Source organism: Podarcis gaigeae (genome assembly GCF_964106915.1).
Source record: "Podarcis gaigeae genome assembly, chromosome: 6".
In the NCBI taxonomy this organism is placed as follows: domain Eukaryota; kingdom Metazoa; phylum Chordata; class Lepidosauria; order Squamata; family Lacertidae; genus Podarcis; species Podarcis gaigeae.
This window is the reverse complement of record NC_139682.1, coordinates 2,109,583-2,251,165: the sequence shown is the minus strand read 5'-3', so window position 1 is coordinate 2,251,165 and position 141,583 is coordinate 2,109,583. Positions and strand designations below refer to the sequence as shown.

Sequence of the window (141,583 nt, the reverse complement as noted above, 5' to 3'; positions counted from 1 at the left end):
TGTGGACCAATCAGACTGCTGCATTCTGGACCCTATTGTTCTAGGACCAAAGGCCAGGCGGAACAGCTCTGTCTTGTGGAAAGATGTCAAGCCCCACAGGGCCCTGGTCTCTTGTGACAGAGCGTTCCACCAGATCGGGGCCAGTACTGAAAAGGCCCTGGCCCTAGTTGAGACCAATCTAACCTCCTTGTGACCTGGGACCTTCAAAGTGTTGTCATTTGTGGACCTTAAGGTCCTCCGCGGGGCATACCGGGAGAGGCGGTCCCGTGGGTACAAGGGTCCTAGGCCGCATAGGGCTTTAAAGGTTAAAACCAGCTCTTTAAACCTGATCCTGTACTCCACCGGGAGCCAGTGCAGCTGGTATAGCACCGGGTGAATGTGATCCTGCAGCAAGGACCCCATAAGGAGTCTCGCCGCGGCATTCTGCACCCGCTGGAGTTTCTGGGTCAGCTTCAAGGGCAGCCCCGCGTAGAGCGAGTTACAATAATCAAGCCTGGAAGTGACCGTCGCGTGGATCACAGTGGTCAGTTAGCTCTCTCCTCCTTTGTGAATTTGTCCAGTTCTCATTGGAAGCTGTCCACCTTAGTCACCACCACTGCCTCCTGTGGCAGGGAGTTCCATAGTTTAACGGTGCGCTGCATGAAGAAGTAAAATAACTAGCAAAGAGCTGGGGAGTCTGTATTATCTTTTGCCTATTTTCTTTTCCCCTTCCTTCTCCCCAGTTCCCTGAGCTTCCTCCTCTGACGACATCGACTCTCGGGGCCTTGATTCCTTCGGTGAGTCCACGCAGTTAATGCTGTGCTGCCTGGATCTGAGCTCTGCTTCAGCTTAGCTTTACCTGCACAAGTGAACTTTTGAATTGAAATATACTGGGAGTCGAGAGTGGATTTCCTGCTCTTTATTCAGCTCATAGTGGTGAGGAGGAATGGAAGTTCCCCCAGAATGTTTGCTTTATATACATTATTTACACAATGGGCACCACGTGATTGGCTAATTCCAGGATTCTCTTGTAGGCCAATCAGGTTGTGGATTCACTTCCACCTGGAGTTGGATTGGGTGGCTCCTGTGGACCAATCAGACTGCTGCATTCTGAATCCTATTGTTTTAGGACCAATCAGACGGCTGCATTTTGGATCCTATTCAACTCAGTACATAACATGAATCCAAGCCGCCTCAGGTGGAGAAAGCTGTGAAAAGCGTGTGCTACAATAATTCCATTGGCACCCAGTTAAAAACAACAAGATTCTCCATTGCCTGGTTCCTGCATAAAACATAACTAATAACTGCAAGAGCAAAAGGACTGTTTGCTACTAAGATGCCATTGCAAAAATACCTGTACAGGTATCATAAATTCAAAGAAAACGACAAAGCAAACGCACCCATTAGACCTTTAGCCCTACATAAATTCTTTCACTTCAGTCTCAAGAGATTTTAAGGGATATCTACAGCAGGCTTCCCCAACCCGGTGCCCTCCTGGCACAGGTGGGCTATAAACACAACAAGCAAGTAATAAAGCGAACGTGGTTTGCAGGTGTTCCAGATGTTCCCAGAGCCGCGCTCCCTCCTTCTGAAGGTGTCGGTCCCTGATGTTCCAACAGTGAAGCTGCAGAAAGACAAGGGCCTGATCCACCTCATGGCCAGCGCTGAAATCCTGGCGTCGAAGCCAAATGACGCTCACCAATCTCTCTGCACCCTGGAAATTGTGAGTATCGAGAAATAGGCTTCCTTTTTTAAAAAAATCTTTTTTATTGTGTTTTACAATACAAATTTAAATTCAAACAATAAACATCATCATCATTTAGGATTCCCTGAATGCTTTGATTCCCCTTCGCCCTTCCTTGGTAACTATTTTCAATCTTTTCCCAGTGCTTCCCTTATTATCCCTGTTTTTCTTGAATAATCCAATTTTACCTTATTTTTTGGTACATTATAAATGTTACTCAAGTCCTGCCAAAGTTTTTAGTTCTTTACAGTGTCAGTTTCCCCCATTCCTTCTTAAAAGTTCTTCTCTTCCTGGTTTCTGATTTTCCCGGTCAATTTTGCCATTTTGGCATAGTCCATCATCTTCATCAGCCATTCATCTCTGATTGGGACATAATCTTCTTTCCATCTCTGGGCCAGTAGTTGTTTTTCTTCCAAATAATATTTATTAAGTTTTCCAATTTAATAATCCAATAGAAACCACATTAAAACATTCCAATTTGGTTTGGTTTGGCTTGCACTTTCTACTTGCACTTTCAACGTGCTTTCGAACTGCTAGGTTGGCAGGAGCTGGGACCGATTAAAGCACAATAAAACATCAAACATTAAAAACTTCACTAAACAGGGCTGCCTTCAGATGTCTTCTAAAAGTCAGACAGTTTACCTCCTTGACATCTGCTGGGAGGGCGTTCCAACAGGGCGGGCGCCACCACCGAAAAGGCCCTCGGCCTGGTTGCTTGTAACCTCACATCTCACAGGGAGGGATCCGCCAGAAGGCCCTCAGTGCTGGACCTCAAGCTGAACGATGGGGTGGAGTTGCTCCTTCAGGTACACTTGCTTGTCATACATGCTTGTCCCCATGTAGTCCTTACATCAGCTCCACCCCTAGGACCACAATGAACTTCTAAAATATTGTCCAAATTTATATAGAGATACACATTCTGTGTTTCAGGTTCCGGCCGAGGAACTTAGCAGTGCTAGAAACACTATAATTATGGCCATTTGCCAAGTATTTATCTGACGCTGGCAGTGTGATATGGACGGAATTGAAGATGTGATGGAGCCACCACCGGTGTGGCCCTGCAATGGGAAAGTCAAGTCAGGGAGTGGCTCTGGAGTCATGGTTAGGGGACCCAGACTTTTCTAGGGCTTACGGGGAATCAGGAAGGGCTTGGTTAAGAAACGAACCATTTCCCAATTTTTCACCGCAGGACACAACTTTGCTGGCCTCCTTTTCTGTTGAGGACAACAAACTGAAAATCAGTGTTGCTCTTGAGAAGTAAGTGTGGCATTTCTTAACTTACAGGCACTTATATTTTAAGTGCAATATTGGGATTATTTTATTACACGTTTTAATTAGGGATGTTTATATTTCAACATTTGTGGAATTGGTTTTTAAACTTGTAAACTGCTTAGAAGCCTGTTTTGTTTTTAAATGGTTTTTATTAATAAAAACAACACTTGAAGATCTCTCTCCTCATTCCTTCCCTGAACTGTGCTTCCTCCCTCCAGAGGGGATGTGGGAAAGGCCATTTGCATCTGATATCTATTTCCCTCCCTGGAGCCAACTAAGGTTGACTGAATCCTCAATGACTGCTCTCAATTTTCTTCTTTTTCTGCAGGTCACATCTCTCAGTGGCTTCCTCGTCCATTGGGAAATTTGATGTAAGAACATATTATTTCTATTTATTTATTCAGAACATTTGTACCCCACTCTGCAGCCAAAAAAGGCTCCCAGAGTGGCTTATGTACAATCAAAACAAGATGGTCCCTACTCAGAGGCTTAAAATCTAAAAAAGAGAGAGAAATGAACACGACACACAAGGAGAAAGGGACAAGGAGGGAAGAGGAAAAATAAAAGCTCAGGCACCAATTTCTAAGCTGTGGTTCCTGATGGGGCTGACTTGTCACTGCAGAGCTGATGGAAAGAACTCTGTTTCCCAGCTCTCCCACATCTCGAAACCACTTATTATTTTAAAATTCCTAAGCAGTATGCAAATATACAACATGAATAAATAAAATAGTATCAGAAAAATGGAAGCACTACATAAAAACAGTATAATCAGTACAGTGGACTCTCGGGTAGAGAATGTGATCCATGCGGGAGGCATGTTTGCAACCCGCAGCGTTCGCAACCCACAGTGCCGTGTCTGTGCATGCGCGGGTTGCGATTCGGTGCTTCTGCACATGCGCAAAGTGCAATTTAGCACTTCTGCACATGCGCAACGGCCGAAACCCGGAAGTAACCTGTTCTAGTACTTCGGGGTTCCGGTGGGTCTGTAACCCGAAAAAACACAACCTGAAGTGTCTTGTAACCGGAGATATGACTGTATATATATTATTGTATTGATGCTATTGCTACAGGTTTCTTGTAGTCTTTGAAGAGAACAATAAACTTATCAACTGAACTGAAATCACTTCTTTTGTTGACGCAGGTCTCCCTCATGGAGGGGTTGGTCAGCAAGATCTTTGATGTTGCGTTCCTTCCCGCTATGAATGGTAAGGACGTTCTACAAAAACCGTGATTTGATATTCCATCAACTTCCTTTCGCGCTGCGTGAAAATTCAGAGCGGAACTCATTGCGTGCCAAGCCATGGGCAGTTCAGACTGTAGTCTTTTGCTCAGAGAGCTGAAATGAGATGGGAGTGGAGTGCAGGGATGTTGCAGGTAGCCTTGATTTTGGATCCCAGGATAAAAATTGCTTTGCTGCAGGGATGGAGAAGAGCCACAGCTCAGGGAAATAAAATAAATAGAGCGGTGATTGGTTGCAAAATAAAAAATAAAAATGATGGGAAAATGTAGGTTGTTTCATAGAAGAAGGTCGAACGTTAAAGGGTCCAGCTTAGCAGCGGGTGTAATAGCAATCTGGACAGTATTTTGACAGAGAACAGCAGTGATCATTCGTAAATGTGCAAAGGTCTTCCACTCCCAAGTGGAACACTTATTCCAAGAAATGTTGACAATCTTGTTCTTTTTTATAAATAGGGTAAGGTTACCAGATGTCTCCATTTCCCGGGGACAGTCCCCGGATTTACAAATCAGTCCCCATACAAAATCCTATTGTTCCTTCCATTTTCTCCCATTGTTTTGGATATATTGTAATACTCCAATAATTTGGCAAGCCACTCTGTTTTTGTCGGTAATATACCACTTTTCCAATTTTTGGAAAAGGATCTCAAAAGAGAAGATAGACAACGACTGGAAGGTGTTGAAAGGATATTTGCAAAAAAATCAGAACTCCTATTAGAATAAACAAGTTCTGTTATAAATACTGAAATACTAAATAAGATGGATAACAATGTGTAACCGAAAAAGAAGTAGAAAGTTGGTTTAAAAGTGTGTGAAAGTAATAGAAGTGGAAAGAAATTGCAATTGAGTAGATTGGGAGTCTAGCACAAGGGTGGGGTGAGGGGTGAGGGATGGTGGTGGGACAAGGAAGTATGTGTGGGATTGAGTGTGGGTATGTATGAATATTTTTAAGGATTGTATGAAATGTATGTTTGCTTGTATATTTGTAATATGTATGCATTAATGTTGAATTATTTTAATATTTTTTTTTTTAAAAAAACAACCTATCATTCCTACTAAAGTTGAAAAGTGTCCCCGGATTCATTGAAAAAAAATCTGGTAACCTTAAAATAGGGGCAGGTGTGAACCAGAAAGAATGCAAAATAGAGAAATTTGTTCTTGGAAGGCCCAGCTCATATTTGCTACATTTTGGAGACTCTGGTTTCTTCTTCAGGAGAAGTCTGAAACTCCCAATTTCTGCAGAAGCCGCCTGCACAAATCTTGCTGCTCATCTGAGACCAGGGACAGGCAGCTCCATTCCTACAACCTGCTTTAGGGATCCCACAGAATTCAAAAGCTTTAGATCACTCCTGAAAAAGAAGGCTCTCCCATCCCAAAAGGTGCTGCCCTATTGATCTTCCCAAATCTTGTTACGTTTCCCTTTTGTGGGATGTGAAACACAAGAGCAGTCAAGCACAACATTCCTAGAGTTTACACATGGGGAGGAATGTTTGTCCAGCCAGCAGGTCAACTTCCTGTTTCCTTCTGGGCTGGGACAGACTTCCTCTGCATGTGACTAGAGGTGGGCGTGGCCTCACCTGTGCAGGTAACGGCAAAAGCACAGGGCAGGGCAGCCATCTCTCTCCTTTTGACTACATGCATCGAAGAAGCAACATCTGCTTAGCCAAAGATGCTCTCTTGGCCTCCAGCCAAGAGAGGACAAAGGGACTGTCTCCTTATGAGATAGTTTCCAGGTGTATGTTACTTTTCTAAGCTAAGTCTGCCTTCTGGGATCCAATTGTGAACAGAATGTGAGTGAGTAAACTCTTTTTATACTTTTATAGAAGACTGTGTCGTGTCTTATCTTTTATGAGGGAATAAGGGGAAAAACCAGAACAGTTATTATAGAGGCTTTAGCGAGCCCGAGCAAACACATCTGCTGCAAGTTTAAAAAGGGGAATGTTACTCTGCTAAATTGTGACCTTGTTTACACAAGTTGGAAAAGCTATAATCAAACAATATATCCTCTCCTGCATCCATGAACATTCCCACACCTTTGGGATCCCTCGTTCCTTCTCTCCCGGAGGGAATAATCAAATCTGCCTCTTTCTGCAGGTGATATTTTGTGGCAGATATCAGAACAAAACAATATTTATCAAAAAATATCTATACTGCCAACATTGTGGGGAAATACCATGGATGCAAACAGCAGAAAATCAGCAGTAAAATTGCATTTGTGAAGCAAGTACAAAATAAATAAGATGAGACAACCTTATCGCATACAGTTTCCCCTTCATACTAGAAAACTAATATTTTTCTCCTTTCTGGCTGCAGGTGTGTTAGGTAATGGAGTTCCTCTCCCCAAGTTGCTGAATATAGACTTTGATAACGCTGACATTGATGTCATTGAAGTAAGTGCACCAACTCTGATCATTCCTGGCGGTTTTCTGTCACAAGGCTTAGTTGTCATGACAGGCTTAAGCTCATTCCCAAAGAAGCATTTGTCGCCTGAAGACTTTTAAATTGACTTACTAGCAGAAAGTGCCTGGAGTTCTTTGAAAATTCTTAGAAACCAAAAAGTACAGTTTGGAAATCAGTGGTTAAAATCAGTGGGGCTCTGAAAGATTCAGTCCACCATCTTGCTCCAAAATGGCACCCAATCGTATCAAGACATGGAGAAAATCTTCCTCCTTGATCTCAGGAACCATCACACAAATTTCAGTTATGGTTTCTTAAATTTGGTTAAATTTGGGGTTTGGTAAAGTTCAGCCCGCCATCTTGATTCAAAGCGGCATCCAGTTATATCCAAACACAGACACAAATTTGTTCCTTGATGTCAGGAACCGTCATGCAGAATTTGGTCACAATATCTTGAAATATTACTATATCCTGGATTAGGTCGGCCTTTGGCCTGGTCTGGGCTCTTTTTGTGTTCTTATGGGAAGAAGTTTTTAATGTGTGACACTTTAATGTATTTTTAATCTTTGTTGGAAGTCGCCCAGAGTGGCTGGTGAAACCCAGCCAGATAGGCGGAGTACAAATAATAAATTATATTATTATTATTATTATTATTATTATTATTATTATTATTAATCCACTAACAAGGGCATTAGACCAGAGCTGAGGGGGTCCCAGAAATGAGAACTGAAGCTCTCGGTTTCACCCTTTTTTGCAGGATCTGCTTGTGTTGTCTGCGTGAGTCGAAGAGGAGGCCAGAAGGTACTCAGTGGAGCGCAAGGGCAGTCGGAGAAAAGGCCAGCTAGTTCCAGACCAATTTGCCCCACAACATCGTCTTTCAGACTGTACAATGCATTTGAATCAGGCCGGGCTCCTTCCAGGAAAACACAGACTGGGTTTTGAGTGCAAGAGGATTCCAGCAAGACCCTGTCACTTACAAGATCGTGGCATTTCCTCCATTCCCTTCAGCTTTGCCATTTCCGAGAGAGTGCACACACATAAACACACAAACTGCATTTCCTGCATTGTTTCAATAAAACGTTTCTCCTTTCCACTGCATTTGGAGTGACCCTGAGTCTCTTTAGAGTCATTGCAAAAACAACAACAAATTTTATTTATACCCCGCCCTCCCCAGCCAAAACCGGGCTCAGGGTGGCTAACACCAAATATAAAATAAATTGATTGAAATACAACTTAAAAACAAGATTAAAATGCAACATTAAAACGTTAAAATGCAGCCTCATTTCAGCAGAAACTCAAAAACTTTTTGGGGATGAAAACGTCAAGTCTTCACCAAGGCCAACCATCCAGACTGGTCCTACATGGGCCAGAAAAAGCCAGGGAAGTCCCCAAATAGGAGTTCCATCAGAGGAGGAGAAAGGGAAAAAGAGAGGGGGGAAGGGATCAAGTTGATTCCAAGCCAAAGGCCAGGCGGAACAACAACCAAGCAAACATCTGGCAGCGATGAAATGAGGGCAAATGGATTGTTACTGGGAGGGCCTGTTGAGAGCAAAGAGAAGGATCTGTGCCAATAATGCAGCTCTTTTGTTCTTCTAAAACTTGCTTCTTTTAGTGATAGAATCATAGACTGGAGTTGGAAGGGACCTGAGGTTTATCTAGTCCAACCCCCTGCCGTGCCATGACTAGATGGGCCATTGACTTGATCCAACAGGCTCTTTTTGCCTTCTGTAGCACAGTGGCAGAGCCCCTCCTTTGCGTGCAGATGGTCCCACATTCAGTCCCCTGCATCTCCGGTTAGAAAGATCAGACAGCGCGTGATGATGGGGGAATATCTTTCCCTCTGTCTACAACCCTGGAGAGCCATTGCAAGTCAGAGTAATGAGCTAGAGGGGCAAACGGTCAGGAATAGCATCTTTCCAAGTTCCTATCTCACCACCTCACTCTCGTATCTGGCTCAGGTGCTGGGTGCCACATGGACAAAGCATTGAGAAGGGAGGAAGGGGGACCAGAGAGCTCAGCTGAGCGCCTCGGTGTTCAGAAGCATACAAGAATGTTTTAGGTCCCTGGATAGGCTGTGAGCTTAGATCAGCCTTCGTCTACCTTGCGATGGGCTCCAACTCCCACCTGCCCCAACATGAGCACATCAGGATCGAGTTTGGATTGGCAGGTTCAGGGGGGGGGCATGGGGGCAGGAATGGTGGGAACTTGAGTCCTAGCTCCTGCCCTAAATCACAAAATCAGAGGCTCTCATGTGTAAGTAAGAAGGATCTTTATTCAGGCAAGTAATTTTACAGGCAGGGAGACAATATACAGCCTTGTTGTACTTCTTTCCCAATTTTGAACCAATCAGTTGTCCCATATCCAGTTCTAACTGTAGCTTCTTGTCCCACATAGAGATTTCTCAAGAGACAGATGAGGTGATCAGGCATGGACCAGAGCACGCCAGGCCCTCCTATCTTCCACTGCCTCCTGCAGTTTGGTCAAACTCATGCTGGTAGCTTCAGTGGCGTAGCGTGGGGGGTGCAGGGGGGGCCGGCCGCACTGGGCGCAACATCTGGGAGTTAGGGTTAGGGGGCGCAAATCCACGGGTTAGGGGGCACAAATTACTTGCCTTGCCCCGGGTGCTGACAACCCACGCTACGCCACTGGGTAGCTTTGAGAACCCTGTCCCACCATCTCGTCCTCTGTCGTCCCCTTCTCCTTGTGCCCTCCATCTTTCCCAACATCAGGGTCTTTTCCAGGGAGTCTTCTCTTCTCATGAGGCGGCCAAAGTCTTGGAGCCTCAGCTTCAGGATCTGTCCTTCCAGTGAGCACTTAGGGCTGGTTTCCTTAAGAATGGAGAGGTTGGATCTTCTTGCAGTCCATGGGACTCTCCAGAGTCTCCTCCAGCACCAGAATTCAAAAGCATCCATTCTTTGGCGATCAGTGGAGTGCCTGGCGTGCTCTGGTCCAGGAGGTCACGAAGAGTCGGACACGACTAAACAACAACAACAAAAGCTTTATAGGCTCAGGGACACCTAGAGAGCACCAGGTTGCAAAGACTGGCTGAGATTGAGTCTGGATTTTTTACTTTTATTTTGAAGAGGCGGGTATATTTCAAATGACCAGTAGTTAATATTTCAGCTTTTCTCTGTAGCCTTGGGTTTACTTGTATGATGACCAACCATGAGGGCATCTCCTTGAGCAACTTATTCCTTGACCAACAGGAGGAAAACAGGTTGAAGAGACGTATCATACAAAACTGGCATTCCCGCTACCAGCCACAAGAGGGCAGTCCCACCCTCTAATAATTCCCTCTGCCATGCTGAGTGGTTTAAAAATAAAATAAAAATCTGTGCGTTAAATTTGAGGTTTTTAAAGGCAAATATTTGAAATGATGCTTGTGCCTTCTGGGAACTGTGATAAGAGCGCCATATTTAATAGGTTAAATTAATTTAATTGTCTGCCGGTGCAAAGTTGGGTTATGACTCTATTAAGCTGGGTAGTTTGCTTAAGGTTACAATTAATTCAGGCAAAAGCTTTGACTCTGTTTAAAGGTCTGGTCTGTGGAGGGTGAAGCAAACAGAGGGAAAGTCCAGTGGATCTTATTACAGGAAGTGGTGGACGTGAAAAAGGCAAATTCCATGCTAGGGATCGTCAGGAAATAGACTGAAAATAAAAGTGCCAATAGCATAATGAGGTTGTACAAATTTATGGTGCAGCCACTTTGGAGAACTGTGTTCAGTTCTGGTAGCCTCACCTCAAGAAGGACATTGCAGAGTTGGAAAAGGTTCGGATAAGGGTCACCGAAATGGTCAAGCGGTGGAGTGAGACCCTCTGTGGAGAAAGGGGGCATCATTTGGGATTTTTTTAGTTTGGAGAAAATGTGAGTCCAAGGCGACAGAATAGAAGTACATTGTACATTTCATGGAGAAAATGGAAAGAGAAAAGTTTTTTTCTCTCTCTCTCATACCACTAAAACTTGTGGACACCCAGCGAAGTCGAATGTCAGAAAGTTAAGACAGATAAAGGAAAGTAGTTCTTTGCAGAATGCTTCAAACTATGGAACTCACAGCTGCAGGAGGCAGAAATGTTTAGGGAAGCTTTTGATGTTTAATAGGTTATTGGATTTTAGTGTTGTGTTGGAAGCCGCCCAGAGTGGCTGGGGAAACCCAGCCAGATGGGTGGGGTATAAATAAATATTATTATTATTATTATTATTATTATTATTATTATTATTTGTTGTTGTTGTTGTTGTTGTTGTTGTTGTTTAGTCGTTTACTCATGTCTGCCTCTTCATGACCCCCTGGACCAGAGCACGCCAGGCCCTTCTGTCTTCTACTGCCTCCCGCAGTTTGGTCAAACTCATGCTGGTAGCTTCAAGAACACTGTCCCACCATCTCGTCCTCTGTCGCCCCCTTCTCCTTGTGCCCTCCACCTTTTCCAGCATCAGGGTCTCATCATCATCATCATCATCATTATCATCATTATTATTAAATGGCCACCAACCTGGATGGAAGTACTTTTTCACACAGTGCATAGTTGACCTACGGAACTCACTGCCACAGGAGGGATTGGTGGCCACCAACCTTTAAACCCTTTAAACGGGGTTGAGACAGACTCATGGCAGAGGAGAGGGCTATTGATGGTTGCTCGCCAAGATGATTCTCCTCTGTCTCCACAGCTGGTGGCAGAAATGCTTCTGAATCCCAGTTTCCGGAAGCCACAGGAAGGGAGCGGGCTCTTGTGTTCAGATCCTGCTTCCAGGTTTCCCATTGAGGCATCTGGCTGCCCACACCATGGATCAGAGAAGCCAATCCTGACTTCTGTTTTGAATTCCAGGTGCCCCTTTCTTGGTCTGGTGCTCTGGCGCAAATCCTCATGTCCAGAGTGCTGGACCAAAAGACTTTCACCCTGCAGGTAGCACACTCCCAAGGTAGAGAATTTCATAGAGAATACTATCTGCTAAGCAAATCAGTCTCTTAAGCTTAAGCTCAGAAATAGTATTCTCTATGAAATTGAATGTCATACATATCAAGGCTTTGAGATTAGACCACTGAAGAAGCCTGGAAAATTACCGTATTTTTTGCTCTATAAGGCACACTTTTCCCCTCCTAAAAAGTAAGGGGGAATGTGTGTGCGTCTTATGGAGCGAATGCAGGCGGGAGGCTCTGCTCAGCGCTCCCTTTAAAGAGCCGTGTGGAGTGTGTGTGCGGCTCTTGGGGCCTTTTCCCCAAGGAGGGAAAAACACACACTCTGTGCACTCTTTAAAGGGAGTGCAGCTCTTGGGGGAGTCTTCATCCCGCTGCCCTGAAGAGGCTTTGCGCGGCTATCCCAGAAGCCAGATCCCTCTTGCTGTTCCGGCTTCTGGGATTCAGAATATTTTTTTTCTTGTTTTCCTCCTCCAAAAACTAGGCGCATCTTATGGTCTGGTGCGTCTTATAGAGCGAAAAATACAGTACCTTGGGAGTGTGCTACCTGCAAGCCCCAGTAAAAGGGCCCCATTGGGGGCGAACAGCGGCCTTACTGGGACTGCCAGGGCGAAACTGGTGCATAACGCCGGCACCCTGTCTACAACTTCATCAACATCCATCTCCAACTTCACTAGCATCTCTCGGTATTGTGAACAACACCAACCTTACCTTTTGTTGGTATCTTCCTGAACTTACCTAAAAAGATAAAGAAAACAAAAGAGTTAAGCACTTGAAAAATACATTGAAATCAGACATTATAAGTTCATCGTAGGCTGGGTAGTTTGCAAGCCTCTGTGGCTTTGCATAAGTTTGTGTATTTTTCTCAGAAGATTGATAAAGAATGAGTAATTATTGTGTCTATCTTTAAGGAGTTGGCAGCCAATAGCACCATTTCAGGTTCCCAGGAATTACACTTCAGATGCAGCATGAAAGCCTTTTTGGCAATCTCAGAGTCGCTCTTCTCTCTCAAGTTGCATCGCTGAGATTAATGGGAAGAAGTAAGATTGCGAATGCCGGGCAAATATTGTTCGTGACGTTCCAAGAAGACAGAAAGGGCAAATGATCAGGAAATGGCCCTAAATTCAGGCTCTCTTCAGTTTTGTCCCTCCAGAAGAAGAAAAAAGACTTTCTAGTCCCTCTGGTACTTGAGAGACCACTTGAGGAAGGTGAAGTTGTGCTTTTAGGTGAGCACAGGATCATGTCTGTTTTATTTGGCTGTACATCATGTTCCCTTTCTCTCTGTCATAGTATCCGAGTGTCTTCCCAGGATTCAGGAAATTCCTGCTTCGGGCTTTTGTTTTTGACTCCACAATCTTCCTCTAGACTAGAGCATGGGTAGGCAACCTAAGGCCAGATCCAGCCCAATCCAATCACCTTCTAAATCTGGCCCAAGGATGGTCCGGGAATCAGTGTGTTTTTACATGAGTAGAATGTGTACTTTTATTTAAAATGCATCTCTGGGTTATTTATGGGGCATAGGAATTCGTTCATTTTGGTTTTTTCCAAAATATAGTCCGCCCCCCCCCCAAGGTCTGCAGGACAGTGGACTGGACCCCTGCTGAAAATGTTTGCTGACCCCTGATTTAGAGGTTGCAACTGATTCCCATCATTCTGTTGTGCTCTGGTGTGGTCCAGAAGCAGAGAGAGGAAGACTCTCTGGGACCACAGGAAACGGGGAGGGAGTTCTTTGCACTGGCAAAAACACACTGGGAGCAATTTTGCCCCTGCTCTAGATCCCAGAAAAGATAACTCGCCACCCCATAAGCAGATGCTACTTGCCTTTAAAAATAAAATGACACATTGAATTCAAAGATATGGTTCCTGCATTGAGCTGCGATTCCTACATTTCAGAGGGCTGGACCAGAGTCTTTTCCAGGGAGTCTTCTCTTCTCATGAGGAGGCCAAAGTCTTGGAGCCTCAGTTTCAGGATCTGTCCTTCAAGTGAGCATTCAGGGCTGATTTTCTTCAGAATGGATCGGTTTGATGTTCTTGCAGTCCATGGGACTCTCAAGAGTCTCCTCCAGCACCACAATTCAAAAACATCAATTCTTCGGCGATCAGCCCTCTTGGTCCAGCTCTCACTTCCATACATCACTACTGGGAAAACCATAGCTTTAACTATATGGACCTTTGTTGGCAAGGTGAAGTTTCTGCTTTTTAAGATGCTGTCTAGGTTTGCCATTGCTTTTCTCCCAAGAAGCAGGCATCTTTTAATTTTGTGGTTGCTGTCACCATCTGCAGTGATCATGGAGCCCAAGAAAGTAAAATCTCTCACTGCCTCCATTTCTTCCCCTTCTATTTGCCAGGAGGTGATGGGACCAGTGGCCATGATCTTTGTTTTTTTGATGTTGAGCTTCAGACCATATTTTGCCCTCATTAAAAGGTTCTTTAATTTCTCCTCACTTTCTGCCATCAAGGTTGTGTCATCTGCATATCTGAGGTTGTGACTAAACAACAACAACAACAAAGTTATGTAAGATCTCCAGGAAGCAGAAGTCCAGGTGCTGAAGGAGGCATCCCAGAGCGGTTTCAAGTGCCTCCTGTTTGCTTCTGAGTGTCGAAATCCATCCTTTGTGCAGGGTCTTGATACCATCTCCAAATGCTGCCAATCCAGAACCCTCTTTTCCCCCTTATACCAGCCCTGGGCTTGGCTATATAAGGGCTCTTGTGCCAGAGCAGCAGCGGCAGCAGATAAGGCAGCCCCGGAGACCTGTTTGCAAATGTCAAGGCGTCCCAGGTAAGAGACACAAAACTCCTAACACTTTTGCTGCAGCATTTTCCGCTTCTGCCCCAAGCAAGGCATGGCGGGGTTGGCTTGGCTTGTTCTGCTTCCAAAGAGCAGCTGGGGGGGGGGCAGTTTGCATAGGAATGGCTAAAGGGGATCAGTTTTGCCTGTGAAATCGCCTCACCCCAGATGTGCCCACTCAGCCACTTTGATCGGCAGAATTGGCACTGCTGCATAACCCCCATTCTGCATTGGTAAGAACTCAATTGTGGAGTGTCTACACTTTGGAACTCCCTGCCACATGAGGTCTTTGTGGTGCCTGCTAAAAACAGTCTTGTTTAGACAAGCCTGCCCAGGTTTTAGTATTTTAACTTTCTGTAGGTTTTAATCATAAAAATAATTTATTTTTTTAAGTACTGCTGTATTTTTTAAAATTGTTTTATATTTTTGTAAACTGCTTTGAGGTTGTTGTTTGTACAGTCAAATGGTGTACAGAGGTTTGGAAATGTATTTTCAATCCTGGAGATCGAATTGGCAAAAACAGCAATCGTCCCGAGAAATTGGAGTAATGGCGGATATGAAATAAAATCAATAGTAGTAAAAAAAGAGAGAGAGATATGGGTGATTCCAAGCAGAGGGGAGATGGGAAGGTGATTCTTGACATGGTGGTGGGTTTTTCAAAAAGGAAGGTCAATTTTCAGCGCTTAGACCTGGGAAACCTGGGTTCAAATTCTCCGCTCGGCCATGAAACTCACCAGGTGATTGGGGGTGGGCAAGTCCCTGCCGTTCTCAGCCTAACATACCTCTCAGGGCTGTTGTTGTGGGGGTTAAGTAAGGAAGGGGGGAAACCAGGGGTGACACCTCGATCCCCTGGGCGGGGGGAAGGTGGGATTCTGCAATGTGGCGTCTCTACGGAAACCAACAAAGGTTCCTTTCATCCCACATAACAAGGAAGTGCCCTTTGGAATGTCTAATATTTTGGAAAGCTCAGTTTGCGTGTGAATGAACACTCCACACCCAAAGGACTCTCTCTTTTCTTTTCTTTTCGCTGGTAAGATTTTTTTATTGAAATTGCCTCACGGTACAATAAAATTGCAACTACAAAAGATGCAAGACAAAGAAAAGAAACAAGAAAAGAAAGGGACAACAGGGATAAAAAGAGGAACGAGAAAAAGAAAGAAAGCAAAAGAAGAGAAACATGAGCCAAAACTTCAAGAGAGGAACTTCCAATTTTCCACCTGCCATTTACCGTATATAAAAGAAGGAGATAAGATAATTTAGAACCTTTGGTCAATGCGAGCATCCAGCGACTCCACTTTCTGTTAAACCATCTTTCCTCCAAGTTAAGGTGTCTCAGATTCATTTCCTTTTCTCACAGAAAGTCCGAGATGGGTCCCCTAATTGTTAATATTATTAATAAACTTTAACCACGTTCTTTCTTTTCATTTTACTTCTCTTAATTCCCACCACCATGACTACAAATGGAATAATACTAGATTTCCCCCCATCCATTTTTGTATTAAAGTCTCTCCGCTGTGATCGCTATCCATCGCCTTCTCCAGGAAACTAAGGGGCTGAAGCAGCCAGTTCCCGCATTGCAGGGGGTTGGAATGGATGACCTTTAAGGTCCCTTCCCATTCTGCAGTTCTGTGAACCTGTGAATTCACGAGTCCTTTTCCCATTTTTCTTTTCCTTCTGATATTGCATCACTCCCAGAGGCCGCTGATCATGAGAGGTCATCATGGAGATCTCCCCCTTTTGCTCATTTGGAAAAAAGGAAAATGTCCCCCCCCCCCTTTAGATACCTTCGGGTCCACTCTTTTGTGCCAGCCATCCTTCTTCTTTCTCTGTGGCTCAGCCTTGGCTCCATCCCTTTCGGCACTCAACCACTTGACTTTACTGTTAGCGAGAATGATAAAGTCACACCTGTTTGCCCCAAAGACCCATCCCACTGGGGGAATCTGAGCAGAAAGATGATAATCAGCCAGTCTAAATGAGCATCTTAAAAAGCAGAGACATCACCTTGCCAACAAAGGTCCATATAGTTCAAGCTATGGTTTTCCCAGTAGTGATGTATGGAAGTGAGAGCTGGACCATAAAGAAGGCTGATCGCTGAAGAATTGATGCTTTTGAATTCTGGTGCTGGAGGAGACTCTTGAGAGTCCCATGGACTGCAAGAAGATCAAACCTCTCCATTCTGAAGGAAATCAGCTCTCAGTGCTCACTGGAAGGACAGATCCTGAAGCTGAGGCTCCAAGACTTCATGAGAAGAGAAGATTCCATGGAAAAGACCCTGATGTTGGGAAAGATGGAGGGCACAAGGACGACAGAGGACGAGATGGTGGGACAGTGTTCTCGAAGCTACCAGCATGAGTTTGACCAAACTGCGGGAGGCAGTGGAAGACAGGAGTGCCTGGCATGCTCTGGTCCATGGGGTCACGAAGAGTCGGACATGACTAAACGACTAAACAACAAAAATGAGCACAGTAACCTTTCTGCGTCGTCTCAGAAGCCTGGCTCCGCAAGGAGACCATGCAGTCACTTGTCCATAGCTATTATGGAGGTAGGGTTGGGGTTTTTTCCTTTTAAGCCCTGCATGTTACAAGCGGCATGTTAAATTGAGCAGGAAATAGCAGCACTTATTTTTCTACCGAATAACTTCATGTTTCCCTCCCAAAGGCAGGCTTCAAAGATTTCAAAGGAGCCAATTTTGTTCCATGGCATGACTGCAAAAGAGATGCCAGCAAACCCCTTTGATTATATCCTGCACTGAAGGCTGCTGCCCGAATCCTGGCCTTCCTCTCTCTTTCAGTAGTCATGGCAATGAGTCCACACGTGTGCGCTGATCAAAGGCAGCATGCGAGAGACATTCTAACATTCAGTTAATGATGCCAGGAACTGCGATGAAGGAGGGTCATCTTCAACAATGATGAAGTTATGTGGTACAGACCAAACTCTGCTGTTCGGCAGGGCAGAAATTATCAGGCTTGCCTCACCTTGTTCTTCGGCTCGTAATTCAGAGAATAAAAGTACGGTGGTACCTCGGGTTAAGAACTTAATTCATTCTGGAGGTCTGTTCTTGACCTGAAACTGTTCTTAATCTGAAGCACCACTTTAGCTAATGGGGCCTCCTGCTGCTGCGGCACTGCCAGAGCACGATTTCTGTTCTCATCCTGAAGGAAAGTTCTTAACTTTGCTCCATCTGGTACACAGGCTGAAACCCTCCCTGCCCGCAGACTGTCTCACCAGAGTGGTACATGCTCTAGTTATCTCTTGCTTGGACTACTACAATGCGCTCTATGTGGGGCTACTTTTGAAGGTGACCCGGAAACTACAACTAATCCAGAATGCAGCAGCTAGACTGGTGACTGGGAGTGTCTGCTGAGACCACATAACACTGATCTTAAAAGACCTACATTGGCTCCCAGTACGTTTCCAGGCACAATTCAAAGTGTTGGTGCTGACCTTTAAAGCCCTAAATGGCCTCAGCCCAGTATACCTGAAGGAGCGTCTCCACCTCCATCATTCTGCCCAGACACTGAGGTCCAGCTCCGAGGGCCTTCTGGCGGTTCCCTCCCTGCGAGAAGCCAAGTTACAGGGAACCAGACAGAGGGCCTTCTCGGTAGTGGCACCCGCCCTGTGGAACGCCCTCCCACCAGATGTCAAAGAGAACAACAACTACCTGACATTCAGAAGACATCTGAAGGCAGCCCTGTTCAGGGAAGCTTTTAATGTTTAACAAACTACTGTATTTTAATACTTTGTTGAAAGCCGCCCAGTGTGGCTGGGGAAACCCAGCCAGATGGACGGGGTATAAATAATATATTATTATTATTATTATTATTATTATTATTATTATTATTATTATTAACCCAAGGTACTATTTCTGGGTTAGCAGAGTCTGTAACCTGAAACGTCTGTAATCTGAAGCGTCTGTAACCCGAGGTACCACTGTATACCATTGCAGAGAGTCTAGTAAATATGCCACCACTTTAACATCTCATCCAAAGAAGTCTTAGAATCATAGAATTATAAAGTTGAAAGGGACCCCTGAGGGCCATCTAGTCCAACGCCCTCCATTGCAAGAATCATAGGTGTCCCGGGGGGGGGGGGCTCGAACTACCAACCTTCCAGAGTAGCGTCCATACAGTAAAAAAACAACACTCTCTACTGCAGGCTTACAATAGAAAAAAGACCCACAAGAAAACCCAGAAGCCACACACCTTGAGCAGAAAATGTGGCTGTTCCTATCACATCTGGTTTGTTCCCTTCCCACCTGAGCGCCCCTCCACCTGCTCCAGCTGCCTTGCCCCTCTCTGTTTCGCAGATGCAAGGAGGATGAAGACCTTGACAGTGGTGAAGACGTGGTGCCTGGTTGCCATCTTCTGCAGGTCCTTGGTTCCGTCGCAAAGTCTTGGGCTGGGTGGTCTTCTTGGTTCAGGCTCAGCAAAGACTGAAAAAGGTGAGTTGGACCTCAAACGGGTGACACGGGGGGCAGCTGAAGAGGCAGCACCAGCCCAGCTCCCACACTTTCCATGGGTTATCTGAAAGCAAAGATGAAATTCCTTGGGACACACATTTCTAAGAAACCTCTGCCCTTAGGGTCTTCAATGCCAAAATTATAGCTCAACTGCTCTATGGTATTCCAGTTTGGCTGCCAGGGTTTACCCAGTTGGTAGAACAAGTCCAGGCAGTTTTCCTCTTCAAGATCTTTACTGTCTCACGCTGTGTACCCTATGCAGTTTTGTGTCTAGAGGGAGGTCAACACAAGGTAGAGACTGTTGCCTGGGCGAGATTTCTTCTATGCTGGTTAAACATCTGCCTTACATCAGATAAAGATGCTCTCCTCAGCGAAGTTTTGTTAGACCCCTTTCTTCCCCCAGGGCCACAACAGTTTAACAAGAAGGTACAGCAACTCAGGCTGTCAGTGGAACTTTTGCGATCGATGTCCCTACCATCTGCCAAGGCTATAATAAAAACTAGGTTCTGAGATATTGTGCACCAGGAACTAACAGCAGCAGCAGAGAAAACATGCTCCCCTCTTAACTTTCAACTTTCTTGGGCACATGAAATTAACCATAATTACCTTGAATTTCTGCTTAACCCTCAAGAAAGAAGGGCATTTTCGCTGGCCAGTTTTAATTCAAATCCATCAAATCCCCTTTGGGGAAGGTTCTCAGGCAGGGTGGAAGGAGAAAGAACTTGACCATGTGAAGATCACCTGGTGGAAACCCTCACACATATGGTTCTTAATTGTAAACTAAATGCTGATCTCTGTCAGCAATTTCTAGATCAACTCTGCACCCCCAAATGGAAACCAGAGTTGGAGGCCATACATTTTCTATTACTGGGGAATGATCAGGAGCTCGCCAAGTTAGTGGCTAAATATCTCTATTTGGTTTTTTGTCATCGAAATACACTGCAGACGCCTGATCTCCCTGGAGACATAGAGATGTGACGATAGACTGCTCTGCCTCCTTTCTTTTAGCAAAGGTATTGTGCCACTGGTACAGGGACGCGGGTGGCGCTGTGGGTTAAACCACTGAGCCTAGGACTTGCTGATCAGAAGGTCGGTGGTTCGAATCCCCGCGACAGGGTGAGCTCCCGTTGCTCCTGCCCACCTAGCAGTTTGAAAGTATGCCAGTGCAAGTAGATAAATAGGTACCACTCTGGCGGGAAGGTAAAGAAGTTCGCCAGAAGCGGCTTAGTCATGCTGGCCACATGACCTAGAAGCTGTACGCCGGCTCCCTCGGCCAGTAAAGGGAGATGAGCGCCGCAGCCCCAGACTGGACCTCATGGTCAGGGGTCCCTTTACCTTTACCTTTATGTAGTTAAACTATGGAACTCACTCCTGCAGGAGGCAGCAACAGTCACCAACCTGGATGACTTTCCAAGAGGTTTGGCAAAATCACGGAGGAGAAAAGGGCTGCCATTAATGGTTGCTAGCCACAATGGCTCTACTCTGTCTCCGAAGTTGGAGGCAGTGATGTTTCTGAATCCCAGTTTCTGGAAACCACAGTAAGAGAGAGAGCTCTTGTGCTTGGATCCTGCTTGTAGGATTCCCATTGGGGCAACTGGCCGGTCACTGCGAGAACAGGACCTTGAGCCATTGGTCTGATCCAGTAGGTTCTTCTTGTAAGCCACTTTGATTGTTGTTTAGTCATTTAGTTGTGTCCGACTCCTCATGACCCCATGGAGCAGAGCATGCCAGGCACCCCTGTCTTCCACTGCCTCCCGCAGTTTGGTCAAACTCATGCTGGTAGCTTCGAGAACACTGTCCCACCATTTCATCCTCTGTCGTCCCCTTCTCCTTGTGCCCTCCATCTTTCCCAACATCAGGGTCTTTCCCAGGGAGTCTTCTCTTCTCATGAGGTGGACAAAGTCTTGGAGCCTCAGCTTCAGGAACTGTTCTTCCACTTAAATAGCATCTGTATTGACAATATATTTGGCCCAGGAGGTCTATCTTACACAGACATTGCTGGTGAAATGAGGCTCCTGCGACCATGTCTCCTGGGATGGTTCTCACTATCCCAGAAAGAGCTGGTGATAGGGTGGGGTTTAGGACCTGGGAGACCAGGGTTCAAATCCCCATGCAGCCATGAATTGCTGGGTGGCCTGGCTCCACTCCCTGCCTCTCAGCCCAACCTACCCCACAGGGTTGTTCTGGGGATTGAAGGATAAGCAGGAGAACAATGTAGGCCACCTTGAGCTCCTTGGGAAGAGAAGGTGGGCTATAAATGTAATATATAAATAACGGGGATCTTCTTGGTGCAGGCAGTGATTCTGGCAAAGGTGGTCTCCTCGGTGGTCTTGGAGGCGGCCTGCTCGGTGCTGTCGGAGGAGGAGCAGTAGATGGAATACTTGGAGCTGTTGGTGGTGGAGGCGACAGCAAAGGCGGCGGCGGCGGCTTGCTTGGAGCTGTGGGTGGTGGTGGAGGAGAAGGTGGAGGTGGTCTCCTTGGTGCTGTTGGAGGTGGCGATGGAGGTGGCCTGCTTGGCGCTGTTGGAGGTGGTGATGGAGGTGGCCTGCTTGGTGCTGTTGGAGGTGGTGATGGAGGTGGCCTGCTTGGCGCTGTTGCTGGAGGAGATGGCCTGCTCGGTGGTGGAGCAGGCCTTCTTGGCAACACCACCGGAGGTCTACTTGGTGGTGGTGGTGAATCTGGAGGTGGCGGTCTGCTCGGTGGTGCTCTGGGCGGCGATCTCCTTGGCAAAAATGGCCTCCTGGGTGGTGATCTTCTTGGTGGAGAGAACGGCCTTCTTGGTGGAAACCTACTTGGTCTGGGAGGTCTCCTCGGCGGTGGAGGATCCAAGGAGCCGTTCCAATGGTGAGTTGGTGTGGGCAAGGGAGCAGCCATTGCAGTTGACAGACCACGTCCCCATCCAGAATGAGGGGCTGTAGGTCCATCACCATCCCTAATTCTGGACCTGGTTGCACTACAGGCCAATTCTGCTGTCATTCTCTTTCCTTCTACCACTAAGAAGGGAATTGATAAGCTGGAAGGGGTGCAGAGGAGGGTGACCAAGGTGACCAAGGGTCTGGAAACCAAGTCTTGTGAGGAATCGTTGAGAGAGTTGGGCATGTTTAGCCTGGAAAAGAGGAGACTGAGAAGAGATATGACAGCCAACTTCAAATACCTAAAGGGCTGCCACATGGAAGTGGGAACAAGCTTGTTTTCTCCTGCTCTGGAGGATAGGACATGAACCAGTAGATTCAAGTTACAAGAAGGGAGATTTCGACTAAACATTAGGAAGACCATCCTGAGGGTAACAGCCATTTGTCAGAGGGATGGATTCCCTCAGAAGATGGTGGGCTCTCCTTCATTTGAAGTTTTTAAGCAGAGATTGGATGGCCATCTGTCATGGATGCTTTAGTTGAGATTCCTGCATTGTAGGGTGTTGGAATAGATGATCATTGGGATCTCTTCCAACTCTACAATTCTATGATTCTAAGAGTATATTATTAGGCAAAATCTATCATCTTGTTGGGGTTGAACCACATCAGTGCCATTAGGAGGAGAGAGTGGGATGGATACATGACTTCGCAATGTGTGCCGACCATTCTGGGGTCTCCATGCATCTTCTCCCTTCTGTTATGTTGCTCAATTTGCAGGTTTAATGCTGTGAACCTTGAGGTTATTGGAGGGTCCTGGAAGGTCATCCGTGGAAATGAGCTACAGCTCAACCTACATGCAACCATCACTACTAATTTGCCAGGGTGAGTCATGAGAGGGAGAGCTGCTTCCTTCACATTCAACTTGTTCTGAAATTAACATGAGCAGGAAAGGGCAAAAGTCCAGTAGCAGAAGACATATTTTGCACTTCTATGCATCCTTCCCCAACCTTCTCTTTTCCTAGATGTTGCCAGACTACATCTCCCATCAGCCCCGGCATCATATATCTGTGCTGATGGGAGTTATAGTGCAAAAGACAGGGAGAGCACCAGGTCAGTTGAAGGCTAGTCCCTAACATCTCCAGTGGAAGGAATTCCAATAAGCCGGAGGGCTAGGAAGGATCTCTGCCTGAGATTTTGCAGAGATGCTTCCATACCAAGTCGAGGTGGCCAAAAAGGATGGGCCGGTTGCCTGGTTTCTTCCAAGGCAGCTCCTTCCCACCACAAAAACCTTAATGAGGATTTGTTGACTTGGTCAGTGTCTCTCCTTGTCCAAATGCCTCTGAGTTCCCCCAGGTTCTCCTTCACTGTCCTGCTCAGCTGCCCTAACCAGCTCTTGTTGTTGTTTAGTCATTTAGTCGTATCCCACTCTTCGTGATGGACTAGAGCACTCCAGGGACTGCCTCCTGCAGTTTGGTCAAACTCATGCTGGTAGCTTCGAGAACACTGTCCCACCATCTCGTCCTCTGTCGTCCCCTTCTCCTTCTGCCCTCCATCTTTCCCAACATCAGGGTCTTTTCCAGGGAGTCTTCTCTTCACATGAGGTGGCCAAAGTCTTGGAGCCTCAGCTTCAGGATCTGTCCTTCCAGTGAGCACGCAGGGCTGATTTCCTTCAGAATGGATCAATTTGATCTTCTTGCAGTCCATGGGACTCTCAAGAGTCACCTCCAGCACCATAACCAGCTCTAGGCAGCCCCAAAGCTCTGCAGTTAAACCAATGTCAACCAGAAGGGCTGAGATTTAGTGCTATGGAATAGAGGTCTTCAAACAATGAGCCAGGTGTTTTCCAAAAGCTGGTTGACAAGAGAGGCAGCTTGCCTGCCACTGCGGTTTTTCTTTTGCGATGGACAACTGCAAGAGAGCATTGAGCATGTTCTGGGTCATGTTCTGAGCACCTCTGCAAGGCCCTTCAGCCTTTGGCCATTCCTCACATGAGCTGATGACACATCCCAGAACACTCTCTGGCCCCTGCAGGTCCCTTCTCAATACTCAAAGCCCAGCACCCTTGTCTGACTTTGTCTCCCAGGGTGCTCAGTTTTCTCAGCGGAACTTCCGTGGTGATGGACATCAGCCCTCACCTGGCGTTAACCCAAGACAAACCAGGAGATCTCAAGCTGGTTCTTAAGAACTGCCAGGATATGGTCGCTGGCTTCAGCATCAAGCTGCCAAGCAGGTGGGCATTAAAGGTTTTGGGGGCTTATCTGGGTGGTTTCCTTATCATTTTGGGAAGTGTAAATAAATAAGACTAAAATTAAATTTTCTCCCAGTTTCTCCTCTATCCTTACCTGTTCTGACTTCACCTCATCACCTCTGCCTCTCTGAGAATTACTGAGGTGTCACTCAGGTGGCACCTCTCATTCCATTAGCGCAAGTATTTCTGCTTCCACAGTAGAACTCCCCACTATGTACATCCTGTGTCCTCCCCAGATCTTCTCCAACGGGTTGGATGAACCCCCAGATCAGATTTAGGGGGAGTGTGGGGACAGAGGAGCAAGGAGGAACGTTCATTTGTGGAAGCAGAAGTCCTTGTGCTAATGGAATCAGTAAACCAGATTGGCCAACCAGGTCTTATTGCTCGCACTCAAAGCTTATCCGCACTTTGCTTTCCTCCACTCTTTCAAGGCAAAGTTTTAAACTTCATGCTCCATGCCCCAGGAACTTTTATGAGGCCTGGAAACGATGCCCTATGAGGAACGGCTAAGGGAGCTGGGCATGTTTAGCCTGGAGAAGAGGAGGTTAAGGGGTGATATGATAGCCATGTTCAAATATATAAAAGGATGTCACATAGAGGAGGGAGAAAGGTTGTTTCCTGCTGCTCCAGAGAAGCGGACACGGAGCAATGGATCCAAACTACAAGAAAGAAGATTCCACCTAAACATTAGGAAGAACTTCCTGACAGTAAGAGCGGTTTGACAGTGGAATTTGCTGCCAAGGAGTGTGGTGGAGTCTCCTTCTTTGGAGGTCTTTATGCAGAGGCTTGACACCCATATGTCAGGAGTGCTCTGATGGGGTTTCCTGCTTGGCAGGGGGTTGGACTCGATGGCCCTTGTGGTCTCTTCCAACTCTAGGATTCTATGATTTTTCTTTTGCTATGAAGTTTTCGCTGCAAAAAATCTATTCTTTAAAGCTCAATTAGAACAAATTTCAATACATGGAAAACCCGAACAGACGTTCATTCCGTTTCAGCTTTTCGTGGGGAAAGCTCAGGGCAGAAACAAAACACACACAAAAAAGAAAACAAAACAATTCTCATCCATGGACCAGATCTCTACCTGGAATGAGTTGAGCAAAGTGTGGATAAGCCCCCAGAGTTCAGTGGGACTAACTTCATTCCGTTTCCATTTTGAATCCTTGCCATTTCCCCCCCCCTTCATTTCTTGTCTTGTTCAGAATTATAGCGCTTGTTCCAATATTCTAACAGTATGCAAGGGGGCAGAGAAATCCTCTCACTGTTAGGAAAAGGGGAAATTGCAGATTTATTGCTGCACCACCCTCCTAGTGGTGCAGCAATTGAACTGTTAGTACATTTGCAGAGCTAGGCAGGGTCCAGTATGGGTTCAAATTGGATGGGGGACCACGTGTTGAGATTCCTGCATTGCAGGGGGTTGGACTAGATGTCCCTCAGGGTCCCTTCCAACTCTACAATTCTACGGTTCTTATTGGCTACCAGACACCTGCATCTTTATAATGTCCACTGCACAACCTACTCCTGGATCAAGGCCAAAGTAGCCCTAAGCAACCATCATAATCGAAAGTCAAATCCCTATAAGGTCACCTTCCCTGGTGATAAGAGCAGGAGACACTTTGTGGCATTGTGGGATCCAGCCCTGAAATCTGACTGGGGTTGTTTTGTCTCTTTCTCTTGTCTCTTATGGCCTAGGACCCTCATACCTACGGGACCACCTCTCCTGGTATGTCCCACGGAGGACCTTACGGTCTTCAAACAAAAACATCTTGGAGGTCCCAGGCCACAGGGAGGTTAGGCTGGCCTCAACCAGAGCCAGGGCTTTTTCGGCTGTGGCCCCAACTTGGTGGAACGCTCTGTCACAAGAGACCAGGGCCCTACAGGACTTGACATTTTTCTGCAGGGCCTGCAAGACGGAGCTCTTCCACCAGGCCTTTGGCCAAGACACAGCCTGACCCCCTTCTTTGGCAATCATCACAGAACTCTAGCCCAATGGTTGCCATGAATTTGATTCTGAATTGATTATAAAATGAATTGATTTTAGAATGTTGTGTTGGGGAGGGTGGGATATAAATAAAATGTATTATTATTATTAATGTTATAATTTCCTCCTTAGCTTGCTTGCAAACCTGTTGAGTGGCGTCATCAATTCTGGCCTCCGTACCCTCCTGCCTTCAGTGGTGAGTAGCCCATTGTCTACATGTATTGGGGCAAAATGCTGACAAATGGAAGAATGGAAACTGGAGAGCAAGTAGTTGGGAAAGATCCATGGCTCAGTGGCAGAGCATCTGACATTATTTCCATGTTAATAATGAGGATGATGATAGGGACCCAAAGGGTCATCTAGTCCAGTGTTCTTCAAACTTGGGTCCCCAGATGTTCTTGGACTACGTCCCATCATCCCTATTGGCAAAGATGACTGGGAACCCAAGGTTGAAGAACTCTGATCTTGTGATATCTCAGAAGTTGGCATTGTTCTTCTTTGCAGATGTGCCCAGTGTTCCAACTCTGGTTCAATGTTGTCAACATGCAACTCCAAGCTCTCAACAGTAAGCTTCCTTTCTAAAACTTCCTCTTGTTTGCAAGCTTGTGGGGAGCTGCTGATGGCATAATCCTGCCCCAACCCAGCTTCCAATGGACTCTCTCGTGGTCCGCCTGCCCTCACTCCTGCCTCTCTCCCCTCCCTGTTCAGAATACGCCTCCTTTGGGCTCCTTGGGAAACTCCAGACAGCTCTCTCCAGCGTGCCAATTTCAACGGGACAGTTTTCTGAAATGGACTTGAAGGTGTGTTCTCCACATGTATTGGCTTTCTTCCACCTCCTGCTCCACCTGGGGTGCTTCCGTGTTCTAAGGACTTCTTCTGCCCAAGCTTCTCTTGGACAAAGCTCTCCTCCCCAGGGACCTCAAGCTTTTACGATTAGCCTTAAATGGAGAGAAATATGGATCACAGCTTCAACTTCCGTAGACACCCAGGGGTGCATTTCTCACAATCTTGGGGTCTTTGCCTGTCTTCCTATCTCTGCCTCCTCTTTTATAAAAGTGACCTCATGTGGGGTGTGGAGATGCACGAGATTCAGCCCAAGAACAGAATGAGTCACACAATTGGCCCAGCTAGTTATATTGTCGACACCAGTGGTTTCCAACCTTTTTGAGTCCACGGCTGCCTTGATCCATTACATTAGGTGGAGATTCCCCACTTCCGCCAAGCCCCTTTTGGTGCCACTTTTTGCATGCGTGTAAGTGGGAGCACGGATGGTGCTGTGGGTTAAACCACAGAGCCTAGGACTTGCCAATCAGAAGGTCGGCGGTTCAAATCCCCGCGACGGGGTGAGCTCCCGTTGCTCGGTCCCTGTTCCTGCAAACCTAGCAGTTCGAAAGCACGTCAAAGTGCAAGTAGATAAATAGGTACCGCTCCGGCGGGAAGGTAAATGGTGTTTCTGTGTGCTACTCTGGTTCACCAGAAGCGGCTTAGTCATGCTGGCCACATGACCTGGAAGCTGTACGCCGGCTCCCTTGGCCAATAAACCCCAGAGTCCGCCACGACTGGACCTAATGGTCATGGGTCCCTTTACCTTTAAGTGGGAGCACCTGTCTTGACAGGAACCCAAGCAATGCCACCGCTTTGCAGGGCCAAGCTGACGCCACCCCCCTTTCCTGAAATTAGTGTGCCCAAGGGGGCTGGAGAGGGCAAAACAAGATTGAGACCAGAAGCAGAAATATTTTGTTATTGTGGGGAAGGAAAAAGAGAAGCACACAGCAGAGGGAACACATGCAGACATGGTTCTTCCGTGATCCAGCAGGCTATTTTTGCATCCTTATGAAGAAAGCAGAACTTTCTTCATGGAGTGATCTCTCCCAGTCCCTGGAGAAGTGTGTCATTTTTTTATCTGATTCTCTTTCTTCCCCTCTCGTAGGACAAGCCTTTTCCGGGAGCCTTCCTCAAGTGGCTACTCGACTGTAAGTTTCCCCTCCTTCCCACCATCCCTACAGGTTGTGATTCTTAAGAATCATGATGTTTCCTTTTGTTGGGTTCTGGCGCCTGTCTGGGCCAAGGGCCAAACCAGACAGGATGGGGGCAACCCCATTTATTCATGGACATATCTGCCTTATTCACATGAGAGGTGAAAGGTCCAGGCTTATTTTTGCAGCAAAAGGTGTACACACAGGTGTGGTGTGCTGAACCCTCTGCTTGGAACCACCTTACCTGGCCGTGCCCAATACCTGCTTCAGGCACTTCCTGTTTCAGATCTGAGCTGGGAGAAAAGGGTTTGCATTAGGGAAGAGAGGAGGGTAATTCTCCACTCACCCATTAAGACTTTTGCATCTGTTTGTGGGTTAAAAAAGAAAAAAAAGGCTTTGGACGTCAACAGGGGAAGGAAACATAGCTGCTCCACATTGCAACTAGCTTGACTGCACTTATTTACCGGTAGTTATTTTATAAAAATGTGTTCACCATTTGATTATAAAACAAAACCTCCAAGCGTTTTACAAAAGAGATAAAACCACAAAATCATCAGTGGGATGAATAAACAAGAATAACTTAAGTTAAAATAGCAACGGACTGCAAACAGATTAAAACTTGCATTGGCTTTCTAAAGATCCGGGTGGTTCATCTAAACAAAAAATGTTTTTAGCATGCCCCAAAAGCGAAGGCGCTGATGACAACAGGCAGGAAGATCCAAAGTGTAGGTGCTGCCCTTAACTTTATAAAGGGAGCACCCAATGTTAAGGATGCTGTTGAGGCTGCAAGGGTGATCACCTATGGACACAACACACCCTTTGATGTCCCAGGAATCAGGCCAGCCCCAGCCATGCGAGGTCAAATGGGTGGGGGCGGAAGGCAAAGGTTGCGCTGCCCAGTTGGGAATCAATAACCAGCTTGCTTCTCTGCAGTTTCCCGTTCTTTTGGTGGACACAAGACTCGCTGACGGGCTTCTGCAAACATCCGGTGAGTAAAGATCCCCAAGACCTTCTGCTCTCCCGAAACTCTCATGGCCTCCATTCCCCGCTGTGGCTTCATGGCTGCATGGTGGTTTCACAAGGAACCATAGATGGTCACTGCCATCCATGCACCTGTGCACGGATTTTCTGTGCAACCTCAGTGAAGGACTTCCCTTTGCTGCAGGGGCTGCCAGCAACCCACTCCCAGTCTTTAAGCCCCCCATGAAAGGTGGCAGTGTGGGCTATCAGCCCCTGAAAACAGCCGGTGTGATAGAACAGGGTCCCATCAGCCTGTCCCACGATGCGATTGGCAGTTCACTCGCTGAACCTGCGACAGGAGGCCCCGCCCCTAACATGGATCTCCATTCTGCAGAAAAAGCTGTTCATTCGCTGCTGGCCAGTGGGGGTGAGAGGGTCGGACTAATAATAATAATAATTTATTATTTGTACCCCGCCCATCTGGCTGGGTTTCCCCAGCCACTCTGGGCAGCTTCCAACAAAGATTAAAAATACATCAAAATATTAAAAACTTCCCTGAACAGGGCTATCTTCAGATGTCTTCTGAATGTCAGGTAGTTGTTTATCTCTTTGACATCTGGTGGGAGGGCGTTCCACAGGGCGGGCGCCACTACCAAGAAGGCCCTCTGCCTGGATCCCTGTAACCTCACTTCTCATAGCGAGGGAACCACCAGAAAGCCCTCGGAGCTGGACCTCAGTGTCCAGGCTGAACGATGGGGGTGGAGACGCTCCTTCAGGGATACAGGACTGAGGCCGTTTAGGGCTTTAAAGGTCAGGACCAACACTTTGAATTGTGCTTGGAAACGTACTGGGAGCCAATGCAGATCTCTCAGGACTGGTGTTATGTGGTCTCGGCGGCCACTCCCAAACACCAGTCTAGCTGCTGCTTTCGGGATTAGTTGTAGTTTCTGGGTCACCTTCAAAGGTAGTCCTACGTAGAGCGCATTGCAGTAGCTCAAGCGGGAGATAACCAGAGCATGCACCACTCTGGCGAGACAGTCCGTGGGCAGGTAGGTCTCAGCCTGCGTACCAGATGGAGCTGGTAGACAGCTGCCCTGGACACAGAATTGACCTGCGCCTCCATGGACAGCTGTGAGTCCAAAATGATTCCCAGGCTGCGCACTTGGTCCTTCAGGGGCACAGTCACCCCATTCAGGACCAGGGAGTCCCCCACACCCGCCCACCTCCTGTCCCTCCAAAGCAATACTAGGGCCTGACAGAGACCAGGGTTCAAATCCCCACTCATCATGAAGTGCATTGGCTGACCTTGGAAATCAGTTGCTGCCTCTCAGCCTAACCTGCCTCACAGGGTTGTTGTGGGCATTAAATGTGGAGGGGGAGGAGAACCACACAGGCCCCCTTGGAGAGAAAAAAGGTGGGATCTAAGTGCCATAAATAAGCAATAAATAAACCCTGGTCTTCGTGGAGGAGTCTCTTGTTAGTTCCTAAAGCTGGACGCATTCCTGATGAATTAACGTTCCTCAGGTTTCAGTCCCCTCCCTGTAATTCAAACCCGCCACTTCACCTGGTGTGCCACTTCACTGAAAGGTGTGCTAATGTTCCCTCTTCTAATTACCTTTTAAAGCATGCAGATGCTCGGCCGCACCTTTGATCTTGTGTTTTCTTTAGGATGAAGCTTGCCAGCAGCTCCTTCGGCTTCTCGGCTCACGACCTGCCTCACAGACCTTTCATTGTCTTCGCAAGGTGCCTCTGGACAAAATCCAGTTTGTGAACAGCACCCTCCTTGGCAGATGGAGCTGAATTGAGGGGTGAATCCTTAACTCATCTCTCCTCATCTTCTCCATGCTGCTGATGGATGATGTTCCTCAACCAATCTAGAGTAGCTCCCAAAATGCCAGGAGACCATATTCTCCCTTGAACTTGCATATACCTTGGCCAGCTTTCCCCAACCTGGTGCTCTCAAGATATTTAGGATATTTACAACTTTCAGTCCCAGCCAGTGCAGGTGTGCTGGGAATTTTAGTCAGAAGGTCCTTAGCTCAGCACCTGCCTTGCAAGCAGCAGGTTCCAGGGTCTACCCCAGACAGCAGCTCTAGGCAGGCTTGGAAGAGACTTCTTCCTGAAATCCTGGAAAGCTACTGAGCTACTTGGCTGGTGGCCTGAGTCTGCATAAGGCAGTTTCCTACGTTCCTATGTAGTCCAAAACATACTGAGGGCACCAGGTGGAGAAAGACTTGGATAGACCAGAGCGATTTGGTCAAACACCCAGAGTGAGAGTACAGGTCCATTCCAAACCCATAAGATTTGGCTAAAGGTCCCAATTTGTCCACAAACCCTCTGTGTGGTCTTGAGCAAGTCCTTGCTCTCGGCCTCAGTTATTCAGTCTGCAGCATGGGGAGAATCAAAGCCTACAGGGCTGGTGTGAGGATGAAGGAGACCAGCTGGTGTTGCTGGCTGGCCTGTACGGTGACCAGACACAAAGCAAACGAAATGTGAACCAGTAGCTCGTGCCCTTAGATATGGGGTCACAAACATCCAGCAAGGCGTCGTTGCTTATTCTGGAGAGTTGCAGAAGACCCTGGCCTCTGAATCAGACCCAAGGGGGTCCAGTGGGTTTCTTCAATAAACATACAGTACCATGGTGATCTTTACTTGGTCAGAACAACAGTTGCTGATGGGAAACCCACAAAAATGGAGTCCGTGACCCTATCAATTACACAGCCTTGCATTAGCTCCACACATGCATCGAAATTGAGTCACGTTCTCTGAGACAAAGCATGCCTACCTTCTCAGAGCCTGATGCCCAATTCAGCAACACAAGGCCAGGTTTTCCCTGCACAAACTTCCATAATACGGTCTCAGCAAGCAGATTCTCCTAACAGCATCTTTTCACAAACTCTTTGTTCTACATCTCTTCACATGTAGGCCCTATCAAGGCATGTACTAGAATTCCCGCTGCAGGGAATTCTAGTCCATCTCTCGTGTATCTCAGTGGGCTGCCAGGGTGCCTTCCCTGGAAGGTGGACAAGTTGGCCATGATATCCTAGACCACTCTCTCTTCATATGTGGGTTTCAACTTTCTCATGGGACAGCTCCCTAGATGTGGACCAGGGAAGCTTTACGTCTGCCCCAGTTATCAGGTGGGTGTCTTACTTGCTGGGGGCAAACAGATTTGAAAGAATATCTACTGCAGCTAATTATTGTTATTAATAGAATTTCTATACTGCCCTTCATCTGAGAATCACGGGGCAGCTTACAATATAAAAACATAGGCTTGTTTTCATTTCCTTGAGGTCTATCAGCACAAACAGAACAGATAAGAGCAAGGATGTGAATAAGGTACCTTTTCAATTATAACATTAGTTCAGTTCTGCAAGGGACACAAATTACTCGCATAAAAATTGCCGGTGTGAGGAGACAACATCTCCTACTTAGACAAAAACCAGAACTTCCCTAGAGAGAAAGAAAACCGTTGCTTTAGGGGCCCGGAACAATTAATTGATTGGAAGGGTTGACAGGTAATCAATTTGTAGCCTGAATGAGGAACAGTAAAACCTAGACCTGTAGAAATGCTTGCTCAGTTGTCCGTTTGATCATGCAAGTATTCAGACGTTTTCTAATTTAAGAATTAAAAATGTGCAATCATTAAAATTCAGCAGTGCATAAAAATCTATTAATTTCGCACTGAACTCATCCATATCTAACCTTAAAAATCCAATTTAAGAAGTCCTCCAGTTAGCTGAATATTGGGTTTTTGGGATGAATACTAAGAAGACAGAATCCCATAGGCTTACCCCCTTCTGCATTGCCTTCATATCTCTCTTTCTCTCTGGGGGGCTCAAATCCTGTCCATGGGGTTCCAAGGAGCCCAGACACTGATCTGCTTAGCTTCAACGTGGTCACCCCATCATGTGCCTTTGGACTATGTGTGCTATTCAGTGTTCCTCATGCTCAGAGTAGAACAACTGAAATCAGTCGCACCCATTGATTTCCATGGACCTACATGACTGTGGCTTACACCCACACACATGCCTACTTGGAAGTTTGAACAACTTAAATGTTCAATAGACTTGGGGCTGATCCGGACTTCCTTCTGCACCGCACTTCCCAGGCACAGATCTGTGTTTTCCAGGTCTGTATCTTCCACCACCACTTTCCCCAGGAAAACTGGCTGCTTACTGCTGAAACAGAACGAACATCAGTCGGATTTTCTGTGGATTGCCATTTGTTCTGATTCAGCAGGTTTTCCAGGATGAAAACTGGAAGACAAAAAAAATATATGCTTGGATACAGACCTGGAACTGAGGGACGTGGGTGGTGCTGTGGGTTAAACCACAGAACCTAGAACTTGCTGATCAGAAGGTCGGTGGTTCGAATCCCTGCGAAGGGATGAGCTCCCGTTGCTCGGTCCCTGCTCCTGCCAACCTAGCAGTTCGAAAGCATGTCAAAGTGCAAGTAGATAAATAGGTACCGCTCTGGCGGGAAGGTAAACGGCGTTTCCATGCGCTGCTCTGGTTCGCCAGAAGCGGCTTAGTCATGCTGGCCACATGACCCGGAAGCTGTATGTCGGCTCCCTCGGCCAGTAAAGCGAGATGAGCGCTGCAACCCCAGAGTCGGCCACGACTGGACCTAATGGTCAGGGGTCCCTTTACCTTACAGACCTAGAAAGCATAGAGCTGTGTCTGGAAAGTGTGGCACAAAAGGAATCTGGATGAGTCCTTGCTCTTGGGGAAATGTGTAGAGGATTGCAGCCTTAACCAACATTAAGGAATGAACAGCGGAAGACTTGCTTTGGACAAAGAACTTCCCAGATCTGATCTTTGGCATAACTAGTTAGGGAGACGAAAGACCTCTTTCTGGTGCCCTGGAGAGCTTCTGCCTACTTTTGCCAAGGTGTTGCCCTCCAGATGTTTTGCATCACAACTCCCGTCAGCCCCTGAAAACACACCTTCATCGTCCTTTTCTTGCAAAGTTAAGTCGTTTTCCTTTTTTTATGTTCCCAAGCTTTTCGATTTGCAGTTGGATCCTGCTGCTGGTTTTATGCTGCCTTTTGTCATTTTTGCTTCTGCTGTTTTATTTTGTCCTTATATTTTTTATTATTTTCAGCTTCCATGAACTGCCTCGAGGATATGATTGATCAGGCTAGAACCTAGAGCAAAACACTTTCCTTGCTTCATGTTTAAAGTTTTAGTGCTCTTATCACTTTCAAAGCTATTTCCTTTGGTCATGTTTCTACTTACGATTCTGTGTTGCCATGAGTCACAAGAGAGCCAATTATTCGTAATAGGTCTTGATTTTCCTTTAAATTAGTTGCAGTACAACTGTAACAGGTGTAGGTTTGTTTTGTAAGGAGCTATATATAAATACTTTATGCTATTAATTTCCTACTATGTGTTCATTAGTAAGAATGTATATAAAAAAAATTCCCCCTAGATCCATCATTTTTCTGGCATTAATTAAATAGTTTGAAATGGAATTTGGAATAAATGCACAATTAATTCCTACTGTTTTGAATGTCATCATGCGATTATCCCCCTTAGTGGGTCATGCAAACCACTGTTCTGAATAATGCCTTTCGTAGGGTAGAGGGCACAAGGGGTCAGAGTCGTCAAAAAAGTTTGGGAAATACTGTCTTAGATGTATATAATAAATAAATAAGCTGGACCTGAGTTGCAATAAGCAGTTTCCTATGTTCTTAATTGTCTCCCCAATTCAAGAAGGCAGTTTCTTGCTCCTTCTACAATTTGAATGAAGTTATGCAATTGCATGTGTCCCACCAGAGGCCTCCTTTGTGAGTCTTCTCTCTCAGCAGCTTGACGCGCCACGACTGTATCCTCGTCACAGTGTAAACCGAGACGCGAGCCAAGGGGCCGATTGAGTTACCCGTTTTTGTGGCTAGACAATAACGGCTGGCGATAATCTGCAAAGGGCGTGAGAAGGACCTGGCACCTCCAAAGGGCAAAAGCATTTCCGTCTTGGGAGCCTGACCACTATCTAATGACTGCAACGCAGGGAAACGGCACTCCCAGAAGGAGGGGGTTTTGTATTTGGGGCCACCCTGTGTTTGCGTAGATTGAAGGAGAAAAGCCAAGGTCATGGTTTAGTGCCTTTAAATATTTGTTGTTCTGAGAAAACCCTCTGCAGCCTTCTATTATGGGGAAAGATGAGTATCTCTAGGGCGACTGCAGGATAAAGAAAAACCAAAAGCAAACAGATTTCATTTCAGTGGAGAAGAAAGGAAGAAAGGTTTTTTGAGTTGAAGAGAGAGGCCAGCTTCAGATGTTCATGATGGAGACCTCAGTGCTCTTGCCACTGATACATATCACTGCACAGAATCACAACATTGTTGAGCTGGAAGGGACATGGAAACATTTCGTGGGGAGGCTGCTGTGGCTCAATGATGGAGTGGTGTTTTTGAGGCTGGAATTCATAGCTGTCAACTTTTCCCTTTTCTTGCGAGGAATCCTATTCGGAATAAGGGAATTTCCCTTTTTAAAAAAGGGAAACGTTGACAGCTATGCTGGATGAAATATACTCGGAGTTGAGAGTGGATTTCATGCTCTTTATTCAGCTCATAGTGGTGAGGAGGAATGGAAGTTCCCCCAGAATGTCTGCTTTATGTACATTATTTACACAATGGGCCCCACGTGATTGGCTACTTCAGGGATTCTCCTGTAGGCCAATCAGGTTGCGGATTCACTTCCACCTGGAGCTGGATTGGGTGGGTCCTGTGGACCATTCAGACTGCTGCATTCTGGATCCTATTGTTCTAGGACCAATCAGACTGCTGTATTCTGAATCCTATTGTTCTAGGACCAATCAAACTGCTGCATTCTGGATCCTATTGTTCTAGGACCAATCAGACTGCTGCATTCTGGATCCTATTGTTCTAGGACCAATCAGACTGCTGTATTCTGAATCGTATTGTTCTAGGACCAATCATACTGCTGCATTCTGAATCCTATTGTTCTAGGCCCAATCAGACTGCTGCATTCTGAATCCTATTGTTTTAGGACATGTCAGACTGCTGCATTCTGGATCCTATTGTTCTAGGACCAATCAGACTGCTGCATTTTGGATCCTATTGTTCTAGGCCCAATCATACTGCTGCATTCTGAATCCTATTGTTCTAGGCCCAATCAGACTGCTGCATTCTGAATCCTATTGTTCTAGGACCCATCAGACTGCTGCATTCTGAATCCTATTGTTTTAGGACATGTCAGACTGCTGCATTCTGGATCCTATTGTTCTAGGACCAATCAGACTGCTGCATTCTGGATCCTATTGTTCTAGGACCCGTCAGACTGCTGCATTCTGGATCCTATTGTTCTAGGACCAATCATACTGCTGCATTCTGAATCCTATTGTTCTAGGCCCAATCAGACTGCTGCATTCTGAATCCTATTGTTCTAGGACATGTCAGACTGCTGCATTCTGGATCCTATTGTTCTAGGACCAATCAGACTGCTGCATTTTGGATCCTATTGTTCTAGGACCAATCAGACTGCTGCATTCTGGATCCTATTGTTCTAGGACCAATCAGACTGCTGCATTTTGGATCCTATTGTTCTAGGACCAATCAGACTCCTGCATTCTGGATCCTATTGTTCTAGGACCCGTCAGACTGCTGCATTCTGGACCCTATTGTTCTAGGACCAATCAGACTGCTGCATTCTGGATCCTATTGTTCTAGGACCCGTCAGACTGCTGCATTCTGGATCCTATTGTTCTAGGACCAATCATACTGCTGCATTCTGAATCATATTGTTCTAGGACCCGTCAGACTGCTGCATTCTGAATCCTATTGTTCTAGGACCAATCAGACTGCTGCATTCTGGATCCTATTGTTCTAGGACCAATCAGACTGCTGCATTTTGGATCCTATTGTTCTAGGACCAATCAGACTGCTGCATTCTGGATCCTATTGTTCTAGGACCAATCAGACTGCTGCATTCTGGATCCTATTGTTCTAGGACCCATCAGACTGCTGCATTCTGAATCCTATTGTTCTAGGCCCAATCAGACTGCTGCATTCTGAATCCTATTGTTCTAGGACCAATCAGACTGCTGCATTCTGGATCCTATTGTTCTAGGACCAATCAGACTGCTGCATTTTGGATCCTATTGTTCTAGGACCAATCAGACTGCTGCATTCTGGATCCTATTGTTCTAGGACCAATCAGACTGCTGCATTCTGAATCCTATTGTTTTAGGACATGTCAGACTGCTGCATTCTGGATCCTATTGTTCTAGGACCAATCAGACTGCTGCATTTTGGATCCTATTGTTCTAGGCCCAATCAGACTGCTGCATTCTGAATCCTATTGTTCTAGGACCAATCATACTGCTGCATTCTGAATCCTATTGTTCTAGGCCCAATCAGACTGCTGCATTCTGAATCCTATTGTTCTAGGACCAATCATACTGCTGCATTCTGAATCCTATTGTTCTAGGCCCAATCAGACTGCTGCATTCTGAATCCTATTGTTCTAGGACATGTCAGACTGCTGCATTCTGGATCCTATTGTTCAAGGACCAATCAGACTGCTGCATTTTGGATCCTATTGTTCTAGGACCAATCAGACTGCTGCATTCTGGATCCTATTGTTCTAGGACCAATCAGACTGCTGCATTCTGAATCCTATTGTTCTAGGACCAATCAGACTGCTGCATTCTGAATCCTATTGTTCTAGGACCAATCAGACTGCTGCATTCTGAATCCTATTGTTCTAGGACCAATCAGACTGCTGCATTCTGGACCCTATTGTTCTAGGACCAATCAGACTGCTGCATTCTGAATCCTATTGTTCTAGGACCAATCAGACTGGTGCATTCTGAATCCTATTGTTCTAGGACCCGTCAGACTGCTGCATTTTGGATCCTATTGTTCTAGGACCAATCAGACTGCTGCATTCTGGATCCTATTGTTCTAGGACCCGTCAGACTGCTGCATTCTGGACCCTATTGTTCTAGGACCAATCAGACTGCTGCATTCTGAATCCTATTGTTCTAGGACCAATCAGACTGCTGCATTCTGGATCCTATTGTTCTAGGACCAGTCAGACTGCTGCATTCTGGATTCTATTGTTCTAGGACCAATCAGACTGCTGCATTCTGGATCCTATTGTTCTAGGACCCGTCAGACTGCTGCATTCTGGATCCTATTGTTCTAGGACCAATCAGACTGCTGCATTCTGGATCCTATTGTTCTAGGAGCAATCAGACTGCTGCATTCTGGATCCTATTGTTCTAGGACCCGTCAGACTGCTGCATTCTGGACCCTATTGTTCTAGGACCAATCAGACTGCTGCATTCTGAATCCTATTGTTCTAGGACCCATCAGACTGCTGCATTCTGGATCCTATTGTTCTAGGACCCATCAGACTGCTGCATTTTGGATCCTATTCAACTCAGTGCATAACACTGGAAGTTCATGTTATTCTAAAGCAGCAATGCTGCAGCGAGCAAAGGCTCTAGCAGCTCAGTCTGCTGCTTGTGGCTGGAAAGCCAAACAGGAAGTATGTGACTGTTGCCATGAAAATGAAGGGGCAGTCCATTCTCCTTATTGAGCACAGGATGTGAGCTCAGGATGTGTCATATGACCTGTACAGGATGTACATGGGTGGAGTTTGGAGTTTCTCTCTGTTTGTTGAAGAGAGCAGACATCTTTTACTGTATGACTGCTAAAGACAGGAATAAAAGCATGTAGTTACATTTTTGTCTGTGTCTGATTCCCCTCCCTGGGGATATGCAGGGAGGAGGAAGGAGGAGAAGCAGTTGGTGTGTTTTTTCTCACAGCCTGAGGAAAATCGCCAGAACGGACCTCGTATGTTTTTCCTGCCAGGAGTCGCCGGAGGGAGGTCTAAGGAATTCAGCCGGTGCCTGAATAGATAGGCACATACCTCTGACCGGGCTAGAATTCCAACAGTTCAATTAGTCCCCAACTTCGGCAGTTGAATCTCAGCATTGTAGAGTTGGCGCTGAGCTTTAGGGGGGCTCCACAGGATGTCATAATGATGACAAGGTGAATTGAGCAGAATGGAAAGCGAGGGGCATCAGATTTTGGCCTCACACAGGATCCTGCTGAAATGTGAAAGACCAAAGACTGCCCCTGTCTATCTCCAGGGTCAGAGGCAGCAGTGCTTCTAAAGAACCATTGCAGAAAACTGTGGGATTGGAGAGTGCTGTCCTGCTAGCAGGAGAGTTTTCCGCGAGCATCTGGGTGGCCACTGGGGGAAGAGGATACTGGTCTAGGTAGGCTGTGGGCCTGATGCAGCAGGCACTTCTTATGTTCTTAGCATGATCCAAGCATGAAGGAGTGTCTCCACCACCATCGTCCAGTCCGAACGCTGAGGTCCAGCTCTGAGGGCCTTCTGGCGGTTCCCTTGCTGTGAGAAGCCAAGTTACAGGGAACCAGGCAGAGGGCCTTCTCGGTGGTGGCACCCGCCCTGTGGAACACCCTCCCAGCATATGTCAAAGAGAACAACAACTACCAGACTTTTAGAAGACATCTGAAGGCAGCCATGTTTAGGGAAGTTTTTAATATTTAATGCTGTATTGTTTTTAACACTCGATTGGGAGCCGCCCAGAGTGGCTGGGGAAACTCAGCCAGATGGGTGGGGTATAAATAAATTATCATTATCATCATCATCACGTTTTGGACACATGATCCAAGATCATGCCCCACAACTCTCTCTGACAGCCCAGGGGTCCTTTTGGGCCACATGCCAAGAGAGACTCTTAGAGTTTGCATCAGCCTTGGTTTAGCAAAACACCCTGGGCAGCCTTTGCCCTGTTGGCATATCAGATTCTTCCTGGTCTCTGCGATTAGTTTCAGTCAACGATTGAGGACAAAAGGCTATGCAATGGGAAGAGCGTTCAAGGGAGGTCGCGGCCAGTGTGCGCAACCATCACGCCACTTTAAAAATGTTCTTCTGCTTGCCAGATATTAACAAAAGAGGGGAAAGGGGAAAAGAAAACCACAAAGAAGGTTATTTGATACTGAGCCAATTGCGTTCTTGGAAGGAAGTGTCAGTGATGTGTTTGACAGCAGGAGATAATTTCTGCTGGGGTGCCAAAAAGGTCTTTTTAACGCTAACATTTCTATCAGGATCAGTTAATGGAACTGTCCGTTGCGGAAATAAGGGCTCCTTGGTCAATACAAGAATGGTTCTACTAGACCGCACACCAAACTTAGTCTAGCCCAACACTCTCACCCCACATGCATCAAGGGAGGCTGCAAGCAGTTGCCAGGGTCTGCAGGGGGAAAATTCACAGATTTTCTGCCCCTGAACATGGAGGTCCCTGAAGTGTATGTGGCTTCTCACAAGGCAAGACACAGCGATCACAGCCAGAACCTTTACTGAACTAAATAATAATAATAATAATAATAATAATAATAATAATAATAATTCTTATTTATATCCTGCCCTCCTCAGCCAAAGCCGGGCTCAGGGCGGCTAACAACAATAAAATAATACATTCTAAAATCATTTCATTATAAAATTAATTCAAATCAAATTAATGGCAACCATTGGGCTAAGGAGGGAGTCAGGCTGTGCCCTGGCCAAAGGCCTGGTGGAACAGCTCTGTCTTGCAGGCCCTGCGGAAAGATGTCAAGTCCTGCAGGGCCCTAGTCTCTGGTGACAGAGCGTTCCACCAGATTGGGGCCACAGCCAAAAAGGCCCTGGCTCTGGTTGAGGCCAGCCTAACCTCCCTGTGGCCTGGGACCTCCAAGATGTTTTTGTTTGAAGACTATAAGTTCCTCTGTGGGGCATACCGGGAGAGGCGGTCCCGTGGGTACAAGGGTCCTAAACCAGCACCTTAAACCTGACCCTGTGCAGTGCAGTTGGTAAAGCACTGGATGAATGTAAGGAGTCTCGCCGTGGCATTCTGCACCCGCTGGAGTTTCTGGGTCAGTCTCAAGGGCAGCCCCACGTACAGCAAGTTACAATAATCCAGTCTGGAGGTGACCGTCGCGTGGATCACAGTGGATCATAACTGGGAAACAGGGGCAAAGCAACTGCTTATATGCATTCCTGAAAGTCTGGGCCACTCCCACTGCCAACGTGATTGGCTGTCTAAACTTCCAAGCTGCGAATCATGACTCAGAGATTAAGGGCCAATGGCAGAGACCCAAATCCTGAAATGTTCTGTGACTGCACATCATGTCTCAAATCAGAACACAGGAGCTCAGAATCCTTGGCCCAGACTCAAGCTCAGGCAAACACAAACCACTGGATACATAACAGTTCCATTCATGGTTCACCAACACATCAATTATCTAAGCTTCTGGCCATGGAAGGACCTTGTGGTGGTGGTAGTAGTAGTAGTAGTAGTAATAATAATAATAATAATAATAATAATAATAATAATAATAATAATAATAATAATTTATACCCTGTCCATCTGGCTGGGTTTCCCCAGCCACTCTGGGCAGCTTTCAACAAAGTATGAAAATACAGTGGTCTGTTAAACATTAAAAGCTTCCCTAAACAGGGCTGCCTTCAGATGTCTTCTAAAAGTCTGGTGGTTTTTCTCTTTGACATCTGGTGGGAGGGCGTTCCACAGGGCGGGTGCCACCAACAAGAAGGCCCTCTGCCTGGTTCCCTGTAACTTGGCTTCTCGCAGGGAGGGAACCGCCAGAAGGCCCTCGGAGCTGGACCTCAGGGTCCAGGCTGAATGATCGGGGTGGAGACGCTCCTTCAGGTATACTGGACCGAGGACGTTTAGGGCCTTAAAGGACAGCACCAACACTTTGAATTGTGCTCAGAAATGTACTTTTTAATGAGATCGCCTCCTAAATTTGTTGGCCCAGAGATAGAAAGAAGATAAAGCCCCTACCAAAGAAGAATGGCAGATCAAGTTGATGGATTATGCCGAAACGGCTATAAAATGACCGGAAGAATCAGAAATAATAATAATAATAATAATAATAATAATAATAATAATAATAATACCTTTATTGTCAATGTACAACCTGTGTACAATGAAACGGTAAGACCAGGAATCAGGAAGAACAAAATTTTAATAAGGAATGGGGAAAATTTATAACTTGTCTTAAATACCATTGTAAACAGTTAAAATCATTAGTAGGAATATCACTTGTAGTTTAATGGTGAATTTTGCACACAATAGAGAGGTAAAAGATTTGGGTTGTCATAAAAGATGCAGGAAGAAGTGATTAACAACAGGACCCACAAAGGGCAGGAGGGAAGTCCAAGAGAAAAAGTTTGGGAACCACTGATCTAAACAAAAGTCCATCCACATTTTTAAAAAACTCAGACCCTTCTCCCTAAGTGTCCAGGGGTGTTTGAATACGAAGGTTTTCCCAGTAGTGATGTATGGAAGTGAGAGCTGGACCATAAAGAAGGCTGATAGCCGAAGAATTGATGCTTTTGAATTATGGTGCTGGAGGAGACTCTTGAGAGTCCCATGGACTGCAAGAAGATCAAACCTCTCCATTCTGAAAGAAATCAGCCCTGAGTGCTCTCTGGAAGGACAGATCCTGAAGCTGAGGCTCCAAGACTTTGGCCAGCTCATGAGAAGAGAAGACTCCCTGGAAAAGACCCTGATGTAGGGAAAGATGGAGGGCACAATGAGAAGGGGACGACAGAGGACAAGATGGGGGGACAGTGCTCTCGAAGCTGCCAGCATGAGTTTGACCAAACTGCGGGAAGCAGTGGAAGACAGGAGTGCCTGGCGTGCTCTGGTCCAGGGGGTCACGAAGAGTCGGACATGACTAAGCAACTAAACAACAACAAATGGACAGGCACATTTTTCTAAATTCCAAGTACATACATCTTTGGCAAATGTAGAAAGAGATTTGAATGGCCGCTTACCTCTGGGTGAATGCATGAAGCATAATGGACCCAGAGGTCAGCTTACTGAATCCAGTTCCATTTGAAGTTGAGGATATATTAACACCCCAATTAACACCCCTTTTCTTCATTAGGAAACCGTTGGCAGAATATCGACAGACCCAACACAGCATGTGAGTACCAGAAAGCGAAGGAGGCACAAATCAGGGGCAGAAGAAATGAAGAAGCCATCCAGACTCACAACTCATTTGATCCCTTGTGGGCAAACTAGGCCAGCTGGGACTCCCAATTCCCAAAGGTACACAAATTTGGGCCACTGGGTACCCAGTTTCTTATTCATGATGTTTTTAAGGAGAGATTTGATGGCCATCTGTTCTGGATAATTTAGCTGAGATTCCTCCATTGCAGCAAATGGGGCTGGAGGGTCTTTTCCAACTCTGCGATCTATGATTCTATGAGATTTCAGCTAAGCCATAACCAGAAGCTTTGTCTTGCCAGAAATCCCCAAGCACAGTCCTGGTTCGGGACTTGCTTTTGAACTTGACACCTGCTTGCCGGGATGATCAATATTTGTTTATTTGGGAGGATTCAACCTATAGACAAATATTTGGTGATTGGTAACAGCGGAATCCATTGCATGGGCCCTCGCTTTTCCTCCTTGGTGGGGTATATAAATGCCACCCGTTTTTCGTGAGACAGACGGAGGAGAAAGTGAGGGAGACGAGACTTTCTACGCAATCTAGGTAGGAAACGTCCGCGTGCACAAAAAGTGGCAGATTGTCACTCAGGAAAATATTCCTCAGTCGTGCTAAGTAGAAGAATTCCACTTGCTTAATTGTGTTACTTTGGTATGGCATTGGAAGGGGGGGGGGAATTCCAGATAATACAAAGATACGGGACACCAGGGGTCATCTAGTCTGACCCGCTCTGGAACAGCAGAAAGCAAGCCTGCCTCTCCTCCTCCTCCTCCCTCTCTCTTCTGTTTCTTATCACACCGACGCCATCCTTTTCAACAGGTCCAAGGACAGAGGATGTTTCCGGTTTTGGCCCTCGCCATCTTCTGCGGCCTCCTGGCCCAGAACACCCAAGGATATGCCAGCCCTCAGGCCGTTGTCAATCTTGGACCAGAAATGCTTCAGCGCTGTAAGTCAAGGGTTTGCGCAAGGGACTCTAGGGGGCTCTTCCCTGACCTTGCCTGGCACTGCTTCCCTTTGCTGCATTGATCCAGACGGCACATGGATGCTCTGCACATTGCAATCCAACACCCGTTTTCTCTCCTCATGAACAAGCCTCAGCCGATAGAAGTCTGCGCCCCTTAACCCTCAGCTTCCAAGCAGGAACTAAGAAGGGCCTGAGCCACTGCCTCCATTCATATTCAGGAATTGGCTGCATTTATTAGGAAAAGGAGGGACGCGGGTGGCGCTGTGGGTTAAACCACAGAGCCTAGGACTTGCTGATCAGAAGGTTGGCGGTTCAAATCCCCGCGACGGGGTGAGCTTCCGTTGCTCGGTCCCTGCTCCTGCTTACCTAGCAGTTTGAAAGCACAAAGTGCAAGTAGATAAATAGGTACCACTCCGGCGGGAAGGTAAACGGCATTTCTGTGCGCTGCTCTGGTTCGCCAGAAGCGGCTTATTCATGCTGGCCACATGACCCGGAAGCTGTACGCTGGCTCCCCTGGCCAACAAAACGAGATGAGCGCCGCAACCCCAGAGTATGGCCACAAATGGACCTAATGGTCAGGGGTCCCTTTACCTTTTCACCGTTATTAGGAAAAGGACTTCCTTCTTTTGTGTTGTATACCTGACTCTTGGCTGTAGACATAATTTTCATTTGAGCAACGATGGTTAAAATGTCCCTTCCCTCTCCTTTTTAAACTGCTTGGTCTACACAAGAGGGCGGCGTTCCCCTCCCTAAAAAGTTTGGGAACTGCCGCTCTGGGTTCTCAAGCCCACAAGCAGAATAGTCCCTCTGACCCATCAATCTCTAACTTGCCCTTTTCACATTGGCTTGCAGTGATTTCCCACCGATTGGACAGCCAGGCTCTGGTCGGCCGTCTCCAGAATTTGCCCCTCCAGAGCATCCTGCAAGGCGGTTCCGGCGGATTGCTGGGCCTGGGAAACCTCCCCGTCCTCGGAGGCCTGGTGGACGGGCTTCTGGGCAACATCTTGGGGTGAGTTGTGGGGTGTGACAGCCGGAATCTGGAGTGCGCCACCAAAAAAAGACAACTTAAAATGTCGCGCCTTCTCTGCAAGGTCCAGAGTTTGGCAACAGGAGAGCAGCCTTTATTGTGGTGGCTCCCCATCTGTGGGATGCTCTGCCCAGAGAAACTTGCCTGGCACCGTCCTTGAGGCACCAGGCAAAAGCATAATTCTTTACCCAGGGCTTCAACCATTAAATAATCTATGGTCTGTTAAAGCTGGGGACACGGGGGACCGGTGTTATGATTTTATTATTATGCCGTCTGTTATTACGCTGTTTATTAGGCTTTATTTCTGTGCTCCATAAAATGTCTTCTAAATGTTGTGCCCTTCCCATTCTGAGCAGGGTGAAGATCAGAAACATAGAGCTTCTCCGACTCGACATCCGTTTGGATGAGGTAGCAAAGCACATTATTGTGACCGTCCCAGCAGATGTGGAGATTGAAATAAATCTGTGAGTGCTTCCCCAGGGTTCTTTAAGGGTGGCTGGGTGGAACAGGACACAGGCGGACCGATAGGGGAGCCTGGGTTTTTCAAAGAAGAAGATCAGTGCATTCCAACACAGAAAGATTTGTGGATTCCGTCCCTTGTTGTTGCTGTTGTTTAGTCATTTAGTCGTTTAGTCGTGTCCGCCTCTTCGTGACCCCCTGGACCAGAACTCACCTGAACTCACTGCCGGCACATCTCAGATGGGCACCATTGCCATTGATTTGTAAATTGGACCAGCTGTGGGGCCCCGGTCCCACCTAAACCACTATGCATAAAGCATATTATATGATTAATATACAATCAATAAAGCATTCGCCATCTATAAAACAGTACTAAATAAATAGCAATTAAAAATAAGCTAAACCGCTATTATGTTTGTAGACATACAAACGTTGTTGTTTAGTCGTTTAGTCATGTCCGACTCTTCGTGACCGCCTGGACCAGAGCACGCCAGGCACTCCTGTCTTCCACTGCCTCCCGCAGTTTGGTCAAACTCATGCTGGTAGCTTCAGGAACACTGTCCAACCATCTCCTCCTCTGTCGTCCCCTTCTCCTTGTGCCCTCCATCTTTCCCAACATCAGGGTCTTTTCCAGGGAGTCTTCTCTTCTCATGAGCTGGCCAAAGTCTTGGAGCCTCAGCTTCAGGATCTGTCCTTCCAGTGAGCACTCAAGGGCTGATAGGTTTGATCTTCTTGCAGTCCATGGGACTCTCCAGAGTCTCCTCCAGCACCAGAATTCAAAAGCATCCATTCTTCGGCAATCAGCCTTCTTTATGGTCTAGCTCTCACTTCTCACTTCCATACATCACTAATTCCATCCCTAAAACCTTGTAAAGCTGCCATGTACCATTGACCCATCTATCTTAGTATTGTCTACACTGACTGGCAGCAGCAATAGTTCTCCAGGTTACAGACAGCGGCTGCCTCCCAGCCCTACCTGGATTGAGCCTTCTGTATGCAGAGCAGGTGTTCCACCATGGAACTACCCTTTGGGTCACAAGCCAAAAGAAGCAAACCAAGTTTGCTCTGGAGGACACAGTTATACCACGTGAAGGTCTCCCAGTTGTGCTGCAAGGGAAACGGTGTGCTTTGTCAAATGTCTAGATTTTAGAGAATCTTCGTAGAGTTGGGAGGGACTCCAAGGGTCATCTAGTCCAACCCCCACAAAGCAGGAATTGCAACAAGAGCATTCCTGACAGATGGCCATCGGAGGTGATGTCTTACCTAAAGTATGTCTTAACGCCCCTTTCCTTCTCCGTTTTTAGGCCACTCAATCTAGGCAGGCTCCTTCACGTGAAGCTGTACCTGGACATCCAGGTTGCAGTTCGAATCCTGACAGACCCAGTGAGCGGCCATGTGAAACTGGTCGTCGGAAATTGCCACAATAACCCTGGCCACCTTAGAATCACCCTCCTCAACAAGTGAGTATGGAGTCATAGAACTGGATAGATGCCAATCCTTTTGGATAAAGAAGGAGACTGGGAGGAAAGGCGGTGGCCTTCAAGATCACAAAAATGTCGAGCTGGAAGGGCCCTCTCGTTCAGCCCCCTGCAACGCAGGAATCGAGGACTCCTCTGTTCCTTTCTGCATCAGTTGCCTTAGATCATGGGTAGGCAAACTAAGGCCTGGTGGCCGGATCCCGCCCAATCGCCTTCTCAATCCACCCTGTGGATGGTCCAGGCATCAGTGTGTTTTTACATGAGTAGAATGTGCCCTTTTATTTAAAATGCATCTCTGGGTTATTTGCGGGGCATAGGAATTCGTTCTTCTTCTTTTTTCCAAAATATAGTCTGGCCCCTCACAAGGTCTGGGGGACAGTGGACTGGCCTCCTGCTGAAGAAGTTTGCTGACCCCTGCCTTAGATAGCCACTCCTCTCTGCCTAACAGTAGAGACGGCACTGTTCTGTCCGCACTGTCCCTCACTTATTGCAGGGCAAATATGACCATGGGGGGGTCCCTGCTGAACTCACACACTGGCTCCTTGGGCAGTGCAGAATCACGACCACACAGGCTCCCTCCTGCAGATGTTTGCAGAGGGCTGTGGGGACTGACCCCCTGATGGGACAGAGGGGTCAGAGCAGCGCACATGTCCCTGCCCTGACACGTTCTCCCTTCGTTCCAGCAAAGCACCTCTTCTCCAGACCGTCAATAACCTCCTGCGAGCAGTGACCGACATTCTGGAGAAGACGGTTCCCCATCTGCTGCAGAAAGAGGTGAGTCGTGTGCGGCTTCCTTCTGGTCCGCTTGCGGGGCACAAAGGCCAGTGGTCCTCCTGGGGTCTGGGTTGCTGAGATGCTCCTGAACTGCGCATGAGAGCAACGCGCATGCAGACACACTCCATTGTGAGCCCCTGAGAATGGCTGCTCTCCCTTGTCAATCACCTGAGTGGTTTTCTCCTCTCCCCCCCCCCTTTTCTTTTTTTGGCAGCTCTGCCCACTTGTCAACATGCTGCTAGAAGATGTGCTGAATTTGCTGCAAGGTGAGAATCTTCCCCAGGGTTCCTCTGCATTTGTCTCCTCTGTCTCCCTTTTCCTTATCCCCAAGCACTTCAGCGGGAAAGTGTTGTGGAAGACAGAGGCCACAGCCACATAATAATAATAATAATAATAATAATAATAATAATAATAATAATAATAATTTATACCCCTCCCATCTGGTCGGGCACCCCCCAGCCACTCTGGGAGGCTGCCAACAAAATATTAAAATACAATAGTCTATTAAACATTAAAAGCTTCCCTAAACAGAGCTGCCTTCAGATGTCTTCTAAAAGTCTGGTGGTAGTTCTTCTCTTTGACATCTTGCAAGAGGGCGCTCCACAGGGCGGGAGCCACCACCGAGAAGGCCCTCTGCCTGCTTCCCTGTAACTTGGCTTCGGTCCAGTATACCTGAAGAAGCGTCTCCACCCCCATCATTCAGCCCGGACACTGAGGTCCAGCGCCGAGGGCCTTCTGGTGGTTCCCTCGCTGCGAGATACAAAGCTACAGAGAACCAGGCAGAGGGCCTTCTCAGTGGTGGGTCCTGCTCTGTGGAACGCTGACCAATCAGACGTCAAGGAAATAAGCAGTCATCTTATCTTTAAAAGACATCTGAAGGCAGCTCTGTTTAGAGAAGCTTTTAATACAGTGGTACCTCGGGTTAAGTACTTAATTCATTCTGGAGGTCCGTTCTTAACCTGAAACTGTTCTTAACCTGAAGCACCACTTTAGCTAATGGGGCTTCCCGCTGCTTCCACACCACTGGAGTATGATTTTTGTTCTCATCCTGAAGCAAAGTTTTTAACCCAAGGTACTATTTCTGGGTTAGCGGAGTCTGTAACCTGAAGCATCTGTAACCCAAGGTACCACTGTATTTAATGCTGTATTGTTTTTTACACTTGATTGGGAGCCGCCCAGAGTGGCTGGGGAAACTCAGCCAGATGGGTTGGGTATAAATAATAAATTATTATTATTATTATTATTATTATTATTATTATTATTATTATTGAACAACAGAGCAGGCAGCAACAAAGAAACTCTGGACTCCACCCACACACTGCAAAATTGGTTCACTTCCACCAGCCTTGCCTGCATTGTATCCCAGCCAGCCTCTCCCCTGGGTTGACAATTTCTCCCTCTGCCCTTCTCCCCCAGGCTCCTCGTCATCCTATGTGCATGGAGACATGATCCAGCTGCGACCCTCGTCCACCTCTCTCCGCAATGGAGTCATGCAAATTGGCTATGAAGTAAATCAGGGATGGTTACTGCCGGGGGCGGGGAGGCCAGGAGCGTCTCGCCAGGAGGGGTTAAGGATGTGGCCCTCGGGACCTTTATGTTTTCCTCCACGTTGCTTTGCTAATCTATATCTTTTGAATCATTAAAAAATGTCATGCAACATGGGGATTTGAGCCCTGGTCTCCTTGGCCCATGTTCAACGGAGGATGTGGGTTATGCTGGCCTCAATCTAACAAGTTGTAGCTGTCACTCAACCACTTTGATTGGCAGAACTGGCACTGTTAGAGGTGCTGCGTAAGACCCTTTCCACATGGGTAAGAACTCAATTTTTTAGAGTAGCTGCACCTACACTTTGGACTCCCTGCCTATTGACGCCAGACAGGCACTTTCACTGTACTTTTTTGGGTGCCTGCTAAAAACATTCTTGGGGACAAGGGTGGCACTGCGGGTTAAACCACAGAGCCTAGGGCTTGACGATCAGAAGGTTGGCGGTTCGAATCCCTGTGATGGGGTGAGCTCCCGTTGCTCGGTCCCTGCTCCTGCCAACCTAGCAGTTCCAAAGCACGTCAAAGTGCAAGTAGATAAATAGGGACCACTCCAGCGGGAAGATAAACGACGTTTCCGTGTGCTGTTCTGGTTCGCCAGAAGCGGCTTAGCACTGCTGGCCACATGACCCGGAAGCTGTACGCCGGCTCCCTCGGCCAATAAAGCGAGATGAGTGCCACAACCCCAGAGTCGGCCACGACTGGACCTAATGGTCAGGGGTCCCTTTACCTTTACCTAAAAACATTCTTGTTTAGACAAACCTGCTCAGAAAGGCAAGCTTAAGTCTACTGTTGATTTAACTGTCCAAAGACCTTAAATTATCATTGTTCATTTTCTTATTGTTTCACTTTTTCTGCAGTCAAACAGTGCGTAATTTTTTAATGAAAAAAATTATTTTTTATTTTTTAATGAAATGAATGCATAAAATAAACCTCTCTGCCCTGACTCCTCTGTTGGAGGAAGTGTGCCTCTCAATGCCCATTGTGCGAATCACAAGTGGGGAGAGTCTGGCTGTTGCACTAAGAACCTAAGAAGTGCTGGCTGCAGGATCAGGCCCAGGATCCTGTTCTCACAGTGGCCAACCAGATGCCTCAAAGGGAAATCCACAAGCAGGATCTGTGCGTAAGAGTAGCGCTCTCCCTGTCCTGAGGTTTCCAACACCTGCTATTCAGTAGCATTCCTGGAAAGCTTGCATTGCTGCAAAAGTTGGGGTCCCCTCCACACCTGCTGGCAACTTATAACCATGTATAGAATGCCCAAATTCATGTGTCAGGGTTAGACCCAAATTAGGCTGGGCTCAGATAGATCCTGTTTGCTCTTCTGGCTTGTCTTTCCTTTCTAGGGCACCATCCGCCTGCCTGGAGGGCAGAACTACATCGTCCCCTCTGGCACTGCCCCCCTTCCCCATGCGCCCCTGGGCGACGCTCCCATGAACATGCTCCTCAGCGACCACCTGCTGAGCGCGATGCTCAGAGCTTTCTTGACTCCAAGGGCTATAAACATCCACAGTCCACAGGAGGTACTGTGCTGAGTTCATTTTAGCATTTCAACCTTTTTAATGCATTACAGTCGTACCTTGGAAGTCAGTGGAATCCGTTCCCGAAGTCCGTTTGACTTCCAAAACGTTTGCTTGGCTTTTTCAGCCAGACAGGTTATAGCGAGTAATTGTGAAATATACTGGGAATCGAGAGTGGATTTCATGCTTTTTGTTCAGTTCATAGTGGTGAGGAGGAATGGATGTTCCCCCAGAATGTCTGCTTTATATACATTATTTACACAATGGGCCCCACGTGATTGGCTAATTCCGGGATCCACCTGTAGGCCAATCAGGTTGCGGATTCACTTCCACCTGGAGCTGGATTGGGTGGCTCCTGTGGACCAATCAGACTACTGCATTCTGGATCCTATTGTTCTAGGACCAATCAGACTGCTGCATTCTGAATCTTATTGTGCTAGGACCAATAAGACTGCTGCCTTTTGGATCCTATTCAACTCAGTACATAACAAATTGGAAAAATGCAAAAGAGCTAGGGGTGAACCAATGGAGGACAAAACTGAATAATATTATAATTTTAGAATACCCTAACTGTGAAGATACATAGAATGAAAGGGCTTAAGGTCAGTGAGAAAGAGGAGGATTGGTTAGAGAAGATATTGAATAATTTGGGTAGGTCTGAACAATTTGGGGCAATTAAAATGTTAAAAGTTAAATAAACCTTGTGGAGGGAGAAGTGTTAAGATATACAGAAGTGTACATATGGTTGATTTGAATATGTTATTATTGAATATGTATATTATTGAAGATGTATACCCAGTGTATCAGCCGCCTGGTGGGTTTCACTGCTTGTGTTTTGGTGGTTGGTAAAAAATAAAAAACAATTTTTAAAAAGTTTGAAAACCAAATCACGGCTTCTGATTGGCTGCAGGAAGCTCTTCCCATCCCCCAAAATAAAAATGAGTCCCCTGGTTCTAATTAATGATGACGTTCAGAGTTCCTCTTTTGCTGCTTTGAGCACTTTGCAGCAGCGAAGCTGTTTCTCACACAGCCCTCTGTGGAAAGATAAGTGGGGTAGTATGCCCCCCCACCCAATGTTTTCCCCACCACAAGTGAAAAACAGTAGAGAGAGAGAGCGAAGGAGTCTGGGTTAACCTTTGCTTTGAGGGAGAAAAACCAAGAATATAAACTCTTTCTTCTTCTTTCTGTTTCTTCAAAGATTACTGCATTCAGTCAACAGATGGCAGCTCTGTCTGGTTTTAAGGTCAGTATTTTTAAAGATCCATCATTTCTAGCCTCCCTATGCCAAATACGTATGTATGCATGTATATGCATATTATTACTTCTACTGTGGCAGGACCTTTGGAACTCCCCGCCTATTGACACCAATCAGGTGTCTTTTGTGGGTTTTTTTGCAATGCCTATCCAGATGGAAAGCGGCAAGGATTTTCATCTGTATGTAGTTTATTTGCATCTTAATTATTTGCAATCTTAATTATTATTTGCATGTTATAAATAGCTGCTTTTAATCATTTCACAGGTCCTTTTACTGCTTTGTTGTTTTCCGCAAACTGCTTTGAGGATATTCTTTGCAACCAAGTGGTATAAAAATGTTATTAATCAATCAATCAATCAATCAATCAATCAATCAATCAATCAAGGCTTGATGCATAGTCGTAATATCTATGGAGCAAAGTGCTAAGTGAGAGTCTCTTCGAAGCCTAATTGTGCTCAGGGGTCTCCTCTTCATGTTTTGGATCTTTGCAGGGCGCAATACGGGCCTTGCAGGTCTCCTACGGGGCTCCTGTCCTCGCCCTGACCGTAGGAAGGATCGAGGTGAAGCAGAATATCGACGTCAAGGTGTTCAGCAGCCGGCATCTCTTCACTGTTCGTGCTGTAAGTAGCTGGGACACCAAAATATAATGATGATGATGATGATGATGATGACAATAATAAATTTTATTTATACCCTGCCCTCCCTGACCAGAGCCGGGCTCAGGGCAGCTAACACCAATAAAATCACAGTAAAAACATAATAGGGGAAGGGGGGCGGAAACGTCTGCAACCCTACCTCCTCCATAGGGCGGAAGTGGCATTGTGAAAAGCCCACCTGGATCAGACCAAAGGGACTGTGTAGCTAAGCATCCTGTCTCTCCCAGAGGCCAGAGAGATGCTCCCATGAAACCCTGAAGCAGAGCATTCCAGGAATTCCCCTTTTCCCCAAGGTTCAGTTCAGAATGCAGCAGCATTTCAAGTTAACAGCAAATCTTCTTTTCAATCACAGACGGTGACTTCGCTTGGGGCCGTTTCTGTGGCCGGAGGGAGCCTGAGACTCACTCTTCACCTTGAAGGGTAAAGAAAAAACACCAATTTATTTGGCACCACAGGAACGTAAAAAGAGCCTGCGCTGGGGAAGGCAGCTCAGATCAGTCGCATTACCGTGCGATATTGGGGATGCCTTGAAATCAGCAGGCCTTCTCTCTCGCACGCAAAGAGCAATATATTGCTGTGTATTGCCGGGTCAAAATCGTTACAGTGGTACCTCTGGTTGCGAACTGGATCCGTTCTGGAGCCCCGTTCACAACATGAGCAGAACGCAACCTGCCTCTGCGCGTGTGTGGGTCGCGATTCACCGCTTCTGCGCATGTGCGCAACGTCATTTTGAGCGTCTGTTCATGCGCGAATAGCGAAACCCAGAAGTAACCTGAAAATGCTCAACCGGAAGCAAAAGCAACACAAGGTATGACTATATTGCATTATGTGATTTCAAAAGTGATTTTGGCCAATGTATTGAAAAACGGAACAGCGCTAAAACAGACCATACAATTTGTGATATTACCATGCCAAAATTGGGGGTGGGAATAGTTGGGGGGAGGCAAGGGATTGGGCTGCAGACCCCAGTTGGGAACCACTGCTCCAAAGCAACATGAGAGGCTAGAAGGGGAATGGGACTTGGGGGGCGGAAATCCACTCTGACTGCTGCAGGAGCCGCCAGAAGGAATTGTTGGGATGCGTCCAAGGGAACGGGGGCAATTGGCAGGCCTCCAGCTGTCTCCAGCCCACCAGCCGGCAGCCGGGCGATAGCCGGTCCTTGGAGCAACATGTAAACTGCGACTCGAGCCTCAGAAACCTCCAGAGGCTGAGCACACAAGCCAGCAGAGAAAATAACTCTTTGCAACAGAAGGGCAGAGAGAGGCTGTGTAAAGCATATTTACAGGCATTCAGCATCAGGACAAAAGGGAAAACATGTCTTCTCCCCTTTGTGTCCAAGCAAAGGGGCATAAGAAAAAGCTATACACAAGACGGAAGTTTCCAGCAAGCTGTGCTGGAGTGTAAACAGGCATGTGACATCTGTTTTGAGGTGGAACGGAACATCAGTATCCTAACCGGAATTTCATCAGATCATAGAATTGTATAGTTGGTTTAAAGACAACATTTCAGGTTGTTGCTCAGATGCAACAAAGCCATTCCTTAGCAAAGAGAAACTTTTAGCCAAAACACATTTTATTATTATTATTTTTTATAGAAAAATAATAATTCCTGTTTTATTGTTTCTTTTCAGGATTGACAATCTCTCCTTGATCAACTCTTCTGTTGGGAACTTTGATGTAAGTAGCATATCCCAAGAATGCAGAGGCTAAGCCTGTAACCCAGGAAAGTCCCCCGTTCAAATCTTACCTCAGCCGCAAGCTTAATAATGTGATTGACTAATTCCGGGGCTGTCCTGTTGGCCAATTGGTTGCGGATTCACTTCCACCTGGAGCTGGATTGGGTGGCTCCTGTGGACCAATCAGACTGCTGCCTTTTGGATCCTATTGTTCTAGGACCAATCAGATTGCTGCATTCTGGATCCTATTGTTCTAGGACCAATCAGACTGCTGCATTCTGAATCTTATTGTTCTAGGACCAATCAGTCTGCTGCAATTTGGATCCTATTCAACTCAGTACATAACACATTCCTTCCTTCATTTGTGTTTCAGGTGCAGCACCTGACGGGCGCAATTTCACACCTGGTGTCTGCCTTCCTTTTACCACATCAGAACCGTAAGGATGAGCGGTGGCAGGTTGGAGGGGTGGGAGGCAATATATACTGCACAGGGTCCAGTGATCATCTTCTCTGCCTTGCTGCTGGGGCCCGGCCACCCGGGGGGGTCAATCACTGGACTGCTGCATGATGTCCACAGCCATGGAAAACATGAAGTCACTTTGATTCCTATGCACAAAGACAGCTGTGCACATCAGTCCAACGCTGTTAGGTGAAAAGTCTCCTAAACAGGGCAGGGAAATGCAGCTGTTTTCTAGAAGGGCTTTCGGAATTGCATTGTATGAACTTGCCTGATCCAACACTTCTGGACTCAAGTGCAGGTTGGAACCCGCTCTTTACTGCCAAATTAGAGCAAACATCAGTCAGTTTTTCTGTGCATTGATGTTTGTTCCGATTCAGTGCTAAAGAGTGGGTTTTGCCAGGAAAGTGGATGGGCGAAGGCAACACCGCTCAGAAAAGTGCTTGGCCTCCTGCTTTCTAGGCAAGGGACTAGCAGAAGTGAGGAGAAGCCCTTAGTTAGTCTCCAGATTCGGCACTAACTGAATGTTGCGCTGCAATTCCTGGCTCAAAATGTGCTTGAAATGCATCCAGAAATACGTACATTGCCAGAAAATATTTTTGCAGACTTAAATTATTATTTTTTTGCAGATTAATGCACAGACATAATAGTCTTATGAAGGAACACACATGAATATAAATATATATCTAACAAATTAATATAATTAATATAAAAATGGCACAGAGGAGTAATGGATTGGTTTGCCCCTTCCCCCAATCTTCCTCCTCCTCTCTCTTTCCTTGGGGCGTTGACTTTTTGATCAGGTTGCCTGTTAAATCATTCTGATTAAAAATAATAATTCTCACAGTGCCCCTGGCTGTTCAGTCACATTATTTGGCTGATCTGTGTCACAGGTGCCACAAGTGGCCCTGCTAGCAAAGCTTTATTTATTTCGTGAAATTTGAACATTGCTTGATAATACCAAAACAGACAGACAGACAGCTCACCCTGTGTCCAATGCCATGTGTGAAAAGGGCGATTGCATCTGTTCTTTTTCGTGTCCCCAGCACTCATGAGATTTTTCTCTTTCAGATTTGCTGGCAGAAGGCTTCCCGTTGCCTCTGGTGCAACAGCTGGGCATTGACCATCTCAATGCTGCCCCTGGCCAGGTAAGAATGGTCTAGTCCAGTGGTCCCCAAGCTTTTCCACCCCCTCGGTTCCATAAACGCCTCCCCTGTGACCCCCCCACCCTGTAAAAAGCATTATTCAGAACAGCGGTTTGCACAACCCACTAAGGAAGATAATAACAGAAGAAAATTTGAAACGGCAACGATTATCCATTGACACACACTATATTCAAAATCCAATGGTTCTACTAATTCCCCAAAAAATGATGAATCGAGTGATGCCAGCTTCTCAAAGTCTGCTAGTCATTTAAACATTTCTCTTTTTTAAAGGGAAATTTCCTTATTCCGAATAGGATTCCTCACAAGAAAAGTTGACAGCTATGCATTTAAATCTCCAGAGCCTTGTGGAGCAAAATGGCTGTGAGCGGCTCTTGGGAGCCCACACGCCATAGCCAAGAAGAAAACAGTAATATCCAAGGCAACACGATGACCAAATGCAATGATACGATATCAATATATACCCTTTATATAATATGAGATATATGAAATCACATAAACAGAAAACTTGTGAATCTCTGAAAGTCACAAAATATGCACTCTTAATGCAATGTATCAGATTCTTAACTCGTGATAAAGCTTTGTTTATGGAGTCCAACGCCGCTGAAGTAGTTTGCAAACAGACGTTGTGAACAGTGATTCCTGATATACCCACTGATACATTGCTTCTTTCAGAGACTTGCATAGTCTTCAAAGACTTTCAGAAACTTATAAGACTTAGGATGATTTGGTTTTATGTTTTCAAAATAATCCATTAAGAGGGCATATTTTGTGACTTTCAGAGATTCACAAGTTTTCTGTTTATGTGATTTCATATATTTCATATTATATAAAGAGTGTGCAGTGGTACCTCGGGTTACATACGCTTCAGGTTACAGACTCCGCTAACCCAGAAATAGTACCTCGGGTTAAGAACTTTGCTTCAGGATGAGAACAGAAATCGTGCAGCGGCGGCGTAGCAGCAGCGGGAGGCCCCATTAGCTAAAGTGGTTCTTCAGGTTAAGAACAGTTTCAGGTTAAGTACGGACCACCGGAATGAATTAAGTACTTAACCCAAGGTACCACTGTATATTGATATCTTATCATTGTATTTGGTCATCGTGTTGCCTTGGATATTACTGGCTATTGTTTGCAAAACTAGGGTTAAATTGTTTGGTTACTTGAAATGATGGCCAGCATTAACACGACTGTCTTCCTTCTCACAGAACGCTCTTCTGCTCTTCGCTCCCCCCTTGGCTTCCTGAATGTGGGGGTCATCAGACGGAAAGATCCTGGAACAAGATGTGTAACGCTGCTGCTGCTTCCCTTCCCCCTTTACGCCTCTGCTTTCGTAGGATTGTAGAATGGGAAGAGACCCCGAGGGTCATCTAGTCCACCCCCTGCAATGCACGGGTCACAACTGAAGCACCCCTGACAGGCAGAGCTTTGGACCTCTGGAGCCTGTGACATCCCTTGGCTCTCTGCTTCAGGGGCTCAAAAGCAGCAATGGATCCTTTGCAACGTGATTTCCGGAGCTAATTTGCCTCCTGCCATTTGGGAATGGCACAAATGTCAAAGCTAAAAGTGTTGGCACCTGAGTCTTGAGACCACGGGAAATCCCATAAGGCTGGCGTCAAATCCTGCTCTTGGAAAACCTTGCCTTGAATGTCTGTTGTTTGAAAGCAGTGGAGTGTTTGCCCCAGAGTCCTTTTGCAGGGTTCCCTCTGTGAATTGCTAAGATGTTCTGCTTGCTTATCTTGCCTTGATAATAAAACATTTCTCTTCACAACACCAAGAAGGTCTCAGAGTCTGCTCTTTTCACACATCTAGGGCAAAAACCTTCTCCCCTCTTGTGCCAAAGGCAAGACTCCCGAGCTCAGATTTTGAAGCAGCGGGGTCTTCTCTTAATAATGGCTTAGGCCCAGAACCATGTCTGGAACTCACAAAACATGTGGGGCAATGCAGAAAAGGGGATTAGGATACAGTGCCTTTGCTTCAACCGTCAGTGGGCTTAGCTGGGTGGAAGGACAGGTGCTTTGAATGTAGAAGGTCCCAAAAGGTTGGGTCTCCAGCACTTCCAGCTAAACGGCTCTCAGGCGAAAGGGCTTGAGGAGACCTCTCTGACCGAGGTCTTGGAGAGTCGCTGCCACACAGAGGGGACGGTGTTGGCTGAGATCAGCCTTTCACAAGTGCTTATTTCCAAAAAAGTGTGTTTTGCACCAGGGCAGCAGGAAAAAAACCACATTTTCTTCAGGGTATTGGGACTATCCTGTGACTTAAGTGACTTTAAAATGCAAAACTTCAAATAGGCTCCTTGGGAAGGGGGGATATAAATGGAAATCATAATCATTATCAGGGCTGGCAGACTTGCTTCTTTGTCACAAATGGATGTGATTGTATCCCGCCACACACACCCCCACACACAAACACACACCCCTTATTCAATTACACTATGAACAATTGGAACATGGGTGGCACTGTGGGTTAAACCACAGAGCCTAGGGCTTGCTGATCAGAAGGTTGGCGGTTCGAATCCCCGCGACGGGGTGAGCTCCCGTTGCTCGGTCCCTGCTCCTGCCCACCTAGCAGTTTGAAAGCACGTCAAGTGCAAGTAGATAAATAGGTTCCGCTCCGGCGAGAAGGTAAACGGCGTTTCCATGCTCTGCTCTGGTTTGCCAGAAGCGGCTTAGTCCTGCTGGCCACATGACTCGGAAGCTGTACGCCGGCTCCCTCGGCCAGCAAAGCGAGATTTAAGTGGCAGCTACATTGTGATTCTATTCTGAGATTTTATTTATTTTTATTTTTACAAATGGAGCTGGAAAGTGTCTTTGATAAGAAGCTGATTAAGACCGATTGCTGAAATCAAAGACGGATCAGGGAGACAAAGGGAGAAGTGTTTTTGGCCTCCGTTGCCCAATCTCCCTGCTTTATTATCAAAGCACATTGCTCTGTGTTTCTTAGATTTGTCTGTGTTGTTTTATGTTGAATTATGTGGGGGACGGGAAGCACATAAACAACGCATATATACACACAAAGTTGCATGTTGTATGCGTGACATTCCACAATGCACTCACAAATTTCCATGGAGAAGGTGAAAGGGCTTGTGTTGTTTTTGCAACTGCTAAAGTGTCATCATGTATGCATATTGCAAGGAACACTCACAAAGGAGGCTGCTAAAATGTTTCAGACCAGTTCCTTTCTCTCTTCCCCCCCCCCCACTACCACAAATTATGCAGTCGAGTTTCCCGCATTTGGGGAAATCGCAGGGGTCAGCACACCCGCAGTGCAATGGATGAGCCCCACCCTGGGAAAACCTCCTTCATGATCGAGGTGTCTCCCCTGCCAGGTAAGTATGAGACCAGTTCCTTTCTGAAATCAATCAGCCTTAGTGAATGTGAGCATCACACTCATATAATATTCTAATTGTTCGTAAAGGTAAAGGGACCCCTGACCATTAGGTCCAGTCATGACCGACTCTGGGGTTGCGGCGCTCATCTCGCTGTACTGGCCGAGGGAGCCGGTCTTTTGTAATGATAAATACTTAGTTCCTGAGCCAGGTCACAGGCTCACACCCTATTCATATCTTAAATGTGCTCTTAAGACAGGATTTGTGAAGGAAAAGACAATGGGGAGGTTTCCCACTTTGACCTTGCAGAGAAATATTTGAGGCCAATTTGTTCAGGACTTTTTTCTGTGGGGTTTCAGACATGTGGTTTATATATTTATGTACGTGTTTGCTTGGTACATTTATGAACATTTATTATATATCTAAGAAGTTAAAATTCTTATAACACCACCCTCATTGTTCAGCCCAGACACAGAGGTCCAGCTCTGAGGGCCTTCTGGCGGTTCCCTCCCTGTGAGAAGTGAGGATACAGGGAATCAATTAGAGGGTCTTCTCGGTGGAACACCATCCCTTCAGATGTCAAGGAGATAAAGAACTACACAACTTTTAGAAGACCTCTGAAGGCAGTCCTGTATAGGGAAGTCTTTTAACGTGTACAGTGGTACCTCGGGTTAAGTACTTAATTTGTTCCGGAGGTCCATTCTTAACCTGAAACTGTTCTTAACCTGAAGCACCACTTTAGCTAATGGGGCCTCCCTCCTGCTGCTGCCATGCCGCCGGAGCACAATTTCTGTTCTCATCCTGAAGCAAAATTCTTAACCTGAAGCAGTATTTCTGGGTTAGCAGAGTCTGTAACCTGAAGCGTCTGTAACCTGAAGCGTATGTAACCCGAGGTACCACTGTAATGCTTTCCTATGTTTTTATATATGTTGGAAGCTTTTTCACCCTGTTCCCTTCCAGCAGCAAAACCCAGCAATAGCTGAAGTTGGGGCTCAGGTGTGAGAGCAGATTGCTTGCAAGTACACAGCTGCATCCCTGGGGAGTGAGGTTACCTGAACATTGGTGTCCAGGGACTTCTGGTGCCAGCAGCAGCAGAGCAGGATCAGTCCTCTCTCTCAGCCTGGTCTGGTGGAGACTCCCAAAAGCAAAAGGGCTTCATCTTTGCAGAATTGCATCTGACGCCAAGAGGTGAGCAGCAAATGACTAACTTAGCTGCATGGCCGGCTCTGGTCTCTTGCCTGTGGTGGCAAAGTCCTGGGGGGAGGGGGGAAGTGGGGGCGGGACTTGCACATGGGGAGGGATTTCTGGAGCACCCAGGATCAGGGGTCAAGCAGCAACCCGAAACCTGTGGTTGAAGGTATACCTTGTAGTCCATGATTGGGGATAGATTAATATGCAATGTCAGTTTCTCACTTTTCAGTGTTACGGATTAATAGATTAATATGCAATGTCAGTTTCTCACTTTTCAGTGTTACGGTCAGTTCTCTACATTTTCTGTATCCTTTTGGGATTTTTTCAAGTCAACATTAAAATGTCCTTTCAGAGACACTTTTCTAAATGTGATTTTGCCTAATGCGCACATTTTTGCAAAGCAGTTTTCCTTGATAAGATGCATGTTTATGGGTTATATCTCCAAAAATGTACATTTGCATGGAGACTTGACCCCAGTGCATTTTGGTGCACATTAATTGACTGGAGAACTGCATTGCAAAATTCAGAGAATTGTGAATTTCAAAGGATAGCAGAGTTTCACTTCATGTTTTGTTTTGGAACATGTGAATTAAATGCAAACAGAATCAAATTTATTTCTCTCCCCCCCCCCCATGCTACACTGATAATCATCCACACAGTTGCCAACTTTTTCCTGGAAAGTACTCCTCTACTAGTCCCCTCTCTCTATGAATTAGATATTTGACGCTGGACTGAACCCTCCTGAATATTTCTCTATCATCTCTAACCGGCACTTCTAGGTTTCTGGCACCCTTCCTGTGAACTTCATGCTAGAAAGTTCTGCAATAAGAGGAGAAGATGGTCCGAACATGGAGACTTCTCTTCTTCTGTGGTTTCCTGAGCCTGACTCTGGGGCACGAGGGCCGGGGGGTCTTTCTGAGGATCAAGAAGAAATACCCGGAAGAAAGTAAGTGTCACACTGACACCTCCCTGACTTGGGGAAGCCACACAATCACAGCTGCCTCGGGGAGGATCGTGAGAAATGAAAACATTCCCATTTTCTGTTTCAGATAGTGTAGGCAGATCCACCTTGCCGAGCAGTTGGCACAAGAGGTGGATGGGCAGGGGATTTTGGAAACGGGAGGCACTGCCAGCCTGGTGAGTGGATCTCCTTTCCCCAGGCAGAGGACACTGAGTTCCTTTAACAGGAGATGCTAGGAAATGAGCCCAGAGTCTTCTGCCGGCAAAACATGGGCTTGACCACCACCACCACACGTCTCTTCCTCCTCTGGGGACAGGAATTGTTCTATCCACTACACCTTTCACAGCTACCTTGGCGTATTCTGAAGTCTGCAACTGTTGTACTTGCTCCTCTGGCCCAGAATCAGAATCTGAGGAGAAGGCGTGGTGTTGTCAGGGACTGGGCAGAGGAGGAACGGTGGAGAATGCTTCCCCATCCTGACCCTTCCAGGGAGGAGGAAGAGGAAGACAGTATAGATTCACAACAGGGGTTTGAGGGAAGTCACAGCTTAGAAGTGGGACGCGGGTGGCACTGTGGGTTAAACCACAGAGCCTAGGGCTTGCCGATCAGAAGGTCGTGGTTTGAATCCCTGCAATGGGGTGAGCTCTCATTGCTCGGTCCCTGCTCTTGCCAACCTAGCAGTTCAAAAGCACATCAAAGTGCAAGTAGATAAATAGGTACTGCTCCAGCAGGAAGGTAAACGGTGTTTCCATGTGCTGCTCTGGTTCTCCAGAAGCAGCTTAGTCCTGCTAGCCACATGACCCGGAAGGTGTACGCCGGCTCCCTCGGCCAGTAAAGCAAGATGAGCGCCGCAACCCCAGAGTCGTCTGCAACTGGACCTAACGGTCAGGGGTCCCTTTGCCTGTACCTTACAGCTCAGAGGCAGATGAGGGGGAAAGCTGGGAAATCATGGGAGAGCCAGAGCAACAACGCCTGGCTGACACGTTGCCATTAGAAAGCATTCCAGACCCTCCATTTCCCAGAACCTGGTGAGCCTTAGAAGTAGGAGAGCAAAGAGCTCAGAGACAGAAGGCACGTAGCAGCACCCCTAGAGGATAGGATGAGAATGATGAACAAGGAAGTGGGGGAGATGACGGGTGGAGACTCACTCGGGACAACGCCATCATCCAAGAGGCTGGGTTCTATAGCCTCTCTCTGTAAAGATTGGAATAAAAAAGGATGCTTTCCCTTGTCTTTTCCTGGGAGCCACTGACAGCATCCTGACAGGTGTCAATTTTGCAGTTGCAGTGACACAACATGGTTTCTGACAGTCCTGCTTCTTGGCGTCACGGTCCTCCAGGTGTTCAACTCTTGCAGTGAACAATATTCCTCCTTCTTAAGGTCACCCCATGGCTCCAAAACAGTCCACTCTGCTCTGTTGAGAAATTCCTCCTCTCGCCCAGTAGCTCCCAGTTGCTCTACCTTCCCTTCCAGCAAGGCAACCAGCTTGCACTTTGTGCTGTTCCCAGGGGGAAGGTTACTGTTGGCGTAGTCAAAGTCCGGTCCTGGGTCACCAGCCTGGAAACAGTCCACAAGGAGCGGGGCGAGGTCCAAAGCAAGAAGCCAGGTGGGGACAGGAACACTGGAGGGTCAGGTCTGGGTCCGGGCAGGAAGAGGTACTCTACAACGACGTTGCTCCCGCAACCTGGGACCGGGCTGACTGGCCTTTATCTTCTCTGAGGCCAGGGGCGGTCCCGGCCCCCAGGAGACCCACCTCTCCTGGCCTTAAGGCGAGCACTCCTCCTGGGAGAAACCAGTTCCCTTCGCCTCTCTGCCCTGAGCCTCTGCAGTTCAGGAGAGGCTGAAGGGTTACTGGGCCCAGGGGGAGACTCACCTGTAGGCACTGAGTCCTCAACCACCTCCGGAGCCAGAGTGGATTCACCTGGTGCCTGCTCCTGAGGATCCAGCACAGGTGCAGGCGCTTCAGAATCAAGGCCCTGCCCCAGTTCAGCCGGCCCTGGAGGCGGGGACTCCTGTGCAGGCTGGGAGTCCTCCGGTTCAGCCTCTGAATCGGATTCCCAGGCCATCACACACTTGCTGAAGGTGCACTTTTGCACCTTCTCAGGCAGGAAGATAAACATGGCGCAGGTGTTGCAAGCCACCGCAGCAGCTCCCTCGCCATCCATGTCTCTTGGTCCTACATACACTGTGAGAAAGCATCCTGGGCCACCCCTCTATATGTCCTTGCAACCCCCCACCTCTGCTATTTCCAAGCCACAAGCTCCCAGAAGCTGCAGTCAGCTAAGCAGAGCTGCTGCTGGCTGCTAACTCCTCCCTTAACTCCCTTTCTCGTTCATCCTGGCTTTCTCTTTGCAGGAGCTCATCCTCCTCAGGCCATGCGCTCTAGCAGAGCACACGGCTATGCGCACAGTCAAACTTACAATTATAACGGGCTTGCATTTCTTTCAGGGCTTGCAAAGTACCTGGTCGAGTCCAACCTGGGAGACGAACTAACCCATTTGATTTCGGCCCGCAACCCAGAGCCATGGCAGGGCGCTGGAAGGTTCTACTTCAGCTACTTCGAAAATCTATCACCCAGGTAGGGCCTGTACTGGTGTGAAGAGTGGTTGGCACAGCTGAGGGTACAGCTTTTCATGGGATCACCAGATATGGGCAGCTAAACCCTGGTTGGATTTAAAAATAAAGGTAAAGGGACCCCTGACAGTTAAGTCCAGTCGCAAACGACTCTGGGGTTGCGGCACTCATCTCGCTTTACAGGCCGAGGGAGCCGACGTTTGTCTGCAGACAGTTTTTCCGGGTTATGTGGTCAGCATGACTAAGCCGCTTCTGGCGAAACCAGAGCAGTGCACGGAAACACTTTTTACCTTCCTGCCAGAGCGGTACCTATTTATCTACTTGCACTTGGACGTGCTTTTGAACTGATAGGTTAGCAGGAGCTGGGACCGAGCAACAGGAGCTCACTCTGTTGCGGTGATTCGAACCTCCAACCTTTTGATCAGCAAACCCAAGGCTCAGTGGTTTAGACCACAGCGCCACCCACGTCCCTTTACAGGGTTCTTAAATAATGCTAAGAAAAGAATGTTACATAGCTCTCGATGTAAATTTCTATAGACTGCTGTAATACGCCCCTGGTGTCACATTTTTATAATGCATTTTTAACGTTATAATTGACCTGTGTAGCTGAGTCCCCACTTTGGAATGGGAACTCTGTAAGAGAACAATAATATTGCTACCCACCACTCTGAGCAGTGAGAGACCCTGGGGCTTGCAGGCTCTTACCCGGGTCCTGTTTCCTTGGGATGAAGGTCAGCAGACGGCGGTGTCTTTAGGATGATTTGGTCTTATTTACACATATATACACCCTGAGCATAGGAGGGAGGGGTTCACAGCACCGACAGCCCAACAAATCTTACTTTTTCATTAGTCATAGCTTTGGAGCCAGCACAGAGCAAGCTGGTCTCTGTCTCCAGCTTCCAGCCTGCTTTCTGCTCAGCTCACACCCCAAAATCCTTAGCAGCTAGGTGAGTGTGGGGAATGCCCATCCATTAGCCTGGAGAGCCCCATCACTTAGCAACAGCTCTTGCAGCTTGGCTCATTCTTTTGGGATGCTCATGAGGCTCAGGTAAGGCCATTGTCTTACACAGAAAATTTCCTGACCTGTTCAGCAACAGAGTCCTCTATTAGATTCTAAGTCTCACTGGGTCCAGGACCCCAAGAATTGGAAGAAGCAGTGGGGAGGAGGGGAGGGTTAGGTTGAATTTGGGAAATAAAATAATATATGGGACAGCAAAGGATATAATAGATTCTTATAGAATAGTAATATATTGTAACCTGAACAGAAGTTCAAAAGGGGAAGTAAATGTATTTTTAGTATTTTCATTATTGTAATAGTTATTATTATTTCTTATTGGTAGAAGGCAATGTTAACTTAGACCTCTTTGTTTTGCTGGCTTTATAATTTTCCTAAGTCAATAATAAAAAAAAAGAATTGGAAGAACTCAGGGCACCATCCAGACAGAGCCCCAAACCTACAACAATATTATATGTGGCTCCCATTCAGTGTCCCAATGGATTGCGCTTTTATCCTCGGGGCAGAAGGCAGGTAAAACCCGAAGTTTCAGGCATCTTCCCACTTGGTGCTCGAAATATACTCAGAGTCGCAAAGTGATTTCATGCTCTTTATTCAGCTCATAGTGGTGAGGAGGAATGGAAGTGCCCTCAAAGTATCTGCTTTATATACATTATTTACACAATGGGCTGCACGTGATTGGCTAATTCTGGACTTCTCCTGTAGGCCAATCAGGTTGTGGATTCACTTCTATCTGGAGCTGGATTGGGTGGCTCCTGCCGACCAATCATACTGCTGCATTGTTCTAGGACCAATCAGACTGCTGCATTCTGAATCCTATTGTTCTAGGACCAATCAGACTGCTGCCTTTTGGATCCTATTGTTCTAGGACCAATCAGACTGCTGCAGTTTGGATCCTATTCAACTAAGTACATAACAGCGCTCCTCGCATAGACTGGGCCCCTATCTGAGTTTGTTCTCTTTGCAGGCTGAAGGTGGAGACCCCGTATCTCCCAGCTGTCGAAATAGCCATGCGATCCAATGATTCCTTCAACATCCGTCTCAGCGTGCAATTCGGGATCTACTTTGAATAGTGAGTTCCTTGTTAGCATCTTCATTTTGGGAAACAGCCTCAAGGAACAAGAGTATAGAAACTCTCTGTAAGTCTGTGGAATTTGGGAGAAGGAGGAGCCCAACAATCTGTTCCTTAAGGATGCAGGATTCCATCCTCTCAGCTCAAAGGGGCTCCAAACAGTCCGAGCAACTCTGAATGCCTTGCCATTGATCTCTGCAAACTAATCTAGGAACCTTTGTTTGCTGAACACTGAGGTAGAAATATTTCAAATTAATATGTAAGTGTAGGGACATTCATTTCTAGCTCCCACCCCCTCAGGCACAGTATGTTTGTAAGTTAGGCTAATATTACATTGTGCTACTTCACCAGCGATAAGTTCCAACTGGTGTCTTATGCAAAATGATTAATGCAAGGTTGTCTTTTGGTTTATAGTAATGTTCCATTGGAATTTGATTTGAACAAACAAAAAAGTTTTTAAAATCACTAAATTAGAAAAATAATAATCAAGCATTCTCCCCTTTTGTAAGATTTTTGTCTTGGAATATATATATATAAGTGCAATACAGCCATCTTCTCAGGAAAACTCTTCACAAAGTTCAAGAGGTCAAGACACAAAGACTTTAGCAACTAATCCACACCTAATGACCCACCTAAGTGGTACTCAGGATATCACTCAAGAAATCACTCAAGGTATCTCTCAAGTAATTAAGGAACAAAAGAAGAAAAGGCACACTAGCCTGGGAACTTCCTCTCTGCCCAGAACATTGGAGGCTAGACACCACACCCCCTCTACAGTATTTATAGGAACTCAAACATTGAGATCCCGCTCTGTTCCAGTAACAAGAAGCCGAAAGCACCAGCCTGAAGATGACGAGTGAGACCTCGTCGAAACGTCGCCTAGACACCCCAACTTTTACACGGGAAGACACCCGAGGACACCAAAACCTGCATATATATATCAATATATATATATATATCACCTATGCTTTACTGGGTTGCTTATCTTGCCCAGACCTTAGAGACAGTGGCTTCTCCATCTTATATTATTTCTCCTAATGAACTAAGTGCAATAAATGAGAAATCTAATATATAAAAAGCAAGTGAGATTCCTTGCCATTTGGATGGAAACCTCCAAGATGCAGACTAAAATCAATGGAAAACTAAGACAAGCATGATGTTTTATTGCGCTTTTAATTCTGTTGGGAGCCACCCAGAGTGGCTGGGGAAACCCAGCCAAATGGGTGGGATATAAATAAATCATCATCATCATCAAGTATTGAGTGGAACATTATCGCCAGCTTCAAGAAAAGGGTGCCTTTTGGCCCAGACTCTTGGAGTGCTGGGCTTGGGTTGGGAAAGTTCAAATCCCTAATTGGCCCTGAAGTTCAAGATGATGGACAGCCATCCATCAGGGATGCTGTCCCTGCATTACAGTGTTGGATCACAGGACCCTTGGGTTTCCTTCTCAGTTCTATGATTCCTACATTCCTACATTTTGTCTCCCAGGCTATGCTCACCAGGCTTCTGCGAGTGTAAAACTATTATTACTCCGAGTCTCCAAGTTGCGATAAATTATCTCTTTCCTTTCCCCCGGATGCCTTCAGCAAAGACGTTGAGATTCAAGTGACAAAGAACTTCTCCGCTGTTGCTAATGGAAGCAGCAATGGATTCCGCCTCCAGAGCTGCCACTCCGGTGCTGGGATATCGCACATCAAAACCTGGTACAAGTAAATATCCATTTGAGAGCATGGTCCAGCTTCTGGGGCAGGGAAAGGAGGGAGACAGACAAATTGGTCACTTGGGACACAGCATGGCAGGTAAAGGCACAAAACGGGAGTCTTCTCCAGGCATTTTGCTGAAGGGTTAGTCTGCAAACATTATGTCTCAAGGCAGCTTGAATCTGCACTCTGCTGAGGTTTTCCTGGGTATAGCATAGCCTTGCCAGTAAATCCTACCCAATTTCCCATGGGAAATGGAGGGCCATTGCAACCAGTTCAACCAGTGCCGGATTTACATATAAACTAAACAAGCTATAGCTTGGGACGCGGGTGGCGCTGTGGGTTAAACCACAAAGCCTAGGACTTGCCGATCAGAAGGTCGGGGGTTCGAATCCCCGTGACGGGGTGAGCTCCTGTTGCTTGGTCCCAGCTCTTGCCAACCTAGCAGTTCGAAAGCAGTTCGAAAGCACGTCAAAGTGCAAGTAGATAAAGAGGTACTGCTCTGGCGGGCAGGTAAACAGCGTTTCCGTGCGCTGCTCTGGTTCGCCAAAAGCGGCTTAGTCATGCTGGCCACATGATCTGGAAGCTGTACGCCGGCTCCCTCGGCCAGTAAAGCAAAATGATTGCTGCAACCCCAGAGTCGGCCATGACTGGACCTAATGGTCAGGAGTCCCTTTACCTTTAAACAAGCTGTAGCTTAGGGTCCCACTCTCTCAGGGCCCAAAAAAAGTTAAAGGGAAAAAAACCTGGATGTACATTTCCAAGATAGAAAACAAATAAAATAAAACCTCCCTACAGCAACAGTCTTTTGTGTTGTGTCAGCTCCTATAATGTAAGTAATGGGCCCCGCCTGCTAGCCTGCTCCCTAAAAACAGTGACAGTTTGTTGCTGACAAAGGACAGCTGGACATATAAAGGGCCCCATTACCTTCAGTGGCTTAGGGCTTCATCAAACCTAAATCCAGTCCTGAGTTCAACTGTAATGACTGGATGCAGAATGACTCCAACAGCTGAAACCCCTAAATACTTGCTAATACTTGGTGCCACTGAGAATAATATCTAGAATAACAGAATTATATAATTGCAGAGTCCAAAACCCACCTTATGCTTTTAAGCTGCAGCCTCAGACCCATCCTTGTTGTTGTTGAGTCGTTTAGTCGTGTCTGCCTCTTCGTGACCCCCTGGACCAGAGCACGCCAGGCACTCCTGTCTTCCATTGCCTCCCGCAGTTTGGTCAAACTCATGTTTGTAGTTTCAAGAACACTGTCCCACCATCTCGTCCTCTGTCGTCCCCTTCTCCTTGTGCCCTCCATCTTTCCCAGCATCAGGGTCTTTTCCAGGGACTCTTGTCTTCTCCTGAGGTGGCCAAAGTATTGGAGTCTCAGCTTCAGGATCTGTCCTTCCAGTGAGCACTCAGGGCTGATTTCCTTCAGAATGGAGAGGTTTGATCTTCTTGCAGTCCATGGGACTCTCAAGAGTCTCCTCCAACGCCTGGCAAGCCACTGCAGTATCCCTGCCAAGAAAACTCCATGGACAAAGACAACAGGCCCATCCTAAGAACCATCCTAAGAACTCACAAAAGGCAATTTGTCACACACACCCCACTTTCGCTCATTGCATTTCACCCTCAGACTACGTTGCTTCTCCTTCATCTGTGGCCCTTGGCCCTTCTGCTGGGATTGACTGGTCCTGTTCATTTGATTTGCAGACAACTGCTCTATTATCATTTATTTTTATTTACATACTGCTCTATCACCGCAGGTCTCAGGTCGGTTCACAAGATAAAATCACAATATAAAAGCAAGAAATACACATTCAAAATAAAAACAAAAGCAATAACCCAATAACCCGCTCCCAACACATTTAAAAAAAGGCATTGGATGTTAATCAGTCAAAGACCTGGTCAAAGAGGAACTTGATCTTCACCCAACTTTTCTCATTTTTGCTACTGCCTTTATTTCCCTTCAGAACTGTCAAAGCATTGAAGGAAGGCGTCACGCCGTTGGTGAAAAAGTCCCTGGATAGAAATCTAGTTCCTGTTTTGGATGCAAACGTAGGTCTTACCTAGAGTATTCTTGGGTGGGGTTGTATTCGAAGTATGGGATGCAGGTGGCGCTGTGATCTAAACCACTGAGCCTCTTGGGCTTGCTAGTCAGAAGACTGGTGGTTCAAATCCACAGAACAGGGTGAGCTCCTGTTGCTCTGTCCCAGTTTCTGCCAACCTAGCAGTTCGAAAGCATGCCAGTGCAAGTAAATAAATAGGTACCACTGTGGCAGGAAGGTAAACGGCATTTCTTCATGCTCTGGTTTCCGTCACGGTGTCCTGTTGTGCCAGAAGCAGTTTAGTCCTGCTGGCCACATGACCCAGTGGACAAACGCTGGCTCCCTCGGCCTGAAAGCGAGATGAGCGCCACAACCCCATAGTCGCCTTTGACTGGACTTAACCTTCCAGGGGTCCTTTACCTGTATTTGAAGTATTGGCTCAGAAGATCCTTTGTTGGCGCAACTCCTTGTGGCACAAGGGCTGGCACACATGGGGCACAAAGAGAGATGAGGAATAACCGCTCCCCGCTTAAAACGGGGGGCGCCCTTTGCGTGGACGCGTGCAGCCCCTAGGTCTGGAGCGGCTCCAACAGCATAGGCTAGGCTTTGCCTTCCCTCAGGTGGGATACCTGGAGGTCTCCGCCTACCTCAGTCAGTTGTCCAATCCCACCTGGGGGAAGAGTTGCCAAGGAGACCAGGCCAGGTAGGGGAGGGATTACCTGCCCACACAAAGGAGGGAGGATCTTACCTGGGAATTCTCACTTGGCTCCAGAGCTTCTCCCACCCTACCCACCCTCAGTCAATGTCTTATGTTGCAGGTTAATTTTCCTCACAGGTTTTGCAGGTTAACTTTTCTTCACAGGTATGCGGGCGCTGCTACGTTAAGGTCGCTGTTAAAGGGCCGGAAAGGAATTTCCCTGCATTGGCAGGTTTCGCCTTTCCCGTAGCAAAATGTCACAACTTTGGCGGTATCAGGCCTTGGGCGGAATCCTTTTGTCCATCTTCCTCTTTGCGGCGGCGATACCAGGGTTCCCCGTTAAAGGGGTTTTCTGAAGGGAGGCTTTGACTGTACGCCGGAAGGTCGTCATTGCTCTCCCCTGCGGCGGCATCGTTACGGGAGCGGCTATCTCTGCTTGAACATATGTTCTCCAGAGCCGGCCCATCCCCCCCACACACACTGGATAACCCTGATGCTCCCTAGGTCCCCGGCTGGGGACTGGGGAGGGAGAACGCCCAATGCCTGAGCCAAGGTCTACCCACATTTGAAATTTAATGAAGTTGTGGCCAATTTAATCCCATAGCATGTTGTCTTGAGTCGTTATTCCACATGACGGGGGGACCGCGCAGGATCTGGGGACTCCGCCTGTCCACGCAAATCTGGCAGCTCTGGTGTGAAGGAGTCTCATTGTTGTAAGCCAGAAAATAGCACATCTCCTGAGTTTACGCCAATAAAACTCAGAAACATGAGGAATTAGGAGTCCAGCGTTGTTTATTGCAAAGCAATAGGTTGCAGTCGGATCGTGCCGCAAAACTGCAACCCTGCCCAGTGGTCCATGGTATTTCTAAAATTTCAAACAAAGCATTTCAATTTCCACCAATCCTATACATCATTACCTCATTTCATGTTTAATACACATGCGCAATAAGCACTGGAAATTTCTGCTGATTAAGTTCTGATTCCCACCATGTTCTGTTACATTGTGTTAGTGTGCATGTTGGGGACCTGTGATACGTGTAGCCATTTGCACCATGTAGCAACTTATGTGTATCTTTGTGATTCACATATTAGTTGTATTTCTGCCCCAGTGGGTGGGCGGCGACTTGCAAAAATCATCAGTTTGATAAAGTAGAAAGGCTACTATAACTTCTCTACTAGAAGCACCCTCAAGGATTTACAGGGGTACACATTACCACATTTATTGTGGCCCTCCGGCCACTGCCACATCATGACTCGTTAGCAGGCATTAATTGCACTGCTAATTGCAAAGACCACCCAAGACACCCCAACAGCCTGCAGCTCCGATGACAGCAGCCTCCCCTTGCTCTGCGGCTTTTGTCTTGCAGGCCTGTGACCTCTTGCTGTCGTCCCTTTCTGACTCCGATGGTTTCTTGCTGAGCCTCCAGGACCTGGGTGAGTCCCTTCCTTTCTCCCTCAAGACTTTTTCTTCCAAAACAGAGAAGCGTCGAGTGGTTGCTCCTTGCCTCCACCTCGCAGGCCCCATGCTAGAAGATGCAGCGTTAGAAGGCTAATAAAAGAACCATGAACGAAGGAAGGGAAATTGGTGGCAAATGGATGGTTTGCATTTGGTTAAATGTCCAATCTTCAAAATTGAAAGTGATAAATAATTTGAAACAAAACAAAATAAACATGGAGATTCATGCTGGGGTGTTTTTCACAATGGGCATCTGCAAAGAAAATCAGGGAAATTCAGGGAAATCTGCCTCATGGTGGTTTGGTTGAAGAAAAACAAATGAAACATTATTTTTTTACCCTAATTTATCCACATTCCATTCCACTATTGTAGATTTTGGAAAAGCCATCACTGTATCAAAAGGGCGTGTGCTTTTATTTTTATTGTTTTAGTTTCTTATTCGTTGCATTTCTATTCCTCCTTTTAATCCAAGGAGCACAAGCTGGCATGCATAGTTCTCTGCCTCCTCATTTAATCCCCGCAACAACCTGCAAGGTCGGACAGGTTCAGAGATGGTGATGGGCCCAAGGTCACCCAGTGAGCTTCTGGCCAAGTGGGGATTTGAACCCTGGCCTCCCAGGTCTCCTCAAGGCCAGGAGAGCTGTGTGCTCAAGGGAGACATCCTCCAGGAGTCCTGAACCCACAACAATAAAGCCCTTTCTCCTTATCACATGTTTGCCTTTTCTGCAGTTGACTTGTCACCTGCCGGGATCCAGTATTCTCTCCAGAGCTTCCAGATACAAGACGATGTTCTCATCCTCGACCTGGGCGTAAGTACCTAGCATTTGCCTACAGGGGATCCTGCTTGTTCAGAAAGAGATCTATGAGGGGACCTAATAGCTCAAAGCACTGGCAACTGTTCATGGGATTTGTTAGATTTGTGTTAGCTATTACAGCCTTTCTCAACCTGTGGGTCCCAGATGTTGTTGAACTACAACTCCCATCACCCCTAGCTAGCAAGGCCAGAGCTCAGGGATGATGGGAGTTGTAGTCTAACAACATCTGGGGACCCACAGGTTGAGAACCACTGTATTACGTAATTAGAAGGAGCACTGTATCAGTTCAGCACCAGATAGTAATCTTCTTTATGAGACCATAGATGTAAAGATTTGAGGCAATGTCCTAGGAGTCATTTGGTATCAGAACAAGTTGCTCAAGGAAGTTCATAGAATCGTAGAGTTGGAAGGGACCCAACTGGACTTTTGCAATGTAGCTATGTGGAACCTCAAAATCATCAGGCTTTATCCCCCTCTGGTGGGATGGCCTAATCTGCAAATTACAGTGGTACCTCGAGTTATGAACGCCTCAGGTTACAAACGCTTCAGGCTACAAACTCCGCTAACCTGGAAGAGTTACCTCGAGTTGAGAACTTTGCCCGAGGATGAGAACGGGAATCATGTGCCGGTGGCACAGCGGCAGCAAGAGGTCCCATTAGTGAAAGCACGCCTCTAGTTCAGAACAGTTTCTGAACGGACCTCCGGAACGAATTAAGTTCGTAACTAGAGGTACCACTGTACATCCAATTCTGGCAGGAAAGGAAAGTTTCTCTTGAAGGAAATAAAAATTTAAAGAAGCCCTGTTCTAACCCCCCTGGAGGAACCTGTCTACAATTTGGCATGCTTAATCAACCCTAGACTGCCTCCTATGCTGGTGGATTTCATCCACTTTTGTGGAAATGGGGGGAATTATAGGCATTTTTTTGTGCAAATCCTGAGAGTGTACCCTTATGGTATGCCTGCCCTGGAGGCCACCATCTCTCATAGACACCTCCTCTTCATAGCTTTGTGAAGGTCTGTCATAATGCCAACATTCAAGGTCATGCATAGTGTCACAAACAAACATAGTACATAGTACATACCACCTCTGAATATCAGTTTCTGGGGATTACAAGTGAGGTTGGCTCATCACTTGATTTGGGTCTTAAAACAGGCATCTCATTGGCCAATGTGAGAAGAATAGGTTAGGGGGCTAGGTGGGCCATTGGCCTGATCCAGCAAGCTCTTCTGGTTTTCTTATGTAAGCACGGTGGCTCTAGCTGGGGCATCAACAGTGCTATAAGTAACAGGGAAAAGGCCGTTTGAAGACATTACTGATGTTCAAGAGACGCATGAGAAACACACAACTCCTGCGGCTGCTGCTTTCAGCTCTCTGCAGGAGAAGGAGAAGCAGACGGCAGAGCAGAAGGCAGGATTGCTGACCTCTTGAAGTCTCTTCCCGCAATGCAAGAAGGAGCTCTTGCGGATGTTGCCATGACGAAAAACCAGCTGGAGCAGAACTTTAACCAGCTCTTATACCCCATTGAGCCCTTCATTGTGGACAAAGATCACAGAATGGTGAGTAGTGTTGTCTGTTGTAGCTGCATCTGGTTCCTTCCACTGCCCTTGGCCCTGTAGGGCAGGCATATCCAACTTCCAAAAGACAGCGATCTAAAGGGTAAAGGTAAAGGGACCCCTGACCATTAGGTCCGGTCATGGCCGACTGGGGTTGTGGTGCTCATCTCGCTTTACTGGCTGAGGGAGCCGGCGTACAGCTTCCAGGTCATGTGGCCAGCATGACTAAGCCACTTCTAGCAAACCAGAGCAGTGCACGGAAACGCTGTTTACCTTCCCGCCAGAGCGGTACCTATTTATCTACTTGCACTTTGACGTGCTTTCGAACTGCTAGGTTGGCAGGAGCAGGGACCGAGCAACGGGAGCTCACCCCGTCGTGGGGATTCGAACCACCAACTTTCTGATCTCACACTGAGAGCCAGTGTGGTGTAGTGGTTAAGAGCGGTAGTCTTGTAATCTGGTGAACCGGGTTCGCGTCTCCGCTCCTCCACATGCAGCTTCTGGGTGACCTTGGACCAGTCACACTTCTCTGAAGTCTCTCAGCCCCACTCGCCTCACAGAGTGTTTGTTGTGGGGGAGGAAGGGAAAGGAGATTGTGAGCAGCTTTGAGACTCCTTTGGGTAGTGATAAAGCGGGGTATCAAATCCAAACTCTTCTTCTTCTGATCGGCAAGCCCTAGGCTCGGTGGTTTAACCCACAGCGCCACCCGCATCCCTTAGACAGCGATCTACTTCCACTATAAATAAACTGGCAGTGATCTACCCATTGGATTGACCAGAGCTGTTGATCCTTTTGGGGGGGGGAATGAGCAAAAATTGTTGACTGCAGACACCCCTGCTGTAGGTCAAACTCTGGGCCCATGCAAGACTTAAATACACTTATGCATCATCTCCTCACTCAGAACTGCTTGAAATGGCTTTGAATTTCTTCTAACACTAATCCAACACATGGATGTTTTTGTTTTCAGAGGGGGTTTTAAATAGCAAGTTAGCTCACGAGATAGTAAGGCCAAAGTGTGGCTCAGCCAAATGGAGATTAGTTTAGCTGAGGGGAAGGACAGTCAGCAGAATGGGGAAGGATGAAAATCCGCGTCTCTGCTCTGACCTTCTACATTGCTTTCTCATTCCATGTACATGTCCCAGGGCTATTGCCTGTTGGAAAGTGTTTTGCCTGCGCTTCCAGGGCACGTTTCTTATGAGGTGAGTACATTGCATTAGTACAGCTCAGCTTTTAAACATGGTTGTCCCTTCTGAAATTTCTTTGTCTTTTTTTAAAATGATTTTTAATGAAGCTTTCTCATATAAACGAGAAATGCATAATAAGAAACAAAAACAGGCATAAGAAATCTTGTGAACTTAGTCTTGGGACTCCCTCTTGATTCCCCCACAAACAAATCAAAGCAACCAGGCAACACGAAGACAGATAAGATGGAAAAACAGCAACCGGGAAGACCAAAGGAGGTAATTTATAAATTTTTGAGTTCAAGATCAAAACTGTTTAGGTATAATACCAGTCTGTAATGGACGGTGAGGATCTTGGGGTGTGTGGGGACAACTGCTCACTGTTGTCACAAAACAGATTCAACAAATGGAAGTTGCCATCTCTGCATTAGGAAATGTGATTAAATTTTTCCCATTCCTTATTAAACTTTTGGTCTTCCTTATTTCTGGTTCTTCCAGTCATTTTAGCCATTTCAGCATAATCCATCGATTTATAACTTATCTTAAACACCACTGTAAACAGCTAAAATCTTTAGTAGGATAAGAATATCACTTGTAGTTTAATGGTGAATTTGGGGTCCAATGGAGAGATAAAAAGATCAGGATTATTATAAAAGATGCAGGAGGAAATGATTAACAGTTGGACCCACAAAAGGGAGGAGGGAAGTCCAAGATATTCCTTGGAATCTAGTTTTTAATGTTGTGTGTTGGATATGTGGCTGTAAAAATTCAATCTGAAAACCAAATAAATAAATTTCTGTAATGGATGTGAGGGGTTACTTGTGGGTAACCTTACTTCAGTTCAGTTATCTGGCTTGCCCAACCATGCTTAGGGTCGGAGCTCACCCTCCGTGACCTGTTAGTCACTTGCAGAATCCGAGAGTGGGCGTCTCTTGAATCTCTTCCAGCATAGAAGCTGTTTGACCCCGAGTCTCCGCCTATGTTCTCTGCGCGGAACGCATCTGCGCAAGTAAGGGGAAGGCAGGGGCATCCCAGCGCTCTCTCCACTAGATTTGGGGGAAGGGTCTTGGAGCCCTGTCACCAATTCCTCCATCTCCCTCTCTGCTCTATGGGTGTTACGTTGAAATCCTTCCCCCCTGCTCGTCCCCTCTCCGGCATCGCTCGGGAGCCCTGCCTCCGTCTCTCGTTCTGATGGCAATTCCCTGACATCCACCTCCTCCCCAGGACCCCCTTCACCCTCGGCCTGACCCTGTGACGGGACCTTGTCCCCTTCTTCAGCCGACGATGCCGGGAACCCCCGAAAGGAGCTGCTGTCGTCATCAGTGGACTCAAACCCCGCTCCCCACATGCTCCAATTTCTCACGGGCGGGACTTCCCAATCTGACTCCTCCTCTCCTGTCGATTCTCCTCCTTCCTCCTGGGAAGCCGGAAAACCCACAAAATCCTCCTCCTCCTCATCGGTGGTGGCAAATTGCTCCTCCCAGAATCTCTCAAGGGGTTTGGGCTTCCTCGGATACCTGTTGTGGAACTCTTCCACCAGATATCCATCATCTATTTCCCCTGCAGGCACCCACGTGTTTTCTGACTGGGGTTCCCCCTCCCACGCCACTAGGTACTCCACCTTCCGCCCTCGCCAGCGTGAATCCAGGATCTCCATTACCTCGTGGTGACGTTCCCTCTCTTCCATTAGCGGGTGGGTGAGCCCTTCCCCTCCTGCCTCCTGGACCCTCCGCTCCCCTCTGTACGGTGAGAGCAGCGACCTATGAAATACCGGGTGGATCTTCATGCTGTCTGGCAACTTGAGCCGGAACACCACCGCGTTCACTTGGTGGGTCACCTCAAATGGTCCCAGCCGTTTTGGCCTCAGTTTCTTACACCCGCCCTTGAAGGGTAAGCCTTGTGTGGATAACCACACCTGGTCCCCCACCCTAATGGTCTCCCCTTCCCGGCGACGTTTGTCTGCTTGTCTCTTGTACACTTCCTTGGCCCTATCCAGGTTCATTTTTTAAGCTGCTGGTGCAGAGCTTCCATTTCTTCCACAAACTGCTCTGAGGCGGGCACGCTCCACCCTTCCTCCCCTCTCCCAGGAAAAGCCCTGGGGTGCAACCCATAATTAGCCATGAACGGGCTCATCCCCGTGGACACTTGCTCAGCGTTGTTATACGCAAACTCCGCTAGTGCTAGCTTCTCTACCCAATCGTTCTGTCTCTCCTTGACGTAGCAGCATAGATATTGCTGTAAAATGCTGTTCGCCCTCTCTGCTTGCCCGTTGGTCTCCGAGTGTCTCGCCGTCGAGAATCCCACTTCCACCTGCAATAAGCTCATGAGTTTCCTCCAGAACCTCGAGGTAAATTGTTTCCCCCGGTCGGAGATAACCCTTGAAGGAGCCCCATGCAACCTGAAGATGTGATCCATAAACAACCGGGCGGTTTCCTCGGCCGTTACTGCATGTGAGCACGCTATAAAATGGCACATTTTGGTTAGCAGATCTACTACTACCATGACTGCTGTCTTCCCTCTAGATTTGGGTAGATCGGTCATGAAATCGATCGACACCACCTCCCAGGGTCTTCCTGGTGTGGGTAAGGGCTCCAATAACCCCGCCGGGGCCGCCCTCTCTCCCTTGGCCCGTTGGCAGTGGTCACACCCCCGTACATAATCTTGTACATCTTCCCTCACCCTTGGCCACCAGAATTGCCTCGTAACCAGTAACATGGTTTTGTGTTGACCAAAGTGCCCCGCTGTTGGGTTGTCATGAAGCTGTCTGAGAACCCTTTCTCGCAGGGCTTTCCCGGGCACATACATTGCTCCCCTGTAATACAGCAGTCCTTCCCTCTCCTCAAAGCCTCCCTGATCTCCCCCAATTCCCCTGAGTTCTTTGATTCTGGTTTGGGCAAATTCGTCCTGGCGAATCAGCTCGGTTAGTTCTCGTTTCCCAGCCAACGCTCCCCCGCAAACCCATCGTTCCTCAGGGAAAACGTGTCGAGCTTCCGGCGGTCCTTCTCCTTCTGTATACTCGGGCTTCCGTGACAGCACGTCTGCCCTCACGTTCTCTTCCCCCGGCACGTACTTGATCTCAAAGTTGAACTTGGAGAACTCCTGTGCCCATCGAATCTGTCTCTGGTTGAGCACTCGAGCTGTTCTCCAATATTCCAGGTTCTTATGATCCGTGCAAACCTGAATCTTATGCTGTGCCCCTATTAGGATATGTCTCCACTGTCGAAACGCTGCATAAATAGCTAACAGTTCGCGATCATACACCGTGTAGTTATGCTCCGATTTGTTCAGTTTCCATGAGAAGAAGGCGCACGGCCTCCAGGTGTGTTGGCTCCGTCCCGGCTGTAGCAACACTGCTCCAATAGCTCTGTCTGATGCGTCGGTCTCCAGCCTCATCGGCTTCTGCAGATCCACGTGCAGGAGCTGTTCCTCCGATGCGAACGCCTTCTTTAGTTTTTCGAAGGACCTTTGGGCACTTTCCGTCCAGACGAACTTCTTCTTGCTACTGAGACAATCCGTGATGGGTGCGGTCAAGTGGGCGAAGTTCTTGATGAACTTCCAGTAGAAGTTGCTGAACCCAAGGAACCTCTGCACATCCTTCCGGGTCTTAGGGGCCTTCCATTCCAGCACTGCCTGCACCTTGCCAGGGTCCGTGGCAAGTCCTTTGGCCGACAACTTGTATCCCAGGAATTCCACCTCACCAGCATGAAATTGGCACTTTTCCAGCTTGACCCACAATTGGTGCTCTAGTAGCCTCTTCAGCACTTCCCAGACGTCCTGGACATGCTGCTTTTCATTGTCCGAATAGATCAGTACGTCGTCCAGAAATGCTACACAATTTTTGGACAGCAGGGGTCCCAGCACGTGGTGCATGAAGCTTTGAAAACAGGCTGAGCCCGATTGTAATCCAAATGGCATGACTAGGTACTCAAAGGCCCCTAGGGGGGTGAACATGGTGGTTTTCCATTCGTCCCCCTTCCTTATTCTAATCAGATTGTATGCTCCCCGGAGGTCCAGCTTGGTGAAGATCTTGCCCTCCCTCACCCTAGTCAGAATATCATCAATTCTGGGCATTGGGAAGGTCACGGGTTCCGATACAAGGTTTAATCTTCGAAAGTCCACTACAAGCCTCAGCTGATCCGTGTTTTTCTTGTCCACAAAAAACACAGGGCTGCCCCCCCAACGCCTTAGTTCCCTTATGAACCCCCTCTTAAGGTTTTTGTCAATAAAGTCTCGCAACTCTTGCATCTCTCTGTCCGACATGGCATACAGCTTACCCACCGGTAGCTGCGCCCCAGGGAGCAGGTTGATTTGGCAGTTGAAGGGCCTATGTGGCGGCAGCTTGTCCGCTTCCCTCTCGCTGAAGACTTCCTGTAAATCTGCGTACTGTGGCGGCACTTCCGCTCTCTGCTTCAGTGTAGTTGCTGCCATTCTGGCCAACCTCACCCTGGGTTTCTCCCCCCCTAGACAGTGTTCCAAACAGTGTGCTGACCCGAAGGTGACTGTCCGTTGGTGTCAGGCCACCACTGGATCATGTAGCACTAGCCAGCTCATGCCCAGTATTATCGGGGGTCCCGCCAGTGTGGCAACGTGAAAGGCAATGGTCTCTGTGTGCCTGGATGCACTCATTCTCATAGATGGGGTTTGATGTGTCACTTCCCCTCCCAGCAGCTCCCTGCCATCTATCGTGGTCACTTGGAGTGGGAAATCAAGTGGCAGCAGGTGGATCTGGTGCTCCAATGCAAACTCCTTACTAAAAAAATTACAGGAGCTGCCTGAGTCCAGCATTGCTTTCACCTTGACTGGGTGTCCATTTGGGAGTTCTAGCACCACCTCTATCACTATGGAAACCTTGGGTGGGTCCGGTTGGGGCACTTCTGTTATCTGTTCGCTTGGCTGCAGCGCCCCCCTGTGGGCAGTCAAGCGCTGGCGTTTCCCTGCACCTTTTCCTCTGCCCCCTCCTCCTCGCTTCCAGCGGCTCCCACCATCCCTTGCCAAGCCTTTCTTTGAGGACAGACCCTGGCAAAGTGTCCTGGCCGTTGGCAGAGGAAACACTTCTTGGTGCTTTTCCCAGCCTTTCCCTCCCTTTTGCCTCCTTGGTTGGCGCCAGAAACCTCGCGCGCCCGTGCTCCATCGATTTCCATTGGCACTACGTCATCGGCAGGCATCTCTGGAATGCGGTAGTCAGAGTGGCGCTATCCCCTCCCTTCCCGCCTTTCCAAAGCGCGCGCTTCCTGGCGAGCGCCTATCGCCAGCGCTGCTTTCATCAGCTGATCCATGGTCTCCGGGTGGGGCGCGCGGGAGAGCTCATCTTTAACGGCTGGGGACAACCCCTCCTCAAACAGCATCCATATGGGAGGGCTATCTAGATCCCATTCGAGCCGGTGTATTAGCATCGCAAAGCGGGACCAGTAGTCTCTCACGGAAAGTTCCCCTTGCTTGCATCTCAGCAGCTCCCTCTGGTTCACGCTCTCCCCCAAATGGCTAGAATGCATTGCGTCCATTGCCTGAAGAAACTTCAGAACGTCCTTCATGGCGGGGTTCTGCGAGGCCATTAGGGGTCTAACCCATTCCCTCGCGCTGCCCTCAAGGTGCCCCACGATATACGCCACTTGCGCTGCCTCGTCAGCAAAGTCATCCTGCTGCAGCTGCAAGGCGTACTCTATTTCTGTTCGGAATCTATTATATTTCTGGGGCTCCCCCCCAAATTTGTGTACTAGTCCTGGCACCTTCCTTGCCACTGGGGTGGGTCTAACCTGCGCGTCTTGGGTGCACCTCTCGTCCAGACGCGCCATCAGCAGTGCTACATGCCGTTCCAGCTCCTGGTTCCTCTTGAGTAGGTCCTGCACCCCCGCAGCAGGCTCCGCTGCCCCGGCGCCTCCAGTCTGGCTCATGTTTCCACTGCTTGCGCACAAGTAACAGCAGTGACTCTCGGATTGCTGTAATGGATGTGAGGGGTTACTTGTGGGTAACCTTACTTCAGTTCAGTTATTTTGCTTGCCCAACCATGCTTAGGGTCGGAGCTCGCCCTCCATGACCTGTTAGTCACTTGCAGAATCCGAGAGTGGGCGTCTCTTGAATCTCTTCCAGCATAGAAGCTGTTTGACCCCGAGTCTCCGCCTATGTTCTCTGCGCGGAACGCGTCTGCGCAAGTAAGGGGAAGGCAGGGGCGTCCCAGCGCTCTCTCCACTAGATTCGGGGGAAGGGTCTTGGAGCCCTGTCACCAATTCCTCCATCTCCCTCTCTGCTCTATGGGTGTTACGTTGAAATCCTTCCCCCCTGCTCGTCCCCTCTCCGGCATCGCTCGGGAGCCCTGCCTCCGTTTCTTGCTCTGATGGCAATTCCCTGACAATTTCTAAAAAATAAATAAAGAGTGATTTATATTTTCATTTAAACTGCGTCTCTGCAGGAGCTGAACGACTACCTGGCGAACATAACGGCTCGTGGGCCACCTAAATTCCAATGGGTCTATGGTCTTTTATATGTGATCCATCCATTAAAGATGGAGGTGTTCAATACCAAGGAAATGGAGGTCGCCGTTTGGACTCTGACCGATGTGAGTTCCAGTCTGGGGAGTCTTCTGGAGGAGAACATTTTTGGTCCATCAGCACCGTCTCCCTCCACTGAATGGACCTTCTCTTGTTTTCTCTCTTTCATGGCAGGCTTACTGTTTCTTAGCTGATATTTTTATTACAGACAACAAGCTGAAGCTCTCGTTAACTCTAGACAGGTAACAAACACCCTGACGCCCTATTCAGCGTCATTGCCTCTTGACGTACTTGATAGAACTTCTTGCTTGCATGTGCAGGATGATAGAAGCAAAAGGTTGCATGCCGGTAGATACTGCTGCTGCTGCTGCTGCTGCTGCTGCTGTTGTTGTTTAATTTATATACCAATTAATTACCAGGATGGTTTCTATGTGATTTACAAGTATAAGAGCAATCAGAAAACACACATAACTGAAGTACACACTACAACAATTCCATCAAAACAATAAAGCAAGCTAGTCAAAACAGTACAATATACTGCTTAACATTTCTAAGCAGTGTGCCGTAAGATTACCTCTTCTGAAATCTCAAATAAAATCAGTTAAGATTGAACATAAAGACAGAAGCCCCAATTAAAATGGGGCGCTTTGCTCACGTGAGTCGAGTGGCAGAAGCCAAAGGTTACGAGTAGTTGGAAATGACGGTTTTCATCCATAGATGAGAATAATAATGTAGTGATAATTCAAGGCCTTGAAGGGTTGTTAGAAAAGTGGAGCGCAAGGGGCACAGCACACAGCTCTCTTCTGAAACAAGACTCTGGTCAGGGGCCTCAGGAGGAAAAGCCAAGGGGCCCCGCTGCCTCTCAGGATGGGCCACCCAAGGCACTCGCCTTACCATGCCTAGTGGTGGGAGCAGCTCTGCCCCATGTCCTGCTCTCCTATATCAGGGGCAACCAGGGTATAGGTCACATTTTGCAGGGCACAGGGCAGACTGGTGGGGTCCGATGGGCACTGGAAGATAGTTGTTGCTAAGAGTCCAAGCTCAGATTTATTTTCTGTTGTGAACCACCCAGGGATCTTCGGATGAAGGGTGGTATACAAATGTAATTAATTAATAGATATGGATTTTTGACCCTTGTGGGGAAGCTTCAGATTTGGGAGGGAATCACGTGCAATGCAGTTGACGGGGATCTTGTGCTAAGCCACTTCTAACAAGCATTTCCTTTTTCCTCACAGTGGATTTCTGGACATGAAAGGCGAAAACGTAAGCTCTTCTACCTATTCTAATATATTCTGTCGTATAGCAAGATTCTTTTCTTTAGGCCTTTTTTGCTTGACCTTCCTCACAGTCCCTCGTCAGAGAATCACGGCAAAGGCCATGATTGGGCTTAAAAGCTTCTAAGTGTCTTGCCCAAGACACTCAGCCAATTCATGGCCAAGCAGGGATTGGAACTCAGGACTTCAGAGACTGACTTGTCTGCTCTTTCCACCCACTGGCCCTGCTTCTGTTCAGTCTAAGGTTTTGTTAATGGGTGATGTCAGGGTTTGCAGTGGCTTCCAGTTATGTTCTGGGCCCAGTGCCATGGCTGCTCCTGGCCTAGCTCAAAGGAATTGAGTCAAGTGTGGATTTCATGCTCTTGATTCAGCTCATAGTAGTGAGGAATGGAAGTTCCCCGAAACATATACATTATTTACACAATGGGCCCCACGTGATTGGCTAATTCTGGTATTCTCTGGTAGGCCAATCAGGTTGTGGATTCACTTCCACCTGGAGTTGGATTAGGTGGCTCCTGCTGACCAATTTGACTACTGTATTCTGGATCCTATTGCTCTAGGGCCAATCAGAGTGCTGCATTTTGAATCCTATTGTTCTAGAACCACTCTGCTGCATTCTGAATCCTATTGTTGTAGGACCAATCAGACTGCTGCATTCTGGATCCTATTCAACTCAGTACATAACAGGAATGTTCTCCCTAACTACAGTACATTTACTTATTTGTTAAATTGCGTGTTTATTTGTTAAATTTATATCCCTCCACTCCTCCCAAGGAGCCCAGAGCAGCAAACGCATCTGGGATAAAAACAGGTATGGCTGCTTTTGCAGGAGGGGAAGGTGACGCTCTTCCCAAGGCACCACAACTGATTAATGGGAAGGAGGGAGGTGTCAAAAGGATTGCCCATCTCTGGAGCAAAGTGCCTTGAGATGGCTCTTCATGCTGACTCTGTTGAAGCCACATGGCTTATGGTGCTGTTGGACCTGGGCGTGAGATGCCTCCCTTTCCATGCTGCTTCCTTGCATTGCTGATCACATCTCTTCTTCTAGAGGGTCCGGCTCCACAAAAGTGCATGCGAAGCTGTGGAAACGCTGCAGTTGGTGTTGAACAAAGAGAGTCTGTTTCCAACGTTGGGTAAGAGTTGTGGGGTACCGAGGTGACGTTGACTCAGGTACAGTCACAGCCTTGATCACCTTTGAGGTTTCCTTCCAAGCCATCGCTTCAGCCCCAAACCACAAAGCTTGCTTGTTGGGTAGCACCGATGGCTGAACTGAAGCCTTCAGCTGATCTCCACTTAGTTCAGCAAGGCTCTATGGAGAAACACCCCTTTGTGGCTGTGTGGAAGCCCTAAGGGATGTGGGTGGCGCTGTGGTCTAAACCAGTGAGCCTAGGGCTTACTGATCAGAAGGTTGGCGGTTCGAATCCCCGCGACGGGGTGAGCTCCCGTTGTTTGGTCCCTGCTCCTGCCCACATAGCAGTTCGAAAGCACATCAGAGTCAAGTAGATAAATAGGTACCACTCTGGTGGAAAGGTAAACAGCATTTCCGTGTGCTGCTCTGGTTCACCAGAAATGGCTTAGTCATGCTGGCCACATGACCCGGAAGCTGTCTGTGGACAAACACCGGCTCCCTCGGCCTATAGAGCAATATGAGCGCTGCAACCCCAGAGTCTGCGACTGAACGCAACGGTCAGGGGTAACTTTACTTTTACCTAGAACCCCTAATGTCAAGGAGAGAGGAACGTGGTAATACCCGCCCCTCCTCAATCTGGCCTAGTGACATGAACCAGGATGCCTTCTGTTGACCCAAATTGGTGCATGCTGTGTTTCTTCTCTCCAGATTACCTGCAGCAGGAGCTCCCCTTGCCACTGGTTCCAGACATTGGCGAAGTGATGAAGATGGAAGATACGTCCTATGATGTGAGCCTTTGGCATTTAGTCCATGGTTCAGGATGCAGGCTTTGACCGATGCAGCACTGGAGGGTCATAAGGGGCAGGAATAACCATACTTTAGAGGTCCTGGGCCCTAAGGAAGTCAGACTATCCTCCACCAGGGCCAGCGCCTTTTCAGTGATGGCTCCGACCTGGTGGAATGCTCTGTCCCAGGAGACCAGGGCCCTTCGGGATTTAACTTCCTTCCACAGGGCCTGTAAGACAGAGCTATTCCGCCTGGCCTATAATTTGAATTGATCCTGATCTTTTATTTCCCGTCCCTTCCCTCCCCCTCCCCTTTTTATGAAGATCACCCGCTCTGAGACCCCACAGCTAATTCTCCCCTGGTCTCTTCGCTGGCCCAAGTAGGACCAATTTATCCAGCTAGCCCTGGGGATTATCTCATGCTTATTTCCCCTAAATTGATTTTTGAATTTTATTGTTATTCATGTTTTTATACTGTATTTTACGCTGCTTTTACAATTAAGTGTTATAAATCTGTTGTAAGCTGCCCTGAGCCCGGTTTTTGAACCAGGAAGGGCGGAGTATAAATAAAAATTTATATAACTTATATTTATAGGAGTAGCCCTGGAGTGCCGCAGGGGACTTTCCACAAAGTCTCGGAGTGCAGCTCCCTGCCGCAGTTCAGCAGAGCAGGCGCTCTATGTAGGAAGCCCTGATGGCAAGGCAAGCAGGCGGCAAGAGATGAATTGTTGCGCAAGTGTGCAGGGGGAACCCACAGCCAGGCCATCAGGCAGCAGAAGAGGGGCTGCTGAAAAGAGGGAGAGGGGGATATCTGGGGTGCAGGGGTGGTATTCTCCTGAAGCAATGGCCTCTGCAGGGGCAAGGCAAAGGCACCTTGGACAGCTGAGACTGGAGATCTCCTTGGAGAAGGGGCCAGGTCCTGTTTCAGCAGCAACCAGGAATTGCAGTTCTATCAGGCTTGCTAGCTAAACCTTCCCCAGGGACTGCCCGCCCTGCGTCGCCATCTGAGGTGAAACAGGAAAGAGTCACCACCACCACCACTGATGCCCTCCCCCAAAGCCTTGCTAACAGAGTTGCATGGCTGTGGTGGCAGCTTTCAGTGAGATCTTGTTAATAATAATAATAATAATAATAATAATAATAATAATAATAATATTTTATTATTTATACCCTGCCCATCTGGCTGGGTTTCCCCAGCCACTCTGGGCGGCTTCCAACAAAGTATTAAAATACAGTAGTCTGTTAAACATTAAAAGCTTCCCTAAACAGGGCTGCCTTCAGATGTCTTCTAAAAGTCTGGTAGTTATTCTTCTCTTTGACATCTGGTGGGAGGGCATTCCACAGGGCGGGTGCCACTGCCGAGAAGGCCCTCTGCTTGGTTCCCTGTAACTTGGCATCTCGCAGGGAGGGAACCGCCAGAAGGCCCTTGGCGCTGGATCTCAGTGTCCGGCCAGAACAATGGAGGTGGAGACGCTCCTTCAGGTACTGGACTGAGATCTTGCTGGAAGTCGTCTCCATGCAACCCTGCCCCGTGGGACTCTGCTGCCTGAGACAGCTGCTTCCATCTGCCTCATGGGCAGCCCGGCCCTGAGCTTCACTGAGCTGAGTGTCTTCATTTAAAGCAGCCCAGTCTGCTTTAAAAGGCATCAACTCCAGTGGAGTCACAGAGACTGTGGTTCCCCTAGGACAGGGGACTCTTCTCAGCCAGCAAACCACAAACCCTTGTCTCTAACTTTCTGGGAAGGGGGGTTGCACATACCATTGGTTGGGGGGGGCAGAACCAGAAGGTCTAGGCATGGTTGTGACGCTTAACTTTATACGGTCAGCTAGTTTGCAGCCATGCAGAAGTCCAGAGGATTGGACCCGCCTTCCCCCTCTAACCAGGCCAGTGTGAGGCATGGCCAGGATTCAAGAGCACCCTCAAGCTCAGAGAAAAGGCCTCAGGAGGGCATGAAAGAGGGTAAGGGAAGGCTGCGGGGGCACCAGGGAAAAGGAGGGGATCTCAGCAGGGTCCTGTGGCTCCAGGAGTCAGGGGGCAGAGGGTGGAAGGCCGCTGGGAAGGGCTCAAAAAGCAGAGTTGGAGGAGAGAAATCTTTGGCATTGGGAGAAAACATCACACTCCAGGAGTCGGATGGGCACATTTTGAACTCTTCCTTTTCCTTCGCTATAGGAATTCCTCTTGGTTTCTATAATTGCAAAGTAAAGATGTCCTCTGGGGTCCTGCTTGAAAACCAAGAAGCCAGAATCGTCTCTCACCACCTCCGTTCCCTTTGGGGCCATTTCCTTCAGTAGCACCAACCAGCAGCAGGAAATGGTGCTGCCTCCAAATTTGGAAAGCCTAGGATCTCTATAGCAAAGGCCTCGCTTAGGATTTAAATTGCTTAAAAGTTCTGTGTTGGGGCAAGAGGCAATGGGCAGTGCAAGGTGGGAGCCACACACGGGGTCCTGAATGCTCCTCTTGGTGAAGCAGCGCCCATCGATTTGACTGGAGCTCCCAACGGGGAGGAAGTCGTATTTCCCATAGTATCAATCCTTCTTGATGGATGAAATGAGCATGGTGGTCTCCAGATCTCCTTCGATACTCCAACCACCACTTAGCAGGTGTTTGCCCAGTGTAATAAGAATTTAAGGTCTCAAATATATAAATTAAATGTTCATCAATTTACAAGGCAAACACATACACATACTGTGTCTGAAATAGTACAGGAGAACAATCCTGAAACCATTTTGACTCTGCCAAATTGACCTCAAATCTCTCTCTGCAAGGAGGAAGGAAATGGGAAAGCCTCTCCATTGTCTTTTGCTTACCTGTCTTAAGGGCATCTTTGTGTATGAACAGGGTGAGCCTGTGACCTGGATTCAGGAATTAAAGTATTTACCATCACAAAAGAATGGCTGGGCTGCCCAGGTAAAGCAATCAGTGACCATTGTCAGGTATCCTGGCAGACAGGAATCCTGTTGTAGACCACCTCCTTCTGTGATGTATGCATAATGTTTTGGGAGCGGTCTTGAGCTACAGGATGGGCAATTTCAAAAGTCTATATAAGGGCTTGTGCACCATTGTTCTGGGTTCCTTCTCCCTCCTGCATGTGGTGAGTGAGGACCCTGTTGCAACAGCTTAATAAAGATCAGGCTTACTAGCTGCTTTGCTTCTCAGTATTCTCTGGTTGGCCTCTGTTATTTTCTCCTACCAATAGGGAACCTACTTAAGGACTCTATAAGGGCTCTTGGAGACCCCAATAAGGGAAAAAGAGCAGGTTTTGTTTACAACACCAGCAAAATATATGGTCTACTGCTTACTGCTATTGTCTCACCTCTCCTTCATCTTCTTCTTCGTCTGTGATTATAGACACAGCAACAATTAACAATCTGTTACCCCTAACATCAGCTTTGCTACTACATGAAGGTTTACATCAAGGAAGCCCTCAGCATTAATGAACACTTTACTTCTCCTGCATTTGTATGGTTGTATCTTCCCATTTTTGTATCTTTCCCAGTAGTGATGTATGGAAGTGAGAGCTGGACCATCAAGAAGGCTGATCGCCCAAAGAATTGATGCTTTTGAATTCTGGTGCTGGAGGAGACTCTTGAGAGTCCCACGGACTGCAAGAATATCCAACCTCTCCATTCTGAAGGAAATCAGCCCTGAGTGCTCACTGGAAGGACAGATCCTGAAGCTGAGGCTCCAGTACTTTGGCCACCTCATGAGAAGAGAAGGCTCCCTGGAAATGACCCTGATGTTGGGAAAGGTGGAGGGCACAAGGAGAAGGGGGCGACAGAGGACAAGATGGTGGGACAGTGTTCTCGAAGCTGTCAGCATGAGTTTGACCAAATTGCGGGAGGCAGTGGAAGACCAGGGCCTGGCGTGCTCTGGTCCAGGGGGTCACGAAGAGTCGGACACGACTAAATGACTAAACAAACCTTCCCATTACTTCCCAAATTAGTATTCTGGTAGAGAGACAGACCCAAATGCCTGACAGATAAATACCCAAGCACCTAAATCTGGTGCTTTATGCCTTTCTCTGCACTCGTTCATGCATGCACACATAACTCTGGTTCCCTGGCATTTTAGATCTTGACGTCAAAAGTCAGTGCGCACACCGTGGGGCAAGTTACACTGGCATAGGCTTACAGAGGGGAGCTCAAGCCCTGCAAAGTTGTTCATTCCCTGGGGTTCCTCACACTGAACTGAATGGGAAACAACAAAAACAAAGAAAGGAGTGGGTTGCTGGGAATGAAGAGAAGCAAGTATTGAGCCCTGAAATTCGAGGGGAATGAATTCTTCATGGTTAAGCTACTGGGGTGCTGGGATGAGGAGTAGAAATTGCACAGAACAATGATCAAGGTAAAGGGATCTTCTGGGTACTGCCAGGGACTCCAGCTTTCTCACTGGGGAACTCGCAAATGAAATTATGTTGCATGTTGCAGAGTTTAAAGTGTTTACTGAATTTCCTCTGTGAGTCAGCCAAAATAAGGAGGTGGCTAAATTAGGATAGAGCAGCGCTTTCCAAACTTTGTTAGCGTGTCGGCTGCAGTGTGGAGGTGTGTTGGATCTCGCTGGACCAACCAGCCATTTTACCTTGGTAGAATTACACTGGTGCCACCCAGACCTTGGCAGCAGCAGGAAGGGAAAAGCTAGGCCGTTTCATTTGCTATGTTACTCCTTCCTTTGCCAAATGCATCTGCAAATGCTGCTTTTTTGAGGAAAGTTGCTTGCTTGCTGTCCCTTGAAAAGCCACCCAGCAGTTAGTCTGGCCCAATATCTCCACCTTGGCTCTGTGCCCTTCCACCTGCTGGCTGTGGGGAGACCAAAATGGGGGGCATCTCTCAGGAACTCCCTACAAATGGCGGGATGAAGGGGCTGCCCATGAAATGGGGGGGGGTCTCTGCCTGTGCCAGAGGGACCCCCTTGGCCAAGGGCTCCTTCTCACCTGAAGGTATCTTGGGACCCCCAAGAGTCACCTAGTCAACAGGTGTGGAGAAAGTCCTCTTTTCAAGGAAGGGAGGACTAGAATTAAGGGGGGGCTGAATATGCAAACATTAATAGACAACCGTCCTTTGGAATTTACACTCCCTCCCAGTTTTTTCAGTGCAGTCCTCTGGCCAAGAAATTTGTACAAATAGATATACAGTATTGATATATATACACTAAGATAAAGTGAAAATAACGTACGAAAGCATATTATGGGAGGAGAAATTGCTTTGCCGAACTGTACGTGTTAGGAAGAATTGCACGCAACCATGTGCGTATCCAGAGAAACGTACACTGAACTGTTGATGGATTTCCCTGGGGACTTGCCCCCCCCCCCGACCCCTAATGCAGGGAAATGAGAAACAGAGAAATGGGCGGCAGGTTCTCTCCTTCCGGCTCTGAGTCCTGCGATTCTAAGCAGCCATAACTGGGGTTGGGGCTCAGGTGTGAGATGAGGGCAAATGCACACCCTTCTCCTCAGGGACAACATTGCTCAAGCCAGGCTGCCAAGGGACTCCTTTTCCCGGCAGCAACTGATCCTGGCCTCTCTCCTCCTCTCTGGACTCTCTGAGAGGATTCCTGCCTTGGGATCCCTTCTAGCTCTCCTCTGGCCAGAGAAGGAAGCCTCTGAGCTAGGTCTGAGGGGAAACAGATCCCCCCATTCTGTTCTGCAGGGCAGGGACCCGCCTCGCAGGGCTGGTTTTGACTGCCTCCCGACTTCTCTGAGCAGCCCCAAACTTGGCTTTTCCGGAAGGCGGGTGGGACCACCAACCTCCCCAATCTCCTTCCATCTTGTCCAGGGAACTGGCGGCTTCCCCCACCGTTTTCAGATTTTTATCCCAGATGTGAGGAGACATGTTGAAAGAGCTGTTCCAAAACTATCCGTTGCTTCAGTTCCTCCAGCGCCTGACCCTTCCTTCCCTCAGCCAGGCTCTTGAGGCCGTAACATAACTGGGCATGAGTTTCCCCAGGTTTCCTCTTAATTTCTCCAAAATGTTTTCCTGCTCTGCTCAGTCGTGATCCCCAAACTCTCCCTCATTCACTCATAATCTGCGGTTTCCTCATTCCTCATTTTTGAGCAAATCTCCCTCAGGAGATCCTTCATTCTGGCCTCATCCAGAAGCTCTGAATTTGGTTCTCTCAAAACAGAAAAGCTTCTATACCATCTCCTTTTTGAAATTTTGTTTGTTCCACTGAGGTAACTTCTCCACTTCTCTGTGGAACCAGTCATTCTGCTCTAAGCTGTATTTTTTGCATTTTAAGATTATACATTTCTTTTTCACGTTCCGCCTCTTTCTCTCGCTCCCTTTCTCTGTCACCTGCCTGTGTTTTCGCTAACTGAATAGGCTTGTTCTTGTTCTGCTTGTATTTTAACCTCTTTCTTTCTCCTCTGCCTTGTATTTTGGTTAACTGAGTCTGTTTTTCTGCTTCTATTCTGTTTTCCATTTCAAATGTTACCTACTGACCAGAATTCCCCTCAGAAATCTCTCCTTCAGACTGAGCTTCTCCCTGACTGCCTCCTCTTGCCTTGGAGGTTTATGAGAAGCTGCCATTTCCTGACAGGAATTTTCCCTCACCAAAGTATAACACACTTTCTTCTACTTTGGGGGTTTTATTTTCTATCAAAATGCTCCACCAATTGCAGCGAGCCCAGTCTTAACCTCTGCTTAATTTTAGGAAGAAAACCTCTCTGATATTGGAGACTTAGGGAGATGTTTAACAGATGAAAGAATTTATTTTACAGAACAAAGTTGGTAAATCAAAAGGTGTGTCAGGAGATAGAAATCTTTCAAGGAACAGTTATCTTATTTATATATATATTAAACCCAGTGGATGTTACAGGCTTCCTAACAAGGTGCTTCTACATCCTCTGCTTTTTGATATCCTGGAATATTCCTTTGTTCCGCTGAGGAACCAGCAATTCTGCTCTAAACTGTATTTCTTAATAATAATATTTTTTTTTTTTATTTATACCCCGCCCTCCCCAGCCAAGGCCGGGCTCAGAGCGGCTTACAAGCAATAATAAAAACAAGATGAATGATTACAACTTAAAAACAAAAATAAAATACAACATTAAAATAATGGAACATTAAAATATTAAAATGTAGCCTCATCGCAGGAGGAGAAGGAAAAGAAGGGGGGGAAAAAGAGAGGGGGGGGAGGGAGGGAATCAAACTGGCTCCAAGCCAAAGGCCAGGCGGAACAACTCTGTCTTACAGGCCCTGCGGAAAGAAATCAGATCCTGCAGGGCCCTGGTCTCATGAGGCAGAGCGTTCCACCAGGCCGGAGCCAGTGTTGAAAAGGCCCTGGCTCTGGTTGAAGCCAATCTAACTTCCTTAGGGCCCGGGACCACTAGGGTGTTGCTATTTATGGACCTTGAGGCTCTCCGTGGGGCAGACCGGGAGAGGCGGTCCCGGAGGTACGAGGGTCCTAGGCCATGAAGGGCTTTAAAGGTCAAAAGCAGCACCTTAAATCTGACCCTGTACTCCCTGTACTCCTTCTTGCATTTTAAGAGGAAACATTTCTTGTTCTTGGTCTGCCTCTTTCTCCCTTTCTCTGTCACCTGCTTGTATTTTAGATAACTGAATCTGCTGCTCTACTCAAAGCCTGGCTAGTTCTTCTTCTGCTCGATTTTGGCCTCTTTTTCTTTATCTTCTGCCTGTATTTCGGATAACAGAATCTGTTTTTCTGCTTCTGTTCTATTTTCCATTTCAAGTTTGATCTTTGTAAGTTCAAACTCCTGACCAGAATTTCCCTCAAAAGTCTCTGCTTCTGACTGAGCTTCTCCTCCTGACTCTGGCTGCCATTTCCTGACAGGAATTTCCCTCACAGAAATCTAAAACACTTTCCTGTCATGATGCTCCACCAATTGTGGAGAGCTCCATCTTAATTTTTTTCTGAATAAAATTCTCTGATACTTGGAGACTTAGGGAGATGTTTAACAGATGAAAGAATTTATTTTACAGAATAAAGCTGGTAAATCAAAGGTGTGGCAGGAGATAGAAATCTTTCAAGGAACAGTTATTATATACTAGTCATTCCAAGGCTGGGAACAGCATGCATATATATATATGCATGCTGTTCCCAGCCTTGGAATGACTAGTATTCCCATAGTTAAGCAGCATGCAAGAAATAAAATTGCTTTAAACTTCTGAGTCCTGGCAAAAGGCAATGTGTGCAACCCATGTGTGGGACTTGTGTTTGTGTGTGTTTGCAAACCCCTTTGGAGCAGATGGGAGCCACACCAGGATTCCTGAAGAGGCTTTGCACAGCTCCCATTCATTTCAAGGAAGCTGGCTTGAGAGAGCTTGCAAGTGGTTTGTGTCTTTCCAGTCTTGTCTTTCAAGGGCTCTGCATGGCTTCTAGCCAGGACGGCGATGCTCTGCCTTCACAGCGGGAGGGAAGAGGGGTCTCGTGCTCCAATCCTGCTCCCTGGTCTCCCACAGGCAACTGTTTGGCCACTGGGGGAGCAGGATGCTGGACTAAATGGGCCATTGGCCTAATCCAGCTTTCTCTTTGACATTCTTCTGATGTCTCTGTTGATGGATGAACTGAGCACAGGGCTCCTTTGATGGGTTTACCTCTCTCATTCCTCCTGTATTCCAAGCATCAGCCTGTGGATCGTGTCCAGCAAAATATACTGTTTGTCTGACTATCTTGTCTCCCCCTCACTTTCTTCCTACCCAAAATGTCAGCATTGCTATTTCCCCCTCATGAAGGTTTTCTGCAATAAAGTCCTCTTTCTGCGTTAATAAGCCTTTTGCTTCCTCTGCATACTTATTTATTTATATTCAACGGATTTATAAACCACTTCACAGAGTAGAGTTATTGAAATGGTGTACAATGAAAGAGAAAATGAAGTAAAGAAAAGAAAATGTAAACTCTAAAAACACTTGAAGTCATATCTATCTAACCACCCTTCATAAACCCTAATTAAATACGTGGTCCAAAATGGGCAGAGGAAGGAGATGCCAGAGGAGGGCAACCAAAATGGTCAAAGGCCTGGAAACGATGCCTTATGAGGAACGGCTAAGGGAGCTGGGCATGTTTAGCCTGGAGAAGAGGAGGTTAAGGGGTGATATGATAGCCATGTTCAAATATATAAAAGGATGCCACATAGAGGAGGGAGAAAGGTTGTTTTCTGCTGCTCCAGAGAAGCGGACACGGAGCAATGGATCCAAACTACAAGAAAGAAGATTCCACCTAAACATTAGGAAGAACTTCCTGACAGTAAGAGCTGTTTGACAGTGGAATTTGCTGCCCAGGAGTGTGGTGGAGTCTCCTTCTTTGGAGGTCTTGAAGCAGAGGCTTGACAACCATATGTCAGGAGTGCTCTGATGGTGTTTCCTGCTTGGCAGGGGGTTGGACTCGATGGCCCTTGTGGTCTCTTCCAACTCTATGATTCTATGATTCTATGATTCTATGTGGTGGAAACTCCCCTCTTTGGTTTTGCATTTCCAGCATGTTTTGTCCCCCGTCTTGTACATTTTGTCCAGTTTCACTGGAATTATGTACCAACAGTACATCATTTTTTCCATATTTTCTCGGAGTCCAACACATGGTGTGAATTTCATACCCTTGCACCAAAGTTTCACCCAGTTGTCGTACTCTAGGTTGTATCCGAGATCTATGACCCATTTAATCATGACCTCCTTTACTTCTTCATCCTTTGTCTCCCAATCTAACAACTGATTATACATTTTGGATAGGAGTTTGAAATTACTTTCTAAGATTTCCACCTGGTATTTGGACTTTTTTTCATTCATCCCCATTTTTTTGTGTTCATTCCATAGGGCGTTAATTTGGTGGAACTTTAACCATCCTGTTAATTTATCCTTTAAGTCTTCATATGGTTTTAATTTCCATCCTTTTTCTGACCTTGCCAGGAGGTCTTCATATGTCCATCTTTCTCCTTCCATGTTTAATTTTTTAATAGTAAGAATGTCAATTGGTGATAACCACCAGGGAGTATCTTTTTCAATAAGTCTTTTGTTCCTGTCCCAAACTTCCAGCAGCGAACCTCTAATGATGTGATTAGAGAAGCCCCTATGTACTCTCTCTTTATCGTGCCACAGATAGGCATGCCAGCCATATCTGATATTAAAAAGGTAAAAGGTAAAGGTACCCCTGCCCGTACGGGCCAGTCTTGCCAGACTCTGGGGTTGTGCGCCCATCTCACTCAAGAGGCCAGGGGCCAGCGCTGTCCGAAGACACTTCCGGGTCACGTGGCCAGCGTGACATCGCTGCTCTGGCGAGCCAGAGCTGCACACGGAAACGCCGTTTACCTTCCCGCTAGAAAGCGGTCCCTATTTATCTACTTGCACCCAAGGGTGCTTTCGAACTGCTAGGTTGGCAGGCGCTGGGACCGAGCAACGGGAGCGCACCCTGCCGCGGGGATTCGAACCGCCGACCTTTCGATCGGCAAGCCCTAGGTGCTGAGGCTTTTACCCACAGCGCCACCTGCGTCCCCATATCTGATATTAAATCCCTCTAAATCCAACAAGTCTGTATTTTTCAAAATAATCCATTCTTTGATCCAGCATAAGCACACTGCTTCGTAATATAATTTCAAATTCGAGACTGCAAACCCCCCCTCTCTCTCTCCTGTCTGTGAGTAGCTTAAATTTAATTCTTGCTCTTTTCCCTTGCCAGATAAATCTGGAAAGGGTTTTCTGCCAATCCTTAAAGTTTGCTGTTCCTCTAATCACTGGGATGTTCTGAAATAAAAACAACAATCTTGGAAGTATGCTCATCTTAATAACGGCAATTCTTCCTGACCAGGAAAGTTTTAACCTACTCCAGATATCTAGATCTTTTTTTATCTCTCTCCAAATCTTTGTGTAGTTATCTTCTACTAGATTTATGTTTTTCGGGGAGATCCATATTCCCAGATATTTCACCTTTTTTGCCACTTTGATTCCTGTTTGTAACTCTAGCTGATTTCTTTAGTCTTCGGCCATATTCTTAGTCAAAATTTTTGTTTTCGTTTTGTTCAGCTTAAAGCCGGACAGTTTCCCAAATTCCTCTGGTAACTCTAGAGCTTTATCGGTACTTTCTACTGGATCTTCCAAAGATATTACCAAATCGTCGGCGTAAGCCTTTAATTTATACTCTTTTTTCCCTATTCTGATTCCTCTTATTTCTGTTGTTCTCCTTATTTTGTTTGCAATTATTTCCAGTACCATAATAAATAAAAGGGGAGACAACGGACATCCCTGTCTTGTTCCCTTCGAAATCTCAAAGGAGTTTGTTAAATTATTGTTAATAATCAATTTAGCCCTTTGACTTGAATATATCGCCTTTATTCCTTCCATATAAGGTCCTTCTATTCCTGCTATCTCCATGCTTTCCATCAAGAACCGCCAGGATACGTTGTCGAAGGCCTTTTCTGCGTCGATGAAAATCAATGCCGCAGGGATGTCATTCCTAATTTCCAAATATTCTATAATATTTATTATATGCCTTACGTTATCTTTCAACTGTCTGTTGGGGAGGAATCCAGCTTGATCTTTATGAATCAAATTAGCTAGTTGTTTCTTAAGCCTATTCGCCATTATTTCCGCAAAGATTTTATGATCATTATTAAGCAATGAAATCGGTCTATAGTTCTTAATATCTAATTTATCGGCTTCTAATTTGGGTATCAGCGTGATGTATGCCTCTTTCCAAGAATCTGGTATCTTCCCTCCTTGTAAAATAATATTCATTACATCACAAAGCACTGGGGCTAGCTGTTCCCCTAGCACTTTATAGTACTTTGATGACAATCCATCTGGACCTGATGCTTTCCCTGGTTTCATCTTCTTAATTGCCTCCTTGATCTCATCTGCTGTTATCAGTTTGTTTAATTGAGCTTTCCCTTCATCCGTTAAGTATTCCCCTCTATTTCCTTCCAGATATTTTCCTATTTCCACTATATCCTCATCTTCCTTTTTGTACAACTTTTCGTAAAATTGGAGAAACTTTTCCTTGATTTCATTTGGATCTTCTATTGTTTGGCCTTCTGCTTTTATTTTATTAATCACACTTTGTTTTTTCCTTTTTCTTAATTGCCACGCCAATAATTTCCCCGTTTTATTTGCTGATTCAAAATATTTTTGCTTCATAGATTTGATTCTCCATTCTACTTCCTGGCTCAATAAAGTTGAGTATTGTGTTTGTAGCACTTTAGAAATTTGTTTAATCCTATCATCCCCGGGATTTATTATTAGTTTTTTCTCATAGTCTCTTAATTGGGTAATAATTTCTTCTTTCTTTAAATCTCTTAGTTTCCTTCTATAATTGTTTTGTTGGATTAGCAAGCCTTTTAGAACCGCCTTGCTGGCATCCCAGACAATGTCGATTTGTGTTTCTTTATTAAAGTTTAGATCCAGGTAGTCTTTCAGGGTACTTTTGGCCTTCTCAATCACCTCATCGTTTTCAAATAGATACTCGTTCATTCTCCACCTATACGGGCCTGATGTTTCACATTTTATTTCCATAGTTACTGGGTTATGGTCCAATAAGGTTCTGGGTTGTATCTCACATTTTGTTGTTCTTGTCGATAATTCTCTTGAGACCCATATCTGATCAATCCTACTCCATGTCTGGTGTGGTTCTGAGAAGTATGTAAACTGTTTCGCTATTGGGTTTTTATGTCTCCAGATATCAACTAAATCTAAGTTTTCTTCAAGATTACTAATAGATATTGGTAATTTCCCTTGGTTCAATTTTCTCTTTTTCCCACTTCTATCTAATTCTGGCATTGGTACTCCATTCAAATCTCCAAGCAGAATTAATTTATAATTCTCTTATTCTAATAGTACTTGTTCCAATTTTTTAAAGAATTCTGCTTTGTTTGTATTCGGAGCGTAAACAGTTACCACATTAAATTTTCCCCCCGGTGGTTAATTTGTATTCCCAAAATTCTTCCTTCATCATCTTTGCAGATTAATACGGGTTCCCATTTCTCCTTGACGTAAATCACCAGCTCTCTTTTCTTACTTACATCTGAGTTGATGAATTCAACCCCCAACCTTTTATTTATCAAGATATGTTTGTGTTTTTTAGCCACAAGTGTCTCTTGACAACAGATCACATCATAGTTCTTATTCTTCAAAACCTTCTCAATTTTATTCCTTTTAAGTTTTTCATTCAAACCATTCACATTCCAGGACAAAAATTTCAATGACATTATTAAGTTTAGCTTTATTTGTTATATTCGGGTTTCCGGGCTTATACTCTAGAACTTCTATTCCCTGTCAAATCCTCCTCTTCTGCTTCTTCTCCTCCCACTGCACCTTCTTCCTCTTCTTCAACTTCTTCCTCCTCTTCATTCTCGCCCCCTCCTTTTCCTTCTCTTTCACTCTTCTTCTTTCCTCTTTCTTTCTCTCTCTATCTCTTTGCCTGTCTTCACTCTTCTCAAGCTCTTTCTCGTACCTTCTCAAAAATTTCTCCACCTCTTGGGTATCCGTCAACTTGAATCTTTTATCTTTATAGAAGAAAGCAATCCCCTCAGGGAACTCCCATCTATATTGTATAGCATTTCTCTTCAAAACTCCTACTATTTGTCTATATCCTTCCCTCTTGCGCAGCAGTCTGATTGGTATTTCTCTAAAAATAATAATTGGTCTGCCTTCAATTATTAATTTTTTTTTGTAACTCGTTTTCAAAATTAAATTCTTCATCTCTATTGACTTCAAAATTACTAGGCAGTCCCTGGGGAGTTTTTTTAACTTAGTTTGTAAAGATCTCGTTCTTATTCTGAAAACATTTTCTATAGAATCCACCACCTCTTCTTCTTTTATTTCCAGCCATTTAGTTAGTTCCTTAATCATTTTTTCCTTTATGTTCTCATTCGCTTCTTCTCCTACACCCCTAAATTTTAAGTGAAGCTGTTTCTGCCGCATTTCTGCCATGGCTAGGCTGTCCCACATTTGATCCTGCGTTTTGTTCACCTCTCTCATTTCTTCTTTAATTCTTTCCGTTTCCCTCTTCTGTTCTCTCATCTCTTTTTGGATTTTTTTGTTAGTTTCTTCAATTATTTTTGACTTGGTTGACAGATTCTGGATCTTAATTGAGAGTTCTCCTACTGCACCTTGTATCTTTTTGTCTATCAACTCCTGCACTTCTCCTAGTTTGTTTTCCATATACAGTTCATTTTGTTTAAATTCCTCCTTAATTTTAAACCATAGAATATCTAGATCTTTAATTTCTTCTTGTCGGGATGGCTTCCTTTCTCCAGGTGTCCCTACTCCTTTTTTACCATTTCCCCCCGACATTATACCCTTATTTTCGGTCCTTATCTGTTTAAAAATCAAGTCTTTCCCTTAAGGGACTTATATTCTCTATCTTAGTATTCCAAAAATAAATTCCTTTTATGCTAAATTCAGGAGGTCCCTACTGCACAGCTGTCAATTCGTGCTTTCCCAATCACTTCCCCAAAGAGGAAAGGGGGGAGATTAGTTATATCGTGGATTAGACCCTTTAAATCCTTCCGGTCCCTCAAACCCAAAATTCAATTCACCCCTTTCTTCTATTTAGTTCAAATATCCCCCTATATCCAAACCACTAGACCTTTCATACACAAATGTAAATCAAAGGCAGTAAGAGTAATTGTATAATTCTAAGTGCTTTCTATCCACTTTTAAGTGAATTACTAGTCTGTGACAAACCAGCAGTTCATTTAAGCACCAGGTCTGCAAACCTCTAGTCTCTTCAGCCACTTGTCGGCCCAATCCAATATAGGTAGTATGTGGAATATATAGGTAGTATGTGGAGTATCCACAGTCCCGCCTAAATAATGTCCAAATAATGTCCAAATGATGTCCAAATGATGTCCAAATAATATCCAAAACGGTAAATAAGAGGAGACCTCCACCTCTTTAGGGCTTCTTAATAGTTCAAGTTATTCTCCAAAAGACGAGAAAGAAAAGAAGGAAGGGAAAAGAAGCCAGCGAGGAGGTGAAATGAAAAAAAAAATATTATCCTCCGTTCAATTCCCGCTAGTTATAGTCACCCCCGGATATGTCCGGAGGAAAAGCGGGAGGGAGATTTAAGTTTCAGAAGTTGCTCCCAAATTTTACTTCCAACATTGAAAGCATCAAAAATTAAAATAAGAATCTAATATAACTCTCTCAGAGAAGTAGATGTAAGACCAGATCCCAAAAGTCTCCTCTGTTCCTTTATGTGTTATCTTGTTCTGAGGAAATTGGATATGGTGCTTAATAAGCCAAGAAAGGAGGACTAGTCCCAAACAAAGAAAATGTTGCAAATGTCTTCCCCTCTTTATTCAAACCCCCAATATCTCAAGTCCAAATATTCCAAATATTTCTAAATATAACGTCCCGGAATTAAGTTCACTCTGCCCTTTAAAACTTGTCTTCCTATTACCCCTGTGGGTGGTTCTCCTCCAACCGCTAAGTTTGGATTATTTCAGTTTAAATTACTATGACCCCAAGAGAGGAACGAGGGACGCAGGTGGCGCTGTGGGTTAAAGCCTCAGCGCCTAGGACTTGCCGATCGAAAGGTCGGCAGTTCGAATCCCTGCGGCGGGGTGCGCTCCCGCTGCTCGGTCCCAGCGCCTGCCAACCTAGCAGTTCGAAAGCACCTCCGGGTGCAAGTAGATAAATAGGGACCGCTTACCAGCGGGAAGGTAAACGGCGTTTCCGTGTGCGGCTCTGGCTCGCCAGAGCAGCGATGTCACGCTGGCCACGTGACCCGGAAGTGTCTCCGGACAGCGCTGGCCCCTGGCCTCTTGAGTGAGATGGGCGCACAACCCCAGAGTCTGTCAAGACTGGCCCGTACGGGCAGGGGTACCTTTACCTTTACCTTTAAGAGAGGAACGAGGAAGCAAAAATCCACACGAAGGTAAAGGCAGGATTCAGTCAAACATCTTCTTAGCTGCTTTGCTTTGCAACTTTATTTATTTTATAAAACAGCACAGACAAATCTGAGAAACACACAACGATGTGCTTTGATAATAAAGCAGGGAGATTGGGCAACGGAGGCCAAAAACACTTCTCCCTTTGTCTCCCTGAACTGTCTTTGATTTCAGCAATCGGTCTTAATCAGCTTCTTATCAAAGACACTTTCCAGCTCCATTTGTAAAAATAAAAATAAATAAAATCTCAGAATAGAATCACAATGTAGCTGCCACTTAAATGCTTCCAGTTCCTAACACAAACACGATTGACCTTGCTGTTATCTGCATATAAATAGTCCTTCGCAAAAGAAATCAAAGAGTGCCCCCTTTCTGTTGAATTTAGGAACATTGCTTCCGAGCACAATTCAAAGTGTTGGTGCTGACCTTTAAAGCCCTAAGTGGCCTCGGCCCGGTAGACCTGAAGGGGTGTCTCCACTGTAATAAACAGAAATCTGCCCTTATTCCCTTATGAGGGACACAAGAACCCTTATAGAGTCCTTTGCAGGTTCTCCATCGGTCGGAGAAAAATAACAGAGGCCAACCAGGTAATATTGAGAAGAAAAGCAGCTAGTAAGCCTAGCTGCTTTTCTTCTCAACACTTATTGATCTGTTGCAACAGGGTGCTCCCCTCACACGCAGGAAAGGAGGAGGACCCCGAACAAAGGTGTGCCTGCCCTTATATAGAAATTTTAAATTGCCCGCCTTGGAGTCCAAGACCACCCCCAGATACATCATACATACATCAAAGCAGGGGCATAGCGCAATACCACCTGCCAGACACATAGGGAAGTCTTTTAATGTGTACAATGGTACCTCGGGTTAAGTACTTAATTCGTTCCGGAGGTCCATTCTTAACCTGAAACTGTTCTTAACCTGAAGCACCACTTTAGCTAATGGGGCCTCCTGCTGCTGCCGTGCCGCTGGAGCACAATTTCTGTTCTCATCCTGAAGCAAAGTTCTTAACCTGAAGCACTATTTCTGCGTTAGCAGAGTCTGTAACCTGAAGCGTATGTAACCTGAAGCGTTTGTAACCCGAGGTACCACTGTAATGCTTTCCTTTGTTTTTATATACCAGTATGTTGGAAGCTTTTTCACCCTGTTCCCTTCCAGCAGCAAAACCCAGCAATAGCTGAAGTTGGGGCTCAGGTGTGAGAGCAGATTGCTTGCAAGTACACAGCTGCATCCCTGGGGAGTGAGGTTACCTGAACATTGGTGTCCAGGGACTTCTGGTGCCAGCAGCAGCAGAGCAGGATCAGTCCTCTCTCTCAGCCTGGTCTGGTGGAGACTCCCAAAAGCAAAAGGGCTTCATCTTTGCAGAATTGCATCTGACGCCAAGAGGTGAGCAGCAAATGACTAACTTAGCTGCATGGCCGGCTCTGGTCTCTTGCCTGTGGTGGCAAAGTCCTGGGGGGAGGGGGGAAGGGGGGGCGGGACTTGCACATGGGGAGGGATTTCTGGAGCACCCAGGATCAGGGGTCAAGCAGCAACCCGAAACCTGTGGTTGAAGGTATACCTTGTAGTCCATGATTGGGGATAGATTAATATGCAATGTCAGTTTCTCACTTTTCAGTGTTACGGTCAGTTCTCCACATTTTCCATATCCTTTTGGGATATTAAAATGTCCTTTCAGAGACACTTTTCTAAATGTGATTTTGCCTAATGTGCACATTTTTGCAAGGCAGTTTTCCTTGATAAAATGCATGTTTATGGGTTATATCTCCAAAAATGTACATTTGCATGGAGACTTTACCTCAGTGCATTTTGGTGCACATTAATTGGCTGGAGAACTGCATTGCAAAATTCAGAGAATTGTGAATTTCAAAGGATAGCAGTGTTTCACCTCGTGTTTTGTTTTGGAACGTGTGAATTCAATGCAAACAGAATCAAATTTATCCCCCCCCCCCCATCCAACACTGATAATCGTCCACACAGTTGCCAACTTTTTCCTGGAAAGTACTCCTCTACTAGTCCCCTCTCTCTCTGCAAATTGGATTAGCAAGTCCCTATATTTGACACTGGACTGAACCCTCCTGAATATTTCCCTGTCATCTCTAACCGGCACTTCTAGGTTTCTGGCACCCTTCCTGTGAACTTCATGCTAGAAAGTTCTGCAATAAGAGGAGAAGATGGTCCGAGCATGGAGACTTCTCTTCTTCTGCAGTCTCCTGAGCCTGACTCTGGGACATGAAGGCCGGGGGGTCTTTCTGAGGATCAAGAAGAAATACCTGGAAGAAAGTAAGCATCACACTGACACCTCCCTGACTTGTATCTGACCTGTATCTTCCACCACCACTTTCCCCAGAAAAACTGGCTGCTTACTGCTGAAACAGAACGGACATCAATTGGATTTTCTGTGGGTTGCCGTTTGTTCTGATTCAGCAGGTTTTCCAGGATGAAAACTGGAAGACAAAAAAAATGCTTGGATACAGACCTGGAACTGAGGGACATGGGTGGTGCTGTGGGTTAAACCACAGGGCCTAGGACTTACTGATCAGAAGGTTGGTGGTTCGAATCCCCACGATGGGGTGAGCTCCCATTTCTCGGTCCCTGCTCCTGCCAACCTACCAGTTCGAAAGCACGTCAAAGTGCAAGTAGATAAATAGGTACCGCTCTGGTGGGAAGGTAAACGGTGTTTCCATGCTCTGGTTCTCCAGAAGCGGCTTAGTCCTGCTGGCCACATGATCCGGAAGCTGTATGCCGGCTCCCTCGGCCAGTAAAGCAAGATGAGCGCCGCAACCCCAGAGTCGTCTGCAACTGGACCTAACGGTCAGGGGTCCCTTTACCTGTACCTTACAGCTCAGAGGCAGATGAGGGGGAAAGCTGGGAAATCATGGGAGAGCCAGAGCAACAACGCCTGGCTGACACGTTGCCATTAGAAAGCATTCCAGACCCTCCATCTCCCAGAACCTGGTGAGCCTTAGAAGTAGGAGAGCAAAGAGCTCAGAGACAGAAGGCACGTAGCAGCACCCCTAGAGGATAGGATGAGAATGACGAACAAGGAAGTGGGGGAGATGACGGGTGGAGACTCACTCGGGACAACGCCATCATCCAAGAGGCTGGGTTTTATGGCCTCTCTCTGTAAAGATTGAAATGAAAAAGGATGCTAGGAAACTTTCCCTTGTCTTTTCCTGGGCAACTAGCTGGCAGCCACTGATAGCATCCTGACAGGTGTCAATTCTGCAGTTGCAGTGACACAGCATGGTTCCTGACAGTCCTGCTTCTTGGTGTCATGGTCCTCCAGGTGTTCAGCTCTTGCAGTGGACGATATTCCTCCTCCTTAAGGTCACCCCATCTGTGTCATGGCTCCAAAACAGTCCACTCTGCTCTGTTGAGAAATTCCTCCTCTCGCCCAGTAGCTCCCAGTGCCCCAAGTTGCTGTTCCTTCTCTTCCAGCAAGGCAACCAGCTTGCACTTGCTGCAGGTGCCGTTTTGCACCTTCTCAGGCAGGAAGATAAACATGGCGCAGGTGTTGCAAGTCACCGCAGCAGCTCCCTCGCCATCCATGTCTCTTGGTCCTACACACACTGTGAGAAAGCATCCTGGGCCACCCCTCTAAATGCCCTTGCAACTCCCCATCTCCTCTATTTCCAAGCCACAAGCTCCCAGAAGCTGCAGACAGATAAGCAGAGCTGCTGCTGGCTGCTAACTCCTCCCTTAACTCCCTTTCTCATTCATCGTGGCTTTCTCCCTGCAGGAGCTCATCCTCTAGCAGAGCTCACGGCTATGTGCACAGTCAAACTCACAATTATAACGGGCTTGCATTTCTTTCAGAGCTTGCAAAGTGTCTGGTCGAGTCCAACCTGGGAGAAGAACTAACCCATTTGATTTCGGCCCGCAACCCAGAGCCACGGCACGGCGCTGGAAGGTTCTTCTTTGGATACTTAGAAAATCTATCACCCAGGTAGGGCCTGTACTGGTGTGGAGAGTGGTTGGCACAGCTGAGGGTACAGCTTTTCATGGGAGCACCAGATATGGGCAGCTAAACCCTCATTGGATTTACAGGGATCTAAAAAAACACTAAGAAAAAAATGTTACATAGCTCTTGATGTACTGCTGTAAAGCGCTCTCGGAATCACTTTTTTTTAAAATGCATTTTTAATGTTATAATTGACCTGTGTAGCTGAGTTCCCACTTTGGAATGGGAACTCTGTAAGAGAACAACAATATTCCTCAATCCTGTATATAGTACCCGAAGGAGCGTTTCTGCCCCCATCATTCAGCCTGGACACTGAGATCCAGCGCCAAGGGCCTTCTGGCGGTTCCCTCCCTGCGAGAAGTGAGGTTACAAGGAACCAGGCAGAGGGCCTTCTCAGTAGTGGTGCCTGCCATGTGGAACACCCTCCCATCAGATGTCAAGGAATTTTTAAAAGACATCTGAAGGCAGCCCTGTTTAGGGAAGTTTTTAATATTTAATGCTGTATTGTTTTTAACACTCAATTGGGAGCCGCCCAGAGTGGCTGGGTAAACTCAGCCAGATGGGCAGGGTATAAATAATAATAATAATAGTTGTTGTGGTGGTGGTTGTTTTGTTACCCGCCATCCCAATTTCCAAGCAGTGAGAGACCCTGGGGCTTGCAGGCTCTTACCCGGGTCCTGTTTCCTTGGAATGAAGGTCAGCAGACTGCGGTGTCTTTAGGATGATTTGGTCTTATTTACACATATATACACCCTGAGCATAGGAGGGAGGGGTTCACAGCACTGACAGCCCAACAAATCTCACCTTTCCATTAGTCATAGCTTTGGAGCCAGCACAGAGCAAGCTGGTCTCTGTGTCTCCAGCTTCCAGCCTGCTTTCTGCTCAACTCACACCCCAAAATCCTTAGCAGCTAGGTGAGTGTGGGGAATGCCCATCCATTAGCCTGGAGAGCCCCATCACTTAGCAACAGCTCTTGCAGCTTGGCTCATTCTTTTGGGATGCTCATGAGACTCAGGTAAGGCCAGTGTCTTACACAGAAAATTGCCTGACCTGTTCAGCAACAGAGTCCTCTATTAGATTCTAATTCTCACTGGGTCCAGGACCCCAAGAATTGGAAAAACTCAGGGCACCATCCAGACAGAGCCCCAAACCTACAACAATATTATATGTGGCTCCCATACAGTTTAAAAGGCCTTCTCCAAGAAAATGTCCCAGTGGATCGCGCTTTTATCCTTGGGGCAGAAGGCAGGTAAAACCTGGAGTTTCAGGCCCCTTCCCACTTGGCGCTCTTCCCATAGACTGGGCTCCTATCTGAATTTGTTCTCTTTGCAGGCTGAAGGTGGAGACCCCGTATCTCCCAGCTGTTGAAATAGCCATGCAATCAAATGATTCCTTCAACATCCGTCTCAGTGTGCAATTCGGGATCTACTTTGAATAGTGAGTTCCTTGTTAGCATCTTCATTTTGGGAAACAGCCTCAAGGATATTACATTGTGCTACTTCACCAGTGATAAGTCCCAACTGGTGTCTTATGCAAAATGATTAATGCAAGGTTGTCTTTTGGTTTATAGTAACGTTCTATTGGAATTTGATTTGAACATTCAAAAAAGTTTTTAAAATCACTAATTTAGAAAAATAATAATCAAGCATTCTCATCTTTTGTAAGAGTTTTGTCTTGAATACACACAAACACACACACACACACACACACACACACACACACACACCTCTGCTTTACTGGGTTGCCTATCTTGCCCAGACCTAATGAACTAAGTGCAATAAATGAGAAATCTAATATATAAAAAGCAAGTGAGATTCTGTGCCAATTGGATGGAAACCTCCAAAGCTGCAGACTAAAATCAATGGAAAACCAAGACAAACGTGATGTTGTGCTTTAAATTCTGTTGGGATTCGCCCAGAGTGGCTGGGGAAACCCAGCCAGATGGGCAGGGTATAAATAATAATAATAATAATAATAATAATAATAATAATAATAATAATAATAATAATTGTCAGGGGCTCAGGAGCAGAGGCACAGGAGAGGGAGGAAATGGAGAGTGAGGGGGAGGAATCCGAAGGGAGCGTAGGCGGTGACAGTGATCAGAGGGATTCCATGAGCCTCTCCAGCGAATCGGAAGATTCACAGAAGGGAGCGCCGATGGCCAGGGGAAGGGGGGTGCCAAGGGGGAAACCCCAGAAGGAAGGGGCCAGCGGGGACTCCCAGAGCTGCAGTTGGAAATCAGGACCAGCTTCCCCACCAGAGCGCAGTGGGGGGGAGGAGTCCCAGGCATCGGGACCAGTGTTTTCACCACCAGCGAGAGGAGATGAGTCAGGATTGACCACGCCTCCATCGGAGAGCGGGGAAACGGTCAAGAGGAAAGTTACCGGCTGGGCGCCCGCGCCAAGTTCAAATGTACAGGCGAGCGGCACAGCAGGTAGCCCGGATAGGGAGCCAGGTCCTAAAGCCCGCCGGAAGGAGGGGCAAGACTCATGGGGGTCAGCGTCAGAAGAGTCCAGAAAGGAGGAAACCCCAGGGGGCAGAAGGACCCAGAGGAGGAAAGAACAACGGAAGAGGTGGAGTAAGGCTAGAGTCTTAAACTGGTGTCTAAGAGGCGGAGACTCAGATGGAGCTTCGCCGATCTAAGCTCTAAGACGTAGAGTTGCACGCTGCGGTTTGGAAATGGAAACTAATCTTCAATAAAGACTTTTATACGTTATTACTGACTAGCGTTGGTCCTCTGTGAGCTGGGACCTGGAGGCAACTCTGACAATAATAATAATAATAATAATAATAATAATAATAATAATAATAATAAAGTATTGAGTGGAACATTATTGCCAGCTTCAAGGAAAGAGTGCCTTTTGGCCCAGACTCTTGGAGTGCTGGGCTTGGGTTGGGAAAGCCAAGTTCAAATCCCTAATTGGCCCTGAAGTTCAAGATGATGGACAGCCATCCATCAGAGATGCTGTCCCTGCATTACAGTGTTGGATCACAGGACCCTTGGGTTTCCTTCTCAGTTCTATGATTCCTACATTCCTACATTTTGTCTCCCAGGCTATGCTCACCAGGCTTCTGCGAGGCTAAAACTATTATTACTCTGAGTCTCCAAGTTGTGATAAAATATTTCTTTCCTTTCCCCCGGATGCCTTCAGCAAAGACGTTGAGATTCAAGTGACAAAGAACTTCTCCGCTGTTGCTAATGGAAGCAGCGATGGATTCCGCCTCCAAGGCTGCCACTCCTGTGCTGGGATATCGCACATCAAAACCTGGTACAAGTAAATATCCATTTGAGAGCATGGTCCAGCTTCTGGGGCAGGGAAAGGAGGGGGACAGACAAATTGGTCACTTGGAACACAGCATGGCAGGTAAAGGCACGAAACGGGAGTCTTCTCCAGGCATTTCGCTGAAGGGCTAGTCTGCAAACATTATGTCTCAAGGCAGCTTGAATCTGCACTCTGCTGAGATTTTCCTGGGTATAGCATAGCCTTGCCAGTAAATCCTACCCAATCTCCCATGGGAAATGGAGGGCCATTGCAACCAGTTCAACCAGTGCCGGATTTACATATAAACTAAACAAGCTATAGCTTGGGACGCGGGTGGCGCTGTGGGTTAAACCACAAAGCCTAGGACTTGCCGATCAGAAGGTCGGGGGTTCGAATCCCCGTGACGGGGTGAGCTCCCGTTGTCCATCCCTGCTCCTGCCAACCTAGCAGTTTGAAAACACGTCAAAGTGCAAGTAGATGAATAGGAACCGCTCCAGCGGGAAAGTAAACAGCGTTTCCGTGCGCTGCTCTGGTTCACCAGAAGCGGCTTAGCCATGCTGGCCATAGGACCCAGAAGCTGTACACCGGCTCCCTCGGCCTTTAGAGCAAGATGAGCGCCACAACCCCAGAGTCGGCCACAACTAGACCTAATAGTCAGGGGTATCTTTACCTTTAAACAAGCTATAGCTTATTGCCCCACGCTCTCGGGGCCCCCCAAAAATAAAGGGAAAAAAACCTGGATGTACATTTCCAAAATATAAGATAGAAAACAAATAAAATAAAACCTCCCTACAGCAACAGTCTTTTGTGTTGTGTCAGCTCCTATAATGTAAGTAATGGGCCCCGCCTGCTAGCCTGCTCCCTAAAAACAGTGACAGTTTGTTGCTGACAAAGGACAGCTGGACATATAAAGGGCCCCATTGCCTTCAGTGGCTTAGGGCTTCATCAAACCTAAATCCAGTCCTGAGTTCAACTGTAATGACTGGATGCAGAATGACTCCAACAGCTGAAACCCCTAAATATTTGCTAATACTTGGTGCCACTGAGAATAATATCTAGAATAACAGAATTATATAATTGCAGAGTCCAAAACCCACATTATGCTTTTAAGCTGTAGCCTCAGACCCATCCTTGTTGTTGTTGAGTCGTTGTGTCTGACTCTTCGTGACCCCACGGACCAGAGCACAACAGGCACTCCTGTCTTCCATAGCCTCCTGCAGTTTGGTCAAACTCATGCTGGTAGCTTCAAGAACACTGTCCCGCCATCTCATCCTCTGTCATCCCCTTCTCCTTGTGCCCTCCATCTTTCCCAACATCAGGGTCTTTTCCAGGGAGTCTCCTCTTCTCATGAGGTGGCCAAAGTATTGGAGCCTCAGCTTCAGGATCTGTCCTTCCAGTGAGCACTCAGGGCTGATTTCCTTCAGAATGGAGAGGTTGGATCTTCTTGCAGCCCATGGGACTCTCAAGAGTCTCCTCCAGACCATAATTCAAAAGCACCTGGCAAGCCACTCCAGTATCCCTACCAAGAAAACTCCGTGGACAAAGACAACTGGCCCATCCTAAGAACTAACAAAAGGCAATTTGTGCCGCCCCCCCTCCCCAACGTCGCTCATTGCATTTCACCCTCAGACTACGTTGTTTCTCTTGAATCTTTCTCTTGGCCCTTCTGCTTGGATTAACTGGTCCTGTTCATTTGATTTGCAGACAACTGCTCTATTACCATTTATTTTTATTTACATACTGCTCTATCACCGCAGGTCTCAGGGCAGTTCACAAGATAAAATCACAATATAGAAACACGAAATACACATTCAAAATACAAACAAAAGCAATAACCCAATAACCCGCTCCCAACTCATTTTTAAAAAGGCATTGGACGTTAATCAGTCAAAGACCTGGTCAAAGAGGAACTCGATCTTCTCCCAACTTTTCTCATTTTTGCTACTGCCTTTATTTCCCTTCAGAACTGTCAAAGCATTGAAGGAAGGCGTCACACCGATGGTGAAAAAGTCCCTGGATAAAAATCTAGTTCCTGTTTTGGATGCAAACGTAGGTCTTACCTAGAGTATTCTTGGGTGGGATTGTATTTGAAGTAGGGGATGAGGCTGGCGCTATGGTCTAAACCACTGAGCCTCTTGGGCTTGCTGATCAGAAGGTTGGTGGTTCAAATCCACAGAACGGGGTGAGCTCCTGTTGCTCTGCCCCAGTTTCTGACAACCTAGCAGTTTGAAAGCATGCTGGTGCAAGTAGATAAATAGGTACCACTGTGGCAGGAAGGTAAACGGTGTTTCTGCACGCTCTGGTTTCCGTCACAGTGTCCTGTTGCACCAGAAGCAGTTTAGTCCTGCTGGCCACATGACTCGGAAAGCTGCCTGTGGACAAATGCTGGCTCCCTCGGCCTGAAAGCGAAATGAGCACTGCAACCCCATAGTCACCTTTGACTGGACTTAACCATCCAGGGGATTCACATATTAGTTGCATTTCTGCCCCAGTGGGTGGGCGGCGACTTGCAAAATCATCAGTTTCAAAGTAGAAAGGCTACCATAACTTCTCTATTAGAAGCACCCTCAAAGATTTACAGGGGTACACATTATCACATTTATTTTGGCCCTTTGGGCCACTGCCAAATCATGACTCGTTAGCAGGCATTAATTGCACTGCTAATTGCAAAGACCACCCAAGACACCCCAATGGCCCACAGCTCCTATGACAGCAGCCTCCCCTTGCTCTGTGGCATTTGTCTTGCAGGCCTGTGACCTCTTGCTATCATCCCTTTCTGACTCTGATGGTTTCTTGCTGAGCCTCCAGGACCTGGGTGAGTCCCTTCCTTTCTCCCTCAAGACTTTTTCTTCCAAAACAGAGAAACCTCGAGTGGCTGTTCCTCGGCTCCACCTCGCAGGCCCCATGCTAGAAGATGCAGCATTAGTAGGCGAATAAAATGAACCAGGAAGGAAGGGAAATTGGTGGTAAATGCATGGTTTGCATTTGGTTAAATGTCCAATCTGCAAAACTGAAAGTGATAAATTGAAACAAAACAAAATAAAATGGGGATTCATGCTGGGGTGTTTTTCACAATGGGCATCTGCAAAAAAATCAGGGAAATCTGCCTCGTGGTTGTTTGGTTGAAGAAAAGCAAATGAAACCTTATTTTTTTACCCTAATTTATCCACATTCCATTCCACTATTGTAGATTTTGGAAAAGCCATCACTGTATCAAAAGGGCGTGTGCTTTTATTTTTATTGTTTTAGTTTCTTATTCGTTGCATTTCTATTCCTCCTTTTAATCCAAGGAGCACAAGCTGGCATGCATAGTTCTCTGCCTCCTCATTTAATCCCCGCAACAACCTGCAAGGTCGGACAGGTTCAGAGATGGTGATGGGCCCAAGGTCACCCAGTGAGCTTCTGGCCAAGTGGGGATTTGAACCCTGGCCTCCCAGGTCTCCTCAAGGCCAGGAGAGCTGTGTGCTCAAGGGAGACATCCTCCAGGAGTCCTGAACCCACAACAATAAAGCCCTTTCTCCTTATCACATGTTTGCCTTTTCTGCAGTTGACTTGTCACCTGCCGGGATCCAGTATTCTCTCCAGAGCTTCCAGATACAAGACGATGTTCTCATCCTCGACCTGGGCGTAAGTACCTAGCATTTGCCTACAGGGGATCCTGCTTGTTCAGAAAGAGATCTATGAGGGGACCTAATAGCTCAAAGCACTGGCAACTGTTCATGGGATTTGTTAGATTTGTGTTAGCTATTACAGCCTTTCTCAACCTGTGGGTCCCAGATGTTGTTGAACTACAACTCCCATCACCCCTAGCTAGCAAGGCCAGAGCTCAGGGATGATGGGAGTTGTAGTCTAACAACATCTGGGGACCCACAGGTTGAGAACCACTGTATTACGTAATTAGAAGGAGCACTGTATCAGTTCAGCACCAGATAGTAATCTTCTTTATGAGACCATAGATGTAAAGATTTGAGGCAATGTCCTAGGAGTCATGTGGTATCAGAACAAGTTGCTCAAGGAAGTTCATAGAATCGTAGAGTTGGAAGGGACCCAACTGGACTTTTGCAATGTAGCTATGTGGAACCTCAAAATCATCAGGCTTTATCCCCCTCTGGTGGGATGGCCTAATCTGCAAATTACAGTGGTACCTCGAGTTATGAATGCCTCAGGTTACAAACGCTTCAGGCTACAAACTCCGCTAACCTGGAAGAGTTACCTCGAGTTGAGAACTTTGCCCGAGGATGAGAACGGGAATCATGTGCCGGTGGCACAGCGGCAGCAAGAGGTCCCATTAGTGAAAGCACGCCTCTAGTTCAGAACAGTTTCTGAACGGACCTCCGGAACGAATTAAGTTCGTAACTAGAGGTACCACTGTACATCCAATTCTGGCAGGAAAGGAAAGTTTCTCTTGAAGGAAATAAAAATTTAAAGAAGCCCTCTTCTAACCCCCCTGGAGGAACCTGTCTACAATTTGGCATGCTTAATCAACCCTAGACTGCCTCCTATGCTGGTGGATTTCATCCACTTTTGTGGAAATGGGGGGAATTATAGGCATTTTTTTGTGCAAATCCTGAGAGCGTACCCTTATGGTATGCCTGCCCTGGAGGCCACCATCTCTCATAGACACCTCCTCTTCATAGCTTTGTGAAGGTCTGTCATAATGCCAACATTCAAGGTCATGCATAGTGTCACAAACAAACATAGTACATAGTACATACCACCTCTGAATATCAGTTTCTGGGGATTACAAGTGAGGTTGGCTCATCACTTGATTTGGGTCTTAAAACAGGCATCTCATTGGCCAATGTGGTACCTCGAGTTATGAACGCCTCAGGTTACAAATGCTTCAGGTTACAAACTCTGCTAACCTGGAAGAGTTACCTCGAGTTGAGAACTTTGCCCGAGGATGAGAACGGAAATCGTGTGCCGGCGGCACAGCAGCAGCAAGAGGTCCCATTAGCGAAAGCACGCCTCTAGTTAAGAACAATTTCAGGTTAACAACAGACCTCCGGGAACAAATTAAGTTTGTAACTAGAGGCACCACTGTACATCCAATTCTGGCAGGAAAGGGAAGTTTCTCTTGAAGGAAATCAAAATTTAAAGAAGCCCTGTTCTAACCCCCCTGGAAAAACCTGTCTACAATTTGGCATGCTTAATCACCCTAGACTCCCTCCTATGCTGGTGGATTTCATCCACTTTTGTGGAAATGGGGGGAATTATAGGCATTTTTTGGTGCAAATCCTGAGAGTGTACCCTTATGGTTCACCTTCCCTGGAGGCCACCATCTCTCATAGACACCTCCTCTTCATAGTTTTGTGAAGGTCTGTCATAATGCCAACATTCAAGGTCATGCATAGTGTCACAAACAAACATGGTGCATCAACCACCTCTGATTATCAGTTTCTGGGGATTACAAGTGGGCAAAGTGCGGTTGGCTTATCTCTTGATTTGGGGCTTAAAACAGGCATCTCTTCTGCCAATGTGAGAAAAATAGGTTAGGGGGCTAGGTGGGCCTGATCCAGCAAGCTCTTCTGGTGTTCTTATGTAAGCACGGTGGCTCTTGCCGGGGCATCAACAGCACTATAAGTAACAGGGAAAGGGCCGTTTGAAGACATTACTGGTGTTCAAGAGACGCATGAGAAACACACAACTCCTATGGCTGCTGCTTCCAGCTCTCTGCCGGAGAAGGAGAAGCAGACGGCAGAGCAGAAGGCAGGATTGCTGACCTCTTGAAGTCTCTTCCCGCAATGCAAGATGGAGCTCTTGCGGACGTTGCCATGACAAAAAACCAGCTGGAGCAGAACTTTAACCAGCTCTTATACCCCTTTGAGACCTTCATAGTGGACAAAGATCACAGAATGGTAAGTAGTGTTGTCTGTTGTAGCTGCATCTGGTTTCTTCCACTGCCCTTGGCCCTGTAGGGCAGGCATGTCCAACTTCCAAAAGACAGCGATCTAAAGGGTAAAGGTAAAGGGACCCCTGACCATTAGGTCCAGTCATGGCCGACTCTGGGGTTGCGGTGCTCATCTCGCTTTATTGGCCGAGGGAGCCAGCATACAGCTTCTGGGTCATGTGGCCAGCATGATTAAGCCACTTCTGGTGAACCAGAGCAGCGCATGGAAATGCCGTATACCTTCCCACTGGAGTGGTACCTATTTATCTACTTGCACTTTGACGTGCTTTCGAACTGCTAGGTTGGCAGGAGCAGGGACCGAGCAACGGGAGCTCACACCGTTGCAGGGATTCGAACCGCCGACCTTCTGATCAGCAAGCCCTAGGCTCTGTGGTTTAACCCACAGCACCACCTGTGTCCCTTAGACAACAATCTACTTCCACTATAAATAAACTAGCAGTGATCTACCCATTGGATTGACCAGAGTTGTTGAACTTTTTGGGGGGGAGGGATGAGCAAAAATTGTTGACTGCAGACACCCCTGCTGTAGGTCAAAATCTGGGCCCATGCAAGACTTAAATACACTTATGCATCATCTCCTCACTCAGAACTGCTTGAAATGGCTTTGAATTTCTTCTAACACTAATCCAACACATGGATGTTTTTGTTTTCAGAGGGGGTTTTAAATAGCAAGTTAGTTCACGAGATAATAAGGCCAAAGTGTGGCTCAGCCAAATGGAGATTAGTTTAGTTGAGGGGAAGGACAGTCAGCAGAATGGGGAAGGATGAAAATCCGCGTCTCTGCTCTGACCTTCTACATTGCTTTCTCATTCCATGTACATGTCCCAGGGCTATTGCCTGTTGGAAAGTGTTTTGCCTGCGCTTCCAGGGCATGTTTCTTATGAGGTGAGTACATTGCATTAGTACAGCTCAGCTTTTAAACATGGTTTTCCCTTCTGAAATTTCTTTGTCTTTTTTAAAATGATTTTTAATGAAGCTTTCTCATATAAACGAGAAATGCATAATAAGAAACAAAAACAGGCATAAGAAATCTTGTGAACTTAGTCTTGGGACTCCCTCTTGATTCCCCCACAAACAAATCAAAGCAACCAGGCAACACGAAGACAGGTAAGATGGAATAACAGCGACCGGGAAGACCAAAGGAGGTAATTTATAAATTTTTGAGTTCAAGATCAAAACTGTTTAGGTATAATACCAGTCTGTAATGGACGGTGAGGATCTTGGGGTGTGTGGGGACAACTGCTCACTGTTGTCACAAAACAGATTCAACAAATGGAAGTTGCCATCTCTGCATTAGGAAATGTGAGAACATTACAAACAGGTAGCCAGAGAGCTTCTCTTCCAGTAAAGAGTGATTTAAATTTCCCCCATTCCTTATTAAACTTTTGGTCTTCCTGATTTCTGGTTCTGCCAGGCATTTTAGCCACTTCAGCATCCTCCATCAATTTATAACTTATCTTAAAGACCATTGTAAACAGCTAAAATTGTTAGTAGGATTGGAATACCACTTGTAGTTTACTGGTGAATTTTGGTTACAATGGAGAGATAAAAAGATCTGGATTATTATAAAAGATGCAGGAGGAAATGATTAACAGTTGGGCCCACAAAAGGGAGGAGGGAAGTCCAAGAGATTCCTTGAAATCTAGTTTTTAATGTTGTGTGTTGGATATGTGGCTGTAAAAATTCGATCTGAAAAACCAAATAAATAAATTTATAAAAAATAAATAAAGAGTGATTTATATTTCCATTTAAACTATGTCTCTGCAGGAGCTGAACGACTACCTGGTGAACATAACGGCTCGTGGGCCACCTAAATTCCATGAGGCCTATGGTAGTTTTTATGTGATCCATCCATTAAAGATGGAGGTGTTCAATACCAAGGAAATGGAGGTCGCCGTTTGGACTCTGACCGATGTGAGTTCCAGTCTAGGGAGTCTTCTGGAGGAGAACATTTTTGGTCCATCAGCACCGTCTCCCTCCACTGAATGGACCTTCTCTTGTTTTCTCTCTCTCTTTCATGGCAGGCTTACTGTTTCTTAGCTGATATTTTTATTACAGACAACAAGCTGAAGCTCTCATTAACTCTAGACAGGTAACAAACACCCTGACGCCCTATTCAGCGTCATTGCCTCTTGACGTACTTGATAGAACTTCTTGCTTGCATGTGCAGGATGATAGAATCAAAAGGTTGCATGCCGGTAGATACTGCTGCTGCTGCTGCTGTTGTTTAATTTATATACCAATTAATTACCAGGATGGTTTCTATGTGATTTACAAGTATAAGAGCAATCAGAAAACACACATAACTGAAGTACACACTACAACAATTCCATCAAAACAATAAAGCAAGCTAGTCAAAACAGTACAATATACTGCTTAACATTTCTAAGCAGTGTGCCGTAAGATTACCTCTTCTGAAATCTCAAATAAACTCAGTTAAGATTGAACATGAAGACAGAAGCCCCAATTAAAATGGGGCGCTTTGCTCACGTGAGTCGAGTGGCAGAAGCCAAAGGTTACGAGTAGTTGGAGATGACGGTTTTCATCCATAGATGAGAATAATAATGAAGTAATAATTCAAGGCCTTGAAGGGTTGTTGGAAAAGTGGAGCGCAAGGGGCACAGCACACAGCTCTCTTCTGAAACAGAAGACTCTGATCAGGGACCTCAGGAGGAAGAGCAGAGGGGCCCCACAGCCTCCCAGGATGGGCCACCCAAGGCACTCGCCTCACCATGCCTAGTGGTGGGAGCAGCTCTGCCCCATGTCCTGCTCTCCTATATCAGGGGCAACCAGGGTATAGGTCACATTTTGCAGGGCACAGGGCAGACTGGTGGGGTCCGATGGGCACTGGAAGATAGTTGTTGCTAAGAGTCCAAGCTCAGATTTTTTTCTGTTGTGAACCACCCTGGGATCTTCGGATGAAGGGTGGTATACAAATGTAATTAATTCATGGATATGGATTTTTGACCCTTGATGGGAAGTTTCAGATTTGGGAGGGAATCACGTGCAATGCAGTTGACGGGGATCTTGTGCTGAGCCATTTCTAACAAGTATTTCCTTTTTCCTCGCAGTGGATTTCTGGACATGGAAGGCGAAAACGTAAGCTCTTCCACCTATTCTAAGACATTCTGTCATATAGCAAGATTCATTTATTTAGCCCTTTTTTGCTTGACCTTCCTCACAGTCCTTGGTCAGAGAATCATGGCAATGGCAATGATTGGGCTTAAAAGCTTCTAAGTGTCTTGCCCAAGACACTCAGCCAATTCATGGCCAAGCAGGGATTGGAACTCAGGACTTCAGAGACTGACTTGTCTGCTCTTTCCACCCACTGGCCCTGCTTTTGTTCAGTCTAAGGATTTGGTCGTGGGTGACGTCAGGGTTTGCAGTGGCTTCCAGTTATGTTCTGGGCCCAGTGCCATGGCTGCTCCTGGCCTAGCTCACAGGAATTGAAATCTACTCAGAGTGAAGTGTGGATTTCATGCTCTTTATTCAGCTCATAGTGGTGAGGAGGAATGGAAGTTCCCCCGAAATGTTTGCTTTATATACATTATTTACACAATGGGCCCCACATGATTGGCTAATTCTGGGATTCTCTGGTAGGCCAATCAGGTTGTGGATTCACTTCCACCTGGAGTTGGATTAGGTGGCTCCTGCGGACCAATCAGACTGCTGTATTCTGGATCCTATTGTTCTAGGACCAATCAGACTGCTGCATTCTGAATCTTATTGTTCTAGGACCAATCAGTCTGCTGCAATTTGAATCCTATTGTTCTAGGACCAATCTGCTGCATTCTGAATCCTATTGTTGTAGGACCAATCAGACTGCTGTATTTTGGATCCTATTCAACTCAGTACATAACAGGAATGTTCTCCCTAACTACAGTACATTTACTTATTTGTTAAATTGTGTGTTTATTTGTTAAATTTATATCCCTCTGCTCCTCCCAAGGAGCCCAGAGCAGCAAACGCATCTGGGATAAAAACAGGTATGGCTGCTTTTGCAGGAGGGGAAGGTGACGCTCTTCCCAAGGCACCACAACTGATTAATGGGAAGGAGGGAGGTGTCAAAAGGATTGCCCATCTCTGGAGCAAAGTGCCTTGAGATGGCTCTTCATGCTGACTCTCTTGAAGCCACATGGCTTATGGTGCTGTTGGACCTGGGCATGAGATGCCTCCTGTCAGGGAACTGCCATCGGAGGGACAGGTGGTGGAGAGGCTCCAGGAGAATAGGAGAGACTCTACAGCAGAAGAAGGAACCAGTAGGGGGAGAGCAGGAGTTCCAGCGGAAAGGGAATCGGGGGAGAGGCTCTGGGATACTTCTAGTGAGAACAGTGAGGAGGTAACAAGACCCCCTTTAGCAACCCCCACCCCTCGCCGGAAGCTGTCACGCAGAGAGTCCAGGAGGCGCATGTCCGTCAAACAACTTTTATGTTGGAGTAAGTTCCGTAGACGCCCACTGTCGGATTCTACCAGTGACTGACGGAGTCATGCTTTGGGGGCTCCGTTAGTGCCTAGGTTTGGGTGACTAGCCAAACCCCAGAGGGATCAAGCTTTTACGCACAAGCAGCTCATTATCCCATCACACCTCCCTTTCCATGCTGCTTCCTTGCATTGCTGATCACATCTCTTCTTCTAGAGGGCCCGGCTCCACGGAGGTGCATACGGCGCTGTGGAAATGCTGGAGAAGGTGCTGAACCAAGAGAGTCCTTTTCCAATGTTGGGTAAGAGTTGTGGGGTACCGAGGTGACGTTGACTCAGGTACAGTCGCAGCCTTGATCACCTTTGAGGTTTCCTTCCAAGCCATCGCTTCAGCCTCAAACCACAAAGCTTGCTTGTTGGGTAGCACCGATGGCTGAACTGAAGCCTTCAGCTGATCCACAATTCAGCCAGGCTCTCTGGAGGAGCACCCTTTTGTGAGTGTATAGAAGCCCTAAGGGACGTGGGTGGCACTGTGGTCTAAACCAGTGAGCCTAGGGCTTGCTGATCGGAAGGTCGGTGGTTCGAATCCCCGCGATGGGGTGAGCTCCCGTTGTTTGGTCCCTGCACCTGCCCACATAGCAGTTCAAAAGCACATCAGAGTCAAGTAGATAAATAGGTACCACTCTGGTGGAAAGGTAAACAGCATTTCCGTGTGCTGCTCTGGTTCACCAGAAATGGCTTAGTCATGCTGGCCACATGACCCGGAAGCTGTCTGTGGACAAACACCGGCTCCCTCGGCCTATAGAGCAATATGAGCGCTGCAACCCCAGAGTCTGCGACTGAACGCAACGGTCAGGGGTAACTTTACTTTTACCTAGAACCCCTAATGTCAAGGAGAGAGGAACGTGGTAATACCCGCCCCTCCTCAATCTGGCCTAGTGACATGAACCAGGATGCCTTCTGTTGACCCAAATTGGTGCATGCTGTGTTTCTTCTCTCCAGATTACCTGCAGCAGGAGCTCCCCTTGCCACTGGTTCCAGACATTGGCGAAGTGATGAAGATGGAAGATACGTCCTATGATGTGAGCCTTTGGCATTTAGTCCATGGTTCAGGATGCAGGCTTTGACCGATGCAGCACTGGAGGGTCATAAGGGGCAGGAATAGCACTGAAGTGCCACAGGGGACTTTCCGCAAAGTCTCAGAGTGCAGTTCCCTGCCGCAGTTCAGCAGAACAGGTGCTCTATGTAGGCAGCTCTGATGGCAAGGGAAAAAAGCGGCAAGAGATGAGTTGTTGCGCACATGTGCAGAGGGAACACACAGCCAGACCAACAGCACAATTCAAAGTGTTGGTGTTGACCTAAACGGCCTCAGCCCAGTATACCTGAAGGAGCGTATCCACCCCCATCGTTCTGCCCGGACACTGAAGGCCTTCTGGCGGTTCTCTCCCTGCGAGAAGTGAGGTTACAGGGAAACAGGCAGAGGGCTTTCTTGTTAGTGGTGCCCGCCCTGTGGAACACCCTCCTATCAGATTTCAAGGAAATAAGCAATTATCTGACTTTTAGAAGACATCTGACAGCAGCTCTGTTTAGGGAGGTTTTTAATGTGTGACATTTTAATGTATTCTCAATCTTTGTTGGAAGCCGCCCAGAGTGGCTGGGGTACAAATAAATTATTATTATTATTATTATTATTATTATTATTATTATTATCGTTGTTGTTGTTGTTGCTGCTGTTGTTATTATTATTATTATTATTGAAAAGAGGGAGAGGGGGATATCTGGGGTGCAGGGGTGGTATTCTCCTGAAGCAATGGCCTCTGCAGGGGCAAGGCAAAGGCACCTTGGACAGCTGGGGCTGGAGACCTCCTTGGAGAAGGGGCCAGGTCCTGCTTCAGCAGCAGCCAGGAGTTGCAGTTCTATCAGGCTTGCTAGCTAAACCTTCCCCAGGGACTGCCCGCCCTGCGTCGCCATCTGAGGTGAAACAGGAAAGAGTCACCACCACCACCACTGATGCCCTCCCCCAAAGCCTCGCTAAGAGAGTTGCATGGCTGTGGTGGCAGCTTACTGTGAGATCTTGCTAATAATAATAATAATAATAATAATAATAATAATAATAATAATAATAATAATATTTTATTATTTATACCCTGCCCATCTGACTGGGTTTTCCCAGCCATTCTGGGTGGCTTCCAACAAAGTATTAAAATACAGTAGTCTGTTAAACATTAAAAGCTTCCCTAAACAGGGCTGCCTTCAGATGTCTTCTAAAAGTCTGGTAGTTATTCTTCTCTTAGACATCTGGTGGGAGGGCGTTCCACAGGGCGGGTGCCACTGCCGAGAAGGCCCTCTGCTTGGTTCCCTGTAACTTGGCTTCTCGCAGGGAGGGAACCGCCAGAAGGCCCTTGGCGCTGGATCTCAGTGTCCGGCCAGAACAATGGAGGTGGAGACGCTCCTTCAGGTACTGGACTGAGATCTTCCTGGAAGTCGTCTCCATGCAACCCTGCCCCGTGGGACTCTGCTGCCTGAGACAGCTGCTTCCATCTGCCTCATGGGCAGCCCGGCCCTGAGCTTCACTGAGCTGAGTGTCTTCATTTAAAGCAGCCCGGTCTGCTTTAAAAGGCATCAACTCCAGTGGAGTCACAGAGACTGTGGTTCCCCTAGGACAGGGGACTCTTCTCAGCCAGCAAACCACAAACCCTTGTCTCTAACTTTCTGGGAAGGGGGGTTGCACATACCATTGGTTGGGGGGGCAGAACCAGAAGGTCTAGGCATGGTTGTGACGCTTAACTTTATACGGTCAGCTAGTTTGCAGTCATGCAGAAGTCCAGAGGATTGGACCTGCCTTCCCCCTCTAACCAGGCCAGTGTGAGGCATGGCCAGGATTCAAGAGCACCCTCTAGCTCAGAGAAAAGGCCTCAGGAGGGCATGAAAGAGGGCAAGGGAAGGCTGCGGGGGCACCAGGGAAAAGGAGGGGATCTTAGCAGGGTCCTGTGGCTCCAGGAGTCAGGGGGCAGAGGGTGGAAGGCCGCTGGGAAGGGCTCAAAAAGCAGAGTTGGAGGAGATAAATCTTTGGCAGTGGGTGGGAAAACATCACACTCCGGGAGTCAGATGGGCACATTTTGAACTCTTCCTTTTCCTTCGCTATAGGAATTCCTCTTGGTTTCTATAATTGCAAAGTAAAGATGTCCTCTGGGGTCCTGCTTGAAAACCAAGAAGCCAGAATCGTCTCTCACCACCTCCGTTCCCTTTGGGGCCATTTCCTTCAGTAGCACCAACCAGCAGCAGGAAATGGTGCTGCCTCCAAATTTGGAAAGCCTAGGATCTCTATAGCAAAGGCCTCACTTAGGATTTAAATTGCTTAAAAGTTCTGTGTTGAGGCAAGAGGCAATGGGCAGTGCAAGGTGGGAGCCACACACGGGGTCCTGAATGCTCCTCTTGGGGAAGCAGCGCCCATCGATTTGACTGGAGCTCCCAACGGGGAGGAAGTCGTATTTCCCATAGTATCAATCCCTCTTGATGGATGAAATGAGCATGGTGGTCTCCAGATCTCCTTCAATACTCCAACCACCACTTAGCAGGTGTTTGCCCAGTGTAATAAGAATTTAAGGTCTCAAATATATTAGTTTTCCAACAAATTAAACACAACATTACATGTTTCGTTTAGAATATTTTTTTTCTTGTTTTCTTGTTTTCCTTCTCTAAAAACTATGTGCGTGTTATGGTCGGGTGCGTGTTATAGAGCGAAAAATACGGTAACTCTCAAGCACCTAAACCTGGTGCTTTATGCCTTTCTCTGCACTCTTTCATGCATGCACACAGAACTCTGGTGCCCTGGGATTTTAGATCTTGACATCAAAAGTCAGTGCGCACACCATGGGGCAAGTTACACTGGCGTAGGCTTACAGAGGGGAACTCAGGCCCTGCAAAGTTGTTCATTCCCTGGGGTTCCTCACACTGAACTTAATGGGAAACAACAAAAACAAAGAAAGGAGTGGGTTGCTGGGAAGGGAGAGAAGCAAGTATTGAGCCCTGAAATTTGAGGGGAATGAATTCTTCATGGTTAAGCTACTGGGGTGCTGGGATGGGGAGTAGAAATTATGCAGAGCAATGATCAAGGTAAAGGGATCTTCTGGGTACTGCCAGGGACTCCAGCTTTCTCACTGGGGAACTTGCAAATGAAATTAAATCCAGTGTGCAATCGTCTCAAAACTCAAGTCATGTTGCAGAATTAAAAGTGTTTACTGGTTTTCCTCTGTGAGTCAGCCAAAATAAGGAGGTGCCTAAATTAGGATAGAGCAGCGCTTTCCAAATTTTGCTAGTGTGTCGGCTGCAGTGTGGAGGTGTGTTGGGATCTCGCTGGACCAACCAGCCATTTTACCTTAATAGAATTACACTGGTGCCACCCAGACCTTGGCAGCAGCAGGAAGGGAAAAGCTAGGCCGTTTCATTTGCTATGTTGCTCCTTCCTTTGCCAAATGCATCTGCAAATACTGCTTTTTTGAGGAAAGTTGCTTGCTTGCTGTCCCTTGAAAAGCCACCCATCAGTTAGTCTGGCCCAATATCTCCACCTTGGCTCTGGGCCCTTCCACCTGCTGGCTGTGGGGAGACCAAAATGGGGGGCATCTCTCAGGAACTCCCTACAAATGGCGGGATGAAGGGGCTGCCCATGAAATGGGGGGTCTCTGCCTGTGCCAGAGGGCCCCCTTGGCCAAGGGCTCCTTCTCACCTGGAGGTTTCTTGGGACCCCCAAGAGTCACCTAGTCAACAGGTGTGGAGAGAGTCCTCTTTTCAAGGAAGGGAGGACTAGAATTAAGGGGGGGCTGAATATGCAAACATTAATAGACAACCGTCCTTTGGAATTTACACACACACCCCTGTTCTTGCTGTGCAGTCCTCTGGCCAAGACATTTGTACAGATATATATACAGACTAAGATAAAGGGAAAATAACGTACAAAAGCATATTATGGGAGGAGAAATTGCTTTGCTGAACTGTGAATGTGTCCTTTTATTTAAAATGCATCTCTGGGTTATTTGTGGGGCATAGGATTTCGTTCATTCCCTCCCCCCCAAAATATATATATATATATAGTCCAGCCCACCGTCTGAGGGACGGTGGACTGGCCCACGGCTGAAAAAGGCTGCTGACCCCTGGTAAGACATACCCTTAGGTGCTGCAACCACAAATGTCAAAATGTGGCACAGGACACACGTCCCAAGTTCTGACCTGATGGGCTGTGTGTGTCACCTGTAATAGCCCAATAGAAAATGTGAGTTAACATTATAAAACATCCCTCGTTCTGCAATAAGCAACCAACATTCAATACTCGGGTCAACAGCTTTTATTTTAAGAAGACATACATTTACATAGGTGGCTTTTCCCCCCTATTATGTTTTTACTGTAATTTTACTGGTGTTAGCCGCCCTGAGCCCGGCTCTGGCAGGGGAGGGCGGGGTATAAATAATTTGTTTATTATTTATTATTAAAATTACAGGCCAAATTGTATGGCTGGGGCAATCCAGACATGCCTAAGTCATTAGTGACTTAAGTTTCTGCCAATGTTCCTACTGTCCACTGAAGGATACTGGTCTCCCCCCCCCCCCCGGTCAGACAAGTCTCTTTGGAAGACAACAGCCTTAGAAGTTTCCTCATCAGCACAAACGTCAATCAAGTGGAGCATCAGGAAGGAAGAGCGCTTCCTGGGCCCCACGTAATGGCAGGTGTACTAGAAAACTGAGGCTGCCCCCTGCCTGGCAAGGCAGAGGGGTGAGGAAGGCTGACCGACCAGGTCATTAAACTGAGCAACACTCTCAGCAGAGTTGGGACATGCCAGGATCTGTCTCCAGTCCCAAAATCGCCTTCTGCTCCTCCCTTCCACCCACTCCTTCAGTCTGCTCCTCCAAACGCTGTGGATCCTTTCAGAGTGGTTCGGCAGAGTGGGATGCCCCTCAGCGTCTGGGAGCTGGAAGAGGAGATCTGGAAAGAAGGAAGGAGTGTATACATGTTAGGAGGTGCCCCCGTAATAAGGAACCGGTGAGTTCGCCTGCAAGATCGCCTGACCTCCAGATGCAACCACTCAACTGCTTCCATCTGTGGAACTGGTAGTGCCTACTGATATCAGGCAAGGCGCTTTCATTGTACAGTGGTACCTCGGGTTACAAACACTTCAGGTTACAGACTCTGCTAACCCAGAAGTAGTACCTTGGGTTAAGAACTTTGCTTCAGGATGAGAACAGAAATCGCGTGGCGGCAGTGGGAGACCCCATTAGCTAAAGTGGTACCTCAGGTTAAGAACAGTTTCAGGTTAAGAACGGAGCTCCAGAACGAATTACGTTTTAACCCGAGGTACCACTGTACTCTCTTTGGCACCCACTATAAGTCATCAATTAGAGGAGTGGACAAAATTGTGGAACAAAAGGATAAAATTCACAGCCTGTACTGCATTAAAAGAAAATATGATGAAGATGGTCTATAGATGGTATATCACTAGCAAAAATGTATAAAGTATGTAATAAGTGTTGGAAATGTAAAGAAAAGGAGGGAACATTTTATCATATGTTGTGGGAGTGTAAAAAGGTGAGAGTCTTTGGGAATTGATATATAATAAATTTGAAAAAAAATGTTGAAAGATACATTTGTTAAAAAACCAGAAGCTTTTTTGTTAGGAATGGTTGGAAATGAAATAAATAGAAAGGACCATAAATTATTTTTATGTGCAGTATCAGCAGCAAGAATACTACTGACCCAAAAATGGAAGCAGGAAGAGTTACCATTGATTGAAGAATGGAGAATGAAATTAATGGACTATGCAGAATTAGATAAATTAACCGGAAGGATCCGAAACCGACGAGATCACAAGTTTACCAAGGACTGGAGTAAATTTGTGGACTATATGAAAAGCATTTGTGATACGCAAATAACGTTTGTGGGTTTACAGGAAGCTTTGTGAAGAAATAATATTAGAAACAGTGTAAAAAAGGGAATAAGGGAATAGGTTTTATTTAAAACAAAAGAAAATGTTAAATTTAGAATTGTGGATAGAAGATTAGAAAACGGAAGATTCGCGGATGAGCTGAAGGAAGTCAAAATTATGTATCTGTGATAATACTGAAAATGTATGTTTAAATCTTGTATTGGAAACTGAATAAAAATATTTAAAAAAAAGAAAGAAAAAGCAGTTTCAGGTTAAGAATGGAGCTCCGGAACGAATTAAGTTCTTAACCCGAGGTACCACTGTACTCTCTTTGGCACCCACTATAAGTCATCTTCGTTTAGACAAGCCGATGCAGACATTTAGAAAGTTGGTGCGAGATTTCTTCAGTTTTTAGCCTATCGTTATTTTCACTCTGCGAAAAGTCTTAAATTATTGCTGCTAAAACAATAAAATTATCACTAAGAAGAATTATCTTTTTTTTTTGTAACCCGCTTGAAGGACTTAAAAAAAAAAAATCCAATCACGCGACACAGACATTTTGTGAAATAAAATAAAAATAAAAATCAGGCAGTAGGATTTTTCTAGTGTATAGTAAACTATGGAACTCCCTCCAGCAGGCAGTGACAGTCACCTACCTGAATAGCTTTTAAAGAGGATTAGACCAGGGGTAGGCAACCTAAGGCCCGTGGGCCAGATGCGGCCCAATCGCCTTCTCATTCCGGCCCACGGACGGTCTGGGAATCAGCGTGTTTTTACATGAGCAGAATGTGTCCTTTTATTTAAAATGCATCTCTGGGTTATTTGTGGGGCATAGGAATTCATTCATTCCCCCCCCCCCAAAATATAGTCTGGCCCCCCACAAGGTCTGAACGACAATTAATGGAGGGGGAGATGGCCATAGGTGGCCACTAGGCCTGATGGCTCTGTTCTCCTTGTACTGTCGGAGGCAGCATGCCCTGAAATACCAGTTTCTGGGACCCCATGTGAGGAGAGGGGCTGCTGCCCTCCTCCAGTACCCCTTTTGGGGCTTCCCCCATTAGGGCATCGGGCTGGTCACTTGAGGAGGCCAAGATGCTGGACTCGTTTAGCCTTGGAGCGCATTTAGCTGCTGCTCTCTCCTTACACCATTTGCTTCCACTTAGGAAACAGCAAGGGACTGGTCAATCACCTTCACCAGGACATAATCGCCCGGCTGGACTCGGACTTGGGATCCCAAGCAGGTGCCATCATCCACCTCCACGTCTGGGAAGATCACTTTGATGTTGCCATCGTTCCGGCCACACAGGTCCAGGGCTGAGCGTTTGCTCGTCTGGGGAAGCAAGGAGGGCGTGTGTTAAATTTATTTATTTTATTGGTTAATTAGCAACAACAAAATAATGCAAACATAGCAAAGAGGGGCAAAGGATTGAAAATGTAAAGCATGAAGCATCACAGCCGAGAAGGAAAAAAGTACAAAGATACAGCACAGCTCCAATGTGATAAATCAAATATTGTTTATAAAGATTCCCTTTACAGATAATAAAGCTTTGTAAATATAAGTGTTCTCTACTTGTGAATTCCATCATGATTGAGAATAAAGGTTCTAGAGTCTTAAACAAGCCGTCAATGAGTGACCTTTTGCCTCAAGGTTTGTATAAGGAATAAAATTGTGCCATATATCAGTTAAAAGGAGCATTTGAGTTCAGCCCTTCAGATACTTTTAGTTTAAGGGATATCTTTCCAAAAAGGGCAGTTTGCCAAACTGTTGAATACGAGCAATCCAAATTGAAGGTATTTCAGGATTTGACAGGCATTCCTAAGCCTGGAGGAAAAAAGCTTGGGCAACAGCCGTACAAATTTCCAAGTTGAGGACAGTTCAGGACACCAAAATGATCAGGGAGATGAACGAACCCCCCCCCCCCCATGAAGGAATGTTGCAGCTTTGGAGGCTTTTTCGTTTAGAAAAGACTCGAAGAAGAAGAGACATGCAGATGTTTATAAAATCAGACACAGAATGGAGGAAGCGGGGAGTTTTCCTTCCTCTCTCCTAACACTGGAACGCTTGGATATCCAATTAAGCTGAATGTTGGGAGATTTGGGAGAGATAAAATAAAGTCCTTCACACAGCACAGAGTTAAACCATGGAACTCCCTGTCGCAGGAGGCAGTGGGCCGCCTTAAAAGAAGATAGGACAAATTCACGGGGAAAGCTATCAAAGCCTACTAGCCAAGATGGCTTGGCTCCACCTCTGCAACTGGAGACATTAAATGCTTCAGAATACCAGCTGCTGGAAACCGCAGGAGGGGAGAGCGCTTGCATTCTGCTTGCTTGTTTCCCATGGGGGCATGTGATCTGCTGCTGTGAGAACAGCATGCTGGACTAGATAGGCCATTGGCCTGATCCAGTGGGGTCTTCCTAGGTTCTCATGTTCCCAGCTTGATTACTGTAATGCATTCTGCAAAGGGCTGCCCTTGAAGACAGTCCCGGATACTGTAGCAAGTAATAATAATAATAATTTATACCCCACCCATCTGGCTGGGTTTCCCCAGCCACTCTGGGCGGCTTCCAACAGAACACTAAAACACAGTAAGCTATTAAACATTAAAAGCTTCCCTAAACAGGGCTGCCTTCAGATGTCTTCTAAAAGTTTGGTAGTTATTTTTCTCTTTGACATCTGGTAGGAGGGTGTTCCACAGGGCAGGTGCCACCACCAAGAAGGCCCTCTGCCTGGTTCCCTGTAACTTGGCTTCTCGCAGCAAGGGAACTGCTAGAAGGCCCTCGGAGCTGGACCTCAGTGTCCGGGCAGAACGATGGAGGTGGAGACACACAGCAAGGTCAGCTCCTCTCCTCTCTGCTCCCCGCTTTTGATGCTAAAAGCAGACCCCCTGACACCACCACCCGCTATGTGCAGAAGAGGCAGACATTGGAGGACTAATTACAGGTAGGTAGCCGTGTTGGTCTGCCCTAGTCGAAACAAAATAAAAAAAAATCCTTCCAGTAGCACCTTAGAGACCAACTTAGTTTGTTATTGGTATGAGCTTTCGTGTTCATGCACACTTCTTCAGATACACTGAAACAGAAGTCACCAGACCCTTATATATAGTGAGAGGGTGGGGAGGGGTGTTACTCAGAAGGGGGGTGGGAATGGGTGACTGGCTGAGAGGTGTGGTAAATCTGTTAATGACTGTTAACGACTGCAGTTGGTCTTACAGGAAATTGGTCTTACAGGAAGTGAGATGGCTAAAAATAGCTATATCATGTATAATGAGATAAGAATCCAATGTCTCTATTCAGACCAGGTCTCTCCATAGTTTTAAGTTTGGTAATAAGTTGCAATTCAGCAACTTCTCTTTCCAGTCTATTTCTGAAATTATTTTGTAATATGACAGCTACTTTGAGATCTTGTCTAGAATGTCCTGGGAGGACTAAGACCGCTCTCTGCCTCCGCCCTCTTGACTCCTGCAGCATTTATCAAAGTGGCACTCACACTCTCTACCAAGACCACTTGCACTCGTCCCACGGCGGCTGCGTTTGCCCAGGACGCCTCCTCACGAAAGACGGTCATGAGCTCCTTCAGCCGCCTCTGCTTCACTTCAGCGGGCACGTCGTCCTGCAGGCGGTGAAACGCCCGGGTTTTCTGGGGAGACAAAGCGCCAGTGACTCGGAGGCAGAAGCCCTGCATCTTGTTCAAAAGGGGGTCACCTGCATTCTGCACACACCACGTTCAAAATTCTGTGGCTCTTCAAATTCTGCAATGGGAATCAGAGAATTGTAGAGTTGTAGAGTTGGAAGGGGCCAATAGAAGTTATGTCCACATCAAGGGAAGTCATAGGCTTCAGCCTTGGTCAGACCACACCTGGACGCCCACGTCCAGTTCTGGGCACCACAATTCAAGAAGGATATTGACAAGCTGGAAGGTGTGCAGAGGAAGGCGAATTAAATGATCAAGGATCTGGAAACCAAGCCTGATGAGGAACGGTTGAAGGAGCTGGTTATGTTTAGCCTGGAGGAAAGACGACCAAGAGGTGATATGACAGCCACCTTCAAATATCTGAAAGGAAAGGTAAAGGGACCCCCGACCATTAGGTCCAGTCGTGGCCGACTCTGAGGTTGCGGCGCTCATCTCGCTTTATTGGCTGAGGGAGCCGGCGTACAGCTTCCAGGTCATGTGGCCAGCAGGACTAAGCCACTTCTGGCGAACCAGAGCAGCACACGGAAATGCCATTTACTTTCCCGCCGGAGCGGTATCTATTTATCTACTTGCACTTTGACGTGCTTTTGAACTGCTAGGTGGCAACGGGACCTCATCCCGTTGCGGGGATTCGAACCACCAACCTTCTGATCGGCAAGTCCTAGGCTCTGTGGTTTAACCCACAACGCCACCCACATCCAAAACTGGAAATCACAAGAAATTCCTACTATTGCGGAGTGGCAGACGAAAATGATGAGATATGCGGAGCTGGCCAAACTGATGGAAAGAATCTGGGATAAGGACGGTCAGAGGTTTCAAGAAAGTTGGGAGTAAATTTATGGTGTATAGGATAATTGTAAAACTTTAAAAACACTGGCAGGACTGAAATAGCTCTTACAATGTACAACAGATATAAGTTAAAAAATAGAATACGCGATCTAAGAAAATAAGGGATAGTCGCTGAAGGGAGAGAAGTCGCAAGCTCAGCAGAGCTAAAAGTATTTAAGTGATTTATTGTATTGTGTTATAAAAGTATGTATAAGGAAAACAATAAAAAATATTTTTTTAAAAAAACACAAATATCTGAAAGGCTGTCACATGGAAGAGGGAACAAGCTTGTTTTCTCCTGCTCTGGAGGGCAGAACCCTTTCATGTCATTTGAAATGTCAATTTCATGTCATTCCAACACAACATCAGGAAGAACTTTCTGACGGTAAGAGTCATTCAACAGCGGAATGAATTCCATTGGGAGGTGGTGGCCTCTCCCTTGGAGGTTCTTAAGCAGAGGTTGGCTTCCAGAGCTTCTTTAACTGTGATTCATGCACTGCAGGGGGTTGGACTACATGACCTTTGGGGGTCCCTTCCAGGATCCCCCCCCCCCCTGGGACTTGGGAGGCAGAATGTGCTTGCTTTGTCCGTTCAGTAAGGGGCTGCCGTTCTCACCTCCCTCATGCTGTAAGCAAAGATGAAGGCTGTGTTGTAGCGGACCTCGCGAAGGAGGGACAGCGTCTGCTGGTGGTCATCTTCCGTCTCCCCGCAGAAGCCAGCAATGAAGTCGCTGCTGAGAGTCACATCTGCAACGTGAAGGGGACAAAGTGAGACACTCAGCGGGAATCAGAGAGAATGGGATGGTGCAGCAGGTGGAAACCAGTGAAGAAAAAGGAGGTTCCTTCTGTCTCAGCACACACTTATTATTTACTGAATTTACCGTATTTTTCGCTCTATAAGATGCACTTTTCCCCCTTCAAAAATTAAGGGGAAATGTGTATGTGTCCTATGGAGCGAATGCAGGCTCCTTGGCTTCAGTGATAGCAACAAAAAGCCTCTGAAGGGCAGAGGGAGAGCTCCCCCCCGCACTCCAGAGGCTTCAGGCAGCTATACGCAAGCCTTCGGAGCACAGCAGGAGTTCCCGCTGCGCTTTGAAGGCTTGCGGATAGCTGCCTGGAGAGCGAGAGGGGTCGGTGCACACTGATCTCTCTCGCTCTCCAGGCTTCGCTTCGCTGGAGAGGCGCTGCACAGTTTTCCCTCTCTGCACAGCGCCTCTTCAGCGAAGCAGGAGGAGAAATGGAAGGGGCTCCGTTTCTCCTGCTGCTTCACTGAAGGGGCGCTGAGCAGAGAGGGGGAGAATCCCCCCCCCCCTGTTCTCCCCCTCTAAAACAAGGTGCATCCTATGGTCCGCTGCGTCCTATAGAGCGAAAAATACGGTATATACAGTGGTACCTCAGTTTACGAACTTAATCCATTCTGGAAGTCTGTTCTTAAACCAAAGCCGTTCTTAAACCAAGGCACACTTTCCCTAATGAGGCCTCCTGCCGCCAGTGCCCTTCCACCATTCAGATTCCATTCTTAGACCAAGGTAAAGTTCGCAAACCGGACACTACTTCCGGTTTTGTGGAGTTCGTAAACCAAATTGTTCGTAAGCAGGACTGTTCTTAAACTGATGTACCACTGTACCGCCCTATACCCGGAGGTCTCAGGGTGGTTCACAGAACAAAATCAAAATATAAAACCCAAAAATACATAATCGAAATAAAAACAACACCACTTATGACCATTAAACCCCAGGAAGGAATTCCTAACTTTGCTCAGCTCTGGAATGAGGTGCCCGTCAAAACTCTCATTTTGGGAAACCTTAGCAAGAAGAGGGCAGCCTCTCGCCCAGCCCTTGCTTCAAGGAAAACTGTAAGTGTGTCTTGAGAGCAGCAGATCAGTTCCCAGCCACTCTATGCTTCCATCTGACAGCCTGAGAATTCGGCTGTCATGTTCTTCTTGGTGTCCCTTCCCGTTCTACAATTCTACGCAATCTGTGACACCACCAGCACCATACATTTTGAGCAACCTTGTCTTTAATATCATTCTGGCCACCTGGCCTTTAACCCACCCCGCTTCTTCAGCTCCCCAATCCCTGCACCCTCTCCTGGCGCTCCCTTGTCCATGAAGCAGAACTATTTCCCCATCACACCAACACAGAGAAATACACCTTATGCAATTCAGCCCCAGCACTTCACTTTCACATGGGCTCACAGGTGAAGCTGAAAGTCCATAAAGATGTAAGTCAAGCCAGTAGGGAAGTGGAGAGAGTAAGCATCAGCGACGACGGCTACAGGAGGAACCAACCTGGCAAAGAGTCTCGGATGAGGTGTACGAGCGCCAAGTAAGCTTCCCGGGTATATCTGGGTGGGTGAAGCAGAGAGGGCGAAGTTAGGAGGCACTGATACAGCCTCAGGTACCCTTTGGCATACAGGTACAGACAGGCTTCATAAGAACTGCTGCTACTGCTGCCGCCCAGCAAGGACTGGGATATTTTGGGGAAAGTTTTGATATAGTAGGGATGTCTAAAATGTGCAAGAGCTCCGACCCACCCTCTCCTCATCGCCTCCAGGACACGGGTGCTTCCGCTCTGGACCGGGAGGTGCAGATGTTTGCAGATGTTGTGCCTCTCCTTCATGAGCTGGAAGACCTGCCGAGAACACAGCGACCATCAGTGGACCCCAGGCTGTGGGCAACCACTTGCCCTTGGCCAGTAGGCCAGCAGAGCAAGGGGAGCCAAACCCACCTCGTCTGGGAAGTCCTTGGGGTGCGGGGAAGTGAACCGGATCCTCATTTCCGGATCGATGGCGGACACCCGGTCCAGGAGGTCTGCAAAGCGCAACCCACCCTGTTTGGGCTTGTAGACGGAGCTGAAGCCACGACTCAGCTGAGTTGGGGCCGCCGAGAGGAACTGGGCCTCGGAGGTGTCCCGGTAGCTGTTGACGTTCTGGCCCAACAGGGTGACCTCCTTCACCCCCTGCAGAGGGAGGCGGCTGGGTCATTATTGGCAACATGGGCAAGGAGGCACAGAGGGAGAGGGTGGCAGGAGAAGCCAGGAACCGGAGGCAATTTACATTTCATCCAGGCAAGCAATAAGCATCACCTGAGGTCACAGCCTCATTCCAGCCGAGGCAAAAACTCTCAAAGAGTGGAGGGTGCCGGGGTGCAAAGCAGGATGGTGAGTGTAGTGATCAGATGGGATTACTATGAGGAATTATAAAATATGCATCAAGCCATGGTGTCTGCAATGAAAGCATTGCGTTGACTGGGTTTGATTCACTGACAATAATTTCTGATCAAATCCCACAAGCTTCTACATCTATGCCATTTTTCCTCTACTGCCCATTTCTCTCTGTCTGACAAGCACGTATAGGCATTCTAGGACACAGGCCAGTTGCCGGCTGCTGCACCAGGCATCCTGGGCCATAAAAGATAGTAGGCAGCTTCTTTCATATACCCTTCCTTGATTTTGTTAATTTTAGGGCCAGGAAAGCACACCCATCCCCTGGGCCTGGAGATCCCCATTTCTGGCTTCCAGGTCTCCTCCCACCGCCCTGCCCACAATGCAGAAGGGGAGTTTCGCAGTGGGGCTGGTCACCTGGTCCGAGAGGGCTTGCACCTCCTGCAGGATGGAGGCCACTGGCCGGCTCCTCTCGCGCCCGCGGGTGAAGGGGACGATGCAGTAGGTGCACATGTTGTCACAGCCGCGCATGATGGACCTGTGTGAAAGAGGGAAGTCCCCCATGGGGTGGGTGGGTGGTGGCCAGACTGGCTTCGGTTTGCTTCCAAGGCAGGGGAGTTTGTCACAGTCTCCGTTTCCCCTCCCAGGAATGAGATATACACCAAGTCTGCCAGACCAATTTGCTGGAAGATTCAGGAGAGCTAAAAGGAAGTCCTTGTTCACACAGCACAAAGGTAAGCGGTGGAACTCCCTCCCACAAGAGGCAGTGATGACCAGCAATTTGAATGCCTTTAAAAGAGGTATCAACAGCTATTAGCCAAGATGGCTACGCTCTGCCTCAACAGAGTCCCAGTTCCAGGAGGAGAGAGCTGGTTCCTGCTTGCTGGCTTCCCCAAAGAGGCATCTGGTTGGCCCCTGTGAGACCAGGATGCTGAGCTAGATGGACCAGTGGCCTGATCCTGCAGGCTCTTCTTATTGTTAGAATTCCTGCTCCATGATTGCAGTCATGGGATTGTTGTCTATCACATGACGGTGTATGTTTTGACTCCACAAAGTGAGAAGTGACGGAGATGTTTGTGTTCCTGTGTTCCATGAAGTGGGACTATTGTCCTTTGTTCTTTTTCTCTTTGCTGTCTGATGCTAGAGAGAGTGGGAGTCATGTTGCAGTGCTCTGCGTGTGTTTATATGTAAATAAAGAAGATTAGCCAAAATGCTGAGTTGCTGAGGTCTGTTACACAAACTGCGAAGACTTTGCGGATCCCTAAGTGTGCCAATGTCTCTTGGCATCATTCTCTTGTGATGTTTGGGCTGAAGAAAGCTTATGAAGCTCCCGAACGATCGACCAGGAGGGCGAGAACATGCCAGTCAGGCATGTGTCTCTATCAGGGTCCTACTCAAGTGTAGGCTGAACTCCTGACACCCCTCCCCAGCTGGACAGACCAAGGCCCCTGCACAAAAAGGATGGGATCAACCTTAAATCAAATTCTATGGTCTGTTCCAATTGCAATACCTAATTTGCCTCCAAGTGACAGGGAGGAAAATCAGGGTGCTTAGAAGGAGCCGTGAAGGAAAGAGAGCCAAGAGTTGACTCTGGGGGACGTCCCCAAAGCCCGAGTTTTCCTTTACTGATATTAATTATGGGGCAGGTTTTCAGCACCTACTAAAAACATTCCTGTTCAGCCAAGTCTACCCACATGCTTAGAAAGCTGGTGCGAATTTTAGCCTGCTTTAGTATTTTAACTTTTTGTATGTTTTAAACACAGTGGTGAATTTTTCTCAATTTTATTGTTTTATCCTTTTGCAAACCACTTTGGACAGTTTTTTCACTATCAAGTAGTGTAGCTTATATGTGTGTGCAATCACCATTTATATCCTAGGATTCAAGGTGGTTTATCAAAATGACACAAATAAAACATAATAAGCTAGAACTATGGAAAATATAATCACTAAAAAGAAATTAAAAGCTAACAGAACTTAAAAGAGTTTTTTTTAAAAAGCCTTCAGGAAATGCCAACTAGAATTTCTTCAAATTGCATATTCAAACATAAGGGCTAGCATCTTGATTTTTAAAATGAGGCTATTCAGATCCAACTGTTTGCAGCCCATGGAGCTTGGCTCGTAGAAAGAACCAGACTCTGCAACTCAGAGGGAGGCAGGTGCATGCATGAAGATGAGAGACTTGGGACATCAAAGAGCTTTGGTCACTTTGAACAGATTCGCAGCCCGTGTGCAAGAGCACTTGAACTCGCAACCCCACAGAGCCTGACTGAAGGAGCAAGCAGCCCACCTGGCACTTACACGAAGGCCGACGTGGGGCTGGTGCTCGTGTGGACAGGTAGGATGTCTGCGTAAGTTTCATCCAGGGAGAGCAGGACGTTGGCGGCTTGCTGGCCCGTTTCGGCCACTGCCAGGAGCCTGGGAAGGTCACGGTACGCATCAGGGCCTGCCACAACGTCGACTAACTTCTCCCGCTCCAGGATCTTCTCCTTCAGCCTCTCAGCCATGCAACCTGCAGACGGGGGAGAACTGTTTACTGCTGAATATATACTTTGCACGTTAAGGAGATATTTTTACTGTTTTTACCATTAATTTCATTGATGCTTTTGAATTCTGGTGCTGGAGGAGACTCTTGAGAATCCCATGGACTGCAAGAAGAACAAACCTCTCCATTCTGAAGGAAATCAGCCCTGAGTGCTCACTGGAAGGACAGATCCTGAAGCTGAGGCTCCAAGACTTTGGCCACCTCAGGAGAAGAGAAGACTCCCTGGAAAAGACCCTGATGTTGGGAAAGATGGAGGGCACAAGGAGAAGGGGACAACAGAGGGCGAGATGGCGGGACAGTGTTGTCCAAGCTACCAGCATGAGTAGGACAGGAGTGCCTGGCGTGCTCTGGTCCAGGGGGTCACAAAGAGTCGACATGACTAAACGACTAAACAACAACAACAACCGTTAATTTCACTGTCTTCTAATTTATTTGTTCAATCTATATACCACCCTTCATCTGTAGATCTCAGAGAGGTTCACAGCATAAAAATACAGCATAAAAACACAAAGTGCATAATAAAAACAAGAGCAAGAACAAAACAATAAACCCTCTCCCCCTTCATATGCCCTACCCAATGCCAATCCCCCCTGCTGTGGCGTTTCGCCTTACCTAATATCCCGATCTGTAAGGGCGCTTGCAATCGGGGCCGCTTGGACTTCAGAGCTTTGAGGTATCGTAAGCGGTTCCAGATTGTCTGCTCAGCCTTCTCCCTGAGGATCAGCAAAGGATCAGCTTTTCTGCCAGGGCTAGGGAACTATTTCTCCGAAGGACGCCAACGCACGTCACAATAAGCCAAGGTTACCTCTGTTGCCCCCCGTTTGGAAACCAGATAATATTTCCGTACCTGATTGAACACGTGACAAGGAGAATCACATCTGCCTAATGGAAGAGAGAAGGAGAAGGGGATAAATAAAAGGGAGAAAAAATATTTCTAAAACCAGATGGGAAGCATCTGAGGCCAAATGCTCCATCTAAGTGGGACAGAACTCTAGTGCCAGACTAGAACCCTCAGACTCAGATCATTCTGTTTCAAAAAGAAAAAAGCAAACTTTCTAGCCCTCAAGGTGGAAGAGAGCCATTGGTGACGGCAACATGTACCACGGGCTTCGAAACCGGAAAATCACAAGTGTTTCTCTAACTGCCATAAATCCCCACACTCTCAGTTCCCTGCCACAAATAACTGTGGAGGCCAAGCTTACCTCCTCCGGAATGCTGGTCCTCAGGTAGCCATTTTTCTGGAGGATGGACCAGGCGATCTCTGTATCATTGACATTCATCTGACAGCCATAAGTCTCCAGGTACACTGCAAGGGGTATGGAGGAGGAGAAGAAGAGGAGGAGGAGAAAAGGGTGGGTTTCTTGGGGAGGGGATCAAATGCTCTGTCTCCCATTCCCATCACTGATTCTTGCACTGCAGGGGGAGATGGACTGGATAACCCATTGGTTCCTTCCAACTCTACAATTCTATGAAAACAATTACAAACCAAACCATCAATTTATGAAAAACGGCAAAGACACTTAAATGTCATCTTTACGATAACCCCATGATATGGGTGGATGGTTCTTCTTGTTTTGCAGCTGGGAACTAAAATAAGACTTATCCACAGTCTTCATCCCCAACTAATTTCTAACCAAAGAATATTAAACTATGCTTATTGTGCTGTATGCTGGTGTCTGATGAAGGAATATAATCTGCTGCTGTAATTGATTAGCTGTCTTCTCCAGGCAGATATCTGATTAGCCTAGCAAAAATAATGTGTTTTTGTGAGGAAGGTGTTTGTTTATGCAATAAAGATATTTAAAGTTGCCAAGCACACACAAGAGGCTGTATCTATAGAGAGAGAACTGTGGTTCAGGCATTTCTTTCCAAAGTGTTTAGGCCTAAATTATAATCTTGTAAGCATGTTTGTGATGTCTGCTGTGTGAATGCAATTCTCTTGACACATCGCGCCTGAGAGTTTGGGAATCAAGGGGAATATGACATCGGCAAAGCATCAAGGACTCAACCTGCCATCCCCGCCTGCAGCCCACTCCAACCTCCCTCCTTTCCACACAGGTTGCAAAACCAGAATTGAGGATCTGCAGTTCCAGTCTCCAGAGGAATCCTCAGCTCCGGAAGGTGTGTGGTGCTGTGTGGCAGGACAAAGCAAGGCAGCAACACAGACCTTTTCTTGGGGCATCTGCCAGGGTTCTGGAGCCGAGATAGGGTGCTGAGTCCTCCGCTGCTTCAGCTGGCAAACGGTGCGTTTCCTGCACAGGTCCAGCATCTTGTAGGAAATGCTGCAATGATGGCCCTGCCGCCAACTTAGCATGAAAATCTTCCAGGCCTCCCTTGCACTTTGCTTCTCTGCTGGGCACACCAGGATCCAAGCCCCTGGTGGAAGCCCAAGCACAGGGTCCAGCCGGTTGCAGGGTCCAGCATGGAGGCCTCCGACGGCACGCCCTCAGACCTCCCACGACGCAGCTGCGTATGGACTGCATCTTCACCTCCTGCGCCCTAAGACAACCGACAAGTGACTGCAGCAACCTTTTCCAAAGGCAGCATCAAATGAAACACAATCCAACTAGTGGAAAGCGCTTGAGTATTGGAAAGAGCACAGACGTAAATGCAAAACATCGCGTGCAACAACAGCGCATTTCTACATGAATGGAGAAGTTGTGGTTCTCCAAAGTTTCACAGCCTCCTCTGAGTGCCCCTCCAGACTGACTGGAAAAACAATAGTGCGTTAATGGTCAATTTATAAATATCGTTCTGCTTTGTTCTGAGATGCTTCCCCGATGTTACCAGATTATTGCCCTCTGGAGCGGCAGCCTCAAGCTACAGCTCAACAGAAGTGGGACAAAAAACAGAAGTAGCAGGCTGGAGCAAAGATGAGTGGAAAACATTTATTGAATATGTGGAAGATGACTGTATACAGCTGAAAACGCTGGCAGCAGAGTAAATAATTTTTGACGGATGTAAAAGTGGAAAACTGATTTGAATGGTTATAGTAAAATACGAAGGGATGTATGATATGTAAAATGAACAGTGGAAGGAGGAAAGAAAGGGAAGCCGTTGGATATTTTAAAGTTTGTAAAATGTTTATTTGAAATTGTAAAACTGAAAATTTAATTAAAAAATATTTTATTTAAAGAAGCGGAATGGAGCCTTGGTTGCTGGGGGGTGACACTGTCCTTGCAAAGGGTCCGATCCGCCTCCCCCTGGGAAAAGCTCCCCAAACTCTGCGCGGAAGCAGCCTCGCCCCAATGCCCCCCACTTGCCCCAGTCCCCCCCCCCCGCACCCCAGGGCGAAGTGACCCCACAAGGTCCTCTCCCAAAGGGGGCATCTGGGCTTACCTGGCAGAGGAAGGAAAGGGGCTCCAGGGGACCCGAGCTGCCAGGTGAGCGGCCACCCACCTGACTGCCAATCAATCAATCAATCAATCAATCAATCAGCCAGCTGTCTCTCCGCCCCCGCATCCAGCCTGATCCGCCCTCCCTGCTGGCCCACGTGGCGCCTCCAGGGGACGTCGGCGCGCCGCGAAATCCTTCCCCTCGGCGTGGAAACGGCTTCCCACGCTGCTCCGTTCCGCCCTGGAAACGTTCCCCCGCCCGCCCGCAAGCCGCGCTTCCTCTCCGGCCACCCTGGGCGGCTCGGCTCGGGCGGCGCTCCGGCCCCGTCGGAGGCCCAGGGCGGCTTCCCTGCGGAGCCGAAACACTGCTTTCCGGTTGCAAGAGGCTGCCGCGCCTCGGGCTGCTGGGCGGGCAGGCAGAAGTTCGTCGGGTGAAGCGTCCAAATCAGCAAAATGTATTTTATTTGTACTCCCCCCCCCCCCGCCAGGTGCTCGAGGTAGTTTGCAGATTAAAAATAAAAACATAGAGAAAAAGCAATTGAAAAGCAATCAGACATTGAGGGGTATAGTTACAGATAGGTAGCCGTGTTGGTCTGCCATAGTCAAAACAAAATAAAAAAATTCCTTCCAGTAGCACCTTAAAGACCAACTAAGTTAGTTCTTGGTATGAGCTTTCGTGTGCATGCACACTTCTTCAGATACACTTGTGCATGCACACTTCTTCAGATATGTGTATCTGAAGAAGTGTGCATGCACACGAAAGCTCATACCTAGAACTAACTTAGTTGGTCTTTAAGGTGCTACTGGAAGGAATTTTTTTATTTTGTTTTGATTGAGGGGTATAGACAGAGATATTGATATTTGTATATGCTTTACATTATTTGCGCGATTTTAATAGAAAATTCTTTAAAATTTTAATATTCTATTTAATAGAATAGTCTGTTAAAATAAAATATGCTATTAAATCCATACAAATAATTACAATAAAAATAGCAGGGCACCAGTCCTTTCATCAAAACCATTCCCCCAAACTGTTGCGTTTATATTATATTATTATATTATATTATATTATATTATATTAGTGTGTGTGTGTTAATTATTATATTATTAAAATCCTTCCGGATGTTTAGTTAGAATCTCCTTTCTTGTAACATGAAGCCATTGATTCAAGTCCTATCCTCCAGAGCAGGAGAAAACGAGCTCATTACAGGGGGTTGGACTAGATGACCCTGGAGATCCCTTCCAACTCTACTGGTTCTCTGATTCTCTGTCTTAGGCTGCAGTCCTAACCCTGCTTACCAGAGAGTAAGTGGTTCCCTCACTGCAAGAAGCCAAGTTACAGGGAACCAGGCAGAGGGCCTTCTCAGTGGTGGCACCCGCCCTGTGGAACGCCCTCCCATCAGATGAATATTGAGAAGCAAAGCAGCTAGTAAGCCTGATCTTTATTGAACTGTTGCAGCAGGGTGCCCCCTTCACACACCCTTATATAGACATTTTAAATTGCCCGCCCTGGAATCCAAGACCACCCCCAGACACATCATACCTACATCACAGAAAGGGTGGTCTACAACAGAAATCTGAGTGCATTGTTTATTTCCTGTCTGGCCGGTTACCTGTTAATGGTCACTTGATTGGATACCCTGGGGAGCCTGGCCAGTCTTTTGTAATGATAAATACTTAGTTCCTGAGCCAGGTCACAGGCTCACCCTATTCATACACAGACATACCCTTAAGACAGGATTTGTGAAGGAAAAGACAATGGGGAGGTTTTTCCAATTTCCTTTGACTTTGCTGAGAAAACATTTGGTCAGTTTGGGAGTCAAGATGGTTCCAGGGCTGTTTTCCTGTGCTGCTTCAGACATGTGGTTTATATATTTATGTACGTGTTTGCTTGGTACATTTATGAACATTTATTATATATCTAAGACCTTAATTTTTTTATTTCACAAGGCTCCATTCTCCTTCTGAGGCAAGGTGTGGCAAGCAGCCTCCATTTCTTAGGAGAAAGCGACTGCTTGCTTGCCGCCGCCCCTTGCCAGACTCCACCGTCAGGGCTCCCTTCGCCTTCGCTGGCACGGCCCTCTCAGCTGGGGGGCACAAAGGCTCTCACCCCCTGCCAAACAAGATCCCTCTCCATTTGCGGTACCCACATGCCAGAGAGACATGGTCTTATTTGTGCATCTCAGCTGGGGGGCACAAAGCCTCCTGCTCCCCAGCTGAGGAGGCCCCAATCCTTCTCCCGCATGCATGCTAACAAGAGATGGAGCTGTTCAGTTGGAGAGCGCAAAGCTCGCCCCCCCAGCTGAGGAAGCCCAGATCTTCTTCCTGCTCTCTTGCAAGCAATTGAAATAAAAAATTTAAGGTCTTAGATATATAATAAATGTTCATAAATGTACCAAGCAAACACGTACATAAATATATAAACCACATGTCTGAAGCAGCACAAGAAAGCAGCCCTGGAACCATTTTTTATTCCCAAACTGACCAAATGTTTTCTCTGCAAGGTCAAGGAAAATGGAGGAGCCTCCCCATTGTCTTTTCCTTCACAAATCCTGTCTTAAGGGTATGTCTGTGTTTGAACAGGGTGAGCCTGTGACCTGGCTCAGGAACTAAGTACCGTATTTATCATTACAAAAGACTGGCCAGGCTCCCCAGGGTATCCAATCAAGTAAGCATTAACAGGTAACCT

General features: G+C 46.9%; 5 protein-coding genes across 6 annotated transcripts in view; 4 read left to right on the top strand and 1 right to left on the bottom strand.

The window, feature by feature from the left end:
- Nucleotides 1-7,736, top strand: part of BPIFB4 (BPI fold containing family B member 4) — a 26,648-nt gene extending 18,912 nt beyond the window's left edge. For both annotated transcript variants that reach the window (XM_083744365.1, XM_083744366.1), the window contains exons 10-16: nt 723-776; nt 1,532-1,702; nt 2,913-2,980; nt 3,324-3,366; nt 4,137-4,200; nt 6,545-6,621; nt 7,386-7,736. In XM_083744365.1, coding sequence (XP_083600491.1) covers nt 723-776; nt 1,532-1,702; nt 2,913-2,980; nt 3,324-3,366; nt 4,137-4,200; nt 6,545-6,621; nt 7,386-7,409 — 501 coding nt within the window. In that variant the 3' untranslated portion in view covers nt 7,410-7,736. The remainder of the gene's footprint in view (nt 1-722; nt 777-1,531; nt 1,703-2,912; nt 2,981-3,323; nt 3,367-4,136; nt 4,201-6,544; nt 6,622-7,385) is intronic.
- Nucleotides 7,737-14,179: 6,443 nt separating this feature from the next.
- Nucleotides 14,180-34,468, top strand: LOC310847091 (uncharacterized protein). Its single transcript, XM_083744591.1, has 12 exons — nt 14,180-14,317; nt 18,633-18,767; nt 21,080-21,325; nt 21,362-21,629; nt 22,415-22,519; nt 23,721-23,867; nt 25,996-26,059; nt 26,368-26,428; nt 26,572-26,663; nt 27,794-27,836; nt 28,773-28,827; nt 30,468-34,468. Exons 2-11 carry the CDS (start codon nt 18,644-18,646, stop codon nt 28,805-28,807), a joined length of 1,185 nt encoding a protein of 394 aa, XP_083600717.1. The 5' UTR covers nt 14,180-14,317; nt 18,633-18,643; the 3' UTR covers nt 28,808-28,827; nt 30,468-34,468.
- Nucleotides 34,469-43,304: 8,836 nt separating this feature from the next.
- On the top strand, nt 43,305-57,047 carry LOC310847828 (BPI fold-containing family B member 1-like). Its single transcript, XM_083745951.1, has 16 exons — nt 43,305-43,362; nt 43,636-43,762; nt 44,633-44,789; nt 45,164-45,271; nt 46,571-46,726; nt 47,428-47,518; nt 47,733-47,784; nt 48,935-49,026; nt 50,403-50,579; nt 51,775-51,819; nt 52,323-52,451; nt 52,840-52,907; nt 54,118-54,163; nt 54,536-54,599; nt 55,691-55,767; nt 56,988-57,047. The coding sequence occupies exons 2-16, from the start codon at nt 43,651-43,653 to the stop codon at nt 57,024-57,026; spliced, it is 1,413 nt and encodes a 470-aa protein (XP_083602077.1). The 5' UTR covers nt 43,305-43,362; nt 43,636-43,650; the 3' UTR covers nt 57,027-57,047.
- Nucleotides 57,048-59,049: 2,002 nt separating this feature from the next.
- On the top strand, nt 59,050-121,875 carry LOC310847716 (uncharacterized protein; the record flags this gene model as incomplete). Its single annotated transcript, XM_083745778.1, has 15 exons — nt 59,050-59,107; nt 63,708-63,837; nt 65,816-65,920; nt 67,507-67,629; nt 69,588-69,672; nt 71,727-71,793; nt 72,545-72,624; nt 73,999-74,187; nt 75,327-75,383; nt 81,772-81,918; nt 82,025-82,092; nt 117,075-117,102; nt 118,640-118,724; nt 119,425-119,504; nt 121,570-121,875. 15 exons carry the CDS (start codon nt 59,050-59,052, stop codon nt 121,600-121,602), a joined length of 1,335 nt encoding a protein of 444 aa, XP_083601904.1. The 3' UTR covers nt 121,603-121,875.
- A 1,875-nt stretch (nt 121,876-123,750) lies between these two features.
- Nucleotides 123,751-139,139, bottom strand: CDK5RAP1 (CDK5RAP1 mitochondrial tRNA methylthiotransferase). The gene is made up of 14 exons (XM_083744373.1): nt 138,899-139,139; nt 137,727-138,058; nt 136,762-136,865; nt 136,407-136,441; nt 136,172-136,272; nt 135,316-135,526; nt 133,435-133,555; nt 132,583-132,813; nt 132,389-132,486; nt 132,144-132,199; nt 130,470-130,600; nt 128,823-128,972; nt 126,525-126,665; nt 123,751-124,398 (listed from the first exon to the last, which is right to left on the bottom strand). Exons 2-14 carry the CDS (start codon nt 138,040-138,042, stop codon nt 124,309-124,311), a joined length of 1,785 nt encoding a protein of 594 aa, XP_083600499.1. The 5' UTR covers nt 138,043-138,058; nt 138,899-139,139; the 3' UTR covers nt 123,751-124,308.
- Between the last annotated feature and the right edge of the window lie 2,444 nt (nt 139,140-141,583).

What these genes read in the sequence shown, in the direction of transcription:
- LOC310847091 (XM_083744591.1), top strand. Translation starts at nt 18,644, where the DNA reads ATGAAGACCTTGACAGTGGTGAAGACGTGGTGCCTGGTTGCCATCTTC. An exon ending in AGCATCAAGCTGCCAAGCAG is followed by an intron (nt 23,868 to 25,995) that starts GTGGGCATTAAA and finishes TTTCCTCCTTAG; the next exon opens with CTTGCTTGCAAACCTGTTGA. An exon ending in GCAACTCCAAGCTCTCAACA is followed by an intron (nt 26,429 to 26,571) that starts GTAAGCTTCCTT and finishes CTCCCTGTTCAG; the next exon opens with AATACGCCTCCTTTGGGCTC.
- LOC310847828 (XM_083745951.1), top strand. Translation starts at nt 43,651, where the DNA reads ATGTTTCCGGTTTTGGCCCTCGCCATCTTCTGCGGCCTCCTGGCCCAG. An exon ending in CCCATCTGCTGCAGAAAGAG is followed by an intron (nt 47,519 to 47,732) that starts GTGAGTCGTGTG and finishes TTTTTTTGGCAG; the next exon opens with CTCTGCCCACTTGTCAACAT. An exon ending in TCATGCAAATTGGCTATGAA is followed by an intron (nt 49,027 to 50,402) that starts GTAAATCAGGGA and finishes TTTCCTTTCTAG; the next exon opens with GGCACCATCCGCCTGCCTGG.
- CDK5RAP1 (XM_083744373.1), bottom strand. Translation starts at nt 138,042, where the DNA reads ATGCAGTCCATACGCAGCTGCGTCGTGGGAGGTCTGAGGGCGTGCCGT. An exon ending in AGCCCCACGTCGGCCTTCGT is followed by an intron (nt 133,556 to 135,315) that starts GTAAGTGCCAGG and finishes TCTTTCACACAG; the next exon opens with GTCCATCATGCGCGGCTGTG. An exon ending in TTGCTTACAGCATGAGGGAG is followed by an intron (nt 128,973 to 130,469) that starts GTGAGAACGGCA and finishes TTGTCTCCCCAG; the next exon opens with AAAACCCGGGCGTTTCACCG.